Raw genomic sequence first — 120851 nt, forward strand, 5'->3', positions numbered from 1 at the left:
AGGGAAATTGGATTTGTGGATATTATAGTACATAAAAATTAAAATGGGGGCTTTTTTTATCTTTTGAACCTTATAAAAATGTCAGAAATGAGATGAGATTGGGCTAATAAAATAGTACAAAGGATGAAATAAATGAATAAATGTTGGGCTCACTACCAATATGGAGTTTGAATTGGACGTAATGATGGTGCTATTGTTGTATTTTTATCTTGATCCATTTGGGCTTTCTCTTAGTGGGCCTTGTGATTCTAAATCCAAAAACTTGCAATTGGATTCAAAATACATATGGAGTTGAAAAGCCCATTTTCCAGATCATAAAAGTATTTCAACACTTTATTTGGACTAATGGATTTGAAGGCAGAGATTTTAAATCCCCAATTAAGAAAGTGGGAGCAAGAATAGGAGTGTATAGTCCATGCTTTCTCAATGGGTCTTGATAGTCGCAGAAGAAAGGCCCATTTTTCAAGTCATTAAACATTGTGATAAATTGGATAGCATTCGTTGTTGTGATTTAGTGATTAAGGTCGAATGTTGCCACATTGACAATGTGGATTTGAATTCTTATTAAGACATTTGATAGGAATAAACATTCAGAGTAAGTAAGAGCACCAACCCTAAAGTCTTGGCGACGATTGATCAACTATATGAATCCTGGTTGATATACATGAGTTAAACATAATCATTCTTGATGAATTTGTGGGGTTGTCGTTCTTACCTTTCTAAATACTTCATAGGAGGAGAGAAAAGGCCCATTGTTTAAATCACAAAGTCATAGAGCAATTTTATGAAATTTGCATTGAAAAAAGAAGAACCTACCCCAAAAATAACAAGAGGGACATATTGGGGGGTGATAGAGACACATCAAAACATGGAATTATGGAGGGTGTGCCCCCCTAATTGAATTGATTTGAGATGGATTAGATGCATTGAAATGGTTGTAGCAACTGTCCTTTAACCCCCTCTCCCCCACTAATAAATTCTTATTATGACACCTTTACCCCAAATTCCCATTCCTCTCCAATCAAAATTAGACAAATCACTCACCACTTTCTTTGATTGACATGACTCAACTCAAAGGAGCCCCCCCTCTTTTACAATCTCTAATACTCCATTTAGGATCCATTATTAACAAACATAAATATAAAAGGCCATGATTTTTATGTGAGAAGAAAACCTCACAAAAAATAAAAGAAAAAAAAAACCCTTCATCATTTCACGCCTTTACCTCATTACTAAGGTTGATGTTTCGAAATTATTAAATTTCAATTTCACGTTTATTTACTTACATAAATAGTTTGTACTTTATTCTCTTTATACCTTTATTCATCACAAAAATTGTCAACGTGCTCGATAGAATCTTGAATATTTTATGATAATATATAATATAATTTTTTATTATTTTTATAAATAAAAATTCAAGGAAAAAAAAGAAAAAAAAAAGGAAAAAAGCTCCATCATTTTCCCACTACAAAGCAAAAGGCACAAGTGTAATTATTCAAGGTTGGGGGACAAAGGGTGCAATTCAACGACAACGCTTTTTAGTAATTGATTGAGTTAAAGTCGTCATCAACCTTTACATAATGGTAGTGATAAAAGGGAATTTTTAGAAAAAAAGATGTGGTTTACCATCTTAATATATAAATATTATCTTCTTTTCAAAGTCAATTTCCATTACAAATATTTCTACTATTTTTACCACCTTTTCCAAACAGTCCCTGATTATTTAATATTTACATGTGGCTAAGCTTATGTTAACCTTAATTTTAGAAAAAAAATGACGTGTCGCATCGTAGGCGAGGCGTTTAACGTCTAATTAATCATTGTTTTAAAGATTTTAAGTTTCCATTTATGGTAATTAATTAAGCAGTAAAGGGTTGATGGGTTTTAATTTGTTGTCATGATCATCAGGTTATGGAGGTTGACAAGACAAAGGATAATTAATTAGTTTTGGTTATGATTTAACTAACACTTATAAGGTATGCATGTGGTTATGTTCCCTAACAGTGTTGTAATGGTCCATTTTATTAGGATGTCTTAAGGGTCTATCTCCATTGGACCACTAATCAAACCCCCTCTCTATTTCGATGTTCCCCATCACTAATCTTCCCATGTTTTCATTTTTTTTTTCTTCTTCTTCTTTTTTCTTTTTTCCATAATTTAGTATGTTTTCATTGAATTTCATAATTTAGTCGTGTAATTTTAAAATTTTGATAATTTTAATTTTTTTTTCTGGTATTTTAACTGAAAAATTACATGTGACTTGCATATGACCCAATTAAATTGCAATTTTTAGTCCTGTAACTCAAGGGGTTGCCATCTTTTATCATACATAAATTGGTTTACAGGACTAAAAGTGTAATTTAAGTGAGTTATATGCAAGTTACATGCACTTTTTCAGTCAAATTAGTCAGAAAATGACTAAATTGTAAAATCAGTTCGTGCAAAACCAGAAATATCACCCCTATAAGTTATAAGACTAAAATGATATTTTCTTGATTTTATGAAATGTTTATTATCTAAGCTTATAAAATATTGAAAAGTATGGAGTAAATTTTGTTGAGAAAGAGTTTATAAGATATGTAAACCTCCTTTAAAAGAGTAAGGAGTTTTTTCTTTATGTTTTAAATCTTCACAGGCTCGTTTGGTCTTCATCATTCAAATAACAAAATTTACACTACAAATATTTTATAAGTTTCAAAATTTTATTTTATCCAAATATTTTAAGAGCCTATCCATAAAAAATTCCACCCCTATATTATATCGTTATTTTATAATTTTAAGAACATGCTCTCTTGTTGTGATATCATTAGCAAAAAATATGAACACAAAATTCTGATATATATATATATATATATATACTATAACCACTAATAATATATTTCTTTCTTTTTTGTCCCCTGTGACCAAATTAAGGCATCATCAAGATGCATGCAAGCGATATTCTTTTCATTTGTTTTTTCATTAATTATTAATATAACTCCCATCTCACTGGAAGAAATTAATCTGACCTTTTATTATGATTAATTATCAGAATGATAAGTAAAAAGCTGCAATGAATCCCAATTAATCCAGATTATACAATAGCTGTTAGTCGTTGTTTGTGCAGGAGAAGTTAAAATAATAGCCAACAGCTAAAAACCAGTACAAATATTTTGGTTACAATTAAAATTATAGTGAATGCTGATAAATTGTAATCAAAACTTAAATTTTTGCATTGGTTTGATATGACCTCAGTAGATAATGTTAATTTCTCATGTTTGCTAAGTTGTAGTTATTGATAGTGTAGGAAATAAATATATACTTTTTTGTAATATCTGATCCCAATTTTTTTCTTTTGGGGATAAATATTGGTAAAAAATAATAATTAAATTCTTATTATGTTATTGATTTGGCTTATGGAGTAAGCATGAATGTGTGGACAGAAGCTAAACCTTAAACCTTTACACTTTGTGTCTTAATCCTTTGTCGAAAAGGCTTGAGATTCTTCTCTAAAACAACCTCTTCTGCTACAAGGAGTGGACTTTGGACTACATAATCCCTTTCATTATTGCTCTTTCTTATCAATTAGTTGTCCAACTTAGGGCTTAGATTAAATGAATTTGAGATAATCAGAATGAGATATGTTCAAACACACATGGATTATGTCCCCTTTGATTTCCATTGAAACTTTCCTGCATTATTATTATCATCTTCTCCATCATAATTATAATAATTATCTTCTTCTTTTTTATCTAATTATCTTAAATAGCTTAAATTATCGCGTCATCTACTTGTTTTAAACCGTCCGATTCGTGATTATTGCTAAGTATTATTGATAGAATATGCTGGATTATGTCCGTGTTTGCTGGCCCCATTTCTTAATTTTAAAGGACAATTTCATGTGACCAAGCTTCATTAGCCGAAGCCAACGCATGTTAATTCACTTGGTAATTAGAACGCGTCATTTTCTGTTAGAAGATTATGTGTTTGAATCTCTCTTTCAATGTAAGAACTACGTTGATAAAGAAGTATATTAATAACTCTGTAAACGATCTGTCGTTTTTATACTGAGCTTTGTCTTTTACAATATTAAGTCAAGTTGAAATTTTATTATAAAATAATAAAAAAACAATTAATTATGTATGCCCTTTACAATTTCAAGCACCTCAACTATATATAAATTTTTGAGAGCATATTTGATAATGAAAAGGGCAATGATATTTCATATTCTTAGGCATTAAAAATGGGACATATTGTGTGTCTCTTGGCAAAATTAATTTTAAGATTGTCCAAGAAAACTTTGGTAAGGAAATAAAGAAGCCATAGGCCCATAGCCGAGCAGACCGGTGATAAGATAATGTTCTAGGAAAACAAGAACCACTGACAGGACAAGAGTAGATTAAGCAATAATATTAACATTATCACTAATTATATGAATTAAGTGTATAAAATTTTATTTTATTATAATATTATTTTTTATAATTTAAGTATAGAAAAACATTGTGTAAACCTTTCACTCTTCCACCAGAAGAGATATTACTTTTTGTAATAACTAACTACAACACTTAAAAGTGAAAAAAAGTGTGGTACATTGGCTATTGTCTATAATTTTTATAAGTAAAGTTAAAATATTAATTATAGTTAAAAATTATAGCAAATTTTCGGATATTCGTGACAAACATTCACTAACCATGGTCCAAAGTTAATTTTTTTTTCTCAGTTTTGTTCGACTGTAGTAGAAAATATTGGTTTATAATTATGATTTTTAAGTCGTGGTCATTGGTGTAATTCATTGTATTTTTCCAAAAGTATATATAGTCATGTGGTATAATTGCCAATAAATTTTTAATATGAATAAAATTAAATTAAAAAAGAGTAGGCTATATGTGAATTAACTTGAGAAAAAGTCTGCTGCAACCTGATTATAAGGTAGGCCGACAGACCACATACATTTAATTTATAATGACACCCAGTCTAAAGACAGGAAAAGAAGAAATCACTACAGTCAAAACACAAGTACTAGGTTGTAATTACGTCAAATATAAACATTACATTCACACACACTACTCCTACTACTGTATACCTTTTGATGTGAGGTTTAATTTGAAATAGGCCTAATATGAAGTTATAACTTGATGTTTACATTATGTTTGGTTTTATGTTTAGGCATTTTCCAAAATAAAATAAAACACAACTAATATTTATTTTTGTGGCTTTTACATTTTATTTGCGCGTTTTTTTTGTTTTTCGACTTTCTATATACAATATATATGTACACTTATATATATAATATAAAAGAGACTTAATTTGACAATAAACAGTGATTTTTGTCTCCCAAATCTCAATATAAAATCTACACCACTTATTTTAAAATATTTTAAATTACCTCACATCTATCTCCAGCACGCACTTATTTATCTCTATTTTTCTCTCTCTATCTCCAAAACACCAAAACAAAACACTCAAACACAAATTGAAACACTATGTTAGGTCTTTGTTGATTTTTGTTTCAGGTCAACTAATTAATTTTTTGTTTTAATCTATGCTCGTGGAGACCTGAAAAGAAAAATAGATACACTTCAAATTATATGGTCTAATATATTCCGTTAATCAAGAAATGATCATACAATTGCAGAGATTGATAAAGTAATGGGATTGGTTTATAGTCGAACTGATCCTGTACGATGGGAACGTACATCTTTGAAGTATTGTATTATTTTAACCCTATTTGTAGCGTTTTGATGGTTTCATTGAGCTCAGATACGATCCCATGTCACTTCTATCCTAATTATAGGTCTATCGTTGGTGTAAATATATAGATCAAGCATTTTTTATTATTTTTTAAATAGTAATACAACAAATATTAGTGAAATTGCCAATAGTGTAACTTCCAAAGAATGTAAAATTAAAATTATGTTTTTCCAACTTTAGATATAATTATTTAAATTTTTAATGAACAACTATTTTAATACGCTGGTTTATATTTTATAATTCCTAAATATTATATTTAGCTCTTAAAAATATCAAATATGAAAAAATATACAAGTGTACACCACAAGTTCCGGGACTTGTATGTTCGAGTCGAAGACATGTAACCAATTCATGTAACATCTACGAAGAAAAATAAATTTTAATGATAAAATCTTAAATGACAATTTCAAAATTGTGGCTAGATATACATTTATTTTACAATAATGTATTTTTTAGTTCTTTTTTTTTTTAATAGTAACATGGGGTTTCAATACTTTAGCATTAGTGGTAATTAACTAATGACACGTATATAAGTACCAATTATATTTGATTTGAAATACATACCTTCACTAAAAGAAATATAATTTTTCATTATGGTTATTAATTATTAAAGTTAAAAATAAAAAATTACGATGAATATTGATTAACCATAATTGTGCAATAGTTATTAGCCGTTGTTTTTACAAGCGATGTCAAAATAACTAACAATTGTGGCAAATAATTTAACTATAAGTAAAAATTATAACGAATGTCGATTAACCTTGATTAAAATTTAAATTTTTGAATGATTTTGTCTAACTATGATAAATAGTATTGTTTGCTACAACTTTTAAGTCACATGTAATGCTTTATAGTGTAGGAAATAATAATTCTTTTTGTACTGATGACTTATTACGTAAAACGACTATTTAGCAGACGATCGTTTCATCAATCACTGATTACGTAAATAATCATAACTATAGACATTATCTTTCACTGCTAAAATTATAAAAAATATTATACTAATTTGAAAACCAAAATCGTTATCACTTATATAAATATAGTAAATAGCGACAATAATATTGTCACTTGATGTTTTATTATAATATTTTCTTTTCCTACAGCGATTACAAAGCCTTTCAGGATAATAATAATAATAATAAATAAAATAATCTTAAAAATATTGTAGAAAAAAAAAAGCAGTGAAAGGCGGATGATGTGAAATCCGACAGAAGTTTGAATGAAAATCAATGTTGTGTAATAGAACCATATAATTAAACTATAAGATCAAACAATATTCTTAATTTCAACTTTTGTTACCTTTTGAGCCGTGGCATAATTTAGTGCAACAACTTACTTTATGTACCCACGGACTATAAATCTTCAACATGCATAACTAAAACGTGTCACACGCCGTTTGGCTAATTAAGTTTATTTTAAACAATTATAATAAATTATATCTATATATATCTTAATTATAATTGATAGCATAATGTTTTAATTATAAACTTATGAAATACGGATCTTATTATAAAATATAAATTTCTGAAATATTTGGATAAATAAAATCAAAAAGTGGCAGTACATATACATATAAAGCAATTTTATAATTAATATAAATAATTTTTAAAAGAAAGTCATTAAGATTTTCAAAATAAATTAAGCATTTTCTTAGTTTACTTAAAAGGGCTCAAAATAAAGCTCCCGATCCCTTACTTTTAAATTTTATAAACTCATTTTTTGAAATATATACCAAATGTTCTATAACATCTTATAAGTATACTCAAACATCCTCTGAGTCCAGCACAAACTTTTTTTCGTGTCCGCATTGTGTAAACAAACACGAAACGCGTAAACATAATTATACTTCAAATTCGTACAAGAAATATATATAGTACCTCAACATCAAACGATCATTAATCTAACTTCAAGAAACCCTACCACATAACGCACCTAAAGAACATATACGAAGACTTACAACCATGTCCTAATTCATGCATTGAGGTGGCTAGACAAGACCAGTTCATATGTATGTGTTGAATATTTTTGTGTGGATAAAGATGGATGCACCTTCCCTTTATCCTTCTCAAAATTTCGTACGGATTACACATCTGTACTGGGAGTCGGTGCAGCGAAAAATTGACCTGATGATTGGAATAATTGGCCTTACAATCGCCAGCTACATGTTCAGTCCACTCACGAATTTATAGCCACATCTTGATAAAGACATATGCATATTCATTGCAATAATTTTGTGGGTGTCTGTGTCTGCGTGTGTGTGTTTTTTTTATTACACATTTTATCTCAGAGCCATATATGTGCCGTCGTTGACACAAATCTCGCACTCGTACGGGTGGGGGTGCCGCATTTGTGAAGCGCGAAAACTTATGGCCCTCTCACACGAGCAATCGCGATTTCCAGCAGCCAACACACAAATATGAATTTATTGGCCATTTAAGGCTATGTATTATTTGATCTTCTATTGTCGGGAGAAAAAAAGTTAAACATATATTCGTTTTTGTTTGGTTTTAATTAAAGAAAAATGAAATACCATTTTATATATTTTTCATGAAATATATTCATTTGCATTATTATACGAGACGATGTACACTTTATATGTATTTAAAACATTTTCGTATTTTCCTTCCACTGCATGTAGTTTTAGGTCCCAAAAAAAAACAAAAGAAGTATACATTTTTTGGTATTTTAGTTTTGTAATTTATGAACATTGTAAAATAGTCATTCATCTTTTTAATTTCTCTATTTAGAAATTTTCAAAATTGGTCCGAGGTGACATCATAATTTTAGCCAACTTCAAAATTTCGAGTCAAATTTATCTTAGAATCACGAAATTAAAAAAGATAAAAAGAATCATTTTACAACCTTAACAAATTACAGGATTAAAGTACCAAATAACTACAACTACGGACTAAAATTATATATATATAAAATTGCAAGAATACCAATCAAATGCCCGATTTATTTATTTATTTATTATTATTAAAAAATATATAATATAAAAAAATAAAAGAAAAATGAAGATATGGCTTGTCAAGACAGCCATTCATTTGTTTTAAAAATAAAAATAATAAAAAAAAGGGTTGAGGGGTGTATTAATTGTAGTAGGAAAGTGATAATTAAGTGAATGAGAAAGTGGACCGACAGAGAGTGATATGAAGTGGTTGTTCCTTCCTACACTCCTTTTTCTTTATGTAATCTGTATTTATTGTGCGTATAAGTTTTTGTGATTCTGTTCTCTAAAATGAGGCCCCACTCCTCCTCTTCCTAATATCATTCTAACTCTATTATTACAATTATTTTCCCTTCTCCCTTAATCTAATCCACATCATCTTATATATTCACACAATTCTCTTACATCTATAAGGTTAGAAACCACTGTTACAACAAATCTTTAATCTTAATCATGAAATATCAACCATCCGCGCTAAAAATATATATCAAGTGATAATATTTTTAATTATATCACAATATAATTACAAAATTGTGCATAAAGTTGTGATTATAGCTAATTAGTAATGCGTCTATAACGACAATAAAAACATAATGTCAACAAATATAAAATTGTCATTAGACCGTCGCTGGACACGTATCACTAATGGCTTAGTGAGAATTTTATGCACAATTTTTTGAAAAATTAATTATATATGTCTATTAAAATTCTGAAATTTTTATTGTGACAATGACAATATGTCAGTATCTTGTAAAGATTAAGGGGTGAGGTGCAATATTTGTAGTGTCTTAAAGCTGGAATTTAGTTCTTTTCTTGGCTTAGGACATGTAATTATGGGGAAATGGAAGGGGTAATTAGCAAAGAAACAATAACCATCAGTTATTTTATTTTATTTATTTCTCAAAGCAAAGTCAACCTAGAATTTCGGAAGTCATTTTCCATTTGCCATAATAAGTTTATATTCTTGTGCATGAGCATATTAATTACTAGTATACAAACAGATTGTACTTTTATATATATATATGACCATATTTGCATCCTATAAGCCATTCAACTTTTAAAATATATCATTCAAGTCCTCTATCTTTTTCCACCTCTAATTTTATTTTCCTCCAAACAAGTTGGAGCAGTTATTATTGATATTTCTTGCAATTAATTAAACCTCATGACCCCGTACCGATTTATATGTATTTTTGGTTGGTCTGTCGTCTTTATTTACATACCTCGAGTTTAAATATCGAATCACACAATGTAATTCTTTTTCGGCATTTTCAGATTGATAAATGCACTGAAATCTCTTACCCAAAAATGTTGTTTATTATATATATATATATATAAGAAATGATATTGGTATGATTTATTTGCAGTGAATAAATTCATGGTAAATAATCAATCTTAATTACCAAGAATCAAAACTTAATACGAAGAAGTTAGAGGAGCTTGAAGTTGAGCCTCATCATAGGCAAGAGTCAAAGAATCTTACAACATTTGACGTTGTTAGAAGGCAAAAGACTTTGCCCCCTACAACTATTACATAATATACTTCAACTATTAGAGATTCTAAATACTTTGATGTAATTGATCATTTTTATTATATATATATATATATATATATATATCCTACAACTATTACATAATATACTTCAACTATTAGAGATTCTAAATACTTTGATGTAATTGATCATTTTTATTATATATATATATATATATATATATTATAGCTATCAACTTCCGCCCCTTAAATTATTATTATTATTATTTTTAATTCCGTGGATTCCTTTTTCCCCAATCCCAAACATGGAATAAAATTTGCAAGTATAGGAATGTTGGCATATTCATGAATTAATAAACACAAAAATACATAAAATTTGGGAACTACAACGAAGCAATAGATATTATTTAATTTAAAATTAAAAAGAAAAGAAAAAGGGAATATATATATATATATATATATGTATTTGTGGTTGACTTGGAAGAACAGCTCAGGCTCATGTAATAAAGAAATTAAGATAAATGTCACGAGTTGATGATTGGGGGATGGTGGAGATTATATGTATCTTCAAATGGGACCTAATTTTCAAATATTCGGATTTGGAAATTACGACATTGCTAAAGTCAAGGAAACTTTGTTTTGTCATAAGAACAAGACAATCTTCATCCCAATCTATTATTATTATTATTGTAATTTAAATATTAAATATTTATAATAATGTATTTGTTTCTACATTGTTATCTTATTTCCCACTGCAGAAATAAAATTATGGGTTTATTATTATGGAAATTATAGAAATGTTAATTAAGACTAGCTATTATATATATACATTTTATTCTAATATTTTATGCACTAAAAAAAATATAATTTTTATTATGGTTAAAAATACAAAATTTACGAACAATACTAATCAATTACCGTTGCACATTGGCTTTTAGTTGTTTTCTCAAGTGAGACCAAAACTTTAGCCATAAATAAATACCATGGCAAATGTATAGTTAAAAAATCACGGCAAATATCAACTAATCGCAGTCAAAACTTGAGTTTTCTGATTAATTTTATTCGATCGTGGTAGATAGTATTAATTTATCATAATTTTTAAGTCCGACTGGTATTTTAAAGAGTCAAGCTCAAGATAAATAATTAATAAGGATCTTCTATCGCACTTCGATATCATAAATATGTGATTGACATGTGATCTTTTTAAAAATTAAAATACATAATTAAATTCAATTACGATATTTTAAAAGTGTGGATGTGTAATTGCACTAAAAAAAATTTAACATTTAGCCATGATTAAAAATAAATAGTTATAGTAAATAATTTTTGGCTGCTGCTACGCAATAATTGTCATGGCTCATAGCCATCAACAAAAATAGTGAAAATTTTATATTTTTTACATTATTTTTATCAAACTGTGATTAATAATAATAAAAAACAAAATCGAAATCAATTAAATTGTCATTATTATTACTTTTCTTGTGCACAGCCAAACTCAAATTCGAACCTAAAATTATTAAAGTGTTCAATTGGGCTTGACTCTTTTACAACCTCATTTTCAAAATACATCAATACTTTGAAACAAATAAGCATATAATTATATGTAATATTCAATACATCAATATTTTTAAATTAATCAATAACTTTAAAATAAATAAATTGATGGGGCCCATGACTCTAAAGTGATGGGTCTGAACTCCACCAATGTATGAAATGTCTCTACTTTACTAGTAGGTGTTGATTATACATTGTTATATGATATTGATGAATAGTGTATGACTGTTATCATAATTGTTTGATATTAATAATTGTAATCGACTTATTAAAAAATAATAATTCATCACTTTTACTTTGAAAAAAAATATAAATAAACAAATAAATAATAATTTCAAAATAAATAAATACTATTATTAATAGTAGACTTTTTTACAAGCTGATTTGGAGGGAACCGATGGACTCTATACAGTACATAAAATTAAGGATTATATATGGTCGACGAATCCAAGATTGTCACTCTCTCTAAGTGGCCAAATGGTCACATCTGCACCATAAAAAGGTACCCCTATCTATAGGTGAAAACCTACAAGGAAAAGTTGGGAGTGTGTACACTCATTATTTACCTAATAATATATATTATTAATTCCAAAAAAAAAAAAAACAGAGAGAGAGAGAAGGGAGTGTGAATTGGCTTAAATTATTTATATATCACTACTAGAAAATAAAATATTAAAGATAAAAAGAATTAAAAATGAAAAATGTGCGTCTCTCGTTTGAATAAAATGGACACAGATTCAGTGCAATATTATCCCAAATTATTAATAGAATTTTAAATGACAGATAAATTTAATGACAGATATATGCATTAACATTAGGATCAAAACATTCTGTCTCTACGTCCGTCTCTGATATTAGAAATGGATTTAGCTATAAAGGGTCCAAATATTAAATTTGTATTATATTTGTTCCTGTTTCCAATTCTAATTTTGAAATTAAATACAAAATTTTAGAGACGAATGCTTTATAGCAATATGGTTAGCTAAAAAAAGAAGCACGCTAGAAGGTAAAAAAAAACTATTGGCTACAATATTAGTGTCTGTGGCTAAAAATCATGGTAAATAACTACTATCAACTATGATTAAATAAAATGGATACAAAACACTAGCTTTTCCACTGTGAAAAAAATTTTTCGCCACGGCTAAGAGCCATAGTCAAAACATTTGTCATGGCAAATATTTTAGCCACCATTGCAAAAACTACGACCAACAACTGTTGCCTAGCTGTGGTCAATAACTATTTACTACGACTATTTATTATTAATTATGACAATTAAATATAGTTAAATGTTATAATTCTTTTAGTGATATTTATTTGAAAAAACAAAAAAAGAAAAACTGTTAATATATTATGGGTCCTAGACTGCGTCAAGCAATATATCATAAGAAAAAATAATAAAAGTGAAATTTTATGCATAGTTTAAATTATAAGAATTGAACTCAAAATTGATTGTGGCGGCAAATGATAAGCATAAAGAAACTAAGAACAAAAAATATTGAATAAATAAATATTTTCCAGAGGAGAATGAAAGAGAAAAAAGATTGAAATAGATCAAAATCAGACCAACGACCTTGTAAACATTCTTTTGTCATGGCCTTTAAAGTTGAAGCATGTTTACTTACATAATACCATAAAGACATACAAACATAATATATGATTCAAGGTGTATAGTGAGTCGGGTCGGTTCAAGATCGGCACGGTTCAATCAGAAAAAGTTCAGCCCAAAATCAATCCATTATTGTTTATGATCGGTCTTGTTGTAGTCCTGTGCCTTTAAATGGGCCCTAATTGCGTCCATTTATAAACTCTGACCTAGCCCGTGAACCGGTCTGGCTAAGGCTCGAGTCGGGACCAGATTAGACCCCGATGAGGCTCGAATGTGCCTATTTTATTTTATTTTATTTTTTTATGAAATAGTGCTTCTTTTTTTTAGTAATTACTTAAATTTATGGTAGTATTATGAAATAAAATAAATATAAAAAAGCTACTAGAATAGTTAGTTTAGGAGAATAAAATAGAATTTATATGCCATGCATTATTATTATAAGAAAAAATGGCTTGGCACAGGACCAGGTGGTCCTAGGCTATTGGGCTGGGCTGGTCCTAGATTTCAATACTTGAGACCTGTCCAGTCCCAAGCGAGCTTGGGCTAACCGAACCCCTTTTTTTATTGGTTCAATCCGATTTTGGACCGGACTAACCCAACTCAGCACATTGTACATCTTGACGTATGGCTGTTGTTGCTCCGTCTTTTAAGGTTAAAAGTTATTGACAGATATATTTTTCATCTCTGAAAGCCCACCCTCTTGTAGTGTCCACCTAATTTTGTTCAGATAACATATTAATGTTATATAATTTTTCTTCTAATAGTTTAAATTTTTAGATGACGTGACTATTTAGTATAATATCATAATCAGACCAAACAAGAGATCTTATGTTTAAATTTTACTACCAGTCATTATAAAAAGAAAGATTTTCACGTGCAGAATTTGCACGTGAAGAGGTGTGTCATGATATTAATATTAAATAATTCTCTTTTATAATATCTTAAATTAAGTAATTGTTTAACCGTGAAAAAAAAATAAAACAAAATAACTCGCTGCATGTGTCTATCATATCTGGAGAGAGCAGAACTTGCGCCGCTTTGAGCATGTTGATCGACCATCGAGCACCATCGCTGCCATCATAGTGGACGACATTAGACAGAGAATCATAAGTGCTAATTTATCACACTGTATTAGTACTTCTGCATTATATAAACTATGGCGTATCCCATGACAGGTCATGGTAGAAACCGATATTTAAATGTTGTACTGTACGCATATATCTTTTTATTAATGAAACTTACATTTATAAAAATAAAATAAAATAAAATAAGACATCTGTATATCCAATTAAGAGGGTTGAAATAGTAAGATTATGGAGATGTTCAACATATTATTATATAAAAAAAAATAATGCTTGAAAATTAATGTGATCTCGTTATAATTTTATATGAGATAGTACTTAATTATGGAAAATTATTTTTATTTCTGAAAATAAAATTTTACGTGAGATGTCAATAATAATAATAATAATAATGTGAAAACTTTTATGATTAAACGGCACCATAAATTTTGGTGCGGAATCGTTAAGAGAAAAGATTGAGGTCAGAGGGTTTTTGGCACTTATATGTCCCACCTTTCTGTTCCCTGTTCTGCGTAAAAATGTCTCCTCATCCTTATATCTTTGTTATGTCCCTATAAACAAATTTCTCATCACATTTAACAATTTATGTCAATTTCCCCCAAAACACTACACCACATATATATATATACTTAAATAAAAATAATAAATTATTATTTATTAAATAAATTGATTATAATTACTAATATTAAATATTTATATATCACAACATTGTTGTATACACTAAACACACATAATTTTTTCGTCATCTTATCAACGTTCATTTCTTAATCTAAAAACGCACATAGACCACAAATTAGACACGAGTGTCTTGTGGGAGCTAATTACTGACTTTAAGAAGGAAAAAAAAAAAAGAAGTATAGAAATTTAATATATAATAATTTAAGAATAGTAAATTATGTTAATTGTACCATATCAATATGATGAGTATATATTACATAGTTTACACTATTTAATATTTTTACGTTGGGTAAATTTAGTTCTTGATCATTCATTTAGCGGATGCAATTATACTAAGGAAGTTGAATAATAATGCGCCACCACGCAATGAGCACTTGTCATCCATCACTACGCTAGACAACGGCTAACGCGATCGATGCCATCACAATTATGATAAAAAATGTTTGATAATTTATACTATTACTTTTGATCGTTCATAAATTTTGAGGCACTTGAATATTAAGATATAATGTTTTTTTTTTAATTATTCAAATGTAATAATCTGCATTTTATAAAAAAAACTAAATTTTGGAGCTTTTGGCCGATCATATTTTACAAAATCAATCATTATAAATTATTTTTTTTATAATTAATTATTCAAAAATTAGACCAGACTCTGAGAGTTATATATCACCGTAATATTTTTTTTTTTTAAATTTTTGCTTGATTTTTCCAAAGTCCTAATTAGTAAATGATTAAAGCACACACGTCTTTTGCATAATGTTGTCTTTTTTCTTCCCTATCTAAAACTAATTAATTAGTACAGAAAGATTCTGAATTTCCCAAATATTTAATAATGTGTTTAAGAGCTGATCTAATAAAGTCATTTCCGTGCTTAAATTAATTATTTATCCAAATTTGTCCGTATTCAGATTGCAGAACGCAGAGCCGGACAGCTACATTATTGCGACTGTCGGCTGTGCTTTTTTACAAGTACCTACATTTATTTTATTTTATTTTTAATCATTCTTGTTTATTCTATTTATTTTAATCCCTTTTTATTTTATTTTTTCCTAATCATTGTTGTTTACGCTCACGTACGATTAATTACAGACGGGAAGAATACTACTTCCTCGGGAAAATAAATTGAACGATCATAAATAATTGTGCCTAAATCAATTATTTTTTTTCTTTTTAGATAGACGTTCAGATCACTTTAACTCCAATCACCCCCATAGGTAAAGATATATTCCAAAGATCATAAATCGGTCGTGGGAACACTTAGAACTTAGTTGTCGCTCATATCGATAGATGTCCACAATTTTTTAACTGAAGGTCGTTCGTTCTTACTAATTGAATCGACAAATATTGACTGTTGAAACCAACTATAAATTAAATTACATCGCCGCGTTGAGATTAAACCTAATTACATTGATACCTCTTACCGTTTATAAAATTATAAATACACTTCTTGAGGGGTTATTTGTGAAAACTTCCATCATTAAATACGAGGTGTATTTGTAATTATAATTCCAATTTTAAATAATATGCTTACAATTTTATAAAAATATAATTTTTTTATATAATTAAATCTAATCTCATAGGCGATCGATGTAATTTACGGAGTATTTTATCTGAATTGATTCCTTCCAATTGATGAAATGATTGGAGTAGTTGGTGGATACGAGAGAATTTCAATGGAAATGGGATTTTGGAGGTCGTTTTTATCCTCGGCAAAATACAGTGACAACTGTCAACGAAATTATAATTCTCCATTTTATCATGTATAGAGACAAATTATGAGTATTTTTATTTAAATTTATCAATATTATAGAATTTATGTATAGTGTCGTATTTCTCCTTTGTTTAATTCTTCTAACACTTTTCAAATTTATTATTAAAAAAATTTAATATTCCATAGATAAAAATGATAGTTAAATAACTAGAAAACGTTTGTCATGGCTTTAATTATGGCAAGTATTTTAACTATCCTCACAAAAACTACAACCAACAATCGTTGCGTGGCCATGGTGAATAACTATTTGTCACGACTATTTACTATTAATCATGATGATTAATTATAGTTAAATATTATAGTTTTTCTAATAAATCTGTGTATAATCAATTATATTGTAAACATTGGGATCTGGACGAATTTAATATACATTACAACATAATAGAGTGTGAAAAATTAATGATTGTTAAAATATTAATATTAACTGTATTTTCTCTTTAATTATTAATTTAAATTTTAAAATGAGATAATCGTTTAATTAATATAATATAAGCCAAACAAAAAACTATGTGTGTATTAAAGAGAGAGGGGGGACAAGTTAACAGCATTACTTCAGGAAATTTTCGTGGTGTGGGTTTTAAAAAATGGTGAAGGATATTTTATTCCACATTAGTATTACATAAAGTTTATATACCAATATGTGAATGGCATGCATCATGATTTTAAGATCATAATTTAATTTAATTATATATTATAATAATTTTTAAAAATAATACGTATCAATCACACATTGGTGGCGTATCGAATTGTGATAGAAAGTTATTAATATTTTAAAAAGGAGTATATATGGCCAATAAGTTGTTAGCAAGTGAATTAAATTTTAAAGTAGATTGTTACCAATGAATAAAATCTGAAACGTTATAATCACGTTTTTTATTTTACGCACGCACTTAATACACACGCTAGCATCCATCGAACATGAGATGTTTTGTAGAAAAATTTTGTATCCGAACCTTACCGTCACACTTACTAGAAAGGGGTTCAACTCTTTAGTTCATGTCCTGATATAAGGATACTTGACAGACAAAAAAAAAAAAAAAAATCTAGTAATTTCAAGGGGACCTGACACAAGGGTTATTAAAGAAATAGGGAAGATATATAGAAGTATATTATTATTAATAATAATATATATGGCTTTAAAATGTGGATGAGGAAAGACAAGAGAATGTCTAACTGTGAGAGGATTTTGTATTTCATAAATTAATTGCACATTACTATGATTGCAAGCCATAACTAATCATGGGAAATTCTTGGTTTCAAGAACTTCTTCCCATTTACACATCTTTCTACTCTTTTTGTGTTGGGAATCTTCCCCTATAACTCTCTCCATTTTCAGATGGTTTGCTACAATTAATTGCTTCAACCTCTATTAATTTCTTCTTCTTTTTTTTTAAATGAAACTGATTGATATTTACGTACATCATTAATTTATAACATTAATTAAAAAAATTACATTATAGTAGATTAATCTTGTGTTAATTCCAACTAATAGATTTAGAAATAAAAATTTTAAATCCATAATAACAAATTCACCATACTTTTTCGGATAAATCTATATAGGCTATAAAGGGATTTTGAATTCTTGAATTTCCATTTCTAACTATATATATTATGGCGCACTGCAATGAGTTTTCAGTTCATTTAATATGGAATTATTTGAAATTTTAAACTGAATTCGTTCATCTAAATGCAGCTTATGATAAATCCGTGTGCTGTGTTGAAGTTTATAAATGTTTTTATTATTAACGTTTGATTTTAATCCATTTATAAATTAAAATTTAAACTATAATTATTTAAAACCTGTTTAAAATGTGTGGAGTGGCATCATCAAATAAACTTATAAGTATTTTGTATAGTCCCATAATTAAGTAAAATATTATGAGTGATGCAGAGTTGTAAGAAATCCCTGTGTTTTTTCCCACTCCTTGCCAAATAAAAATATCTGTTTGGATGCCCCCACAACTGCTGTCAATCTCATTATTATTTTCTTAAAAACCCTTTGTGATAAGACATAGGCAAGTCATTTTTTCACAACTTCACACCCGTTTAAGAATAAAATAATTAAATCCTAAACCATGATTAAGAGAATAAACTCAAAATTAATTACAATCTTACTGAATGTGACCTCCTTTTAAAAGCTCCTCCCTATTGACTTGATTCCCTATTGCTCCCTCTCTCTCTCTCTCTCTCTCTCTTGATCTTTGTGGGCAATTCTTTGCTTTAGCTTTTGCCAGCATTGCAGACTCCAAATGGGCAGGCATTCTTGCTGTTACAAGCAGAAGTTGAGGAAAGGGCTTTGGTCTCCAGAGGAAGATGAGAAACTCATAAAGCACATAACCAAATACGGCCATGGCTGCTGGAGCTCAGTTCCTAAACTGGCAGGTATGTATGTATGTATGCACATACAATGAAGAAAGAAAGCGATTTCAGTGTCCGTATCTTGCATTTCCTGATTCTGTAATAATATTCACTGTAGGTCTGCAAAGGTGTGGAAAGAGCTGCAGATTGAGGTGGATTAATTACCTGAGGCCTGATTTGAAAAGAGGGACATTCTCACAGGAGGAAGAGAATTTGATAATTGAACTCCATGCAGTTCTTGGAAACAGGTTACATGTTTATGTAGTCTTCACTCTTACACAGCGGTGTCCCATGATTAATTCCATCATTTCCATGTCTTTTCTTCTAACATTCTCGACTGCTTTCACTAAAACTCAGGTGGTCACAGATTGCTGCACAGTTGCCTGGAAGAACAGACAATGAGATAAAGAACCTATGGAATTCTTCCATCAAGAAAAAACTGAGACAAAGGGGAATTGACCCCAATACACACAAGCCCCTCTCAGAAGTGGAGAATAATAACGAAGAGAAGGCGTCTGCAAACAGCAAAAACAATGAGAAAACATCTGAAGGATCCAGCGAGCTGAGCTTCGTCGACGCCGATAACTCTAACAACCTCGGACTGGCAGCAGAAAAACCGAAGCCGACTAGTTCTGTCGCCCTGGACCGGTATTCGCTGTTGGAGAACAGCGCCGGCAGTACCAATTTGGGCAATTCTTCAACCCATGAATTCTTCCTCAACAGGTTCCATGATCAGACCTCCTCCTCCAGCTGTAATAAGCCTTCTGATTTGACCGGGTTCCTCTCCTTCCAGCAGATGAATTACGGGCCCAACATCGGGCTTTCCATGAACCCCAACACAACCCTTTTCTTCAATTCAAACTCCAAGACTACAGAAATGATTTCTGATCATTTCAGCGCTAGTAACATCGCATCCACTCTTCTCCCCTCAACCTCGATTCTCTCAGCTCCGGCCCGAATAAAGCCTTCCATCAACTTCCCCTCTGACAATCCTTTCAGTGTGAAATTTGAGAACTGGGATTCCTGCACTGTAAGCAACAATGGCAGAAATACGGGCAACGTAAGCAGCGCAAGCACTGATCAGCTGCAGACCAACTGCAGCTTCTTTGAAGCGAATGCTTTTCCCTGGACAGCTTCGGACTGTGGGAAAGCTGAGAAAGAAGCCCATATTGCCTCATCAGACAGCGAAATCCCAGAAGACATCAAGTGGAATGAATATCTCCAAACTCCGTTTTTACTAGGAAATTCAGGTCATAATCCAGGCGTTCAAGAAATGTACGGAGACACGAAATCACAGGCGCAGTTTGCAGCAGAAGGTTCTTTAAGCAATTGGCATCATCAAAATCAGCAGCAACAGTCCTTACAAGCTGCAGAAATATACGGGAAGCATTTCCAGAGGCTCCCAGCTGCCACCTTTGGACAGTTTTCTTAAATCTTAGCTTAAATTTCGATTCCTCCAAGGCTGCTAATCTCTTCAACAGGTGTGTGCTATAGAGTTTTATTCTCAATCTGTAAATAGGGACCATATACAGAATCCTCAGCTTCTTGATACCGACATTTTTCGATTTAAAAAAAAAAAAAAAACAAGAATTGCTCCTGTTTCATTACCTTTTTTCATCTTTAATTTGTGTGTGTGGTTGGTCATAGAATAAGTCGTGTTTTTTCGTTTCCTTTTTCCTCCTCTTCAAATTCGTCTATACATGGTTTTGTTAGTTTGTCTATTATATATGCGATTTACAGGTTGTAAAATCATTCGTACATGTTAATATTTGAACAGTCAATCTTTCTGTTTACATTTCGAGGTTTTTACCCATGGGAACCACCCTAATTGTCCAACCTAGGAAACTCCTTTCGAGACAGTGACTATTAACCTGTCTGAAAACGTGTTTAAGTTCTCTGATTAAAACCTCTCCTTACTTTTCTAGCCCTTGCTCACCACCAATCTCTTTCTGTACCAGTCTATCCAAAGAAAACGGTACAGAAAAATCTAAAAGAGAAAAAGAAAGTCGCGATTCATTAGTGGAAGATTCAAAGAACCATTTCCCTTAACGGATGTCTATATAGTACGTTGTCTCCTGTGGATGGAGATAGTTTTCACTTTTCACAGTCTTTAAGTCAATTTCCCCACCACCCATAGAATTGCACATCAAGAAAATAAAATTAATCATTTTATAAATTTACGATCGTGTGTCTAATACATGCGTTATGCACACACTAAAATACGCGTGGATATATACATGCATATATACATTTGGTCTATGTAATATCCATGTCTAATATAAACACAATACTTATACATGTATATACACACATGTATAATATACGCTCTAGAAAAAATTAAAGGAAAAAATTAGCACCCGACAAAAGAAAAATTAAGTCCTATGAATGTCCTTTTGTTATTTTTAGGGTAGTAGCTAGCATTATCTTGATGAGAAGCACCGGCAAATCAAGAACTTTCAATTAGCCTAAGGGGGCTATATATATATATGTGTGTAGCTCTCATTGCTTGGTGAATGGAAAGGTAGTCACAAAAATTCAATTGGTTTGCTGACACTGATTAAGTTAGGACAACTCCTGAGGGGGGCATAACCTTTTACTACTTGTAGGGGGAGCAGAAGATGAGGGTCTCTAATGGTGGACACATCTAGATGTTGATGTTGACACTTGAAAAAAGGAGAAAGGGAAAGCAAAAAAGTCCCAAGAATTCTACTATTGACATGAAAACACAAGAGTATGAGGAAAGCCCTTCTTCATTTAATTAGGTTTTTTTTTTTTTTTTTTTGAATTACCTAGAACCATCCACTACTTTTAATTAAAGAGTTTCCAATTCAAAGTTAATTACTTTCCTAACAATGGCAAATTACATTTCTAGGGACTTTTAGATAAATTTCAGTCAGCACGTAATAAATAATTGATCAAAATATATATGATCACCAGACAAACATACATACACAAATTCTAATACTCAACTCGACCTGCATCATAATTTTGAAACTTGTCAAAGGACCCCAATCGCACCTTTTTCTACAAGGTACGTGAAAAAGGACAAACAATTTTCATGTAGAGTGATGAGGGAAAACAATTCCAATAATGCAGAGGAAAGAAATTTCAATCATAAGGATTTGAGAATCAAAATGGCCCATTCGGATATATGAACTAAACCACATGAAACGTATATGTTTGTGGGGTATTGATACAGAGGTCTCTTTTGTGTGCCCACGTGCATACAAGAAAATGTAGACTCCCCATATTAATTGAATAAGATGTTTAATTAATTTGTGGGGCATTATATTTATTTATATGATTAAATTGAAGGTTGTAATATTATACACCCAATAATTAATAAATAAATTAAATGTGTAGTATTTTTATTCGATGTGGCTATGGATGCATGTGAACCAAATTATTGAGCCCTTTACATTGGCCCTACATTTAATCTTCTACGCACAAGAAAACAAAGATGCAAGGAGTGGAATTGGCTGCCAGAATAAGGAAGATGAGATGGCAAATATTTTTAAATTAAGCTATATTTCCATTCTTGAAATCGCCCTTCACGAGTAAAGATGAAAATAATATGGATGCAATTAATTAATAAAAAAGATTATTGGGGCTCCTTTGACACGGATTGAGAATGAATCCCGCGTGCGCAAAGGAGTTTAACTCTTACGTTCCAATTCCAAATAGGAGTATGATTTCACTTTCAATATAGAATGATGAGAATTTCTATAATTAAATTCCACAAAATAAAAAAATGATTTTTTGATGTAAGCAAGAACTAATAATTTTCAACTAAATTTCATTTTTTTTATTACAAAAGATTCCTTTATTTGGAAGTGAGTGTATAATTGGACTATAATTTTTTATTTTGATTTAACTTAGTTTATTAAAGAAAAAGAAATTGTCATTTGGGGTGTGGTAAACACGGATATTTTTGCAACTTTTTGTGATTATATGACGTACGTCATATCGCACTAATTAAAGTCGTGTTTATTTTGAGTCGAATATTTATAATAATTCAACATGCTATTCATTATTTTTCTTGAAATTAAATAAAGGGAAGAATATGGAATCATATGATATATGTATAGGGACGCATATATATATACATGAGGCAAATTAAAGAACAAATGACAATGATGATAACGGTGACAGTGTCAATGATGATGGAGGTGATTAAGAGATTTAATTAATTAATTAATTATGTATTATTTTTAGATTCTATTCTAAACATATATTCCGACGTTTTAGAAATAATTTAATTAGTAACTGGGTGAATCGCAATTCACTCTCATGTGATATTAAAAATAAGTAAATTATCTTACTATAAAAAAAATATAGCAATTTAATTATTCCCTGTAGTTTTAAAAATGAAGCAATTTACCTCTCTGTCTAAAGAGATAAATTGCTTTATTGTAAAAAATATAAGAAGATAAATCGTTGTATTTTAAAAAACACAAAAAGATAAATTGCTATTTATTTTTTTATAGAAGAGTAATTTGCTCATTTGAAATATCATAAAAAAATTGCTTGCATTTTTTCCATTACTAATGATACATATTCGCTAGAAGTCGAAAGGAACAGGCCTTCGCCTCCCAACTTTTTTGAACAATTAAATATAAATATTTATTTAAAAATTCGGTCAATGCCACCTTATACTTTTCGCATGGTAATTAATTAATAGTAGCTATTAACCAATTTACTTAACATGCTCTAATGGCGAATAATAAATAAAAGGTTTGTAGACCACATAAGTTGTAATAATATATAGATAAAGGAATAAACCAGGGAAAAAAGGTTTTTTTTTTTGCAGTACTTGCGCAATCACCCTATTTATGTCCTATTTATTTATTTATTTTTATTAATTTTCGCTATGCTATACATCACTACGGTTTAATAGGCATAACAAATTAATATTATCTACTACGATCTAATAAAATCTGTGAAGGAACTTAAATTAACAGTTGTTAATCAACATTCCTTATGGTTTTACTTAGTGCAAAAATATTTGTTATAATTTTTAATTATAGTTAATGTTTTGCCTCACTTATAAAAATAGCAACGAATAATCGTAGTCCATTTAAAAATAACAACTAATTTTAGTTTTACCTTCCCTAGAACAATTTTACCCTTGAGTTGACTAATCCAAACATATAAAACAATTACATATATAAATATTTCCTAATGTTTGATACAAATTAAATACAAAACACACCCCTTAGTTGGTGAAATTGAGGCCCTTCATAAAATTCATGGGCTCGAATTCTACAGTATGCATGGGATGTTGTTCTACTGCATGTAGGTGTTGTTTAGATTTATTTATCTGATATTATTGATCAAAAGCAAATATTGTTTCAAAGATAGCTTCTCTTCTTTCTTTCCTTTTTTTTTTTTTCAACATAACATAATATATTATACAAAGTCACACCAAAACAAGAATTATATAATTTCATAAACGTTAGTGGCCATTGCTAATTTCTCAAACAACAAGAAAGTATTTGTAATTATATCAAAATCTACATCCCATTTCTCAATCAAAAAGATAATCTCACGGGGAGTTGCTACATACGTACCCAATGAAATCCCCTCCCCAAGTAAACAAAATGAGGTAATTGATCATGAACTAATATATATTCCAACCTGTGAGAAGATTGTGATCATCAACAACAAACAAACTATTAATTACACAAAAATAAATAATTATTGTTAATTATTGGAAAAGATTCCCGTTATCTTTTTTGTCTGATTTTTCAACATTTTGTTTATGTAGGGAGACATTGATTCCAGGGAGAAGACGACTTCCCAATTTTGTAAAGAAGCATCCATGAGTGATTGGCATCAAAACCCAGTTTGATTCTTTGTCTGCAGAGAGAGAGAGAGAGAGAGTGTGTGATCATCACAATTCACACACACACACACATATATATATATATATATAACTCAAATTAAGCCGCCTTGTAAGACTAAGACCATCATGTCCTAATTTCTTAGTTACATATGTTACGCCACTTCATTTAACTTCTTTCTGTGTTTTTTTTAACTTAACGAAAATATTGCAAATTTGTATTTATAATGTTGACCCCTTTGGCGGGAATAAGTATAATTTAAAAAAAAAAATAAATAAATTATAGGTCATGAAGTGTAAATATAATTATCCCGAAAAAATAACTTTGGACATTAGTATAGGACTAGAATTTTTGTGTGCATATATATATACACACACAAGATCTCAGGGTATAAACTTTTTTTATTATGAATAAAATTATAATTTTATAATATTGTGTGCATACAAAATATAAATAGTTGAGGTAATCTTATATTATAATTCACGAAAACCTGTTGTAATAAAATCAATATGAGCAACCGGACAAGTAGAAATATTTTTCCCACTACGTAAATCTTTAGGTCTTGCATTTAAATTTCAGTTCATAATTTCTCAACACGATTTCATATTCTATCAACCAATTTTCTAATAATATTACTTTGTAATAAAAGATCCAATTTAATTTACTAATAAATTACGTCCACATCATCAAAGCTAATTTACAAGCATGCATTTCATGTTTTCTGTAAAATTACAAGTATACTTCAATGTCAATGTGATTTATCCTATAGGACTTGTAAGTTTTTTCCCTAGGAAGTCGATGACAATTATAATTACAAACTAATGAGGTGTACTTATAATTTTGTAAGAATTGTGGGATATTTGTGTAATTAGACCTGATTTCAGTGAACGGAGGGATAGGAATCCAGCTAAACTCTAAGGCAGAAAACAAAGGAGTGAACCCTTTTGAAACTACAAAAATATTGGTGATTTCCTTCTCTTTTTCCTTGAATAGTACAGGAGTACATCAAGAGAGATCAACTTCCTGAGATTATTGGGTAACTGCCTTCAATGGAATAGTTTCTTGCAATAACAATATAAATGGGAGAACTGAGATCACTAATCCTATGTAATCAAATAATTTAGGAGCAAAATTGGTCCTGGTTCAATGGAATGCCAGGTTGTGACAAGTTCTATCACACGGATACGGGCAGTCAATCGCCTTTACACTTGCTCGATCGAAATACCAATCTCCCACTGCCGTTGCAACTGCCTGCACATTGTAGCAAACGAAACATGGTTGATGAAATTAGCAGCCATATAGGAAACTGCACGAGGATTGTGAAACATTTGCTCCTCTTCAAAGAAACGAGTTAACACCGACCCAAGTTAGAAAGGCATTGCTTTATGTTTTGTACGGAGAGCATAGAGAAATATGGTGTGTGCAGTTGTACCTTGTTGCCAATTACAGGGCAATTTTTGCCGAACCATGTATCTTGCCTCTCGGACTGGCAGTGAGCGAAACAAGAGTTTATGAACAAACCACTTTGTCTGGATGCAGCAAAGCGTTTTACCGCGTTCAGCATATGGTTCCTAAAACCTGCTCCATATTAGAGATTATTGTTGGAATTGAGACAACCTCCAAAGATATGAAAGCAGGTCAGGGTCAAAAGATATTATGTAGAAATTTCACCTTGCAAATATTGAATCTGAGATACTGAACATTGATCGATGTTCTTACTGCAAAATCGCCAGGTGCCCCTTGGATCAGCTTTTGGAGGAGCCAAGCTTTCTTGGACCTTAACATAACAAGAGAAACAGAAAGTCGTATCTTATGTTGAACAGGAATGCATTTTTATGGAAGTAAAAAAGATGAACTTTTGCTCACCTGCCATGCATCGTAGGCAGCATTGAGAAGAAACAGAGGGGTTCTTATGTTGGCAATCAGATTCTGCGGGAAGAAGCACTGCCAATAGACATGGGCACAAGGCAAAATTGGCATTTAGTTAATTAACAGTAATGGATATTGTACGAATCATTTATCAGCTCAATGGCAAAAATAATCGAGCAGGAGACTTACTGAAGTTGGATCGAGGTGGTTGGTACAGGTTCTTGGCAGGTTTCTTCGAACGCCCTGTTTTAACAAGTGAAAACTTTTATAAGTCGGAATGCTACATTATGCAAGCTGGAGTGTGCATCTCTCCAAGCGTAATTGATGGCATTGTAGTGAACAACAGCTAAGGAACAATAAGCTCTTCCAGATGTGCTAAGACATTTTCTCAGTACAATTATCGTATTTCTATGTTTGGTCCAATGGATGGACGTTCCTGAGAAGATCGTAACATACCCACATAATAAAAAATGCTAATTTGAAAGAATTAAGTGTGATAAAAAATGCAGAAAAGGGTTCATATATGATTGAGAAAAGAATATACATGTACGAGGCTTTGGATCGGAAACACTCTGTCAAAGTCAATTAAGTACTCGGCCAATGCTTTAACCGGTGGAATGAGGAGATTTCTAAAATAAAGATGGGAATTGTACGAAAGAGATGATAGACTTTACTGATCCAAGGATTGATAGAAGCCAGGGCATCATTCAATCGAGAAATAGTTCCAGAGTTAATATTAGCCTCTTTATTTAAACCAACACTTAGTATAGCTTCACTTGGGGGAATACTAAAACCAAGAAATAAGGTGGAGGGGCTAGGTTCAAAGTCATTTTGATAGGATAAGTACCTGTAAGCCAACAATACCACCGAAAAAATTTCTGATTGTGCGCCCACTGGAAACGTCAACGCTGCAGCAACAAAATAGATCACAAGAGAACACTTAAAAATAGGCTGCTAACGGAACATCCAACTACATATTTCGGAAAAGTGTACAACTAAAAAGTTTTAGTTTTGGAAGTTACGCATCCAAAAATAATCCAGCATCGCTCAGGCACTTCACTTTGGTACTTCTTGGAAATAAATCTCTGAACTCGTCGCAGTGCAATATGGAAGCTAGACCACCAGCAGAACAGCCGGAGAGAAGCGCCTGAAGCAGAGTATACGTTGTTGAGAGGGAAGAATAAAGAGAAAACTAAAAGAATTATAGTAAACTCCATTTAGTAGTGATGATTACTTGATTCGCGTACCGCATCCCTTTGGACATCAGGTCCTCCATTGCAGCTAGCCATATGCGTTGCCCTCTAAATTGCAATCCTGCAGCCTAAATCAATATGGTCAAGCTAACAGCCTATGGAAAAACATTATGCAAGTCCAGCTAGTTTTCTCTGATATTTATCAACTTTTAGGCCCACTATATTTCCAATATTTTTCAGGTTTTAGAGGCAAAATAGTAAAATACTTTCACTAGTCATGCTGTGATGGCTGGCTGTCAAATCAGGGAGTTACCATTGATTAGATATATATGCTAATCAGATAGAGGTAGACCCATGCATAGCTTTCAAAATTTGTCATAAACTTATACCAAGAGGAAAAGGAGTCGGGAACAAGGCATAGTTACAACAAGGATGACTGAGTCCGCTCTCCTTCATCAAACATTTTTCATACCCCAGAAGTAAAATACCGGACAGAACAGATTTATGGAAAGAAAGAAAAACGATGGAAGTTAAATGGCAGATAATGATGTAAACCTTATTTTCACTATCCCCTGCGAAGGAGGCCCCATCACAATATCGTATCTTCACTCGGTTCCAGTTGAAAAAATCTGAATGTAGAACATTTAAGTGAAGAAAGTTACAAGAACAGCCATTTGAAGAAGGAGAAACTAGGCATCCAGTGTGATTTGATACAATCGGCACAAGGGTTTCAAATTTGAACCTGGATTTTCCCAAGCCTTGTTGCTAAGTATCCCTGTAAATGCAATTTGCTTTTCAAAATAATTTGACGACCCACGGCGTGTCTTTTTGCGGTAAACACATGTTCTAATACTATTGCACCATCCTCCACCCTGCAGCAGATCTCAAAGAAAATAAGGATCAGAACTTCTGCAGAAATTTTGGCGATCCAAAACTAAGCAGTTTATAGTCCCTAGATATACATGATACGTACACAAGTTTCATTGGAATTATTAACTTAGGATTGACTTCAAAGACAAGGAACTTGGTGCCTTGATGCATAAGACAGCCGTACGGAGATCTCACACAAGACTATTGCATCATCAAGCCAATGATTGGTAGAATAATTTTAGCGTAGAAACTAGTTTCATGCCCTTATTAAGACATCAATGACCGAGACAGATACAAGGATTACGAGAGATGACAGACAAGGCAAAGTTATATCAACAAGCAATCCTGTTTATAACTACAATTCCTTAGTTATCAACAGCAGCGCACACAAACCAAATTTATAAAAACTCAAAACATTATAACACTATCATCACAGAGTTGTGTCACAAACCTCCAACTGGACGAGCCAACTGTTTGCTCCATTCCCAAATCCACGATGCAAGTGATAGCCTGGTAACGTTCCATCCAAACACACTGCACAAGTCATGCAAAAGGAAACACATCAGGCTTGAAATAGTTAAATTCACCTTGAAAATGCATTGACATATACTTTTATATTAATGCAGCTACGGAAACTACAGGAGATGCATTTATGAGTTACCTTACCAGCAAACATGAAATCTAAAGAGTGTATTCTTTCACTTAGCAAGTGAAAGTTTTGCCGGCAGCAATTGGAATAGCAACCTAGGAAGATGGTTCATGAATCTAATACCCATACGGCTGTACCCGTATTCATGAAGCAATGGAAAATAAGATTTCACCAACAAAAGTAAAAGTTCTGTATTTATTACCTTTCAAAGAAACTATAAAATAGACAAGATTATGACTCACACGAAATCCATCTTACTAAGAATAAGAATAACTACAAAAGAAGTAAAGGCAAAGTAGAAATACAATTGAAACATCCATTAACACGCGGAAGGAGAATCACAATTGCATAAGAAAAGTTCAGTACAGATCCAAAAGTCAAGGACAACCAAGATTAAACTGAAAATACGGAAAGAAACAAAATGACACTCAGAATTATACTATAAATAAGTCCAAAATAAAATGCCTGAACAAAAGAAAAAATTTAAAATCCATTTCAACACATAAGCAAAAGAGGGAATGCATCAGAATAGTCCAATACAAATGTAGCAATCATAATAGAATTAAAAGTAAATCAAAGCAAATCCCACTCTTTATATGTATATATGGAGAGAGAGAGAGAAGAGAGAGAGAAAGAGAGAGAGAGAGAGTACCAGCTCCTTTAGCAGCAGCTCCTTGAACAAGAGTAAGACCCACCATGAGAGCACCGGGAGGCGGAGCTGCTGCAGAAACTCCATACACAGACTCCAAATACGACATAGACTCCAAGAACGACACATCCGTTTCATTCCCGGCAAAAATTTCATCAAGTTCAAAACTTTCAACACCCCATTTGCTGAATAACACCCCAAGAACAATCACACACCAAATTCCCTTCAACCCCTCCATGCCCCTCCGCCCGAATCTTGCAAGAAACCACGAAACCCGCAACAAAATCTACACTAGTAAAAATGCTGACCCAGAAACGCTATTTAAAGCAAGCCATTTTGGCAATCCCTCTTTATATGGTAAGTATAACGAGTGGGAATATCATTTATTTTGTCAAGGTGGTAATAATGACGATGAGGTAAGACCACGGAAATGTGTGTAATTATACGACAAGAATCTACGTAATGAGGTGTGGATTGTAATTAATCTGGTATAATTGGGAAGGAAAATGATGATGGAAAGTTTCTTGGGGGACCAAATTCTTGTGTAGATCTAAACAAGGCAGTACTGTGAGTGTATGGAGTGGAGTGGGGGTGGAAGTGTTTTTGCCGGGCTACTCGATCGAAAGATTCTTTTTTATTACTTGCATGTCTGGGTGCAACAAAGGTGAGAAAAAAGTACATTAGTACAAGTACCTGAGTGAAAGCCACGATTGGGATCCGCAGACATGTGGAGGGATTTCACCTTTTAAATTTTTTTTTTTGGGGAATTAAATTAAAATTAGATTCGGAGATATAATTTGGATTTTGAAGGAAAATTGAATTAGATTTGAATTTTGAAAATGGGTGTTTTGAATGGCAACATTATTTTAGTGAATGCATTTAATTTTTTTTACTCTTCTTTTTTCATTTTCTCCTTTTTAGATTGTTCCCATCAAATTCTATTGATTTTAAAACTTTCCAAAACATCAATATTTGTGTGGATTTTATAAGAATGTGTAATTTTTCTACTCTTTTTAAGGTTCGTAATTCAATTCTAATTTTATTTTTATCTTAATTCTCTTTATTACCATTTACTATTAAATTTGAACGAGAAAGTATTTCAATTGATGCTTCTGATTATTTTTAATTTAATGTTCGTGTGATTAAGTCTGGAAGCTTGGAAGAGGTTAAGTTGTATATAATAATTAAGTTGGATGATGTTTGGATGAATTTTTATAGATGGGTATAATGTTTTAATTATTTAAAAGAAGAAGAAAAGAGTTGGGGTTGGTGTTCCATTGCCAACCAAACATGGCGGTGATGGCTTGGTTTCTACTCAATTAATCCGGGCCGTAATTGTGTTCAGTGGGAAACAGCTCCCCGCCTCTACGCGGACAGGGATTTTTGTCACCACCATTAAGGAGGCAACACGTGTCTTTGCCAAGGCCCCGATTCAACCATTACGTCCGACTACCAAGAGCGGTGCGTTTTTCTTGGGACCTTGTTGTGGCCCCACTTAGATCAACTACTCTTAAATTGATTATTTTAGTTGGCGAGCTTGAAATTTCATAATTTTAGAGGTTATGGGTTTAAATTTTATTTTATGTGTATGAATATAGTATCTATTGAATAGTAGATGTTGTTTCTACTATAATAGTAAGTGTGTGTTGGTTAAATTTATCAATTAGAATATAATTATTGTAACGATCTTTTTTTATTGATATTCGACGAGAATGATTGTAATCAATTTATTTTAATTGATAATAATTCATCGCCCTTATTTCAAAAAAAAAAAAAAGTATATTACCACAACGGAGTCTAACTCAATTTGTGATTCGAGTTTTATAATACGTGAGTATTAAATAATTTATTATAATAATAATTGTTGGTTAAATATTAGTTAATAATTGATAATTAATATATATTAATTATTAATAATTAAAATTCATAACACAATTATAATCATTTTACTAAAATATTATATATGTATATAACATGTACTCTTGAATTCGACCAACATTTAGTAAAAAATGGCAATATCAAGATTATATACAAGAAATTGTAAATCTGAATTTCATGTGAGTGTTTATTTATTTTGGTCTAATTTTATTCACAAAACATAATATTTGAAACTAAAATGATGGTAAAAATACGTAGAAACAAATATAATTTTAGTTGGATGAAAATTGAAAATAAAATTGAGAGTAAGCAAGAGCGCAAATTGCAATTGCAGCAGCTAAAATATTAAATATGTCATTAATTAGGAGAGATGTGATTAATGAACTCACCATCTTAGCCTCTTGTTATTATTATTATTTCAATCTTCTGATCAACTACTAAATTAATGATACACTTTATTTAATTTGATTAGCATGTGCCCTTATGTTTCAATTATTGCCCGCACCCCACACACAAAATTTAATTTTTAACTTATTTTTTTATTAATATATATAAAATCAAATATATTAAAAAATTTCACACACTCAAAAATTAAAAAAAAAATACTTTAAAATTTAGAATTAAACAAACCCATCACATCTTCTAGTTTTTTTGCGTTCAATTAATTAGTTAAAAATATATTAACCATCTGAACAATTGGTACAAAACACAGGGTTTCATTAATGAAATTAACCCGTTCAAGTCAGACATCACGCAATTAATAAATATTTACAATAAATGCAGAAAATAATTTCAAACCTATGATATATATATACATATATGTATAAATTTTATGGTAAATTACAACGTGAAATTTGTTATACTTATAAATATTATTATTCAAAAAATTATAAATATATTTATAAATTAACGGATGTCTAAATAAATCCCACCAATGGATTGTTAAGAAAGAATATTTGTAGAGCGTTAATGTTATGAGGTGTTTATATTTTTTTAAATAACAAATAAATATTAATAATTATAAAAAAATTTTAAAAAAAATGTGTTGAAATTTACTCTAAAATTTATTAAACAAGTGTAAAATTTGAAGGAATCACCGACGCGACGACAATTCTCAATGGTCAATGCTTCGTTCAGCTAAAATACATCCTGACATATATAATTGGACTGTTCACTGTTGGGAAGAGAAAATTATTAATAAAGTATAAAATGATCAAATACTATATATTTGTTTATGTACGAATTTTTCTTGATAAAGTTTTTAAATGGAGATAGATTTATGGTTTATTTACATATTTTTTTAAATTTTTCAATAATTATTTATATATTGATCAATAATATTTATATTATTTATGTAAATTATCTTTATTTTTTAAAAAATTACACATATATTTAAAAAAGACGTCAATATTGTTATATAAATTATTCCTAATTGTTAACTATCAAGAATATTTTTTATAATTATAAATAGACTGGATGGTTTTGTGTTAAAAAAAAACATCATAGGTCAGCAGATACAAATGTAATGAGACCTTTTAATTAACTACCAAATATTAAACTTGGAACTAACTTTTTGAAATTTTAAGAGGCCAAAAAATGCTGCCGACAAAGCATCAAGAGCAAACAATACATTGTATTAGGGGTGTTAATAAAATTTTACTGAAATTCATAGATTAATTTATAAGGCTTAAATTTAAATTTAATAAATATTATTAGATTTGAACTTAGACATAGATCTGTTAAAAAAATATAGATTGGCCTTGGGTTGGGTTTAAGTACCAAATTTGGATCCAAAAAATATATTTATTTTTTTTGCTATTCAATTGGATTATTATTTATTAATCAGTCTACTTTTAAGTGAATAAATTTAAAGAAAATAAGACATCATTACTTTGTTTATCGTGTAATATTTTCATAAAATTATTTTATAAATTGTATAATAAATAATAGATTATTTAAAAAAATTATAAAAAAGAGTTATTTGTGTATTTGTCTCAATACTTCTGAATTTATTGTTAAATTATAATTTAATTAGTATAATTTGTAGAAAAATTAAAAAAAAAATCGGGTTTGAGACTTGTGGGTTTTGAGTGGGGTTCAATAGATTGGGTAGGGCTTACATCTAAATCAATTTATTTAGGTTTTTTGTTGGGTCTAGACTTGTATAAGGTAAGATCCTACTCATGACAGGCCTAGTTACTGAATCAATACTTATTGACACAATTAGTAATAACATACCATTTTTATTTGGGAAATGAGAAGTGAGCAATGAAAAATAAAATAGCAAATTATCTCATGTGTTGTGAAAAATGAAGCAAATTATCTCATGTGTTGTGAAAAATGAAGCAAATTATCTTTCATTGATAGGAGATAATTTGCTTTATTTTTCGAAACACAGAGAAGTAATTTACTAATAATTTTTTCACAATGATTTATTTGTTCAATTTATATATCATAGAGATTAAATTATATTTAACTCATTTTTATTTAAATAAATGTGGTTTGAAACTTTTATACTAATGTAATAATAATAGCGACGAATGATTTATAAGTAATTTTATAAGCGATTTATAATCATGGAAGTTGTTTTGGGCTCATAGTCATAATAGAGTCGAAATCATTAAAAAAAAATAGAAATAGAGAAAGAATGAGAAAAGAATAATGGATATATATATGTAAGAGTCGCAATTGGCGGAAATAAACAAAAAGCGGATTCCTTTATCATGCAACTTCGTACCACTTTTGAGCTGTTCCACTGCCATTTTTCCTTTCTACTTGGCGATAGTCAACTACACAAGTGCGATTTCTGGAAAACGCCCCTCATCACACACAACATTTCTTTGTTATTAGCAATGAGTGAATAATGGTAGATCTGATCACTGATCCTCAATCAATCAATCAAAGAAATACTCTGAAATTGGAGTATGATGAGTGGTCAAGATGACAATAATGATGATGTCAACTGCCCAAGTCCAACAACAGGTCACTACCACATCTCACTTCACCTCATTTCTTTGCCTACAACTCCCATGTGAGGTGGGTCGATTTTAAATATTTAATATTGATAATTAATATATTTATTTAAAAAATCAAAGACGTGATGTGTGATGATGAAAGAAAATTAAATGCAAATTGAGTTAACCAACACACATAAATTTCAAAGGATGAGTTTTGTTATGTGGTTTTTTAAATGTTAAGATGGTACAAACTTGGTGGCCCAATTTTAGATTTTCATGACAAGAAATGGGCCTCTCCCTCCCCTTAGATAAACAATATCAACTTCTCCTTTCTATTTTCTGAGATCCACCAATTTAATGATTTTTGTGTAATTATATATAATTTTTTTTATATTTATATTTAGATAAATGAATTTGAATTCAAGAATTTTAAATGGTAAATGCTATATTTGGTACTTTAAGTTTTTGTTTAAAATTACTTAATTTCTCAAGTTCATTTTTTGAATTTAGTATCCTTAAACTTTAACTTTTATCTTAGTTTGATTTATCTGACCAATTTTTTGGTAAAAATATGATAGGAGTTTGACTTTTGATAAATTCATGTCATAAAATATTTGAAAATTATTTTAATTACTTCAAAATAATAAGTTAAGTCGTTCGAAATCAAACTTTCCGAGAGAAACTTAAAAAGAAAAAATCTTCCATCATATTTTGATGCATATTTTAATCACACGTCACAGCGTAATAGGCATGTATTTCACATCTAAGTTACAATTTAATTTAATTATATATATGTATATATATTAATTTTTAAAAAGAATACGTATCAACCGCATCATGCGCATTGTGTTGAGTCAGTAGAGAAAGTGTAGAGAATCAAACAGAACAATGAAAATCAATTCTATTTTAGCATCAGCAAAAAATCGTCTTATTATTGTAATGGAGTTTATCTAACTATGAAATCCAGACATGTTCCTCATAACATGATCATAAATCGAAAAACAGAAAAAAAAAAAAAAATTGGCCAACTCCAACTCTGTCTTTGCTGATGATCCATTTCCTGCTTCATGTCTTTCAACCCTCTGTCTTCACCAAATGCATCAGTTTCTCTCGCTGGTGTCCTCCACGGTTGTGGCCTTAGACACGTCGTCGTCTTCCGCCTTCAGAAAAGGCACACCGCTGATGGAATGTGGTACTGGGTTGCCATCCTTGATGACAAAAACGTTGTCGCTGCCGTCCTTCTTGTACTTGTACCATACTGCCCAGTAGAGGTAGTGGAAGAAGTTGACAACACTCAGGATTGCCAAAAACCAATAGAACAGATTCAAATTGTTCCTGTCCAGGTCCTGTCCATGCAGCCACCCCTGTTTGCTAGGCGTGATGCTCTTCGTCACCGAGTTTATAGCATCCACCAAAACACTGCTCAAGAAGTACCCAAACGCCAGCGAAATCCATGTGAAAGAAGTGGAGAGCGACTTCATTCCGGCAGGTGCTTCTTTGTAGAAGAATTCCAGCAATCCCACAAGAGTAAACATATCAGCAATACCGAAAACACCATACTGGAAAGAGAGCCAGAAAAGACTGATGGGTTTCAAGGGATTCTTCAGAGATTGGTGCCGTCTCTTCACTTCCACCAATGCTGCTATCGACATGGAGAGGGCCGACAGAACTAGGCCGACACCCACACGTTGGAGCTGCGTGATGCCTGACGGATGCTTTGTGAACTTACGAGCAAATGGCACGAAAACTCTGTCATAGATTGGAATGAGGATGACCATGAAGACGAGGGGAATGACAGGGATGGATGCAGCAGGGACTTGGAACGAGCCGAGATACGGGTCCATTCGGTAGCCTTGTTGGACTGAGAAGGTTTGGAGCTGTGCCATGCATGTGTTCATTATGATTGTGCTGGCTATGATTGGCAGCATTCTTGTTAGGACCTTTACTTCTTCCACCTGTGTTACTGTGCAAACTTTCCATTCTGAGGGCTGTGTGTTTTGGGGAAGAATTGCTGCTTTGTCCAGCCACCTAGCACACATGTTGACATGACTACAATAAGTATGTTTTGGTCGCCTGATGTTTATGGCAACGTGTTACTCACCTTACTTAGCTTGGCTACATTAGTTAATTAAGAAGCAGGATTTGTTATGAAAATGAGCGATAGTTCTCTGTTTGAAGAACTCTTGAGGCTTCAGTTCACTAGAATTTATGTATAAAGTGGAGTAGTTATAGAACAAATCAAGGAAGAGGATTGCTTTTGTTAAAATTAGGAAAACGAAAAAAGCTCGGATTGTATAGTGGGAAAATTCTTATTTATATCAGGTTGTTGGCGAATGTAATTACAGTTGTCATGTGCATTAGACTTATCTTGAATGAGTAATATCAGAAGAAAACATTACCTAAATTGTTCAGTATGAGCAATTTTTGAGATCGATTCTGGATCTTTATCGTTCACCTCGTACAACTCACTCGGGCTCTCTGGATGTGGCAAACGGCGATTTTTTATCGCAACGACTATGACCTGATCGGAGGAAAACCAAAATTAAATTAGGAACCAAAAGTTGTGAGATATATTAGAGAATAACTAAGTTGAAATGAATATATGTGCGAAAGGAAACACATACCTGTGCAACTCTGACCAGAGGGCTGTCTTTGGGGATCTGAAGACGGTAGAAAGGCTTTCCAACAGCAAGAAATATAAAACCAACAAAAGCGCCAACAGTGGTGATGACAAAGCCCTTCCACCAATTCTGGTTGTTTTTGTTGGTGGCAACCCAAACAATGACAGTAACTCCAACTGTCCCACCACTCACTGTGCTGAGCAAGAGCCAGTTGAAGTAGCTGGCCAGACCCTTTGCCTCCTTTGGGTCCTTTGCGTCGAATTGATCAGCTCCAAGGGCGGGAAGGGAGCCCCTCACCCCACCTACGCCCAGTGCCAGCAAACACAGCGATGCGTAGAAGTACACGGCCATACCCCCTTCCAGTTTGCAGTTTGGCTTGCCACAAGGCAACGGTAGCAAACTGCTATTGTGAGCTTGGATTGTCATCATTGTTAGAGCCTAAGAAGGAAAACAATCAACATTTGTTCATTGGAGATAGCATATAACTAGTAGTTTGAATGCATTAGCACTAATTAAGTTGAAAACTTACCGAGACTTCAATCGTCCCAAAAATGAGACAGGTGTGGAACCTGTTGATGTAAGTGTCGGAAATGAAGCCACCAACGATGGAGAGCAAGAAAGTTGATCCCATGAGGTTTGTGAGCGTGTTTGCTGCGTTGGAGAGATCAAAATACATCTTGTAGGAGAAGTAGAGGACCAAGCTCACCATGTTTGCTACAAATCCCATGTTCTCCAATGCCACCAAAGCTGATAAACAACATATACACCAACCATCAATTTATTATGCATGCATGTGTACGAGTTCTTCTGCAACAGAAGAGCTGAAGACATATAAAGCTTGATTGGTTCAATCGCTCACCATAAATGAAAGAAGTAGCTCTGAGGCCTCCTTTCCCTTTGAATTTCGGTGTGTTCACCCTGTCGTACCCCGGCTCCGCATCTTCCCCCTGCTTTGCATGGCATGAAAAACAACATTAGCTCATCAACAAACACATGATGGCATGATGCATTAATCTGTTTTCTCTTCAGGAAAACACACACACCACACACACTGACACTGACCATGGCAGCTGGGAATTGAGAGCAAAGTACTTAGAGAAAAACCAAATGGACGAATTGTGAGAATGAGGTTAATGATAGATATAGGGGATAGAGGTGCATCGTATGTAACGTTCGTTGGCATCTGATGGACCGCCTTCTTGTTTTCACTCTGTATCTTTCTTGTTCCATATTTATCTCTTTTCTCTCCCCAAAGAGTACCTGATTAGGACATCAGCAGCTAGCTTTGTGCGTGGCCCGGAGGGGTTGTGGCCTTGTGGGGCGGCGCCACTCACGTATATACGTAATGCTGAGAGATAATATACAAAGATCAATAATAGTTTCACCAACTTTATTAAAATCCCAGTTTGTCATCTATAGCGTTAACCGTATTCGATCACTACGTGGTGCGTGCTCTATATAATATCGCACCATGTAAAGATGAAACTTTATATTATCTTTTTCGACTTTTTTGAATCAAATATGTATATCAACAGATTGAAAATTAAAGATTCATACATCTTGATTGCTTTTGTGTTAGTAGGAATATCTTCCGGAGAGAATGACTGCAATTGGCTGTCGTAAGTTCATCTAGGTGCACAGTTCAGTTTGTCGATTAAATCAAGAAAGTGAATGCATGGGATGGAATGTTCTCTCCACATCAACCATAACCCAGCCATCTCCCTAAAACTGTCAGTCATAATCAAAGTTAAGGCCTCCCTACAAACACATCTTTTCGTCTGCTGAATACATTTAAACTAAATTTGAATGGGAAAAATTTTAAATAACTACATATTACATGGATTTTAAAATTCTTGAAACATAATAAAATATAATTCAAAATATGAACACAAGAATTTGAAATCCTCAAAATCCCAAATTCATTGAAACAAACACAACATTAATTAATTTCCATCCTCTTTTCTCAGAGAAAGCACTATAGAATAAATAACTCGCAATGTATGACCAAAACAGTAACATCGTTGCTCGACTTTACTTTATGAATTATAAAAATAATAAAAAGTTAATTTAGTGGCTAAAGAGAAAGAGAAAGCATTACATTAAAATGTACGTATAAGCTATTTTGATAATATCCAAACTACCAAATGCAGGTGCTCTTACAATTTACTGTCTTGGACATTATTTTGGTGCAAGGGCTTCTTGGAGGGCCGAGTTTCTTGATCATCCCCTTAAGTCTATAAAGCACACCTCATCTCCAGATTCTTGCAGGGCTTCTTGCATGCTTTTATATGGGCCGACGACATATATCAAAGTGCACATGGCCTTCTGTTCACTGCGCATTATCAAGTCGAGAGGATATTATATAAGACCAGAAAAAGTAAGACTACTTATAAAAAAAATTGAAGCTTAAACCAATACCTTTTGGCCATGTGCATATCCTAGGAAAACATATTTATAGCTTCTGGAGTCAAATTTTTTCTTGTTTGGCAGATTGTTTGATGCATAGCACAAGCACCCAAAGGTCCTTAAATGAGTGTAGGATGCAACTTTGTTATGTAACATCTCAAATGGTGTTTTCCAGTTTAATACTAGTGTAGGCAATCTATTGATCAAATAGGCTGCAGTAAGGAGGGCTTCAGTCCAAAATTTTAAGAGCATTCTTGCTTGAAACAATAAGGCTCTGGCTAGTTGTAATAGGTGATATGTTTCTTTTCCACTATTCCATTTTGTTGGCGGGTGAAAACACTAGTTCTTTGATGGATAATGCCATGTTTTTGCATAAGTTGTTGACAAACTTTGCTGGTGAATTCTGTCCCATTATCAGTTCTAATGGTTTTAATTCTTCTATTGAACTGATTTTTTTATCAAATTAAAGAAGGTTTCTGGCTTTTGCATAACTTGATCTTTATAGGTCATAAGGTAAATCCATGTGGCTCTACTATGATCATCCACTATAATTAACATATAATGAGAGTTTGATATTGAGAATTATTTGTAAGGGCCCCACACATCTATATGCAGTAAGTAAAAAATGTTAGTGGCACGAGCTTGACTGGAAGAGAAAGGCAGTCTATGTTGTTTAGCCTTTGGACATACACCACACAAGCTCAGATTAGAGTGAGTTTTATTTATGAAAGGAATGTGTCTCAACACATCAATGGAGGTATGACCTAATCTCCTATGCCACAAGTCTATTTCATGTGAGGAAACTTTCTTACAAAGTGTGTCAAACTCCTTGCTTGACAGATTTAAGCTTGCAGAAGGGCTGCAAGGTTCTTTACTTAGAACATAAAGCCTCCCCACTAGTCTACCTATTGCCATAGTCTTCATTGTCTGAAAGCCCTGCAAAAGACACTGATCATTTGTAAAGATCACCCTAAGACAATTGTCAAGACACACTTTTCTTACAGAAAGAAGGTTATGTTTGAAAACAGGGACATACAAAACTTCATTAAGAATAATGCCTGTGGTTAATTGAACTTCACCTTCACATGTGACCTCCCTTTTGTTGCCATCAGGTAATTTAACATAAATAGGTGTCTTCAGATATTTTAAGTGTCTTAATAAGTGGAAATCATTGCACATGTGAGTGGATGCACCACTATCAATGATCCAAGGTTTAAAAGAAAAAATGTTACATGCATAATCCTCCAAACCTGCCATGTTAGAATGCTCTTGCGCACAATTGTGCTCCTGCATCACTTTCTTTATCTCATGTCTGATCAGCTTAGCAATGTCTGGTCTGGTGGTAGAAACAAGGCCCTGCAAGTCTCCCCCAATTCCAGTACTGAAGGCCTTGTCTGCTCCCCCCTTTTCTCCTTTTCTTTGTTCGAATAGGCCTTTTTACCAATCTGGAAAGCCTACTAATTTGAAACAAGACTACCTTGTGTGTCCATTTCTTTTATAGTAATCACAATATTGTGATTTCTTGTCTGTCAGAAACCTTTTTCTTGCTGCCATTTCATTCGTCTGTTCCTTTCTTGGATTCAAGAATTTCACAGTCATAGCTCCATCTTGTGTTGTCCCTATGTGAATGTCACGTTGTTTTTCAATGCGCGGTAACATGGAATAAGCCTTACCTATAGTAGGTAAAGGCTCCATCAGCAAAATCTGGCTCCTTGTGTGATCACAGCTATCTTCCAGACCCATCAACAACTGTATAAGTTGGCTTGATGAATTGATATCAGCCATCGCCTTGCTTGATCCGCAGGAGCATCTTGGCAGTGGGTTTAAATGGGCTAAAACATTCCTATAACTTCTTAAGCTTAGTAAATAAGTGGATATGGTTATGTCACCTTGAGAAAGAGAAGTTATCCTCTTTTGAGTATCATACAGCAGAGGGCCATTGCTCTCCCCAAACCTGGTTTCTAGCTGTTCCCATAGATCTTGTGTAGAGGTCGTGTAGATGAAGGCTTCTGCAATTTCTTTGATTATTGAGTTCAACAGCCAAGAAACAACCATACAATCCACACGTTCCCACTGTTCCATTTCATCCTTGTTTTCTGCGGGTTTTCCATAACTCCCATCAATAAAACTGAGTTTTTGTTTGGCGCCTAATGCCAACTTGATGGACCTGCTCCATGCCAAGAAATTACTTCCATCTGAAGGGGCGGATACCAAGCTCGTTCCAGGGTGTTCTCTTCCATGAAGTCTCAGCATTTCAGGCCAAATTGTCATCTTCTGGTCTTCAGTGAAAGTCGTACTTCTTTCAGTACTCTTTCCAGACATTGCAGGCAAGAAAAGTAAGAAACAAAAACAAGGGGAAAGAAAGATTATTCGTTTCACAATGAGACGTAAAAGAAGCATTCTATGCGCAAGAAGGAAAGGGAATGAAGCCACCAAACTGTGGCTCTGATGCCATGTTCGAACCCAGGAAAAGAAAAAAATTCAATCAAATTGAATTGAATCAAGTTTTTGGAGATACAGTCTGTAAAAAATGGGATACAGAGCTTTTAAACTGCTAAATAACTCTAAAACTAATTAAGCAACTCTAGTGAACGCTAAATAAACTAACTTAAAAACGCAGAAAAGGAAAAGAAGCAAAATAATAAAGGTGCTCTTTCACAAGTGTCCTGCGTATTTCTTCCTCTGTTCTACACAGTCTCGTCTTCTTCCTTCAGCTCCAATCTTTGATGCTCAGCAGTGGTGAGTTTATTGATCTTAACAGAAATCTTCACCATTCTCAAGGTAACCTCTCTGTCCTGAACTATTTTACAAAGATTAAGAGACTGTGGGACGAACTCACATGCCTCATGCTATACCAAACTGCACCTGTGGCTCTGCAAAGGCTGTGGAGGAACTGACTGCCTGTAATCAACCTATCCAATTCTTAATGGGTCTCAATGACGTGTATGATCATGTCTATACCCGAATCCTGGTTATGGATCCATTGTCGAGTGTTAATAAGGCATACCAGTTGATTCTTCTAGTGGAAAAACAACATCGAGTTAACTTGGGGCTGAAAGATGAATATGAAAATAGTGCCATACACATGTCAAAATTGTTGTTATGAGAAAGGAGATGGTTTGTTAGCTGATCTGAGCTAGCATGCATAGTTGTACGTTCCATTTCTCTTTCCCGCATGTATATGTATTCTGCTGTTCACACAACTGTTAACATCGTGTGAGAAAGAATTTCCACAGAGAATAGAGTATGGCTTCTTCTCTCTTTCGTGATATTATAGAGAAAATCACATTTTTGACGTGTCAAAAGACAGAAAGACAAAAAGCAGTCTCCATATTAAAAAACCAAAATTCGGCTACATCTTGTGTGATATGGATGGTAAGATACTACAAGGGGCGATGGTTTAGTACTTTCCTTCTTTTCTTTTAACGTATACACAAGGCCACTTAATTCTTGTTTGACACTGATGCTTCTGTCATTGGCTCGCTCTGTGCTAGAGTCGTCCAGCTGCAATAGATATTCTGAAGATGGTAACTTGACTAGAAAAGAAGGCATTATTTCAGAGTTTCTTCCTGGGTTCTGCGTACAAGCCTTGCTTCGCGGACATATGTTCTTTTCAGCAAATGAGATTTATGGCTTCATTTTAATGGTACTTTCTTTTCAAATTGAACATTATGACAAGATTCTCAGCTGTATTACCAAGTTTCTCTTTACACAACATTTAGAAAAATAGAATAGTCATTCATCTTCCCTTGAAGAGTGAATTTCTGCCATTCTATGTCTTACTGGTTCTGATAAAATTAGGCATAAGCCCCATGGGTACAGGGTTACAGAGCAAGAAATGTAGAGGACTGAAGTTGTGTTTTCATTCATTCAACGAGAACTAGTACAACTTCAGTTTAAATACAGATACAAAGGCGGTGAAGAAGATACTGTATAACTAACTAAAACAGAAATAACAACTTAGATTCCAAATCAGTTGCCACCTAAACCACTAATGCCAACTAATGTAAGTGTAAAGCACAACTAATAAAAATGTAACCAAGGAAAAACACTACTTCTTCACTGCAGAACCAGAGTAGCAGATACAGAGTTAGGAGAAGAAGATGTTGCTTGTGAAGGAGATGGAGCTTGAGCTGAATTCAACAGGTTCTACCAATCTCTTCCTTAGATGTGGAGTAATGGGATACACATTAGGAACTTCTTAGATTCATGGGTCTGCAGAGCAAATACTTTTCTTGTATTATATTCTTTTGGCTGCAACCCATAAATATGGACATGATTGGGTTAAATAGATTATTGCAAAAATCATAAAAAGACAGGACAGAGGCTAGTGAATGAGAGGTCCAATGGTTCATGTTTTAAGTGTATTCAAGGTTAATAGTTGTTTGCATGCTTATGCATGTAAATGAAATACTTAAATTAATTGCTTTGAACTACAAATTGTCTAATATTTCTCCATTCAACTATGAATTCTAGGGATTGCTTTATTTGGTTCCGTACTTGCTTAATAAGTTGAGCTATGCCATAATAATTACATGAATCCTAATTGATGTGGTGAACTCAGCCATAATGAGATCAACTACACTTGGATGGTGCAACACTATCTTTTACTTGTTTCTTGCAATTACTACTTTCTAGGATCCAGCGCAACGAGTTATTTGATATGTTTAAGTCATATAGACATATTTCTAATACTTCGTAAGTGGTGTTGCGTCACATTAAAAATTGAAGGAATTTTCAATAGGTAATTTTAATATAAAATAAAAAGAGGAACTTGATCCTCAAGTCTAAACACAGGCTTTTTCCAAAAGTACTACAAACAAAGAATTCTTATTTACAATAGGCCAAATTTGTTCTAAAGATAATGGATGTCGATGTCCCAAAAAAGAAACTGCAAAGCTCTTGTGTGTGTCATTGTGAAACACAAGCCGACGACTGTATCATTTGGCTAATACTTGTCGGGATCATCTTCACTAGCATTAACCTGCACATAATCAACAACATTAGTATCATTTCAAGATATGAAAAAAGAACAAAACACATAACGTATAGCATGCAATCTATCTATACTCGTCTATTACGGTTGACGGCTCTAGAGTTGTATTTGGTTTCTCAATTATGTGCTTACTTAAATAACATCATCTCGTTAAAAACTATGGAGGAATTTAAAGATTGAAGTAGGAGATTCAAACACTCAATTGTTTTGCATTTGACCGCTAAAAAGAATATGCTTCTTTACACTATCTAGAACTACATGATAACCTAATGTATCCATCTCTTCCTCTCTACCATTTTTCTAACCAAAGTCGCAACCTTTGTCCCTATCTAGTTATTCTCCACCGATTTTTTTTCATATTTTTTTAAAATTCAAGAAAGGGTGAAACCATTGCATTTTTTCTTTGTACACTTCAAATCCAAAAATGTATGTGATTTCTATGAAACCTTCACATTCTCAACATTCTAACTTGGAAATAACGGGATTATGAATTTTGAGGCCAGTTTAAAATGTGAAGAATGCAAGGTAGTTCGGAGTTAACCCCTAAAGGGGAGATAATCCTCCACCGTTTTTGTTAATTTATTCCCAAATTATTCATTATGTTAGGTTTTATCCAATTTGCTTTTCCAAAACCTTTTGATTGTTATACATTTAAAACTTTTGTACAAATTGTACAGAAACACCATATTTGTCCATATCGACATCCAAACTTTGCAGGTGTATCATAGTAAGTTTGTTGAAAAATCACTACTACGCAACCACAAATTAGTTTATTTTTGAACTTCAGAAATAAAATATCATACACTACACAATAAAACGGTTGTCTTGATGCCAATCTCATTGTTTATTTTTATATTACTTGTACACCTATCATCTTAAAAGATTTGTTACCACATCTTGGCGAGTAGCAATATAGTTAATGTATGTATTTCTTTAAGTATTATCAATTCAATTATTTATCACAACAACAAAGTTAATTATACATTTTTTTGGAAGTCCAAATAAAAAATTATCATTTGTTCAAAAGTAATAAACCAATTGCACTTCAAACTTCAAAGTGTTTCCAAGAATACAAAAACTGCTTTAAATTAATATAAAAATCAATTAATGATTTTCTCTGAAAATAAAAATATTTGACTTTTTTAGGCACTTATCCACAAAATATTCAAACTTTGTAAAATTTATCTTAGAGAAATTAGTGCATTTCATACTGATTTTGAAAACATGAGTTGATAACACAAAAGCACTTGACAAGAGAAAACAAATCTTAGTAAAAGAATAGAAAAGAAAACAAATTTTTTAAAAATATACTATCGTTGATTACTCAATAAAACTAAAAAATCTATATTATTCAAAAGTAATAAACCAATTGCCCTTCAAACTTCAAATTGTTTCCAAGAATACAAAAACTGCTTTAAATTAATATAAAAATCAATTAATGATTTTCTCTGAAAATAAAAATATTTGACTTTTTTAGGCACTTATCCACAAAATATTCAAACTTTGTAAAATTTATCTTAGAGAAATTAGTGCATTTCATACTGATTTTGAAAACATGAGTTGATAACACAAAAGCACTTGACAAGAGAAAACAAATCTTAGTAAAAGAATAGAAAAGAAAACAAATTTTTTAGAAATATACTATCGTTGATACTCAATAAAACAAAAAAAATTCTCATATCTAGTATTAATTTGTTCATTAAAAAATATTTATCAAATGTTTGAGATTACGTATATTTACAAAATTCACGGAATCTTCTTAAAAATTTGATTGGCATCTGGACAACCGCTCTACACTTTAGCATAGTATTTGATTTCCCAAAGTTCACAAAATAAAATAACTCATAGTTGAATAATATAGATTTTTCGATATTTTTCTATGATACACCTGCAAACATAAGATGTTAACATGAACCAACATGATTTCTGTAAATTCATACAATAATTTTAAATATATAACAATAAAAAGTTCCAAAACAAGCTCATGAATAATACCCAACACGACGAATTAACCAAGAATAAATTTACACAAAAAGGGGAGATTTGTTCTCCAATTTAGGTCTCAACTCTATACTTGCACCATTCACATTTCAACAGCCTCAAACATTCCCAATCCTATTCTTTCCGAGTCAAAATGATGGTCACGTGAGTTTTTCAAAGAAATCAGCGCACAAAATTTGGATTTGAAGTTTACAAAGCATAAATTTAATGGTTTTAGCCTCCTTGATTTCAAAATATGGGAGAAAAGTCGGCAAGAAAGAACTAATAAGGACATTGGTTTCTTTTCGGTTAGAAATTTGACGAGAGGAATATGAAGATACATAAGTTAACATTAGGTTCTAAAATATCATCAAAAAGCATACTTTTAGCAGTCAAAATGCGTCCCAATTGAGTGTTTAAATCCTACTCAACCCTTTTGATTCCCACACAATTTTTAACAATATGAAGTTTTCCGGTAACACAAAATTTGCAAAACCAAATCCAAACTCTAGCGCCTTCAACCTTTAATAAACGAGTACACATAACCTATAATACTATTAATATGCTTCATTTGTAGAATCAAAAATATGAATGCTACATGTGTTAGGCCACCATTTTTAATTGCATAATACATACTTTTGGAATTTTCTAAGGATTACTAGTCATATCTATCTGATGCTTTTTGGGACTTGAAACATGCTAGACAATTTACAATTTTAATGGCACTAGCAAGACATAGACAATGACAATATTGCTAACAATAAGCTTGCAAATAAAATAATTGCTAATAAATAATATGACATCTCTATTCAATTAGCCCTTTCTCCTTGTACTTTGCATTAAGGCAGAACTACGAATAAACCAAGACATTGAAGAAAACAACATAAATACATGTGGCATTCTCCAATTCAAAGACATAATATGCAACAGATATTGCAAAACCAAGATACCTTCCAAGATGCAGTTGAGAAGATATATTCTGTGTTGGCCCATCAGTTGGGCGAGTATCAATTGATTTAAGAAGTTTAATCCCAGTTCAACCAGAAATTTTAAGTTAAGATCAAATTGGAGTAGCAGAAAGTTTATGCCTGGCACTTAAATTTCAGTGATTAACATATATGCATTATGACAGGAGATAGGAGAAATTGACTGGTAACAAAGATAACAGTAGTTAAAACAAAGTAGTAACTTACTGCTTCTAAAGTAGTAGACTCCCAGTTGCCAATCTCAAAGCCAAAACTTTTTCAAACCAAAGTGCTAGCAAAGGAAGTATCAGTAGCAGCTAATTGCAGAAAACTTACCAATTCAAGGCCAATAGTCTGATGGTTTGCCGTCTCAAGTTTGGTTACCACTATCAATCACCAAATGGGGATCCACTGTGAAAGCATGCAATGTTATTAAATTTCATTACAAGAAGGGAAAGACCACCAAATCAAACCCAAAAAGACAAAAGAAAGACTAGATAAGCATATGGCTAAGCAAAATGATAGAAGAATAAAATCAAAAAACATCTCACAATATTCTTGTGTTAAATATATTAGAAACTGAAGAATTTTAATTTTTCAATGCATGCATAAATCCTCATGAATTTTGAGCAAGTCCGGATTGAACAAATTTGTGATACAATGGGATACTTATGTGAATTCATGCTTCTTGAAGTAATTATAAAATAACCCTTGCAAAAGCAAAGTACCTTTTTAGGTAATAAAACAAGAAAACCCATGTAGAAGTTGAATATCATGAACCCTGAAACAATTAGCCGAAACTTTCCAACAAAAAATCAAGAATATACAAGAAACCGTGTAATCTAAGTCGGTGATCTTTGAGTTGATACCTTAACAAATAATTGACCGAGGCCAGATGGCGGCGGTTGCAGAAAACAGCGGAGGTGGCTGCCTAAGAGGACGACTGCCTCATCTTTCTGCTGTTCCAACAGCGGCTTCGATTCCCCAGTGAAGTTCCCGCTTTCTTCATTTGGAGCCAAATTTTCTCTGGAATCCGCACCAATATTGGAACTGTCCGGGCTTAGATACTTGATTTTCTGGTTGAACTCTGAATTGCATCTCCCAAATGCTTTCTGGGATGATTCTGGCAATACATCATGCCCAGCGGATGAATCCCTGTGGCAGAAGCTGCCAAATCCTTGAATCCCTCTTGAAACTTTCCGGGCCCTGTCCCTTTCTTCTTTCAGATCAGGGCCTTTCTCCAGCAGCTTCAATATTCTTTCACATTTATTCCTCACAATCAGTCCCCAGTTGAATCTGCAAAAACAAAAAGAAAATTACTGGGCAATTGTGTTACCCCCAGGAAAACCTTAATAGCACAAAATCTCCGTGAGCAAAGAAAACTACAATGCGAACCCCTGAATTTTTAAAAAAGCAGCAAACTACGAGTCGGTTGAGAGTGGCGGTTGGGGGAGTTTAGCAGTTCTTATCTTCTCCTTGAAGAAGAAAGAATGTTGAGAGTGGCGGTTGGGGAAGGAGATGGGCGGCTGCTGAGAATGTAAACCAAAAGGGTAGTTTGCTCCTCAGTTTTCGTATCAAGTGGTGTAATGTACAGTGGGCAAATGATAACAAATCACCAACGTAACATTTCTATCTTTTTTTTTTTTTTTAATTTAGAATGGTTACAAAAATTAGCCTCCAACGGTAACATTTGCTTGGAAATTCAAATTAAAAATAAATTTGAGTGATTTCTTTCTTTATTTTATTCAGTATTTATCAAAAAAGATATTTAATATACATGCTTTTATATAATCAAAAAATAAAAGATAAAAAAATAATATTAATTATATTCTTTTATAAATATTAACATTTTTTATTCTTTATTTAAAATTTTTTGTTAGATTATATTGATTAGATACTACATAATATTATCAAAATAGATATTTTTATATACTTAAAGAAACAATAAAGAAAATGATATTAATTAGAATTTTTTGTACAAATATTAATACTTTTTATTGTTTATTCAAAAAAACTTGTTAGATAATATTGCTCAGATTATTTTTGATAAATTTAATATTTTTAATTCTTTATCCAAAAAATTGTTAGATAATGTTGGTAAGATCTCTTTTGGATGAAATCTAATAATTTTTTTTATTTTTATCTAAAAAATATATTATATTCCACTTGACATAATAAAGCTCATTCAGGTTGTCCACATGTGTGGATAAGTAGCACTTAAGTGGATATTTCAATGATTCTATTTTATTATATATAGATTAAAAATTTTAATCGATCAAATCTAATAATCGTGTGAATTATATTAGTCGAATGATATAATAATATAAATTAATATATTAAAATCATAAAATTATGAAATCTAAATTACAAAAATCCTCAAAATGATGGTAAAGTGAATATTTGAGTTAAGAATAAAATATTTTTTTTTTGGATAGATAAAAAGAACAGTGAACTATTTGCTACGCCTGGTACTATAACTAAATTTTATTTTCAATAAATAGTTAGCATTCATTTTTACTGCAAACATTGGAGTATATGAGGCGGCAATTAATGCCAGTAAACCTGGTTCTGACGGTGATTGTCAAATTAATGTAAACAGTAGGAAAATGCTAAGAAAATCAAGCTGCACATACGCCATTTCAATCAGCTTCTCAATAATGGAGTGATCAATACATGAATGTTATGAGGTTACAGTACTACGTAGAGTCCACTCATCTTCCCTTTTTATATAAAGACAGATAACTCACATGAAAACCATTTGAAGTGAACTTGTGATTCTGAAAATGTATCATTTATAAAATGCTGCCATGGGACTCTGAGACTGAGATGTCAAACAATCCTTGTTCCATATCATGTGTATAGATCCTTTTGCACAGTCTCATACGCATGAGGAAGACTGGCGAATGAAAATTGGAACAAAGACTATTAGAGACATTTTCTTGGAGTCCAGCCAGAGAGATCTTGAACAATGTTGAATACCTATACAAGAAAAAGGTTAAAGATTATTACCAAAACATTCAAAAGTTTGACATTCTTTCATGTTGTGAGGCAACAAATATGTTAATGATAATATGGTAACTTTATGACATCAGCATAGATTAATTGCATGACAGAAAAGGTCGACCCTTGAATGATCAAAACCAAAGATATGTTCCAGGAAGTATATGTTAAATTTACCTCGCCCAGTTCAGGAGCATGTGGAAATTCTTGAACATTCTTCTGGGGAAATTAGGTCTGACTTTTCAGAATTTTCCTAGTTATGCAGAAACCCAAAAATAAAATGCAAATATCATTATCCACTTACTGGCTACAAAAGGAAAAGAAGTAAAAAACTATGTGAATCAGTGAAACTTGACTTTCTCCTCACGTTGTTCCATTTACCACTACAACATAGTCAATGACTTGTCATACCTCAAGAGTATTTTTTTTCCTTCATTGCCAAGGATTATACTGTATAGGCATAAATTTTTTTCGCAATCATCAAAGACATACTTTAGCAGTAATGAATGCCATTTTCTGAAATTCTGAAGCTATAATCCTTATTGCTGTCATTTTTATCAACCAAGGACTGCCCTCAGTTTCACCCCAATTTGATGAAGTTCCTCCAAGATTCCCTACAGCACATGTAAACACAAGCGAGTAAAATGAAAAAAGGGTTGGCTCTTAACATATGCTTTTTAGCATGTCTTTTTCTCTTCTCGGTTCTCTTTTACTACTTCAGTCGTTTCCCTCAGCAACGCCTTAAGAGCGCATGCTTTTAAAGAATCAGTCCTTATCAACACAGTGAGACAAAAGGCAAAGCATTATTCACAAGAATTGCAAGGCTTGGGTCACTGGACTTGCACTGTATGTATTTAAAAATTGTTTTCTGTTCGACAAGAATTATGATTTTCTAATGCTAGGCAAACAGCATACAAGGACATGATTCCCAGGGAGGAGGAACTTCATCCTCCCTAGTTAGCTAAATATCAGGCTTCCAGATAGAGTGTTCATTGGCACATCAAACATCACTGCATATTGGAAAACCAACACAGAGCATGCACAAAGCCTTTTTCCTGGCACAGGCACAAACCATAGACACTGAAAACTTGTAGCAAAGTACATAACCTTGAACTGACTATTATAAAAATAAGTGAAACAAATTCTATGACAGGACATTGAAAAATATAACTTAGAATTGAAGAAAGAGTTTTATGTCTTTTGAACTCAAGGTCCTACTACATCTTCACAACAGTAAAGTTCTCCATTCAGCCATCACAGATACACATCATCAGAAAATTGATCATATTGCCTTTACTTGATGAAAATCTGAGCAAAAATGATTTGATATGTCGACCATCCTCTCTACAGAAGAGCCAGCAACTTCTTCTTTCCTTCTTCAGAAATCATCATCAGATAAAACAAGCACACCTTGCCAAGGAACATAAGCAATCTTACTTAGATGCACTTATGCAGACCAGGAAATGGAGCTTCTGATTTATCGGGAGGGAGCACTTAACTGAAACACACTACATGGGCAATCCACTTCCTGAGAATATAACACCCACAGTGCCACACATTGATCAATAAAGAATCCATAAATTCCAAGTCTAGTAAAAGCCATTCAAAATCAAACTTCTCCTACTATTGCTTCTTGTTAGCCAAAGTTCTGTGACAGTATGAACTTCTTCATCCCCAATCTTTTCCTTCAGCACTGTAAGAAGCTGCACCTAGGCAAGCAGTGTAAGCAGGAATAACAAGAACAAGCACTCTACACTTTAGAGCCATACTGGGCTGACGTAAAAGTCCCCTTGGATTAATAAATGGTAGTGCAGCTCACTGGTGCAGAATTGCAAATTGGTAACCTTTCTTCTGCCACCCAAATTTTTTGAAACATTGCTAATTTGTGAGTGCACTGACATCATCTTTTAATTCCTTTGAGTACACAGCCGTCTATGGATTTTCTAGAAGGATTATCAAATTTGTAAGCCCATTACACAGCCTCTCAAAGCAGGCCTTTGAGTGAAATTAGTCAGAGCTAGAAACTCTTCAGCTTATAATGCAAATCTTTCCCTCTGTCTGCTACACATGTGTAAAGACAACCAGTTCAAAGAATAGCAACCGTAAGTCGTTATATCTTCAGTTTACTGCAATATAAGATGCCGAGGAACATGTATCTACAGCTCATGATATCAATCTTGACCCAACCATCTAGGAAGCAAGTACAAGAATGATAACCATTAACCAAAAGAAATCAATGACTTCACTCCTGACTCAGAGAAAACCCAAGTGACAGGTAAAAGTGCCCTTCACAGAGAAATAAGAAACAATGCTCACAAGAGAAAAACAAAGTAACAATTGGAGCCGAACTTAGAGTGTATCAAGAGACGGTGATAATCTTTTGTTATCAAATACGCTCAATGGGCTTAAAATTCTTATCTTGAAGAATTCAAAGTCCAATGTCCGGAACTATCTCCAATTCCTTTTGTCCTCCTAAAAGCAAATTTATACACTTATTCACCAGATGATCCGTCATCCACATCGGACTCATCCTCTCTCTGTTGATCGGCCATCAAATGGGCGACCCTCTCAATAGCTTCCTTGGCTCTTTGCCTTGCCAGCAAGGCTTCTCTGACTTTCTGCTCGGCGACAGTTCTCGCAACAGCTGCCGCCTGGTGCATAGCCACAGAAGCGATCTTGGCAGCACATAGCAATTGTTTGGCCAAATCCCGAGTAAAAACAGTCGTGCTGCCAGCATTAGAACGCCCGAAATTGAAGAAAGGGGAAGAGGGAAAGGAGCACTGCGGACAGAGGTATCGGAAACTCGGAAATGACCGCGTGGAAGGGAGACAAGCGGCGTGGACCACTGCGGGGCAACGGAGGCACACGATATGGGAGTGAGCGGCGGGGCGCTTGTTGTTGGCGGTATCGTCGTAGACATCAAAGCAGAGAGGGCAGAAACTGCCGGGATTGTGGCGGAGCACGCAGGCTGTACAAAGCAAGGCAAATGCACCTCGGTGAGGGATATTGTGAAGGGTTATAGGGTCCATGGAATTGCAAACCTGGCAGTCGCGGGTCTCCATGAAAGGGGCTTTCGAGAGAATCATTAGGGCAAAATTCAATTGGTTATTGGAATTGCTGCGGGAGTGGAGGGGAGGAACACTATTAGCTTAAATAAATATGTAGAATGGGCGGGAGGCTGAATTTATTTTTTTCCTTTTCTTTTTCTATTTTAATAAAAATTTCAAGTGGCGTTGATTTTATTTTTTCAATTCATCATTTCTCCAAGAGTTATTTTTTATTCTTTAAAAAGAAAATATAAAAAATAAAATAATTGTATGAAAATATATCCTTTTAAAAACATGCATATAATTTCCCAAATTTCGCAAAAAATAAAATGTGTTTCAATTTATAATTATGAAGTTTGGCCAATTAAACTAGGGATAAGTGTTATATTAAATATAATTCAGGGGACAGAGTGTATTTTACTCGATAAATTATTGTTCACTCACACTTTAATTTGAGAAAATATATTATTATTTATTTATTTATTTTTACAAACTTATTATCCCAATTGACATGTAATACAATACATTAAATTTAATAGTATAAAACTACATAAAATGTTATATATATATATTCTCTAAATGAGTGGGATTTTTCTAAAGAAATTATAGCATACCCTGTGATTTTATACATGAATTTGAAAGTATTTGTAGTTACATTTTTTAAAAATAAAGTGAAGAAAAAACACATTTGTGCATTTACACTTTTGTCGGAAAATCAATTTTTTCCTTAATATTTATGAAAAATATAATACAAAATTATGACATGCTTGCTAATGTCCCTCTGCATAAAGGCACTCTAAAAGAGGCGGGAAAGGATCAAACCCTACCTCCCTTCTTCCACTTATTTCTCACAGTAAGCACAACTTCAAAGCGATTTCTTCCGTTTCTGCAAAATCAAATGGGAATAAAGGTATCCATCTTTTCTCCGTTAATTCGATTCCGCTGGTAAATCCTGGAGATATGTTTGTAGTTTATCTCCTCCAGCAAACTTCATTTACTGTATGCTGCGGATTTTCTAGGGTTTAACGAAGTTATTGGCGGACAATGCGCCGAAATCGATGAAAGAGCAGAAATTCGAGAGCTATTTTGGACGCAAGATTGCCATTGATGCCAGCATGAGCATTTACCAATTCCTTGTTCGTATACTGCACTTTCTGTGTGTTATCGCTTCTGAGTGTGCGTATCCGATTTTGTGAACCGTAGGCGCAATATGTGTATGTGGAGAAATGATATTAGGAATCAGTTAGAATGTTTTCTCAGTCCGTTGATTATGTTTAATTTGTGAAGTGGCTAATTTTTGTTGTGATTTCTTAGAGGCATCTGCTCTGTAGTTTGATTACATGTTATTCGGTGTTAAGTGGATTTTTTGTTAGAAAAAACATGCTTATGCTGGTTATATAGGTGTCGATTCGGATATCAGGTGGCTACAATGAATGGAATTGAAGAAAATATCTACTATGCATACAACTGAATGCTTAGATGGTTTTGTGGTGACTGATAATTTGCAGATTGTTGTTGGAAGAAGTGGCACTGAGATGCTCACCAACGAAGCTGGTGAAGTGACTAGGTGTTTAACCTCTACTTGCAAGCTGTCTTTTCTTTTCCTTTTTTTTTTGGTGACAAATCATAGTTAACATACGAAAGTATCTAAAGCTTTAATTAATTGAAATATACAAGCTTGTCCTAATTTGGCATTGAGGACCATCTCTGAACTATGTAATAAAGCTGGCACTTTCGACACATTTTTTTAAGGGTTCTTCATCTATTTTGTTACCTTTGCAGCAAACTAATTAAATTTTCTGTTAGTAGCTTTTCTAATTTTTCCAATACATTTGGATCAAATCACACTTTTGTCCCAAAAGTATGCCAGGAAAAAAGTTTCTGGCTAACATCTTTATAACCATAGAAGTGAATGCAGAAACTGTTTGAAAATATATTTTTTCTTCTAATGTATAACACATACATACAATAACTGATACAGGCATTCATGTGTTCATAATTAGTTGCGATAGTACATTTCGAAAGAAATAGTGGTTTGATTAGTTTATATCCTTGTAAATTTACTATCCCAATCTTTGTTCTCATGTATGTCATTTTTTTATATTTGCTACGTTTTAACATGCCTGGTCTTTCTTCAGCCATTTGCAAGGGATGTTCACAAGGACAATCAGACTTTTGGAAGCTGGAATTAAACCAGTGTAATTCGTTTGCTTTCTTCCCACTTTCTGGTACTTATACCATGTTTAAAAACCTTTGTGCTTTTCCTAAGGGAGTTGGCTTTGTTACTTTAGCTATGTCTTTGATGGAAAGCCTCCTGATCTGAAGAAACAGGAACTTGCAAAACGGTATTCAATGTTCAATTTCTGCTCATTGTTTGGCCTATTTTCAATTATTCATCTTGGGTGGTTGATTACTGGTTACGTTTTTAACCTGGTGATGCAGATACTCAAAAAGAGCTGATGCTACTGAGGACCTAAGTGATGCTTTAGAGGTTGATTCTTTTGCTTTTGACCCCTTCAGAAAATACTTTATCTTGCATCCTTCTAAATTTAACTGGTCCATTTGCTCCTCTGATTAACTTTTACGACCCTTCTTCTCATTGTTTCCCTCTTATACAGAAAATCCTTATAGCATAATGCTTTTGTTGTGATTACAGACTGGGAACAAGGAGGATATTGAAAAATTCAGTAAAAGAACAGTGAAGGTAAGCGTGTAAATGCTTTTATCTCCAGTTACCTGTCAAATATGCGATCTCTTTGGTTCTATGACAATAAACCTTAATATACTGGCTCTTCTATGTAATACATACTGTGGTAAATACAACTCTGAGTAAGTGCCTTGTATATATGCGCACAATAATGGATACAAGAACCGAGAAGAAGTTCAACTAGAAGTTTGTGAATAACTATTCAATCAACCGTTTTGGTTCCTGTCTTCCTGATAAGGTCATGGACCAATTTTCAATCCTATGATAAATAGTTTTAAGAAGGCATGATGAAAAAGTTAAGCTGAACTTTCGGATGTGTTAAACCTTATAGTACTGTTTATTGCTATATGGAGTAATCAGCTCTAATATAGGAAAAAGGTATCCGAATCTTCGTCTGGTAGATGGTGGCGACTATGTACTCTTTGAAGTTACTTAGAATTAAAGAATTCAGCTTTGCATGAACTTTGGGTTTTAGTTTATGAAATATGTTCTCCTTCACTAAAGAGTTGGACAATTTGATAATTATATTTTTAGGGTTTTAATACATTTAGAATCTTTGGTATTCCTTCTTTTTTAATTGCATCAATAATTGAGACTGGGAAGTTACATTTTCTTTAGCAAATAGTGAAATTTACATTTTAGTTACACAGGTTACAAAACAACACAACGAAGACTGCAAAAAGCTTCTTAAACTTATGGGAGTCCCAGTGATTGAGGTGAAGCAATAAAAACGTTCTTTAATCTTTCCCAAGATTTTTCAGCTTTGCATTCTTCATATTTCGACCACTGTATTCTGGCTTGGGAAATTTCAGTAGGCCTTTCTCCTGGAGGAGAGTAATTTGATCCTCTGTAATAATCTTTGCTTGTGAACTTGCTTAGGCTCCTTCTGAAGCAGAAGCGCAGTGTGCCGAACTTTGCAAAGCTGGCAAGGTAGGTAGATTTGTTGTCATTAATCTTATAAGACACATTGTCATCACAATTGTCGGAAACTAATTATTGTTCCATGATATTATCCAAAGAACCTTTTTTAGGCAAGGTGTATGGAAATTTATGTATTCATGTACAAAAAATATGCAGGGTTTTCTTTGTTATAGAGAGATTATTATGTCCAAATCAGAGCATTTGTAGGTTAATGACTTAAAACTCTATGAAGAAAGGGATTCAACTCAATTCATGTGCTTATGTATTAAATCCTCTCGCTACAATATGATTTAGAAATAACTTTGAAGTTGATTTGCATATAGGTTTATGCCGTGGCTTCTGAGGACATGGACTCCCTCACTTTCGGAGCTCCAAGATTTCTGCGCCATTTAATGGATCCTAGTTCGAAAAAAATCCCAGTGATGGAATTTGAAGTCTCAAAGGTACTAAGTAGTTATTTTTATCGATTCTAAGTGTGCTGTGTCTAATTTAGTGAAAGTTACAGGTTTTGGAGGAACTGAACCTAACAATGGATCAATTTATAGACCTTTGCATTCTCTCTGGTTGTGATTACTGTGACAGCATTCGAGGTAATACTTTTTCTTCCCAATTGGCGGGAAAGTGTTTGGGGGTGTGAATAGATCTTCCAAAAATTTTCTTTCTAAACATTTGTACTTAGCTCACTGCTGGGAACTTTGTCTTTATCGGTGAGTGACCTTGAAGTTTTCTGTTGAGTCACAACAAAAAAGATAAAATATTTTGACTTAGACAGCAGCGGAAACTTCTGATGCAACACTATGATCAGTGCAGTCAAGTAAGAATGCAAAGACTGTAAAGAATGCAGACGTATAGTGGTTTAACACTCCTTTGTCTGTTTTTGCATCTGTTGTACATAGGCCAACCTTTTCAATTCCACAATCTCAATCCTTAGTTTCTAGTATTGAAAAGGTCGCTGTTTTAGGATTGATCCGTTTGGCTTGGATTATTTCGGCAGTTGCGTTATCAGCTGAATGCACTGTACTCGGTTCCATCTTTACTTAGGTGCATGCTCCCTCCTTGATTGAGTCGCTTCGTCTTTGTCTCCCACTGCTGCACTCCTGAAACAATGCTTGACACAATACTTGATTGATAGGAAACAAAATAGAATATTGCAATAGTTTTGGAAACAGTCTACACTTATTTGGTTATCATTATCAAAGTCAAACAACAATTTGCCTAACGTAGGTTATAGTCTTATTTGTCTAGAGAATGCAGAGAACTTGAGCTTAAAAAGCTTTTTAATTATTGAGCTGCATGTTTCTTTTTCCTTTTGAGAAATATTACACCTTAAAGCATATATCTTCACCTGAATCTGGAGAAAATAATGCATTGATGTGCCATTATTGATAAGTCCAGCTGGTAGTGAATTGGATTAACTGGAAAGCATTTGAGTGATGGGGTATGGATCTTTTAATCACTGTTAAATAGATTCAGTCAGGAGGGAAATGACTTGAACTGGGCTACAATAAGATTCAGAACACTTCTGGCTAATATTAAGTAGGTATCCTAGTGACTTTACCATCGCATGTATATGTTCATATATGTTTTGTTTATGTGCATATAATCATTCACATGTAGCCTATACCTCTGCATTGAGATGGAGATAAATTCATGTAAGTTGTATTCTGCTTCTCAGGTATTGGGGGACAGACTGCTTTGAAACTGATTCGCCAACATGGCTCGATTGAGAACATTCTAGAGAATATTAATAAAGAAAGGTGGATCATGGTTTTATCAAATGCTAAAGTTTTCTGACTAAATCAATGCAAAAATGGAGGATGCATGATTATGTTTTGTTTTCGACAGATACCTAATTTCCTGTTTTCATGGGAGTCAAATTTGAGTAGTTTATGCTCTAACGATGTTTTATGTTTTAAGTTTCAACTTTTTACTTGAGAGAAAACTATGAAGATAATTTTTCCAGAAATTCTTAATAAACAAAGTTAAATAAGGAATACAACTGGAGTAAAGAAACCTCTCTACTATGGCACAGATTCTATTAGATTTCTGTTTAGCTTCATTATTAACTTACTCCCTTGGATCCTCATGACCCAGAATTGGATTCCTTTTTCAGAATCAACTTCCCTTGGTATCTGTTTCACCAGTGTAGATTGTTATTAGAACTAGCATGATGCTAGCTAATTATGATTATGCGTCCGCATCGTTTACCTACAACAATCATTCAGCAAACCTTGGAATTGATTTAGCATTCTGGAGTTTATATGCTCTTTTTGTCTATCTCTGAGATGGGTGCTTTCTTGCCTGTTTATAAGTTATCTTATATTTGGCTGTATAGACTGCCTGCAACATTATGCAGCAAAAGTGAATGCATCACCTTGAAAATTATTGAGGATTATTGAGTTTAATCCACACTATCTCTCAGAGGTTAAAGTTGCATACATCTTGAAGTTGCCTATTTTGCTGACTTGAATTGGTAGAATGATATTAGAGGAGAGAAGGGTGTGCACTGTTTTAATAGTGATTTGTGCACATAAATCTTTGTGTTAATGATAATTTATGTCCACATGCATGTCTGTCTAATGCTTCACATTTTTTAAGATTTTCCTTGATTAACTTTTTATGACTATGATCTTGCAGATACCAAATACCAGATGATTGGCCATATCAAGAGGCTCGAAGGCTCTTTAAGGAACCATCAGTTTTTGCTGATGATGATCAACTTGAGCTTAAGTGGTCTCCTCCAGATGAAGAAGTGATTGACTTTGGCATACATCTTTAGATTGTTTTTGCATTTTCCTGAATGACAATTTGATGGTGTGTGACTCATTAAATGTTCTTTTTCTTTTTTTTTTTTTCTCCTTTAGGGGTTGATAAGCTTTTTGGTAAATGAAAATGGGTTCAACAGTGACAGAGTAACTAAGGCATGTCTCCAATTTCATTTATGTCATAGTTTCCACCCCTCTCCCCTACTGCTAGAAAAGAGAAACCATATCACATTGTTGTCTAATCTGTATCTTGATATGTTTAGGCGATAGAAAAGATTAAGGCAGCCAAGAATAAATCGTCCCAGGGCCGGTATGAATCAATGGAATGAGTAGAGTCAAATTAAAATGTTACCTTGATATAGTACTGCTTTCTCACTCTATTCTCTGAACAGGTTAGAATCGTTCTTTAAACCAGTTGCTAACTCATCAGTGCCTGCTAAACGAAAGGTTTGTCAGTTTTCCTTGACTTTAGAAGTCTCTGGTGGTTATTTGCTTGATTGAACAGTTGCATTATGAGTTTGTAGTAAATCTGTAGATGGGAGTTTCATGGCAGTCTCCATTTGCTATTGACTTGATTTTCTAGATTAAATTTGCTGCTGTTAGCCTTTGTCTGTGAATTTTTCTATATTCAAAAACATTTGTCCCATTTAATTTTATAAATTTGCTGTAGTTGACATGCAATGCCCATAAACTCATGTACTTTTTCTGAGGGCTATCCTTTTGTACTCTGAAAATTTCTAGCAGCTAGGGAAGTTAATTATTTATGAATGTATGTGTTATTGCATATTCTTAATCTGTGTCATCATCTGCTTGCTCCACGTGAAGTTTCAAAGTTTTGTTGATATTGTTGCTTTTTGCTTGAAGTTGTGTTAACAATGTCCACGACTTTGACTTTTTTCTTTATTCTTTTATCATTTCTACCACTGCTGAGAAGTTTGCCTTCCAGAGGTACAAAATATGTTTCGCATGGAAGTAGGACCTAGAGCTGCATATGTGAAAAGCATTCATTTTAGAAAAATGTGTTCTAGAGAGATTTTTCTTTGAAACCCATCTTTTTCTGCATGCTTAGAAAATTCGCCAATTTTATTTATCATCCATTTCTGACCAACTACACCCAAGAATTTTCAGAATTTAAATTAAAAAAAAAAACCCTTCTTTCTGCTGCCTACCTTGAATATCTTACATCATTAATTACACCTAATCTAGCTTCGAAAATCTAAGACATATTGCATCAACAGTCATCATGATTATTTTTTTCTTAAACAATAGCTCAACCAAACACATCTTTAATCACATCTCATTTTAAACTATTTTCTTTTCTCACTTAGCTATAGAATAAACGGTAGCTCTTAGGAGTGACTGTATCCTGAATTAACCTATAGACTCTCTTAGCTGTAGAATAAATCTGGTCTGGTTATGCCATTATTTGCTGTGGCCTTGTTGGTGTCATCATTGTGTTTTCTGTTGTTGATGTTGTTCTGGAATCATCCTTTTTCTGTATCTACGTGTTTGTTTTAAGGCCAGAAGTTGGGGAAGGAGTTGAATGTGAGCCATCTGCTTTTCTTTCTTGAAATTACTCGTCATATGGCCATATGATATTTTCATGTTTATCTGATTGTCTTGTACAACTTAATAACAGGAGACAACTCAGAAAACTGAGAAGGAATCTGCTAACAAAAAGACCAAGGCTGGGGCGGGTAAGAAGAAGAAGTAGTAGCAGTCCTTGAATTGGAAGTTGAAGTCTTGTGCGCATTTCCAAGTGCCAAATCTGACTAATGTCTAATCTAGCAACCTTTGTGTAAGCCTTTAGGATTTGTTAGTATATACAAGTCTTTTTTGTGTATTAATCTATTCCATGTTAATGTCATTTATGAGTTAATTCATTAGTTCGTTTCCTTTACTATTTTGTGTTGCTTCTATTATTGTTTATTGGGGGTGTGTGTTCGATTCTATTACATTGTGGCAGAGTCTCAACCACCCTCGCTTATCTTTTGTTATTGAAAACATGACTTATCTGTGAAAATCTGGCAACACAAAGTACTTGCTACCTATGGTGGTGTGGCAATTAGTATTTTACCATTATGCTGTCATAGTCACCCAGTGCGCCTATTTCCTGAGATTCTAACCACACATATCACAAATAGGCTTCCAATTACTGGTTTTCCCTCTCTGTTTGCCCATACGTTTGGGGATGATAAGCTGTGTTGAGTTGGTGTTTTACGCCCAAAGACTTGAACAACTCATGCCAGAAATGACTCACAAAGACTTCATCCCTCTCTGTGGTTGTAGATATCGATTGGTAATCCACAAAGCTTAGAGATGTGATTAAAAGATAGTTGTGCTGTGAAAGAGGTTATACATGGATGGGAACAAACTCGAAAAGTGACTACCACCAAGATGCAGTCTGATACAGGCAATTTTTTCTAGAAAATTCATAATTAAGAGTCCAGTCCTGCTCAAGCATAGGCAATGGATGAAATTATCTTGGTGCTTTAATGTGCTCACATTTACATGTCCGGCATGCCTCGTGTGGTTGTATTTTATGTCCAACCTGATTCTTCATCCCTGACCAGGCAAAAGAGGTTCTCACTTCTCAGGCTTCATTGACTGAATGACCATCTGTACGCATGCGACAACTTAACCACTGGCTCTCCAAAATGACCGTCATTTTGCTACTGATATTATCCCTCGATACTTTTAAGTAGTCTGTTTCATATTAGAAATGTGAAACACTATGTAAAGTTAAAGGGAACAGTGTATGATGGCATCGCATAGACAACTGCTCCTCAAGATGAGATGACCCAGTCCAGAAAGGTCATCAACTACTGCTATTTTCAAGACTTGGGTTCAAGACACCCTTAAGATAAACATTGGTTTATATATCATGTGTAGGATGCGATCGTTTACAGTACATTCCACTTTGCAAGTATTCCAATTGAGCTCCCAAAACCTTTTTCTTTTTTATTGAAAAAAACATCTTTGTTATTTCCAAATCCATTCAGATTTATTTATTTATTTATGCTAGTGTTCAACTTTTTACTATTCACAACAAAATCTAAAATACGTTGAAGGTCTGCCTGTGCGTTTACCGAACGCAATACGTAAGAATTAAACATATAATGTATCTTAAATTAATATTTACGTAAAATATATATTAGGTAAATGTATAATTATAAATCTAGACTGTTGAATTAAGTAAGATATAAGCCATTAGATTCAAATCAAATTTAATGATTTTTAAATAATTCAAATTAAAAAAACAAAAAATCAAGTAGAAAATATGTGGATTATACGAAGTTATGTGAGGGATAAATTACTTTATTTTTTTAAATATAAGAAGATAATTTGATTTTTTTTTCATAATTTCCTCGTTTCTAAGGTTGGATTTGCATTAACCCCTTTTTTAAGAAAAAAAACAAAAGAAAAACCACTGAAGGCCGGTTTGGGGATCCCCAAACCCATTTCAATAAAACAGAAAAGTCATACAATGTTCAATGATAATTACAAGTCCAAAACCAAGTGTTGGCGGCGGCGGCACTGAATCGAATTTGCAGTTTAGTGATCGCTCCCCTGCTCCAATGCAGCATTGTTTGAGGGAATAAACCAAAAAATCAGTAATGAAGAGCAGTAATTTTTGGCGGCAGAAAGAGCTCCTCTTTCTCGTTCTATACGCCGTGGTTTTCTATATCATTGTCATTCGTCGCTCTCTTCACCTCTCCCATGGTACACCTCAGATACTCTTTTTCTTATTCACCTCTGCCTACTTCTCTGGGTTTTCGTTTACTGATTTCATTTGTTTCTGCTGATTTCAATTACAGATCATTATGCCAAGCTCTACGGTTTACGCCCTGGCTGGATTGCCGCTCGACTTAATGTATGCCAATTTTGTATTAGTTTATTATTTATTCTAGTGATTACTTTGTCTTGAGTTGTTTTTTCTTTCTTTTTTTTTTTAAAGTCATAAATGGAACAGAATTTTGCTTCTTGAACTAGAAAAGTAATCTGTTGGATGAAAAATAGGCAACTCATTGTTATGCTACTTTCTTAATTTTTGGTAACCTAGATTAGTTTCTTCCTAGTGCAGCTGAAAAAAGGGTACCAATCAGTTAGCTTAGTTTATAATAGAAAGGACGACGTTTGAAAGCTTAACAACGAACCTAAGGGAGAAAATATGTGTACTGGATGAAAATTCGACTTATTGCTACTATTGCTTGTTCGTTGATATCTTGATTAATCATATTGACCATGTCAAAAAATATCCATCTGTCGTGTTTCATTGACTTGTCTAATGCATTTTTGTGCGTTTTTTCCCCCTCTTGATCTGCTTGTGCAGGATATCTCTGATGCCCAATGGAGAAATTTCAGGTCGAATTTACCAATTCTCACAGTGGTTTTCGGGATTTTTACATTGGTTGCCAATGTGCTCAGGACCTCTTTATCTTTGAAAGCGCATGGGATGTCTATTGTCTGGCTTCTGATTTCTTTGACTTATCTATTATATCTACATGGAGCCTGGTAAATACATGGCTTGGTTGTAAGCTTAGACATATTTTATATGCTTTCAGTTGCTGTAATTATTCTGGTAACAATTTCTTTCTTGTTCTCGGCTTGCAGCCTCATATTTGTCCTCACTATTGCTTCAGCTAATTTTTCTCTAGTAAAGGTCTGTTTCCTTCCAGCTTTTGATATTTCTTTCTCTGTATTTGCTAGTACATCTCATATAGATTTAAGACATGCCAAAAGAACTGGTAACGAGGGATTATAGAGTCTGGTTACAGTAATGAAGATTCCTAGCTTATAGGCTATGTTTTTGTTTTATATTAAGAGTAGTTACTCTGGTTGATGATTTTGCTAGCTCAGGTACTCGTTGTGGTTTCAAAAATACCAAAAATTTATAAGTAGCTTGCTGACTTTTTTATTTGTTTGTAGAGGGAACTCTTGTTGGCTGGGATTTGTGTTTCTAATCTTCACTGAACTTCATGCTTTTGTTGTGTTCAACTTTTGAAATGCCATGATATTATGTACTTAACGTTGAAGTTCTTAACGCTAGTAATGTTATCAAGCTTCTCACATCTTTTGTTCACCAGATATTTGGAAGGACAAAATACTTCTCACTTCTGCTCTGGATTTTTAACCTCTCATTTCTTGTATGTAATCGTATTTATGAGGGATACCGATTCTCCAGTTTTGGGTAAGGTTTGTTTCTGCACCAATCTTTCTGATCTGTGACCATTTTCTGTTTCAGTTTTTAAGTGTTTGAACTCATAATTGTATTTCTGTTTATCTTGCTGTAGGGAACGCTGGGCTTATTTGGATAACTTTCGGGGTACCTTCAGATGGCATATCTGCTTTAATTTTGGTATTCCTTGTCTTTATGTTCGATTTACGCAGTGTACATTTGCAATTGTTCCTTTCATGTATGGCATATATTGCTTTGCTGGTGTCCTATTACAATATAGGCCATTCTGATTTCTTTTCAGCCATGTGTTGCATGAAGTTTTAACTGACTTTTTATGGAGTTTCATGGATTATATCGGTCTTTTCCCATTCAGAAAAAAGAAATGAGTAAACAACCAGAAATGTGAATATACACAATCCGGCAGATGCCAACAATGCTTTTTCTTTCTAAGCAGATGCAGTACCTTTTAAAAGAACTTTTTAGGATGAATAACTTCTGTTTCTTGATGTATAATTTTATTAGTAGGATGAAGTAACGTTAGATATCCTCTTAAGAGTTCTTTTTTTATTTTTTATAAATTTTCTGAATGGTTCATCATTAGCAACGATATCCTGATCCAGGCCCAATGCCTGTCTTGACCAAGTTGGAGCTTGATCATGATTTCTAATTATATTTTTTATGCCAAAAAATGTATAGCTCTTTAGACTTTGCTTCTGTCCTGTATTAGAAGCATTCTGGTTTCTACACGATCCTTTCTAGGGAAAGAGTCTAGATGTCAACATCTATATGTGCTAATCTTGTGATCCCCTCAATTTATATCTTTAACTAATGCAACTGGTAGAAAGCACTGGCATATTCTTTACTATGTCTTATCATCTATTACGCTTTACTGACGATGACACTCTTTGTTTTATGTTTTGATTTTCTTTTTCCAGTTGTTTTGCGTATGATAAGCTTTGGGTGTGATTATCACTGGGCTGATCAATATAATCAATTTGATCAAAAGGTATGGATCTTGTGTCATTTTTCTTGTAGCCTTCAGTAGCTTGATTACTGATCGAGCGTCTGTGCAATCCACCCTCCTCTTATTTCCTGTGAACTGTTCAGAGATATAGGACTATCACATTTTCTAATCTTCAAGGTATTTAGGTCATCCATGTTACATACAGTTCTCATTTAGGAAGTGTTACATTTATGATTCTTCAACAAAAAGAACTGTTTCACTGAGATGGAAACGAACTATTTACTTCAGTATATTTTTTATTGTATTTTCAACACATTGTAACTGTAAATCCTTGAGCTGAGCTGCAAATCTTGAAATAGTTATGAGTTGCTGGTCAACCCACTTACACGGTATATTTGAGATCCATATGGTTTATGTAGGATATGTTGTGAATGTATATTTATTCTTCTAATTAAGGGAAAAGTCTGCTGTTGGTACTTGTTTATTCCTAATACCATCGCAGATTAGTTGAAAATAGCTCCATAATATTAATAACTGGTAATATGTAGTCATGTTTATATTTTCAGCTGGTACTCATTTTTTTACTGTTTGGTCTATCAATGTTAAGAAAAGATGAAATTCAGTTATCTACTTTTCTGGATCCTCCTCATTTCCTTTGTATATGATAGAGGCATATTCAACGCTGTGACCATTGTTCATCAGGCAAGACATGCTACCTGATTTTACAGGTCAGCTCTTGTCTCAGTTACTATTAGTTCCTCCTAGTACAATGATTTGCGATATTTTGGTGATTTGAACATCTTTTGATGTCAACATTTGAGTCTTTCTAATGGAGTCTATTGATAAAATTCCCAGGAGAGAAGGGTCAGGAATGACAAGTTTTCATTTCCACTCTACTTGTGCTATTTGGTATATGCACCTCTTTACATTGCTGGACCTATCATTAGCTTTAATGCATTTGCCTCACAGGTTTGCTACTCTTATCATCATAAATTGTGCTTCTTTTCTGTGGCATTACTATATGTATTATTTAGTGCCTGGTATTTTTCAAGAATTTGTTCGTTGTAACTATCTGTGCAATTTGTTTCTATGTTATTATATAAGATGAACAATGTTGCAGTTTGTTCCTATTTTATGTTACATGACATAAACAGGGCTTGTGTTTGACATTCTTGATCTCTGATTTCACATGACTTACTATTTCATAGATGTCTGTTGCGAAAAGAGTTTCTTTGCTCTTCTATCACCAGCTTCCCAGAAGTGGGATAATCAAGGAAAGAGGTCACTGATACCTAGAAAGTGATGAAACTGGATGCATCTGGCAAATGCCGAATTTGTTTTTAATATACGAATGTTACCAGTTGCACTTAATTTTATTTTATTCTCTCTTTTGTTATTTCTTATCTCTTGATATTTAACAGATAACAGTCGATGCATCACCTTACGAACAATATCTTACTATTATACCATGAATGTTTAAAGGGAATCTAAGAATTACTTCTTATGTTTGTTGCAGTTGGATTCTCCCCAGAATATTTACTTGTCTCGAGAAGTGACTTGGTATGGATCCCGTTGGGTTTTTAGCCTTTTCCTAATGGAATTGATGACGCATCTGTTTTACTACAATGCCTTTGCCATTAGGTTAGTGTCTTATAAACTCATGGATATAGGTTAAATTAAGTTATTCAGCTTTATGTTTGAGAATAAAATTTTGCTTACAGTGGGGTGTGGAAACAATTGTCTCCCATGGACATCTTCATCATTGGATATGGTGTAAGTGCTCATTCTTATATTCTCTAGTCTCCTTGTACTCTGTACTTGTGTCACTCAGAAATCAGTTAGTAGAGATATTAATCTATATTGATCTTCAACTTACGAATTTCTAGAAGGGATTATAGTTAAGTAGATAATAGTGCTTCTCCTTCCACTACTTCATTTGAATTAGAATTACTTGGTAACCAAGTTCTGGTACATATCATGAGCCTCCAAAAGAAAACTTAAATTAGTATTTCCTTGTGCATCTCAGCATGATATCTGTAACTTTGATGGTATATTGTACAAACAGGTTCTGAATTTCATGTGGCTAAAATTTTTCCTGATCTGGCGCTATTTCCGCTTCTGGTCACTGGTAGGTTTCATCACAATAACTTCCTTTCTTTTGCACTCTAATTTCTGTGTTTTGATTCATTTGGTGTAACACAAATCTTTTAAGTAGTACGATATGCCTGTAGATTAATGGCATTGTGCCTCCTGAGAATATGCCAAGGTGTCTAAACAATTGCTACAACTTGGAAAGTTTTTGGAAAAATTGGCATGCTTCGTTCAACAAGTGGCTAGTTAGGTATAAGATTTCTGTCCTCTCTCTCTCTCTCTCTTCATTTATTTGTGCAGCTTAGTACTGAGTGAGGCAACAATAACTGCTGTTTCTTCTATTAGGTATGTTTATATCCCTCTTGGGGGCTCTCAAAAGAAGGTGCTGAATGTTTGGGTCATCTTCACCTTTGTTGCTGTGTGGCATGATTTGGAATGGTACTAACCTTATCAAATTTTCTCAGAGAAAAAATGTTATCCTAATCTCTGTCACAGCCCATTTACTAATATGAATCTTTTTTCCTTGTCTTTAGGAAGCTTCTTTCTTGGGCGTGGTTGACATGTATATTTTTTATACCAGAAATTTTAGTAAAATCAGTGGCAAATACCTCGCAGGTAGCATCGTTTTTCTCCCTTTGCACGTACCAACTCGATCAAATCGAGAACTATGCTTCTAACTTTTGAGAAAGTAGAAGGTCTTGTACAGGATAGATCATTATGAGAGGAACTCGCAGAGTATGACGATTGATGGTCCTGAACAGAAACAAAATGATCAAAAGAACAAGTCTTAAATAAAAATAGAACTCCAAGCATGTTATGACACTACTGAAGCAATCCCATGGGAGAAGATACAGAAAAGCTCACGTTAAATTGGTTTAGTGGCATGCGAGAAAACTTTCTACCTAAACCAGAGCATTGTATTATACCCGAGCCAGGTGAGGGAGGGAGGAAGACCGGCACAAAACACTAATACCATTTGTGAATGTACTAGAAGTAGCTGAATTGCAATTCCATTAGAGCCCGACCGGAAAAGTCTTTCCTTTGTTGGCTTTTTGCTAGGGGGTTAGTTACTCCATTACAACAGAATAATTTTTATATAAGTTAGATTCTAAAGGACTTGAGTATCTTCTCATGGATCAATGGTTCTAAACCAATTTAGTATTTAATGTTAAATTCTATTGAATGCCCTTGAGAAATTATTCGAGGAAGAGCTCTTTTTATCAGCAAAGAAAGTGAAAAATATTTATATACGACTAAGAGGTGTTACCCAAAATTTTGTAGTCAGCAGTATTCAATCGGGCGTCATCTTTCCTGTCACAGCAGCATTGTTGGAAAAGTATACAGTATATTCGCTGAAAAGGAATCATAAATTTAGTATAGTACAACTTTCCAGTGGCATCTACCATTGACTTGGATCCTTTACCATTATTGGCATAAATCTTTCAGATTTTGTTTCAGTTGGGAATAAATGTGCCCATCAGACTTTCCCTTCCTCCTAACCCATGGGAAAGAAATTAATGGTCTTTATATGGTCAAAATTGGATTGCTAACTTGACTCAAATCTTACCGTGTTTTCTGTCGCATTTGTTTCAGGTGCAGGGTGCTTTCAGGGAATTTGTTTTCCGTGAACTTAGTGCTGTTGCTGGTGCAATAACTATAACTTGCCTAATGGTCTGTCTTCTGATAATACATCATTAAGCCAAAAAGTATCATATTGAGAGTTTTAAAATAAATTGCCTCATGGTTGTCCTGAATTAGATTTCCATGAAAATTTCTGCGACACATCAGAACTGTGCTATTGCTTCTTTATGCTAAAAGCTAGTTGGTAATGATTGAATTTGGATAGTTTTAAATGAGCAGGAAGATAAAACTAATTGCATCCTTAGCATCTTAATATTAAGTTTGCTATGAACTTTTTTCCAGTATCAGCATCAATTATTTTGTGTACGATTAGTTCTGGTTACCCGTTCTGTACTAGTGGATGTTGCCGATATTCCCTTGCTTGACAAGTCGTCCCTCGGGAAATGTGGAATATGATCAGAATCAAGTAAAGTTTTGAAGATGACACCCTTTCTGTTTTCACCCATTGCTCTCTTTTCATGAAATATATAAATATGTAATGGATTTTTGAACTAAAAGTTGCCTTGAGAAAAAAGTGTACTGAATTGGTTCTATCAGCGTTACATTGTTTTAGGATCAAGTTTTTAAGTGATTGAGAAGCTGGACTGAATTTGACAGATTATCCAGAACCTTTTCCTGGGTATAAATAACTATGATTTCCAAATCTGAAGTGAGTAATTTGAAGCTATGGTGATCCAGGTGGCTAATCTTGTTGGGTTTGTAATTGGGCCATCAGGCATTAATTGGTTGGTTTCTGGATTTCTCCAGGAAGAAGGTAAGTTTCTTTTTACTTCATCTTCTAATTGATAATGCTTCGCAGCAGTTAACTTTTATAAGTTTTGCAGGTCTGGTTACACTTGGTGGCTTGTTAATTACATTTTATGTTGGAACAAAGGTATTAAACACTATAGATATTGTAGTTAATCTTTAGTTCTTTGTGCAATTTGATTTAATCTGTAAAGCCAAATGTGCAGCTTATGTTTCACATTGCTGATGCTAAGCAAAGGAAGGACAGGTAGATCATATGAAGGTCTGTTCTCGTGCCTGCTTCTTGTCCTAAATAAACGGATATAAGATATGCTAAATCACTTGTAATTTGGTGCAATTACTCAAGCTAGGAAGGAGAATGGCTCAAATTCTGTATCAACTGTTTTTTAGAATGGAAAAAGTTTCCTAAATGAAGGCTGCTGCAGTTTCTATGCTATGGCTGTTAGATGAGCACAATTTTTAGCCATAAAATTTTGAGAAGTAGCAATTTCTCCGATGATGGTGTAGATGATAATCTTTGAGTTGCCCTTTTTCATCTTTACTAAAGGAGGTGTTTTTTCAGGTGCTGTTATGATAAGGATGCGTGTCCTGTTTTCTTCAGATTTTGGTGGGTAACATGATCAGAATACACATTCTAAGCACAATTTTGTAACTGAAGTTGACTGGATCCATTCAATAAGTAGTTGTTGGAGGATGCATAGTCAGGAAACTTGGGTACTGTGAAAAAATATTCATGCAGTGTTTCTACTCAGAAGAATTTGTAATCAATGTGCAAGGGTTGTGATGTTGAGTTTGAAGGAGCAGAGGGGTTTTAGGCGTGATACTGATAGCATCCTAGCAGATTTATGACTCAGCTGTGGGAGAGGAAACAGGGTCTACGTGTGTATGTGCCTTTTCCCGATAAGGTGTCTTCCCTTTTTTTATACACTGTTGGAAATTATTATATATATTAGTATTTTGACTGTGTAGTTAGTTGTGGTGTCAGTTTTTATAGGATTTTTGGATTTTCTTTTTCTTTTCTTATTTTTTTCGTATTTTATATTAGAAAAGTTGGTTTTAGAAGGTCGATTTTCACTGCACTTTGACAAATGGATTCAAATAATTGAACTTAATGAATCTGTAATTACTTTGAATTAATGAATTTACGTTATGTGTGGTACGGGAAATAAAAATGAAACCAAGTAAATTATAATAAATTCAAAATACATCAAATAACAAGAACAATCAAATAATAAATCCACATAAAAGTTTATTTGCACTCGAATTCAAATATGGAACTTTAATTTTAACCACGGGATAGTTCAAATATTGAAAGAGTGGGTGCGTAGTTGCGTAAGATTATTCTTCATTTTCAGAATGAGGACCACAACGAATATTTAAAAAATCACAAGTCCTTAATTAGAATTCCTTAAAACCCTGGGTTACGGGTGCGGGTAGTTGAAATCCCCGAAACCAAACCGTTACCCGTCTAGCTTTAAACAAAAGCTACGCTGCTACCCCTACGCGGTTCAAGAAACAGCTTTTTCTTTAAGCTACTCGCCGGCCACCCGCCCAAATCATCTCAACAGTCTCCACCATATATATCCAACTAAAAGTCTTGTCCTTTATCGCAGTTTTCTGGGCTGGGGCTCGCCAATATTCTTCTTCTTTTTCTCCTCTCAGAAACTTCATTTTCGCAAGAATGGTGACTCCTCCTACTTCCTGTAAGTTTGATCTCTCTCTCGCTCTCTCGAAATATTACGCTAACATGCTACTATAATATGTAAAGTTATACTTCTGTGCTCTTTTCTTTTCATTCTACGTTGAACAATTGCATGCAGTGAGATCTTTTCTTTTTTCTTGTTCCTCTGTTCTTGATAAAACCACGTTGACGGGTGATCGATTTTTGTATATATCGTTTTTATAAACTGTTGGGTGCATGTCGGGATTCGTGTTTGCTACTTAGTAGTTTGGAAATTTGTTTTACAGTACTCTATTGTTTTACATTTTGGTCTGAAATGAATAAGCAGAACAGAAACCATTTGCATGCTTTTAAGTAGCATACACCAGAGAGATTTTTGTTAACAACTTTATCTTTGTGATTTTATGATGTCTTGTGAAATTATCCAAGGTAATGATAAATTATAAGTTCTAAGTATTTGTGCATAAATAACACTATGCACATACTGTTTTCCCCTTTCTTCTTCTCTTGTAGTTGAGGTCTTTTGGAGGGACAATATACTGACAGTTCTTTGTTCTATTGGCAGCTCATGGGCTGTTTCATTGCAGCAGTATTGATCCATTTTGGCAGACCATCAAGTCAAGGGGTACTTGTATCCATCCTTTGTTTGGTACTTCAACTCCTTCTGGTTCTCCAAAAGGTGCATCAGCTTTTGCTTCCAAAATGTCGTCTCCTTTTGGAAGCACTTCATCAGGTTTTGGAGGTAAGATAATTGTAGAGTTCATCATACTCCGGCCCTGAGTCAGTGATTCTTGGGAACAGTTTATTGAGAAAGAATGCAAGGCTATTTATGTTAATTATTAGACAAAATAAGATTTCATTTAAATCATACTTCTCTTCTTGCTGAATAGCTTGTTTCACTGAGATTGATGCTTTCAGGAAAAGTCTTCTGTTGTCTTAAAGAAAAAAGAAATTAGAATATTCTCTTGCAGTCTGATAGGCACATTATCAATCTATAAATATTACATGTCGATGAAATTGCTCTCATTTATGTCCCAAGAGAAGAAACATTCAGTATTCATCTACCATTTCCTACTGCAGGATCCAAGTGCACTGCATCCAATCCTGGTATTGCTAACGAATGTCAAGGAAGCAAATTAGCATCATATTATGAGACACCAGAAGTAAATGGAACAAATAGTAGGTATTCTGTTGGAAAAATCAAATCAATCTCTGCGATGCCCATTTTTAGAGCTAAAAGTCATGAAGAGTTGAGGTCAGAGGACTACAAGTTACACAAGGGTAAGCTTCTATGCTTGTTTCAGTGTCCTATTCGATATGGCGATCCGGTCTATCTGTTCTTTTCTCTTTGTTTTTTACATTCGATGATTTACATCCCTATAATCAGAAAATTATCTATAGTTACATAAAATTTCAATTTTCATCTTGCAGAATCCACTTTTTCAATCCGGAACCAAGGGAATGCATTTGAACAACCTAGCTCTCAATTCCGTCCTTCCACTCCGTCTGTGCCAGCAAGTATATCCTTGTTTGATTCTGGCAGTGGACTGGCCTTTGGTACAGCAACTGCTGCTCGAGTATCTGATTCACCTGTCAAACCACCAATTGGCAGTACAGGCAGAGATTTTGGTGTATGGTTGTCTTCTGGAACAAGTGGTTCAATTAGTGATAGCAATGGTAATCAAGCTCCAAGAAACTCTGCTTCCGGAGTGTCAAGAACCACAATATTTGGTGCTCCTAACAACTCAGGAGTTGGCTTCAACCCAACACCAACAATTTTGCACTCACCTTTAGCACATGGTAGCACAAGCTCAATATTTGATGTTCCTAATGTGCCATCTTTTGAACCTGGGATTGCAAGCAGTGGTTTCAGCAGTAGTATATTTGGATTTCCTAGTACTACTGCCTTTGAAGGATTAATCACTTCTGCTTCCCAAGTCTCTACAACACCAGGAGTTGGCATTAGGTCGATACCTTCATTTTGGGCAACGTCGATATCCCTTGGCAGCAGCTTATATGGACCTCAAAGTAACTGTACTTTAGGAGCTCCAACCACTTCCAACTTTTCTGTCTCAACCACTTCAGGATTTCTCTTCAGCTCAGCTTCAGCTTCTGGTAACAGTAACATATTTGGAATTCAGAGTTCTTCTGGTAATTATTTCTCAAAGACTTTACCTGCTTGGCGTATAAAACATTCCTTACATAAATAAAAATCAAGTCTCCTGCAATATTTAACTATAACATCTCAATGATTTGCTCTTTTTGCGCCCCTTAGACTAAACATTCATTATACATTGAATATTCCCTTCTATAGGATCCCAAGGAGCAACAACTCTTGAATCTATTGTTGGCAACCAGTACCGAGGAAGTCGAGTAGCACCTTATTCTGCAACAAGGGAAGTTGGTGGGGCCAATAATTGGTATTCTGTTGAGAAAATTCAGTCCATTTCAGCGATGCCAAGTTACAAAGATAAAAGCCATGAAGAGTTGAGGTCACAAGATTATGAATTAGGTAATAAAGGTAAGCCTCAATGCTTTCTTCTTTCTATTTCATAAGAAAGCGGTGGACTAACTTTTTGTATTTCTGTTTCATTAGATGGACAAACACCTTGGTGTCGACGCTCTTCAGGTTCAGATTGTTTAAAGAGTTCTGATACTCCAGCAGACTTCTTGAGCTGCCCGCCATTACTGCATCACCCTTGTGTCAATTCTCCCGGTCATCCATTTAAATCCAGTCCGTCTGCCCCTAGATCACAAGCCTTTATTACTCCTAATAGTACAATTTTCACAGTTCCAACACTTTATCCACATGTGAATGCAATCGCTCCAACCAAGCTATACCCCTCTCCATCACATTCCTTCATTGCTCAACCTACTCCAGTTGCTTCTATGACTACATCTACCCCAAATCTGAAGCCATCTTCCTTGATCCCTTTTAGTGAGTTAATGCCCACAAATAGTTGTCAGTTGCCTGCAATGTCTACGACATTCCCTCGTCCCTCTGCTAGCATGTTTTCCTCAAGTAAACCTTCATCCACCGTCGTAACAGCATTAGGTCCATGGCCATCTGTTCTGAATCCATCACAGCCAGGACAAGCTGCTGAAGAAGTACATCCTGGTTCTACTTATAACCTGAGTCAATCATCACAAGGTAAGTGAACTTTCTCGCCATCTTTTTCATCTGTGTTAGTGACATAATGTATCACTCATGCAAATGAATTATTCTCTTCTTTCCATTGCAAAGCTTCGAATGGCTTCACAGTGGTGACGGGTGCTGGCAGCCAGAACGCCAATGGGCAACAGTAAGTTTCATTGTCTTCATCACTTTGGCTTTCGGCTTTTTCTGTAGCTACTCTTGTGGTTTAGATCAAGCTGTTGTCAGAAAACAACATGATGCTCATTTAAGAAAGTGCCAACTCAGTTATAAAAATATCTTAACAAGAATGGCAAGTTGGCAACTATACATGGGGAATGTGTTTCTTGGTTAAAACAGGGAAACAGTATTTAGATGCTGCTATGTATGAGTTAAAAATGTGACAGGATGGCAAGTAATGTACTGGTAACTTTGAGAACACTGTATCGAAGGGCACTCATCTAAAACTTGTTTCATTCAATATTCGACGTGGCTTGAGGGGTTACCCCTTTATCTCTCTTTCGGCAGTATTGTCCGCAGCAAAGACCGGAATTTCTTCATACTCCCAAGTTCTTTCTTTTTTATATATCCTGATGTTATTTGTTTCATGATGTTGATAGGTATTTTTCTTCCAGCACTGGGGGCATGCAGTCATCACTTGTGGTGAATCCTTTTGCCACGCGATCTGCAACTGATCGATCCAATTCAGTAACATCAGTACAATATGGAATATCGAGCATACCTGTAAGTCGTATATTCATGAGTAGTGAATAATCGAGCATACCTGTAAGTCGTATATTCATGAGTAGTGAATATGCCAGAATGCTCTTCAATAACTTAACTTGCTTGTGATTTAAAATTGGAACAGTTAGATCTGGTGACAGTTCAAACAAAAAAAACGTCATGTACTGGGTGGCTCAATGGTAGGTGATCTTTTAGGTGGAAACTGGAATGGTTGTTGCAAATGCAGATATCTAGGTGCTTAAGGAGGCAAAGAGAAGCATAGAAGCATTCTGCTCCAATCTGAAATTATGCTAGGATATAAAGCATTCAGCAGCATATTCTTTATGTAGTGATTACTTAGGCATTATTTACATCTTCCTTTCAAGCACCTTGTATGATTCCAGCCACAACTATTAGAATTTTAATTGACATTAAAGGATTTCTTGTTGAATGTGAAAAACAACAGCTGTATACTTTTTTGTAAACAACAAAGATACTTATATTGTTTTCCTTACAGAAAGGATTCTAAAGTCCTTGAGAAAGCTCCCAATCAGAATTTAGTTTGGTCACTTAACCGAAGATGGTGTAGGTTTTCTGTTGTTTTGCAGCCATCTAGTTGAATCCATTCTCATTTCTCTTCAAATTCATAAATGCAGGTTAAAAACAATCCTTCACCTGGCAGAAGGACATCCTTATTGAGAATCCGACATGTGTCCTTAAGACACAGCAGGTTGCCTGCAAAGAGACCTACTTGTGGACACCATGAGCCTAAGGTGAGAACCATTACACAGATACATGATGTTTTTAGGTACATGTAATACCGCGCTAGGCAGCTGTTCCAACCATTTCACCCCATCTTTTGCACTTTTATGCACCCAGCTGGGCCTGTCTATGAGATAGAAATTTGTTTAATCATTGGTCATAATATCTGAGGATGAACTGTTTTTTACAGGTGCCATTTTTCTGTGGTAAAGAAGATACCCCTTGTCCAGTTACTCCTTTTCTTCCGCGGGAGAATCCGAGGGCTTGGTTAGTGAATTCGTTGTCCGGGCAAGAGCATGCGCCTCTTCATTCATATGCAGAAGGTAAGCCTTCAATACATCTATCTTAGCTCATGATGTTCAGTTATCTTCTTGATGTATAATCAAACCTCTTGATTTTTAAACTAGAGTAGCACTTTTCAGTAATCCACTAGATTCTTGTCTGAGTTTTAATTTTTAAAAGATAGTTACTATGAATTTATGCAGTATTTACTGGGTCTACAACAATTCTGTATTATGACCTTGATCAACTGGCACTGTATCAGACTTCTGTCATAAATATAGTTTGTCAGTTTAGAGAAAAATTCGTAGATAGTATTACTTACCATGACTTGCTTAGTATTATATTTGTTGTAACAAATAAGTCCAAACCAGGTTTGCTCATCGGTCATCATCAGTCAAAGTAGGCACTGTCCAGTAGTCAAAGTATGACATGCATCGTCAGACTACATTTTATCATCTCAACTTTTTCTTCTTTCCTTGTTTTTCCTTTGACAAGTCTAGTTCCTAATCTTCGTCTCTTTGCGGAGCTCCATCGAGATACATAATGGAAGAAACTGAAATTGTTGAAAACACACATCAATATAACCGCCTAATTAATTTCTTTGTCCTGATTCGTTTTGTAATATGGATAAAACAGGAGCAGATCCAGCTTCTCATGCTATGATTATGAAGAAATGCAAAATCTGCTTTCTGTCATTCGTAAACAGCTAAGTGCCATTCTTCATTTGGTTGAGCTTCTTCCTAATCATTAGTGTAAGCTATATATATTCCATATACTACTCTGTCAAGACAACTCTGCATGTCCCATAAGACTAAATTGGTAAGGTTTTTGTGATAGCCCTGCCTATTCTCAGGTTCCTCTTCCAAATACCAGGCTTTTAGCACCGAAACCTACTGTTTTTTCCTATTTTAACGTGCACCTTTCTGTTCTGTATGGTTAGACTGTGTAAAAATTGCAGGCAAAGGTTGTGAAGCCGAAGCTTCTCCAAGTTCTCCCTTCCAACTTAAGGAGGATGACTCGTCTGCCTTAGTGAACTTGCATATGGATGATGATTCTGCACTAACTGAAAAACATGAGGATGTTGTTTTAGCTCTAATACCAAAGCTTCCAAATGGAGAATACTACACAGAGCCTTCAATAGAGGAGCTGGCAGCTAAGGAAAGGGCTGAACCAGGATGCTGCAGCCGTGTGAATGATTTCGTTGTCGGGAGGGTGGGATATGGAAGCATCAAATTTCTTGGAGAAACAGATATCCGCAATCTTGATCTCGAATCTGTTGTCCAGTTCAAAAATCGGGAAGTGGTGGTTTATGCGGATGGAAGAAAGAAGCCAGCAGTCGGTCAAAGCCTCAACAAGCCCGCTGAGGTTACTCTACTTAATGTCCACTGTATCAACAAAAAGACAGGGCAGAAGTACATCGATGGGCCTCAGGTTGGGAGTTATAAAGAGATGCTGATCAAGAAGGCTTCAGAACAAGGAGCTGAGTTTGTTTCCTATGATCCAGTTCGAGGGGAGTGGAAATTCAGGGTTCAAAACTTCTAGCCTGTATCAGTTCAGTTGTAAGGATTACGATCAAGTGATTGTGGGAAGAATCTCTACATTTGCTGAACCAAAATTCTACTCAGCTGTTGAAGTTACGTGTCTGATTTAGGTTTAATGAAACACTACCATGTTTCTTCAATGCCTAAGGACATCCCTTTTGCTTCCTGTTCTTATCTTGTATCTAAAGTTGTTCTGTTCTTTTCTCCTCACCATTTTTCCATACTATTTCTTATATTTGGTGTAAGATTGAATTTCATAATGGTATGTGTAATATAATTAGTTTTTACTTCAAATTCTTTTCCATCTTTGAATCTTTGACTCAAATGAATGTCTCTACTTACTAGAAGACATGACAGATTAGCACGAGGACACAAAGGCAAGTACTAGGAAACAGAAACCAAACAAGATTCTTGTCATAGAACCAGACAAACTGCAACACCTTAGGTAACGGAAGCAACAACACCAGAACAAATGAACGGACAAAATACAAGATTTTACATCAGAGAATGGAGCAAACGAAGCCATCATGGGTAACGTAACTCACAGCAACAAGCTGGCATTGGTCACAACATGGTGGCAGCGGCTGGACGGGCTTTGGTTTCTCTGGCTCGGGAGGTTTAGGCTTCGGAGGGTCAGGTTTCTTTGGCGGCCCAACGCTCATTATTTCTGCATAGTTTCCTGCTTTCCTCACTTGGGTGGTGACACACACAGGATCAACACTCCCCACGACAGTAAGTATTCCTTTCTCAGCATTCACCGTTATCTCATCCACTCCTGATCAATCAAACATAATACATCCATCAGCAACGATATCCAAACGATCCATTAATCGTGGTGATCTTTTCTTTCAGGTTTAGTCTGTGAAAATTCAGTTACCTTTAAGTTTTGCAACTGCTTTCAGCACTCTGGTCTTGCATTTTTCGCAGTAAATACCGACCTTCAGCTCTATTTTCTGTACTACATTTTCACAGAAAAAGAAACAGATGAAAACGATAATGTAATAGGAACAGCAATGATGAAATGAAAGCTAGTAAGAACTGAGACTCAAACATTACCTTTGCACTCATACTATAAAACTGGATCAACTGTCGTAACAATACAGCAGATTTTGTGGGTATACCGAAACAACATATATATATATATATATATGTGGGAGATACTAAGCATGCAGGAGCAGATACTAATTATATATATGCACTAAACAAAACTTAAAATTTTTTATATCAAAAAATAAAGATAAATTACATCCACACTCTTATATATGCATACGTATTACATCAGAAATTATAATAATCTCCCTTGACGTTAACATAACATTACAAACCCAATCAGAAAAGTTTAGGAGTATATAGGAATCCTCCATCTTCTTGGATAGAAAGAAAAACAAAAATATTATATAAAATTTGATGAAATGATTAAAATGTCCAAAATAAATAATAACATTTGACACTCATTTTCTTTCTTTTTTCTGTATCTCTATATCGTTTCTCTCATATCATTGTATCTAGCCGTCTTTTTATTTTTTCATTGTTTGCAATCTTCATTTTAGAGCAGTGTGACACCACACGACTTGACCAGGAATGCTTTTCACCAAGTATAGTCCAAAGGACATTTTCGGCAAAAAAAATTATCAAATCACAGTCAAAGTTGTCGGAACCCTACCGATATCATGGGCTACATACAAGATGGAACAAATCTCAATTAGTGTGATTGTAATCCTCAAACTAGTATAAATACATTGTAATTATATCAAATATCATATAACGTGGAATCTAATAAAACCAAATAATAATAATAATAATAACAACAACAACGTTTTGCATTGACTTTGTGATGAAAAGGTGGTGGTTAATCATTAAAAGTCATGATCAATGTGACCTGATCTTCAACTAATATTCCCTTATTAGTTTTTATTTTTGTTACAAGTTGATGATGATGATGTATATGATATCATTATTAAGGTGCCCTGACCCAAAGAGCCCAACTTCTTAGTACTCCACAAACACTTTTGTAATATAACTAGACAAGAAATTTGCAAATATTTAGTACTTAGAGCAGACTGCAGAGGATATTTTTCTTTAATTTTATTTTGTGGTAATAATAAATATATATCCGTACTTGTAATAGTTACAATATTGAACAAACTGCAACCAATGCTGAAGTTGTGATAGCTGCAGATTACTGTACTAACCATTTGCTTTGCAGCACAAAAATCCATGTTGTGGATTTTTTTTCTCCCCAATATACTACTATTCTATCGTATTATTTTTATTTTTATCTCTATCTACTATTATAAACGTACGAATTTTATTTTATTTTTTGTTTGGCTATAATATTACTAATGGCAATAATCACTATAAAAGAATGGTTCAATAATGATTAAAAAAAACTTATGTTAAAATCAACGTCAATAAATAAATTTTTATTAAATTTGTTGTTAATCTACATTAGCAATGAAGTTCATTATTTTGCAAGAAATACAAGTCGTCGTTGCTATTAGTTATTTCTTGTAGTGGATGCAACATTATATATATATTGTTATAGTCTAAGTTTTTATTTCTATAGTTTTTTAATAATTTTGGAATTGTATTAATTTAAAGATTCTCAAAATCATTTTTAGGAGTAAATACTAATCCTTACTGATTTTTCTAAGTTATTTTGACTTGGCTATTTATATGGTTTCTACTATTCATGGAGAGAAAGATGATCATAGCTAGAACCTAAATTAATTAAAACAAATATTAATTTTAGATAATTGAAGTTATTACAAATCAACGAATATATTTAAAAGAAATAAAAACAAAAAATTACTAGAAAAATAGACATAAACTCATATTTCATGAGTTCAAACTCATAATCTTTTAATTATGAAATCTCAATTTTTTTATGTTTTTTATTTGTTGTTGATAATAAATGATGAAAAGTTTTATAAATAAAAAGAACATAACAAACTGTTGGACCATCACAGGAAGGCCCAAAGTGCTAAGCAAGACAACATAGCACCCAATTGGAAAGGCAACACCAAATCTGACCTGCAATCCCACATTCCAAAATAATATGCCTTGTACATTTCACTTCAGTCCCACAAGGGCTTACCAGTTACCACCATACTTGGATTTTTTAAAATTTCATTTCCTGCCTCGACGCCCATTCAAAAATCTCCGAATTTCCCCCAATTTCTCCTCTATAGCCTCGCAATCTTATCAATCAAGTGAGATCTCATTAGCGATATTACAGACTCGTAAGCGTTGTATTAGGAATGATGATGGGTTCAAATAGACCTATACACACACTACTGTGTGTAGTCTTCAATTGATATTTTGGACCCGAACCTGACTTGCCCCAACCCTTTACTAAATTTTTATACTTTTCTATTTATTATGATTCTATTTATAGGAATAATTAAAAGTTATACGATCACATGTGAATTATAAATTTAATCTTGATCAAATATATATAATTGTAACGAGTCCCTAGGTACTCAAGTTGGAGTGAGGTTGGTTGACCCAAATGCAGATCTATTTGAAGCCATTTAATTAAGGTATTAACAATATGATTGTGAATAATTGAGTGATCTTAGAATATTTAAATATGATCCCCACATTAGAATCAAGCGTCGTAAATTCATTATCATTAGTTCTAAAATGAATAGATACATAACATAGTCAATAGTATTAACACCAGATTAACACTGACAAGGGTTGGAATTCAGTTCATTATATTACTTAATACGTCAAATTTAAATATTTTACTTTAATGTATTGATAATTTCAAATCAAATTATATATAAATCAGGACTTGTGTCTTAAAATTGATGTTTTAAATCTCTCAATTAGAATTTTTAAAAAAAAATATATATGTACGTAAAACCATTAACTCGGAATGCATCAAACGAGTGCATTTTTTCAATTAATTACTAGGTCGCCGCGAATAATTCTGAATTTTCAATTAATTCGCCTCATCCATTTTGATTCAAATAGAATATGAATCATCAACATCAACATCAACGAAAACAAAATATAGTAATTAGTAAAATACAATAGAAGGTAATAGGATGGTATCACGTGCACGGCACCAAGGGGCCCCTCTGTTGATTAGTCAAAGGATGCCAAAACTATAAAGGCCTCTAGATATATGGGTATGAAAAAAATTTATATCCAATTAAATTTTATCGGATCAAAATCAATTATATATATATAATAATTATATTTAATTAATATATTTATCTTGTAATTGGTGTATAACAGATAAAATATAATAATTGATTGAGGTAGCATTATAAATGGGATGGCTTTAGTTTTGTTTTGGCGTAGCAAGGCATATTTCGTAGCTTTTACAGCCCGGAAAAAGTCATAAATTTGAAATGTAAGGAAGTTGAGCTTATAAATAGTGACTACTTTATTGTCTGCCTCAACACAACACAAAGGAAAAACAGAAGCTACAGCTTTTTGGAACAAGGCATGGCGGGTAGAGTAGCAGTAGCAGTAATGATGGTGGTGATTACGTTGAGCGGCAGAGGAGTTTGGGGCGGCGATCCAGACATGCTCCAAGATCTCTGCGTTGCTCAGCTCACTAATTCTGGTACCTACTTAACTATCTATCAACTCAATCTCTCTTTCATCTCTCCAATTTCCATCACCATATTTCTGCTCTGCTCTCTCCCAATAAACAAACAAAAATCTCACTTACCATTCACTATTTCAACCCAACTCCTCAAATATCCAATGCTTCAGATTGGATCTCCTCTTCCTTTCTTATTGCAACTTCTTTTCTATTTTATATATACATCTTACACACTCGCTCACTCAATACGCCTATGTAATTATTATTATATATTGTTACGTATGTAATAATTCCTGTCCTAACTATATATTTTTTTATTACCTAATTAATTAATTTAAATCCATTTAATATTTCTTGCATTATTGATTCTTGCTTCATATCTTAAACAGCTGTGACGGTCAACGGGTTCCCCTGCAAGTCCAACTTCACGGCCGACGACTTCTTCTTCGACGGCCTAGCCAAACCCGGCTCCACCAACAACACCCTCGGTTCACTCGTCACCGGCGCCAACGTCCAGAGGATTCCTGGCCTCAACACCCTCGGCGTCTCCCTCTCCCGCATCGACTACGCCCCCGGCGGCCTCAACCCGCCCCACACCCACCCCCGCGCCACTGAGATAGTCTTCGTCCTCGAGGGCCAACTCGACGTGGGCTTCATCACCACCGCCAACGTCCTCGTCTCCAAGTCGATCAAGCAGGGTGAGATCTTCGTGTTCCCCAGAGGCCTCGTCCACTTCCAGAAGAACAACGGCAAGTCACCCGCTGCCGTCATCGCCGCCTTCAACAGCCAGCTGCCGGGGACTCAGTCCCTCGCCGTCACGCTGTTCGGTGCCACGCCGCCGGTGCCGGATCATGTTCTCACCAAGGCATTCCAGATCGGTACCAAGGAAGTCCAGAAGATCAAGTCCAAGTTCGCGCCCAAGTAATGAAATAAGTGGAGGCTTTTTTGTGGGGTTGAAAAATTTATTTGTTTTATTTTTAGAATAAATAAATAAAAATGGTGTACCATGTATGAGAATTTCTGCCTGTTTTCTTCTCATTTTTCATGTAATCAATAATAAATTCGATGCCTTGACATGATTATCTTTGTTACTAATTAGTGCAAATGCAGGCAATTACTATCTTTCTTACTTAATTATGAATTTATTATTATATAATTACTTTTATTATATATTTTTAAGTATACTGAATGTTATCATTGTTATTCTTTTTCACAATTAAAAAATAATGGTGCTAATATTTTAAGTGATATATGTGTAATTTTTTAAAAAATAAAAATATTTTATATAATTGAAAATGTTACTAGTGATAACACGTACTCATTCAAAAGACAGAATTAATCTATATAAATGAATGTAAATATAATTATTTCAAAATTTATAAAAAAAGACAAGAATTGGGAAAAAGCAATTATAGTGAGACGGCGGCAACTTGTGATGATTTGGGCATCATTCCAAATCATTATGTAAAGCCAAAAAGACATAACCTGTACGCACCTCAACCTTTCCTTATTTCTTGCAAAAAAAAAATAAATAAATAAATAATTTTGTGTATGCAGGAATTGTTGAAGGTGATGAAATGAGTTGAGTAGGAACATGAGATCATCTTCAAACTTCCTCATCTAACCTCAACTAAAATTTGTAAGCTAGCACCAATCATCGTCGTACCTTCTAAAACCCAACTCGGACAAGTCTATGATCATAACATAAACCCTGAATGACTCCACATATTTCCAATTTTCCACAAAACCAAACATTGACAATTCATCCTCCAACCAACCCAACTACGTTCACATCCTATTTTCTATTTGGAAAAGTTCCAAATTCCTCTAGTAAGCTTGAAATTTAGTAGCGTGCTTCATAAGAAATAAACACACAAGAACGATGCTGAAAACAATCCCATGTCGTTAATGAAATACTGTGAGTTTGTAAGAATAATCAAGATAGCAAAAAATGTACGTAAGACATCAAGTGTTTAGTATTGATAAATACGACCCAAATAGAATTGACTCAAATATTGGACCATTCTTTATGTAAACACCGGTCCAGAGGCGTTTGTGTGTTTGCGAAGGTGTTGGAGTGTAACCCCACACAAGAAAGGGAAAAAGAAAACCCGTATTGCATTTTATATTATATTTAACACATATAGACGACATGGATGACGTAATTATGGTAGACAGGCACGCGGAGACATAACGTTTACTTTGAAAACTTAACCTTAACGCTCATACTGCTGCAGAGATTCCCTTCATTCATATATAATTAAGTGGAGTGTGAGGATTAATTAGGAAGAGCGTGGTAATAATATACCCATATCGTATTGTCTGAAGCTCAAACAGAAAAGAAGACTGATACTACGTACCTTAATATGGCGTTAATTATATTATTTTCTCTGATTAATAATCTATGATTTAAAACAGAGGAGGCCCATGCTTCGCTGCCAACGGCTATCTCCAGTGATGGGAGTGGATACAACCAATTCACACACCCAATAACATTACTTTTTTGTTTAGGTATCAACTAATGCTTATATTACTCCTGTTTTCACACTAATCACCAATCAATCTCTGCTTAATTGTAAGTGATTATTAAATTCGGTTCACCAACTCATTTCATAACTCTTAATATTATATGGGATAATTACAATCCCCTTGTTTGATGTTGGGTGCAATTATACGTAATCCCGTATGATTTGGAAAATTTAAATTTAGCACCCCTGAGATTTGCTTTCACCTAACAAATAAGTCCACCTGTTAATCAGAATTTATTGAATTTGCTGATATTAATAAAAAATTTAAACAAAAATCTATATCTACCTCCAATTGATTTATTACTGACTTATAGCAGGTCAAATAATTTTTTGTGACAAAATTACCCTCATAAGTCTTCACGCGTTAATGCATATTAGGAGATATATCTTCACAGTTATAAGGATAGTTGAGTTCGAAAATATTATTTGACCTGCAATAAGTCAATCAAGATTTAATATCAATTTTTCATTCATTTTTCTTGCTAATATAACCAAATTCAATAAATTTTGATTAATGAGGACGACTTATTCGTTAGACTAGAGCAAACTTTAGGGGTACTAGATGCAATTCTCAAATTACAGGAGATCTATATGTAATTACACCAAACTTCAGAGAATGAGAGTATAATTATCCCTATTATATTTACAAATCCCTTCTTAAAATATCATGTCTATAAGTGATAATTGCATTTACACTCTTGATTTATGATCTGCTTACACAAATTATTATTGCATTTGTATAATTATAGAAATCATATTTCTCGATATTTTTGGGGTGGGTGTGTAATTTTTTAAAAAGCAAAAATAATTTAACGTAAATAATATTGATATTTCTGATAAATATATATATATATATATATATAATTATTCAACATTGACATTTCTAATGTATGTATATATAATCATTCAAAAGGCGAGATGCTTTTTGTAAATGAATTATAGATTAAGGGGTGTTAAGATAATAATCCCTATTTATAAGTATCCCCTGCTACTGAAATCGTTAGATGGGAAACTGTTAAATTTAGCCAAAGAAAAAGTTAATTTTCTAGCTTTATTTCTCACTCAGTAAGTGTTATATTTTAATATCCAAAAAATTTTGAAACATGTATAAAGATGTAATGCTATACACCTTTACATGAACAAAGAGCAAAAAAAAATGCGACGATTTGGGGTATGCTAACAAATCCTATTGATGACCCAAATACGATTTCTTCCAATTGGTGCATGCAATACAACAATGGAGAAGGTGATCACGTCAATATGCTTAAACGACATTGTTAGAGTGGGGAAACACACACACACTACCAAGCGCCAGTGATAGTGCTAATTGAATAACGTCAATAATTATGGATTTAGATGTAAATATGGTTATAAGAGGGGTGTGTTAGGTAATAAAATGTTTACCAGACCTGTTCCGCCAAATACTTTGCATAGTCTTCAGCTATTGTGGGAATTCGGCCTCCTTTAAAATCACGTTATTTTACCATTACTACTGAAACCTTTAATTTCAAGATCCCTTCACTGTGAGCGCATCCTGCTCAGAAAAATCTACTCTACAGTCTACCCAACATGCTCTACCAAATAACAAACTAACCTGCCCTACCGTAACAGAATATCGATTATAAAATGCCAAGGGAAGGAACGAAGACGCCCTACATTATATTTGTACTTAAATGCATAACAGCAGAAATGCTCTCTTTTTGCACACATTCAGAAGGCAACCTGTAAAATGAAGCTACGGGAGCTATTCAAAGGCATATATAACTGATAAAACAACAGAAATTAAGTTGAGTGTTAAATGCATAAAACTCGATTAATTCGGCATGGAGACAACAGCTTGTTTTCAGCAGCTGTATTCTTACTTGGCTACAGTTTGCTGCTTGCCATCTGGAATTGCAAACAAGACGATGGGTTTTGTGGATCGGATAAAAGGAGCATCGCATCTGTAATAACCTTTTCTCTCTAGCTGGATGACGTCCCCACGCTTTAAGTTCCGCATGTCAGATTCCCCAAGTGCTGAAGTTTCCGTTCTCGTACAGGGATTCACCACATCAATGAAATCTTCATCTTCCTCAAGCTGCATGTGTTGAACAGTTCTAATAAGCTAATCTTATTGAACACTGGAAAAAGTTCCAATTAAATGAACAACGAAAAAATTCAAAAGAAAGTTCAAATAAACAGAAGTTGGAATGAAACCAAAACTTTTCTAACAACGCTAAAGCATCACCTTCTTCTTTGTGATAAGATAATCAAAGTCGACCAGAGTCAGTCTGACAAGCTCGCTGCTATCTGCCAGCCAAGTCAGCTTCAATTTTGTCTTCTTGACATTGCCTTCAAGATGCAAAACTCCCTCTAGCTGAGTAACAACCCCATTTTCGTCTTTCTTGATCTCTTTGACAATAGCATTGCCCCAATCCTTTAAAGTTACTTCCTCATTGACTGAGATTGATTCAGCATCAGCATAATCTATCCATAATCTATTTGAATAAGTTACAGCTTTCTCTCCAGCTCCTTCATATTTCTTGTGTTTTGCTAAAATGCGCACAAAAGGATCTTTTGGGCCATCAGTTAGAATAAGCAAAGCACGTCTTTCTTCAATGACAGCTGTATGTCTGGGGCACACGGGATCAATGATTTTCTTGTTGATGGCCCAGAGTTTGTCCCATTCCATAAGATTGAGGTTCTTTGATGCACCCTAATCAATTCAGCAAAGTGATTAAATCCCTCAGTGAAATTGAACATAGGAAGCTTGTTCGTCACAAGCACTAAATTATTAACTAAAAACTAATAATGAAAAAGAAAAAACCCTATTAACAAATATGCGTATCTGCACATACTAATGGATAACAAGGACTACAACTTACTTGTTCCAAGATGAACTGTATCAATGCTTCAATCTTCAGACCCCTGCGCACTATTCCTTGGACAGTGGGAAAGCGTGGATCATCCCAACCTTCAACCTTTCCATTTTGAACAAACCATAGCAGCTTGCGCTTGCTAAGAAGTGTATAAACCATATTCAGCCGACTAAATTCGTATATATGGACCTTTCTGAGCCCCATATCTTTCTGAATTCTATAATATTGGTCATTACGATCATGGTACTCACTCGATCTAAGGGCATGTGTGATACCTTCCACAGCATCAACAAATGGGCAACAGAAGTCATATGTTGGGTATACTTTATACTTAGCTCCAATCCTGTGATGAGGAGTCAAATTGCAACGATAATATACCGGATCCCTAAGGGACTTGTTCGGATCCTGCATGTCCAACTTCCCTCGAAGACAACACATCAAACCCCTCTGAGAACCAGCAATCATTTCCTTCCACAATTTTAAGTTCTCCTCTACACTGTTATTCCTGCACCTCGACTCTATCCCCTCCATCCTTTCATGCTGCATTTTCTCGCGTGGAGTATCATCAACATAGGCCTTGCCCTCTTTTATGAGTTTCTCAGCCATTTCCATGAGCTGAGGAAAGTAGTCTGATGTGTATGTTACAGCACTGTATTTAATCCCCAGAGTTTCAATATCTTTCAGAAGATTATCCACAAACTCGTTACTTTCCTTGTCCGGGTTTGTGTCATCAAATCGTACAATCACCTGGCCTTTGTATCGGTCAGCAAAGTACTGGTTTAACAATGCAGCTTTTGAATGCCCAATATGAAGATAACCACTGGGCTCTGGTGCAAACCGTAACTTCACTTTTCCAACATCGGCATGAGGGAGGTCTACCTCAAAGGCCCTGCTTCCAGCTGTTTCAGTCGCACCATTCTCCACTGCGGTTGACCGAGAACTAGAAGATTGAGGCTCTTTCAACTTAGAAGTAGCTGCCTTTGAGGAGCCTCGTCTCCCAAGATATGTTGCAGCAAACTCACTCAACACAGCATCATATTCAGCAGAAATTGAGTTGAACCAACGGACCAGGTTTTGGTACTTTTTAGACTTCCTTAAACTTTCCCATCGTAGACCAGCTCCTAAAAGGTAAAAGAACAAGAAAAATCATATAACAGACAAAATCAATATCCACTAAGAATTAGCAAAGCGGCTGTGTGTCGCCAAGTTATAGTACACATCAAAATATAAGTAAATGTGATCTCCATAGAATCAGAAACCTTACCTGCAAGACCAACCCAGACAGCAACATCTGCAATTGACAGACTGTTGCCAACTAGAAAAGTATTTTGCAGTAAATATTCATCCACAAAGCCGCATGCTCCCTCAAATTCGGATCCAGAACCAAAGATAGGAGCATATTCAAGCCATTCATCAATCTATAAGACCAAAACCGATTGATAAAAAATCTTGTAAGGTTTAATATAAGTAAAATCAGCAGTCAAGATATGAGAAAGACACCTGGCTTGACTGGTAGGCGTCTCCCCCATAGAAATCAGGCAGGCTTCCTATCCTGCCAATATATCTCAGAACCACAAGTGCTCCATGCAGTCTCTGCCTGAAAAATTTGAGTTACCATGGGAGAACGTTATTCTTCTTTCTTTGCATTTGCACAAGTAAAAGACGAGAAAGGGCAATAAAGTTTCATATTAAAAAGGAAAAGATGAAAATGGATCTGCAACCGAATTTCATGGCATCCACGAAATCTAGGGAAGAGTTGTGCTTTTCAATATCTTCATTATGACATAACTATAGTTTAATGTCACAACATGAAGTCTTTAACCAATCGTAATTTCATAGCAATCAGGTAGGCTTTATCAAGGAGAAGCAATCTCTCCTCCGAGGAAGAGAGTTGAATATTAGCGCCATTAATTTCACCATGAAGTCGAACTCAGTTCACCGTTTGGGGATTCTTTTATCTTCCAACATAAATATACAAAAAAAAAATCTCAAAAATCCAGAACTCTTATCCCAACCAAGTTCAAAAATTGACAGAATGGAAGGCTATGGGATTTCCTAATCAGGACCAGTTTCAGCATTAGATTCAAGAAGTGCACCGCATAGGGAATAAAGACAAACCAAAAATGAAACTAGAGACAAGCTAATACAAACAAGAGTTAAGCAATCCTCATATTCTCAAAACAAAGCAAGAATAAGACGAGAACTCACCCGCTCGCTAAGACGAGAGTCGGGGGAGAGCCGGCAGCCAGAGTTGGGTTGGTGACGAGGGAAACGCCGGCAATTTTCGCGGCGGCGATGGCATGGAGCGGCGGAGAATCGGCCGCGAAATTGAGTTCCATTTTTGCAGTTCGGCCGCCTCTTGGTTTCCACACTCCTTGAGAAAAAATGAGTCTGCTTAAGCCTCCACTCGACTCAAAGGGAATTCCCAGAAAGGGGCACGCCCCTAGGGGAAAGTTTGAAGAACCTCCTTTCCTATTTTTCCAAAAAGACAGATTTACCCTTGGCCAATCTGAAATTTTGACTTTTCACTTTGGTAATAGAAAACAAATTTATGTAATTATTATTTTTATTTATATTAATATATTATTTAATTTATTGAAATATTAATGTATGTAATTACATTTTTAGAAAGAAAAAAAAATCCCATAGATGTAGTAATTGTTGAAAATTGATTTCATAAATTAGATTTTTACCAAATCTTAACATCCCATTTAATGATTATCTAACATTTTTTCTGAGTTAGTGTCATTTATGTAAAGAGTATATTACATTTTAATTTGTTGCAATCAATTTTGAGTAAATAAGAAATCAAAGTTTTGAAGTATCATAATTGAGCTTATACATTACATTGAGTTGAAAAATGATAAGAGAGATGAAAAGTCGTATATCTCGTATTAGACGTCCAAAGATTTGGTAACATTTTTATTTAGATTAAATTATATTTAATTACACAAATATCCAATTATAAAATGAAATATTTTTTTCTAAATAAAATAAATAACATAATTTTTGTGTATATATATATATATATGTCAAATGAAATCGAAGAAGATTTGATAAAAATTAAAATAGAAAATTCAATGGGTACAACTTTATTGGGATAACTTTGAGGCAGGCTGCAGGCACGCCAACTTCTCTATGAACTAATAAATTCACCTTATGACAAAAAGACCCCAAAGGTACAAGTTGAAACAGCAGCAGAAAACTAACAGATTTTTCATAGTCCTCTTCTGAAGAACACAAGTTCTCAGCACGGGGCTTGGAAACGTCTTAGCACTCATTCACGGGCTTTATCACAGATTGCAAGTTCGACAGTTATGATGAAAGTCGAACGTCCCGCCTCCCTCAAGTACTGAACGTCTCCGTTCATGAGCTTCACCAGTTTTCTGCTGATAAAGAGGCTGATGCCATCTTCAGACACTTCTGCCGCATCACCGAACATCTGGCTCAACAATTCTTGCGCTATTCCTCCTCCACTATGCGTTATTCTATAATATCAGTAGCAGTATGTAAGGCCGAAGATAAGATACACATCAACAAGTAAGAGTCGGTTCTTTGTATCATGTTCGGTAATAACATGGGCAAAATTTGTAAAGATCAGTTGTCATGTTACCTGAATTCCAATCGGCCAAGTTGAACAGTTTTGCCTAAAGCGTCCTTAGTCAAAGTGGCTGTGAGACCAAGCTGGCCACCACTCAGTGTTGCATTAACTGACACTAGCAAGAAAGTAGCTAGTACTTGTTGAAGCCTGAGGCTGTCTCCATAAAACGTTTCGGTTGACAGATTCGGAGCCAAGTCATCGACTATCATAATGCCCTTTGCTATGCTTTTCATCATGACTTGACTGATGGAAGCAATGAGGACATCATGCAGCTCAAACTCCACCATCTCCAAATCCAAGTACCTGAATGAATCCAAACGAAAATTAAGTTTGAATTTGCAAAAGCTCAGAATATTGGGAGGGTGTCCAAGATATAATTCATTGAAAAATAGATTACTTGCAAGCGGGCCAAGGGAAATGTATGCCATGAAAAAAAAAAATAAGGGAATGCTTTTTACTCGGGCATGTGCTTCAACAGAAGATAGATCAGTCACGTTGTAGTGAAGCTATCAATCTTTTTCAGCAAAAATGATGCAAAAGTAGATCATTCTTCCTTAAGCTTATACTCAGACAATGACAATAGATTCTAAGATCATCAAAATGAATCAGATTGCGGACACAACCATATTGGGAGATTAGGATGTTTGAAAATCGATTTCCGTATGTTCAACTAATGAGGTTGTAGCTTAACATAATGATTTACACTTACCCTTCCAATATACTATCAAGATCAGTGTCGTCAAGAATTTTGTTTATCTGACGCTGACAATTAAGACTAGTGTGCAGCAAGCTTTTCTGCTCATCATCCGCATGAGTTCTTTCCATCATCTTCTGAGTGAAAATTATCCCAGACAAAGGATTCCTGATCTCCTTTGCCACATAAGCTAGGACTCGCGATCTCTTCATAGCAGTTTGCTCTGACAATCTTTGGACGTAAAGTGCTTGTTGGAGCTCATGACTTGCCAGCTGCAAGAAGCAGAAGACTCCCTTTACTACACCCTCTCCATCCAACTTTTTGCTCACAGAAAGCAGGCATTCTATATATTTCCCGCCTCTCGAGAAAAAACCAAATGGTATCTTTTCAGAATCTTGACCAGTCACGGCATTGTTGAGTACAACACCAAGGTTCACCAAAACCTCTTCACTCTTGAGACGGCAACAAGCTGCATGTGTACCAAAGACTTCACCAATAAGCATTTTACTGATCACATCCTCCCGATTCCATCCTGATAGTTTCACCATAGCTGTGTTCCACTCAGAACACCAGCCAAACTCATCTGTGCCAAATATAGGTGGGATCAATGGGTTAGGATTTTGTACAATGGCCCTGTATTCTCCTTCAATTCTTGTGAACTTATCCATCACGCTCTTCTGGACGGTTATATCTTGAGCTATGAAACATACTCCTATGACATTCCCCATGATATCTCTGCTTGCACAAGCATTTGCAACTAAGCTGATTGGACCAGCCTCACTCCTTGACCCATCTGTTTTAATCTCAAAATGTACGTTTCTTTCTTCTTTCCCTGATCAAAAGTAAGAAGGAAAAAGAGTTAGCACAGAGAAGATCTATGTTTGCAAAGGCTAGAGGGAGGGGGAAAACGAAGAGAAAGGTACAAACTCCTTTTCTATCGTGCCTCAAGTCGTGCATCCATATATTCTTGCATGCAAGTGTTGTAGCTGTCATTCCATTTGAAAATATACCTTGACGTGCCAATTCCAACACGGCACTCACTTTGTCAACAAAAGAATCTTCCACAAGATCGAGAAGATGCCTACCAACTGCTTCATCAACAGGAAGGCCGGTTAAATCAGCAATTTTCGTATTCCAACCATTCACAAGCCCCCCCGCATCAACAGCCAAGATAGGCACAGAGGCAGTTTCAATCAGGCGGACCATCTCGGATGTTACTGCTTCAAGATCCTGGATTCCATCAATTTTCAGGTCATTAAACTTCATATGAATTTCCTTGGTGTCTAAAGCCTTAGCCTCGGCCTCTTTAAATGCATTTCTTAGAATAAGTTGCAAAGAGTGGATGGCATCCATCTCATAGTCCTTCCAAGGTAAACTCCGTGTCTTGACAACTTCTAAGAATGCTTGGAATGAAGACCTCGGATGCATCTTCCGACCATCATCCTTCTCCCCTGGTATGTGTTTCGCTCCACCCCAACGAATTTCTGCAGCAGCGTGTGACCTAAACCAGAGTAGCCAGTCCTTATCAGTTATTTTAACTGCTGCGAGGCCACAGACAGCATCACCCAGGGCAAGAGCCCCAGGAAAACCAGCATCATGTAAGCTATCTGTAGTCAAACCTGTGGAATCCCCCTGACATTCCTCAAGCCATGAAACTATGTCACAAATCTGAAAGTCAGTTGGAGTTAATCCCAACTTATATTTTTTATTCTTGTATAGTAGAGCAGCTCCATCACATTTCACAAGATCCATCACATTGGGGCTCTTAGACACAATACCTAAAGGTGCATCTCTCAACAGCATATGGAACAAGAGGGTCTGAGTCCGCAGAATATTCTTCTCAAGCATCTGATTTTCCAATTCTAGTTCCTTGTTAACATGGATGGCAAACACCTGGGCAAGAAATTCGCATGCATATCGGAGAGGGAAGGGGACGAATCTTGGATTTGTGTGATGGCAAACCACTAATCCCCAAAGCGTCTTTCTCTTTTCTGGCCGTGAAGAATCTGAGTCATCTTCAACTCCGTTCACCGGAACCGACATCACCAATGATGCAATGGAATTCATGTTTTGCATATATTGTAAATGGCAACTATGTGCGGCTCTGAGTGTTGATCCGCATAATGTAAGATCAAAAGAGAGTTTCTCATCTTGGATAACTTTCACATGATTAGCTCTGCAGTCACAGATCATCCTGACCTTGTTTTTCATGAATAAAAAACGAGCAGCCTGTGGGAGATCCGTGGCCGGATAATGCAATCCCAGATAAGGCTCGAGGCCAGGCTTCGTGATCTCAGCAAACACCTCTCCATGATCATCGTCATGAAATTTATATGCCATCACCCTGTCATAACCAGTGAGTTCAAAAACTTCTTGCACCATCGTATCACAGAGCTTTTGTATGCTCCCACTAGGTAATGACTGCAAGCGATTAATAGCTTTGGCTGCAAGCTTATAAGACTGTAAGGCCCCAGATGATGTCATAGGGACGTCCTGAGGTCTGACAGGCTCAAAGTCAATGATTAAACTACCTGTGACTCTATGGATTATAGCATAAACAGGCTTTCGAGTAGTTCTACAGTGAACCAAGATTGGATTTAACAAAGAAACCTCACCAAACCCTAAAGCCTTCTGTAATGCTGCAGCACTGGGAGCAGTAAAGATAGTTCTGATATCTGATCCGAAATCAAGAACTGAGTTGTCATCAATACTTGGAACAGCATGATTAACCATTGTAAGCATTTCAGGAGCATTTTCACTGTAGGCAATCACCCGGAACGTTTTCTCATCCAGGGCCAACAAACACCCAAACGGTTGGATTAGCTTTCCTTTCTGTATCTGATTAAGGTAAGCAGAAGTAGCATTACTTAAACGAGGTCTCTGCTCTTCAAAGGAAACACTTGCCACCCGGACTGAGCTGGAGTAGTCAAATGAACTACCTGACTCCTCAAATTCTGCCTGGAGCTTTGCATCTATGGACGTCTGTGCAATTACCCTAGCACTATGTCCTGATTTTGAAGAATCAGAAGGCTTACCAGATTGATAAGACAACATTTCTATCTGGAATCTGAACAAGTGAGAACAAAAACAGGAAATTTAATCAGGTAGCAAGAAGTCATGCCAAAAGAACCACCATATCTAATATCATGCACAAAAAATTCAAGCACCCATAGAGGATCAATCGTGGTCAGTCACTCCCATCTCTGGACCATTAGAAATTTGAACTTCTAGAAGGATATACACAGCCCATAACACCAGAAATATTATTTTCCTAAGAACTCTATATACCACATCAGAATCCCATCAACTCTAGTCTAGCTTTTTCACTTCAAATGTAAAATATAACACACCACAGACTTAGATAACAAACAAAACACCAAGAGTAAGACTCAAGCCAACTCCTATGCACAGATAAGTGCTTTAAATTTCAAGAACATCGAACTCCTATACTCATCTTTCAAACTTCAACTCAGCATCTAGTATTAACGAATTAGCCAATAATACCAAACCCTGTATTCCAAAAGCCAAAAACAACAACAATTAAGGGGGAAAAAAAGAGTAAATTATTGCTAAGCCTTTCTCCTTTTATCCTCTACAAGTGAATAGTGATTGAAAAAAGAAAACCCACAAAGACTGACCCTTCAGTTTGCAGATACCAAGAAGAAGTTGTGAGAAGAAATCTTGAAATAGTGAACCAAAACAAAGTTGAGGAGCTTGGAACTGAGAATCGGAGTGCTACAGCACACTGAAATGCAATCCCAGCAACAAGAAAAGCTCAGCCACAATGCGTCACCCCACCTTTTAGATTTTTCATCACCGCCCCATCTCATTCTTCCACAGCCAATAGCAGGGATCAGGCGCCCTTTGCTCTGACACCCCCACAAATTTCTCACCAGAACATATTAATAATAAACTATAGCAGTGATTTGTGAAGGACGATATTCCGCAGTTGCGTAGTAGCAGTGATACATCGTACACCTACCTACCTTGGAACAAACAAAGTTCCCAAGATTACGTCGTATGTGAGAAGGTGTAATTGCACAGTTTGTCGTGTCACAAGGTAAAGTACAAGGCGTGCACATGTTTCCAAAAACAGGAGTTCTGCTTTGTGTGGGTAAGTTACAAGACACAGAAGGGTAATGGATAAATATAGCAATAGCAATAGCAAAAGCATAGTAGTGCTCTTCAAACTTCAAAGACTTGCGTAGGAAGGAAACTATACATGGACATCTTGTTGACTCATCCATGAAGGAAACTTTCCTTTAATTAATTTTTTTATTTGAGAGAGTCCGACTCGCCCCAAATAAAAAGGCTTTGTTTGGATTGTTACTTCGCATTTTCCTAAACAATATAAAATACACCTAGTGTTTGTTTTTGTGTTTTTACATCTTTATCTGTGTATTTTTCTATTTTTCAACTTTCTATATATAATATATATTTATATATATAATATAAAATAGACATAATTTAACAATAAACAGTAATTTTTGAATTCCAAAAATACAACATTAAACATAAAATATTTATATATATACATATTTATATATAAAAATATATGATTTGACAGTGATTTTTGTCTCCCAAATCCCAACATCAAATCTACACCACTTATTTTAAAATATTTTAAATTTACACAAAACATAAATCCAAACATATCATCTATTTTCAACACACCACTTATATTTATTTTTAAAATACAAAATAAAACAACTAAAACACAAATCCAAACATAACGAAACCCAGCCCCCTCAAAAATCGTAACCCACTGCGTCCCTAATCCCGTCTCCAATTTATTTATTTTTTCAAATGTTAGAATAATTAATATGTTTTAAAAATTAAATTACGTTACATTTTTTAATTATCTGTGGAAAAAAATTGATAATTTTATATTTTCATTAATCGTATTGAGGAAAGCAATATTCATGTAAACATGTTACTATGTTTTGGATTTAATTTCTTTTTAAAGAAAATATATTTTGAAGTTTCTGAAAATAATATTTAGTTTGTAAGATAGTTTATTCAACCTAACTAAATGCCCATTATTGTTATAAAGGATAATTATACTTATCCCCTTTATTTATAATTTATTTACACAAATCATTTTGTGTAATTACAAAAACTAATTATAACAACCAGAAATATGAGTAGTTTGTGTAATTATGTTGACGTTTTTTTATTGATGTACATGTAATTTTTCAAAAAATATCGGATACCTTATGAAAATGATATTGATATTTCTGATTGATGTATTTTTTCAAATAGTAAAAATAATTTATATAAATAAACAATACATCAAAATGTGAAGATATAATTTTCCCTTATTATAATTTCATAATAATCACCCCTAAACCCAGAACGTGTGCACAGCTGACAGGTGGATTTTGAGCCCAAACCTAAGGAGATCCATCAATCACTCCAAAGCCTGGGAAAAAAACACCCAATAAAGCTGAGCCCAGGATTGAATTTTTTATTTTAAATTTTGTAATATATTTTATTTAATATATATATATATATTACGTGAATAAAAATTATATTATTTATTTTAAATTTTATACACGTGACTTGTATATGTCAAATCAAAATAAAAAATACAACATGACCTAAAATAAAAAGTCGAATCCAGACTTTTAGGAGAATTTTTTATCTATTATTATTTTCAAGTAGGGATAAAATGCGATTACATAATATGAATTTTTTGAAAATTGGGTGGTTTTGTATATAAAATATACAAATTAATAGTGATTTGGTAGCTTGTTTGGTGGGCTAATGATGGACTATTAGCAAAGCTTGCAAGTATATTTATTTTAAAAAGAATATACATGTCTCTAATATTTAAACAGCTAACAAAGCCTCATTACCAGTCCTTAGATATTTTTCAGATGATTTATTTCATAGAATTGAGTATTTAAATAGAGTTTCCATTCACATTGTTTAATAACTTAATCATTAGACATTATTGCATATGCAATCTTATCCCCATTATATTAAAATACTTCAGCTTGTTAAGCATAAGGACAGAAATCATATTAAGCCATTCTTTTTTGGTTATGAATTTACTGTTGGAATATGGAGCAGTTGTAATTTTGTAATATTTTATATATATGTGTTTTGGTATAAGCAGTTGACGGGTGACGTTTTACTGTAATTCATTCAAAATCGTTCTGATAGAAATCGATCTTGATCAGTCCTGAACGTAAGAGACGTCTCCGGACCACGTAAATTTTGTGTCTTGCAATTGGCTATGATGAAAAAGAGCACACACCTAACAGAAAAAGAGAAGACTTTTGATGAGTTCATCTTATCCAGGAAACCAGTAGTTGCATAATATAGTTATAAATAAGTCTTTGTTTATAAGCAAAAATGTTAAAGAAAAGCTTGTCATGATCAAGTCAAGTTGTAAAGAGCAAAAGCATAAGCCTTTGAGAACTACTCCCCACCATACTTAAAGGGCAGTGGAGACATACATAGAAACTGATCAAAATTCTTGCACATATCCAAGAACTGCTGTTTTAGCACACTGCTGAGCTCGTTGAATTGAAGGGTTCTTCGTCCCGACCATTTTCAGCCAGCGTAGAATGAGAAAAGGGTGTCGGAAAATGTGGTGGGCGGTGCCGTGCAGAGACAAGAAGAGTTTGATCAGGACGGAATCAAGAATGGACGTCGAAGAAATACTTAAGATGAAGCTCGAGACGATCATGGAAGAACCTGAGATAGATGATGAAAACGGGGATGTGACGATGAGGAGGAGCATTTCAAAGAAGGTGAAGAAGGTTCAGTTAAAGGTGAAGATGGGGAAGCTTTTCATTTCTCAGTTGAGCCTCAAAGAGTCTTATGTGGTATTCATGGCTGGCTTTGCATCCAAAGGTGGGCTCAGTGGACTTCCCAGATACTAATGAGGAAATAATGAATCTTGATTTGTACATATTTGAAGTAAATTTTCAGTTCTTCCGCCACTAATACGAGTGTATAATTTACTGTTGTATTGGCTCTTTTTTCTGAATAAATATGACTCTGTTTGGAATTTTACATGACAAATGAAAATTGAAAGTTTTGGGTAAGTAAAAATCAATCATATGCATCACAAACTGGAATTTTGAAGGTCATAAGCTATTTTGTTTAAATGAAGTTGCATTTGCAAGTCACCGGAATGTTTAAACTCTATCATTTTCTTACAGGTTGTTGAACTCATGTTCAAGTACTACAATATATATCACATCCAAACAAGGAGTTAAAATAAGAATTAACATTCATATTTGAACTCAAGGTTCTTGTACAAGATGGACACTAAAACCATGTCAAACCCCTGTAAGAAGAGATGGGATTCTTTCTTCTGTTGACAGATGAATGAGAAATGACAGGAAGACCCCACTGACAGGAGAAGATAATGGCTGGACAAGCATCATCCATCTTCAATCTCCTCACAAAACCAGCAATCTTCCTTGACAACACAAACATGATTGAAAACGGCTTCCAATTCAACTTCCTAGCACGCGACAGCTTCACGCCTTTAACTCTCCCGTCCACTCTCCTCATCAAGAACCGTCTCGTCCTCACCGTCCTCTCCTCACTGCTGTCGTATAGCCTCTCGTATCTGCCTCTCCAACGACCCCCAACCGCCTCTTGAAACTCCATCTGCAACATCGTCTCCTTCTGGATAAAATGCTGAATAGGCATGGAAACTTAAGGAATATCCAAGTGCAGAGAGGTTATATAGAGTGTGGAGAGAATGGGAAGGCACATGGAGAATCCCTTTCGCCGTATTGCCTCAGAAACACACTAGTTTTAATGGGAAAAGGAGCTGAAGTCTGCCAGGTCTGGATTCCTCCAACACATGGCTAACATCATATTATACTCCAATACATTGCATTGATGAGGACTAATAGGGGAGAAAATGTTCAAGTACTAAGTTGGTTTTTTGCTGAAAGGTGGAGATGCTGCCCTATCCTTCCAACACATGGCTATCATACTTACCAGCTCAGTATCCTCCCTCTCTGTCTCTAGTAATAATATATGCTCATTGATACGATTCGATCATTGGAGGGATGCAAAGAATATATCTACGACACATAAAATAGTTGATGTCTGTATTAAAAACTCAAAGGTTTATGATTTCTTGGAGTGAAGGATTATAACAAGACAGAGATCTAACTACCTAGTTTTTATGTAGTTTTTGACAGGGATTAGATTGAATGGTTTAGGTCCAATTTACAGGTATTAGTCAAGATGAGGAATATTTAGACCAGTTTGGTGAAAACAGACACTAAGAATAGTATAATATAACGAAAGGGATCGTTGCTAAGCCGGCTTCAGATCTACCTCCTGATCGGCTGTATCGTCGTGATCTTACATCACATGATCCCCATAACATAAACACAGTACTTATTTTGGAGTCTGAACCTCTTCTGATCTTACAAGTACAATAATCACATTCCAAAATATTCCTAATTGCTACTTGAGTTTAGTTTAATGATCTTCAGTCAGTAATCATCAGTAGCTACAAAAGAAAGCCTAAAGAATTGTCCAATTTTCTGAAAGTTTTAGGTGAGTGTATGTCCAAGAAGTTTCAGTGAGAATGAGTCCAAGGGCATCAGACAATATTACAAAAATTACCCATGTTAAGTCACAGTGTACTAAACAAGTCTATATCAAGTTTCAGACAGTGATTTTAGCTCCGAACACCACTAAGAATTAGACTATGCTCCCAAAATCACAGATGGATTGCAAGAACTCTTACAAATTATCTACCGACGTAGTCCTTAAATCGATAGAAGAAATCGAACCCACCACCCATCATTTGATTGAGAGTGGTCGGCTCGTTACGGCCAACAAGGGTTGGCTTTTAATACCATTTCACTAGAACAAATACTTTTAACAACTTTGATCAATTAAAAAATTTATAGGTTACATCTATTTAAGATATCATAAATGCTAAAAATTACATTAGCAAATGATTGGTGAATAAAGAAAGTTAGATGATGAAGGGGTTTGAGTGCAATAATAATGTAGAGTTTGTTGGCATTTTATGGGCTATATATTGTGGGCAAATGAAGAGGGGTCTACAAGTTGAGAGAAGGCGGACAAAATAGGCATCAAGTGGAGGGAATATAGTGAACTGTTTGGTTGCAGCCAAGACTTGGAAGTTTAATACACTTCTTTACTCATCAATTATATCTTTTTATATTAATATTGGGTTTTCTCAATCCTAATATCATAATTAATAATCAACTGAATGTATACTCCAGAACATCTAAGAGATAAATGATTGTTCATTAGAATATATGTTATTTAAAAGGGATAATTATATTTATACCCCTCATCTATGACTTATTTATACAAACTATTCCTATTTATACGTAATTATATAAATTACCCATGTCAGCTAAACAGTTAGTAGTTTGTGTCATTTTGTTGACATTTTCGGGGTTATATGTAATTTTCTAAAAAAGTATATTTGTATTTAGATTAATTTTAAAAAATAAATATTAATATTTTTATATATAAACAACATTTGTAATCATTTATATATGTGTGATATGATGATGGGCTAAATAGCATAAGCCGTAAAGTGTCCTCTTCTTAATATTTTAAAAAACAAACATATAAGATTCATGAAATCAGAGCGGACAATACATTACGTGATGGACTAGCATTCATGTTTGTGGTAATATAAGTACCATATCTCTATCCATCTTAAAGGACAGAAATATACCTACAACCAGTTCTTTTTAAATCATCATCATCATCATCATCATCATCATCATCATCTAATAATAATAATGAATTTTACATTAACCATGTTACTGCGCCGAAAGGGAATAAATATATATATATATATATATGTGTGTGTTGGCGAATTAGAGGAGCAAAAGGACAAAACATCTAATTCAAATTCAATCTAATTGTTTAGACTAAAGATTATGTGGATTTGGCTTAATAAAATGGTCCATCATACAAATTAATGCCACATAGCACACTTTATGAATATTTTAATTATTTAAATTGTAAGTAATTTAAAAAATTAAAATATTTTTTATTACATTTATTTATTTTGATTGGGTTTTTCTTTTATAAATAAAAAAACGAATATAATAGTATGAAATAAATAAAAATTAAGAGATAAAGATAATACGAGATGGATTGAGATAAAAGTAAATAATCTTATGATAAAAAATATAGAGAAATTTGGAGAGAGCAAAAAAAAAAGTAAAAATTAGATAAAAATAAATACTATCCAAATCTACTTTGTAACTCCGAGACAGTGGAGGCAAAGTGCGAATTGAATTTTTATTTTTTTTAAAATCATATTACATCTTTTATTCCATGTAATATATAGAGGTTATGAGTATAAGATCATACATTAAATAAAATAATAATGTAATCTTTATATACGTAGTATGTATATATTATATGATGTAAAATATGCATTACGACTTGAAATAGAGAATTCATTCCTGACTAAACGGGAGGTTTTTTTTTTTTTTTTTTGAAGTGTAAGCGATGAACTATTACGTCACTATTACAATCATTAATATCAAATATTCATATCTAATAACAATGGATAATTATAACAATTATATATTAATCATCAATATCATGTAATTATATCTAATCAACAACTAATATTAAAACAGAATGACACATATTATTAAAATAAAATAATATCTCACACGTTGGTAGAGTTCAAATTCATGATTTTAAAGTTATGGACCTCAACTTTAAAGTGGGAGATAGAAGTAGAAACTAAAAGAGGGAAAAAAAAAAAAAAAGCATCATAAAATCGAAGATATTTGATCTCCCGCATTTAAATTATTAAAGGAATATAGATGAATGGAACAAATATAAAACCGAGCAATAAAAATAATTCCTAGTTGTGTATTAAGAACCCGAGTCAAGAGTTAGACTTTTTATTTTTCAAACGATCATTGTCTCGTTCTGGTGGTACAACGACGATAGCAATTTGTCTTCAAAAATAAAAGAATTTACAATTTAAAAATAGCAGCACTACAAACTTTGAAAACAACGAATGAAAAAAATATCTGAAGCTCTCAAAATAATACTTGATTTGCAAAAATTGTTTTTAAATTTTTTGATGAAAATCTTTCGTCTCCTAAGCTCTCGAGACACCACCAAATAATGCCTACATAAATTTTTCTATACACTTAAAAAATTAATTATTTCTTATTTTTAAAATAATCACATCTTGAAAAATAAAATAAATCAACACTATCAATTATGGCCGAATAAACCAATGTGAATTATCAAATAAAAAATAAATAAATCAATGTCAATACTTAAATTTTAATTATGATTACTTAACATTCATAAAAAAAAAATAAAAATCTCAGTCTGTGTTGAAGGTTGGGGAATAAAATGGGGATAGGATTGTCGCCATCAACATTGTTTCAAACAACATATTAATTCAACAAATCAGAAAAAAAAAAAAAAAAAGGGTTCCGTTTTGCTTCTAAATTCCATTTTCACTCCTTAAAGTAACATACAATTTAATTGAATCATGTGCAAATTACATACAATTGTTAAACTAAATTGGCCGGAACAGAATTAAAATTGCAAAACTATAAAAATTACAGAATAAAATTACGAAAATCAATATATACCCCCTTTAAATTACAGAACTAAAATGATAATTTTCGGAATCACATGTAATTAAAACTTGTAAGAAATAGTAGAGGTGGTGGTTAATAATGAAGTGAAGTAAAGGGCTGGAAAGGGAAGGGCGTAACAGACTTACTAGTACTTGTTTCTTGACTGCCCAATTCAATTAAAGTTGGTCAAACCAATAATACACACTAACACTAATTTGTACCATACAAACCAAAATCATGCACACTACTCAGTACAACTACCAGAATACATCCTACACACAACCAACATTTCCACATATGAGTGGTTCAGATAACCAATTTCCCTTTGTGCTAAAACAATAGCTTCTACCCAATATTGCTTCAACCATAAGGTTAAGGTGTGATTGGGTTCGTCTTTTACAATGCATTTTTTTTAGATTTGTTATAATTACAAATACTCATCGTTGTTTGAAAAATTATAAATACACCTTAAAATTAACGATCGTCTAATAAATATCCAATAATGACAACCTATTGATGAGGTATTTGTTAGATAATCATCAATATTTTTTTAAATAAAAAAAATATTTGTAATCATGACAAATACGATGGGATCAAAGAGTTGCAAGTGTAGGTGTAAAATAAAAGTAATGAGTGAGGAATGGATTCCCACTGACTTTTTATTATATGAGGCTGCTTTGGATTTGAATAATGGAGTTTTTATGCACAACCCAATGTCAATATATCTTTTTTTAATTATTTTTTGTGTCTTGGGAATGTTCTGTTCTATTTCTAAGACTTGAAAACAGCGCATCAATTCCGCTTCTTTCTGCACCACAAAACACACACACACCCACTTTCCTAATTCCCACATACATTAAATGCTCAATTTAAATCTTCTATGCTAATATTAATATTATATTTCAGGTATAAAATACAAATTATTTGTATATATTCAAGAAATATTGTATTGAATGTAATCGAAACTGTCGATTTTAATTTGTCATAAAAAATTCGAACTGTGGAACAACGTCAGAGACCCTCGAGATTATGTGATCTCAAATTTTGCCAACGTCCAAACATGTATTTAAAAGTTAACTTATTCTTTGAGTACACATAAAAATAAAAAGAAAAAGGCGAGGCATTATTTATGCATGGAGAGGTAAATAAATAACATAATTCACATGGGACGATATATAATTCCAAAATGGCCGAAATTTGAATTTCACATATCTATCTATATTGCTTATTAAGTGTGACGACCTTTAAAGAATCAATTTCTATCGTCAATATATTTTGACCAAAATGCCCTTGAATAACTCATGTTTACATAAAACAATCACTTTGTTAGTCATTTGATCTCATTTTTAGTAATTTTAGCAAGCTATTCATTTTCTTTTCTCTTTTTTATTAATTAAAAAATAATAATATTATATACATGCATCGCATCGAGCGTATTTTGTCCACTAATAAGATTAATTATAAATAAAGGGAAGAAGAACCGGGCGGTCGAGGCTGCATCTATGCATGTAATGTGGAAGAAGAACAGGACCAAGATTTGTACACTACTGCTGTTGCATTTTATTATTATTCCTCAAAGTCTGAGATGTTGGTGCAGTTGGCATCTCCCAATCTCAATTTAATGCATCACATGTTAACTTGCTGCAAAATAATCCACACCACACACACTGTAACTTACACAATTATATGATTTATAAATAAATGCAGTCGTTTTAATCATTATTCCCTGCAACCAACCCTTACAAGTTCATGATACAGATAGGGACATGCTTGTACGATTTTCATGTTTTTGTAAACATACCAACATTTTTTGGTTGAATAACATATTGTTTTATGAGCCATACAAACATGTATATACATTACAAGAATAAACAAATGGCATTTCTTGCACTACTCATTAAATAATAATAAGGGTCTCCTGAGATTTGGTGTAATGATACGTAGACTTCGTATGGTTTGAAAAATTATACCTAATATTCGTGACTTTTTTTTTCCTGTTCGATAAATAATGTCAATTTGTTAATAAAATTTATGGAATGTGTTTATATTAATAAAAAAAAATGAAAAGAAATTCATATTTAGCCCGATTGTTTTTTTTTTTTTTTTTGTGTGTTTTCAATAGCAAGCGATTATAGCATGATATATGACTTTGATGCAGAAAGCTTTGATCACATATTAAATACAAATAATACATCATATTTATTTTGTGATTTGGGCTATGACAAAATAACTACATTGCAAATATTATTACACTTCAGTTCAATTTAATAACAAATTCAAGGAAAATGGGACTTAAATTTTATATATGCTCCATAACTATTCTAATTTTATGAACAATTCTGTATAAATTAATCTTAAAATTCTGATTTTTCAGACAAGAGTCTACCTCTAAAAAATAGCCCCATTAATGCAACTAACATATATACATGGCTATACTACAGGAATTCCCATCATCATCATCAGCAGCAGCAGCACCACCACCACCAAAAATTCATTCAAACCCTATACACAAACAAATCTTCCCAAGAAACATCCGTCGCAAATGTATAAACAAGACCAGCACGAGAAACAACTCATACTTTAAGCCAAGTTTTACATATAATAAGTTACTACACTGAAATCCCAAATCAAACAGTTTTACTTAAAAATGGAAAAAAAGAAAAAAAAGGAAATCATCGATCCTACCATAAACAAGAAGACTGCCACGAACTTCCCTTTGAAGAACCGTGGCAAAAACCGTAGCTAGTGTTATGCAGACGCAGGAACAACCTTCTTCTCCTGGTGGTGAAAAAGAGGCCATTCTTGAGCTTCAACCACAGCATCTTCCTCAGCTTTCTGGCCGATCTGAACCGAACCCACATCACCTTTTTCACTCTGAAGAACGATTTCTTGATCCTCTCAGCCACACTCTGCTTCCTCGAGAACTGGTAGCTTCTCAAGAACAGCTGCCTCTTCTCCAACTCCGTGTACCCGGTCTCACTTCTGAAAAGGTACGCCGGCCCCATGCTCGTGTAGCTGAGTGCCATGGCTGCACCTATACGTACAGCATGCGTGTATATATGTATAGTTTTAGAGAGAGAAAGAGAAGGAGGGTGGGGGCTTTTGGTGGGAGGTGGGAAGGGTATATAAAAGGGTTTCGTTGGCGGCTTTTATGAAGGGGGACTCACATTAGTCACACCTGTATTTATTTTTTGCTTTAGCGACGGATAGCCGTCGCTTGAGTAGCGTTTTTGGATGTGGTCAGAAAGGTTTTTGGGGTTTGGACTTTTTCCCTTTCTTGTTTCCTTTTAATTCCTTACCTTATAGTAGAAGTTTTAGTATGTGGAGATGTTGGGTCAAATTTCCTATACGAATTTTGACTGAAATTTCATGATTTCCTAACCGTTTGGATATTCAAATATTTAGATTTATGATAGAATTAGTAATACGCAGTGTAAGATATGGAAGAATTATGTCTTTAAAAATATCAATGAATAAGGAATCATAAATAGTTCTAATGTTTCAGTTGTATTATATATAGATGTGGAAATGAAAATGACATTAGTAATTAGATGATTTTAAATTCACAATAATAATTATTCTTCCAGAAACGGAAACTTACAATAGTAATAAAAAGATTAGCTCAAACTAATATTGCGCACTTGTAGACATTTGAATCCCAAAATTATGTGGACTCTATATAGCAATTAGTGAAAATAGAATGGACCCTTGAAACAATCAAGTTAACAATTGTAATTTTTAGATGGTCTGCCACAACTTGGTGTTTGACGATTCATTTTTCACAGTTCCATACCATTAATAAAAACATAATTAGTAATGGGGCCTCGTACAAAGAACAAAACAAGTGTTTTGAATTTTAATGACCAATGTATATATTCGGGGTTAAATATTTTCCAAATTAAAAAGGCAAAAAAAAAAAGAGTGGTATAGAGATGATGGTCACAGGTCACGTGACCTGAACGTGCAATGTGGGTGAATTTGAAAGGGTAAAATGAGAATTTTAAAAAAGAGTCACGAGAGTATCGTATTTGTAGGTTGCTTTGCAGTTATGTTGTCTAATTTCACATTTTCTTTTATGGTTGGGACTTGGGACTATTCAATCACATCAGCAGCTTTTGACCTGTGGGGGGGGGGGGGGGGGGGGGCTTTCTTCCCCGCATATATGATCTCTATTTTAGGTACATCACCCCAACTCATATTTGCAATTTTCAAGAGGGGGAAAAAGAAGAGGGTCATTTTCCCTCAATTTTTTAATCCAAAAATTTACTTAGCTTGATGTCGTCTTGGAATTATTTACTAAAATATACTAGAGTTCCTTTTATTCCAACTTACGTGTACACACGGTGATATCAGCATTTCACTTTGTATCAACAATTATCCATCCGATTATGCAACTTAAAAAAGAAGCATTCCTACAATGCAATCAGATGAAGATATTTAAGAAAGATAGGTGGGAAAACTTGAGAAATGAGTTTAAGTAGGAGCTTAAAGATAGACTAAAGTACTAAAGGATCAGATAATCAAGACAGATACAACCAAAACATCCAGAATGCATGCGCTGTCTTATACTGTAAGCTTTGTAGTTTTCTCTATCTGATGAGATTAAGTGCAAAAGCAAGCTTGAAGATGCCAGCAAATCAAGACCTTGGACGATTCTTATCTCTAACCTCATTTCACATCATTAGTGTAAATAAATGCAGACCCCAAGGCTGATTATGGGATATAAATTGCTGTTGGTTGGTAGAACAGAGTACTTGATATTATACAAGCATCATTAAAAAGATCATTCATGATAAAACTAAGGATCAGCACATGTAGTTCCCTAATCATTATTAAATGATTGCAAGTAACTTGCAACCTAAACTAGGCATGTATTGATCAATCACCAAGTCACCTCTTCTTGTACAGGTTGCTTCTCAGTACAACATCAAAGTTGGAAGCTTTACAGTTACACAAGCAGCTATAAACTAAGAATGCAAGATTATGCAGACAAAACAAGAATTATGCCCGATATTATTCATCAGATGCATGTAATGGTCCGTCTTAGCATACAGAAATTCCTTACAAGTTCGTGTCCTAATCATGGATATCCACATAATACAAAGAAATTTTGTAATGCTTTTCTCCCCAGTTCTTAAATTTTCATTAAGTAAAGTCTTCAATAGAAAGTACAGGCATTCATGCGTTGCTACGCCCAATATGATTTCTACCTTTGTATGAATTCTACCAACATAAATTCGTCTCTGTGTTTGTATTATTTCTTAGATCAGACATATTGTTATTGATCAGTAAACTACTTGCAAAGTAGAAGATACTCCAGCATCGAAGAAATTAGCCTAAGATTATCATTCGGAATAGGGATCTCTTGACACGAGTAGAATTTAAATCTAAACAACCGCTAAGCCTAGAATCTAGCAGACATTCTTTAAGATCATGTTTGGTTTTCGAATTTTCCCTGAATTCTTGCCCTCATATGTCCACAAACCCATGCCTCTAAATGTATAGCTGAAGTTTAAGACGTAGTTACTATAGTTTCTATAGCATAGAACAACTCATGAGGCACCTTCTTCCTTGTTTATCTGCTATCTAGTCCTCTTAGCTTGCTGGCAAGAGGAAGTGTTGGATTCATGCCATTTAGTAATTTAGTCTCCTTATCCCATCAAAACTTCCTACCAATAGCAGTCAAAACAAGCACAAGAGATGCACAGATACCAGTGACTTACCCTGTAGTGCATATCAGTTTCTCTCAAACCTCAGAAGATCCATCAAACACAAGCAACTTACAAAAGATGTTGAGAGTATCTGAAATACCAGCAGTGCATATTCCTCTTGAACTTCAGTGCTGCAGAAGAATAGAAGTCCATGGTATAAAATCTGCTTGAACCAGAAAACACATGTTACAGATGAATAAAATAAAAAAAGGGAATAAAAGTTTTTTTCTCATACACAAAATAGATTGACTCGCAAATATAAAACAAATCAAACCCCTGAATTTCATTTCATGTACAATAATGCCCTCAAGTTCAGTACAGTGGCATGCCGAAATAAAAATATTTGTCTACACCACAACTGGCATGTAACTATGGTTAAAGCTCCTGTAAATATGGGAAAATGTCGAACAAATTTTTACCTACATGTACAAATCCTAGTCTCAGCAGCTGCAGTAACAGCATGAACTACCAAATATGACAAGAAAAGGAACACAACAGATGCCCAGATTCTCTACAACTTTATGCAAGTCATCTTGTCCCAGCTTCATTAGCAGCACCTACTTTTGTTGGATATCTAGAAAGGTCTATGTCAATGAGGGAAAGATCATAAGGCAGGGAGACTGAGTTTGATGCATCCCTGAGCAATGAGGAGTTCATTGCCTCCGTCTTCACGGTATCTTTTGTCCCATCAGAATTTCGAGGAGTACCACAAACTGAAGATGATAGGCTGGATGACTGCATGTCGTCGGATTTGCTCCCAAACATATGTTTGTTTCTTCTGACAGCATCCATTTCTGGGCCAGTTGGAACAAAAGTACGGGCCCTGTACTTTCTAGTTCCATCATCACCCTCGCCATGGTTGTAGAGCACATAATCATGATAGGTTGGTGCAAACTGTATGAAAAAAATATTAAATATGCAGATAATGAGAAGACACCCATATCAAGAAAACATACTTGAGACTCGAGTAAAGAGTAGCACTATGTTTGTTTTCATTTTCAAGTTATCTCCGGGACGAGTCAAAACATACCCAATGTTTGCCATCATTCAGAAACACCTTATCTAGGTGTTTTAAACTGTTTTAGCATAAATACATGCATATATATTACACATACATATACATAAAAATATATAAAAAAGACATGATTTGACAGTGATTTGACAATGAATAGTAATTTTTGTCTCCCAAAACACAACATTAAACATACAATACTTATTTTAAATTATCTTCAAAAACAAATCCAAACATACATACTATCTCTAATACACACTTATTTATCTTTGTTTTTCTCTCTCTATCTCCACAAAATACAACAAAACACTCAGAAAACAAATCCAAACATTATGCTAGTAAACATATTCATTAAATCCAAAAACATAAACAGGACCTGTTGAAGCTCCTCATCAAGAGTAATCAAATATTTTGAAGTATGATCTTTACCTGGTGTACTGTATCGTGGTAAAAGTCATTTAATTTCAAAGCATGTGCAAGGCTTGCAGTAAAGCCACGATTAACACCGATATTTGCACCAGCATACTCTTTGTAGGGAAAAGCATATAGATGACCGAGAGCAGCAATAAGCATCTCAACACAAATTATGAAATTTTGAAATTCTGCAGCTTCCTCTGTATCTTTTATTAAGCCAGACTTTGCCGCAAGAAAAACTAAAACGCCCTGCAAGCGAATTATTCTTAAAACTTAGCCAAGATTCTCAGCATATAAATTTAGTCATCAACCACAAGGCAGATATTAAACTTAACATAAGCCAGACAAAAGTCATGATCTGCTACTTGTATTAACTGCAAGATAACAAAATTCAAGCAAAAACCACAATTGTTAAGAAGCCTGAACATAAATTTGGTCATCAACCACAGGCTTATATCAAACAAAGGATGTCCCCAAGTCTCAAAGCAATATGATCCAGCCATGAATTCATTTCAACAGCTCATCTCATTATTAGTGGCCATCAGATTTCTTAGATCAATAGCATTACACTGTTCACTTGCTGAGTTCTGCAAGGATAATTAATAATGGCAAACAAGTGGCATGCAAGTCTAAATGATATACAAGAGAGACAGAGATAATAACAAAATAAACTAGAAGGCAGTCTAAAACTAGGAACTGAAAGGCCAATGCAGTTTTATCTGCTTGACAACTATGTTAGGGAAGGTATCATCATACCCAGATGCTACCTCTTACTTAAGATACTTGTAACATGTTACAGTAAAATAACAAGAATCAAATCATTCCCAAGATGTTGAGTTGTTGACAACTCGAAAATAGTGGCATTACACCCTTAGCGACTAAGTTAGTAAGCAATGGAAGACAGAAATTCTAGCCTCAACAATCCACTGAGCAGATAGTGGTCAAATTCAAGAAATAACTATAACAGTGGCAAGGCTCAGAGGACGAAGGAGAACATCTTCTATGTCCAAAGTTGGCAGATGAAAGTTATCATGAATATTTAGCAACAATACTTCACGATTCCAGTGAAAGAAAGTAAACTTTCAATATCACTCATTTACGTATAGTGAAATTCTCAAGCTTCATACCTGCCAGTACGTAAGAAATACTACAGACTTGATTATGATAAACTTGGGCACTGGATTGAATGGCTGAAGCAAATCTCTGCAAGCCACGTAAAACAAGGCCAAGGCATAGAGTGCCATAGAGTATGAGATCGTATAGATAATAGTGATGTAGAGATATGATTGCCTTGGGTTGAAATTCCCATCTTCATACTTCCCTTTTGCATATAATATAAAGGTAACTGCAACTAGAATGGGCTTGAGGATCACAAATTGCAAACACCCTTGTTTGCACCTTCGTATAAAGCGCCTACATGGATCAATAAAAATAAGCAAACTTTAGGAGGTGGAACATCATGTGAAAACTTAAAGGGAATATCTAATGCAAAACCATTATGGATGCTTTCAATAATAAACTAAACAAAACGCAATGGAAGCTTATTAGCAATCAATTACCAGCCAATTTATCCATAGTGGTTCATAGATGGCGAAAAATCCTAATGATACATTATGGCACTTAGGCCCAATTTAGACATAATTGAGTATGACATAATCGAGCTTGGAATAATTGATTTTAAAAATAGTGATTATGACATTTGGATTCACAATTTCATAATTGATTATGCAGTGCAGAATGCAACTAATCTCCAAAACTAACCTCATTCTTAAAAATAACGAAGAAATTTAAGAAGTTAATTTGTGGCCATAATCTGTAATTAGATAAAAAATAACTGCAGTAGGATTAATAGTTATAATTTGTAGCTTTTATAAAAACGTGGTCCGAATGAAACTTAATCCCAAAAGTGATTAAAGGAACAAAGGCCAAACAACACAAACTCCTCAACTACTTACACAAAAGAGATCAACATGATAATTCAGAAGGTCATCAAGTACTGTTACACCCTGGAATGATATAGAATAATCACATTCTCAATAACCATCCATCAATTAAACTATTCAAAATTTCCACAAGTACCACAAGAAAATTGAGAGCAATACTCTAAAACGAATGGTAGCTTCAAGATCGTGTTACTCACCCATCCAATGGAATAGGGGGGAAGCAGCATGTCATTAAACACCAATTTGGCTTTAGAACTTTGCCAGACAGACTTAGCACAACAGCTCCTGGACCACCTACCCATGCTAAGCACAGCGATAGGAAATTATAAATGACCCAAGCTTCATATCTGCAAAGACAATTCATTAGAACCACACAGTCTTGAAGCAAAAGAAATGAACCGCAATAGCTAAACTCATAGGCGAATCAATCAAAGCAATTGAAGATCAATTTCATGGAAAGATAGCAACAGGAAAATGCAGCAAATGCATAAAAAACAGCAAGCAAGAGGTGTGGGCCTAAGCTTTGATGCAATATGTTGGAATCCAAGATGTATTGGATCCTAGACCACCAATGCACCCAAGTTTCCACAATGAACTTACTCTTACATTCTTCACATGCAATAAAAACGAGCACGGCTTCCAAGAATAAGCAGCATCACCATGGAGGTCGTGCATAAAAAGTTATTCATTTATTTTTTCCCATTGTCAAAATTGTATCAAAACATGACATAAAATATACACTAAAACACGTGTCCCTTAAAAAGCATGAAACACCAAACAATCAATTTTTTATCATGTAGGTCAGATTAATTCTTGAAGGGTGACGAAGAAGAGGAGAGAAACAATTGAATGTATTGACTCTAACAGAGAGGCGAATAACTCCATTTAAGGAGAACTTTGTCAAAAAGAAAGATGGACGCAAGCAGGCTGCAGGTACACTAAGAAGTAGCTTAGGAAATTGTTCACTTGGACTGTATCCAGTACAGAAATTAATTTAAATGATTAAATTCCTAAATTATGGCCCTATACTAGTAATACATGTTCTTGAAATTGATACAATGACTGCCAAATTTGACCAACAATCTTAATGTTAATCACACACCAACTTTATCAATCTCATCAAATATCTGGTACGCCAAGCGCCATTGTTTGATTAAGTGGATGACATGAAAGAATCAAATTCTTGTTTGTCATGATAAAGCAGCAGCATATTTGCCTAAGTTGATACGGAGTAAAAAAAATTAACCACTCCAAAGCAAGCATGGCTCTTTTCCTTTTTGGGGTGAGTGTGTGTGTGTGACATGATCTGCTTTATTTCTGTCCATAACAAAATAAACATCATTCAATCTTGACCATAGTTTTATGTGCAACTTTAGAACCATTTAGCACAATTTTGGAGCGTTCACATTACTAGATAGAATTCTCCGACATGACCTGAAAAGGAAACAAGATAGTTCACATAAAAATGAAACAGCCATATGACCGAAAAAATGGGAACTACAGAGTTCTTCTAATTATTACTCTACATTGTTATAAGAGAAAGGAAATATCATGAACATACTTACACTTCTCTGATTGAATTGAAGTAAATTGCACTTTTATTTAGGACCAGGGACAGGAAAGACGTCAACGCATAAACCTATCAGGAAACCAATTTCAAGATGATCAGAACATGTTCCAAGTAGACTGTGGTAATGCATGCAAAACAAGGAAAACTCACAATTAATATTTCAATTGTTTTTGTTTGTTGTTGTCATTAACTTATGGAAATATGCGATCAGTATTTGGGATGATTTGACCAAAAATTAGGATACATTATACAATTGTTTATCACAATGATGGAAATTGTTTTTTAGTAAAGTCGTTTATGCCTAGGCTACGGTTTGGCTCAGACCCTACCCATTTATTAAATAAGCTAAAAGATATTCATACAAGTTCAGGAAAGCATAAAAGAGAAGTACTACTTCCTTACATTCATAAAAATCTACAGATAGGAACAATTCTATTTTAAAAGAATTAAACAGCCAATTTCCCTTATTCCTTTAATCAAGTACCGATGATGCCTTTGATTCGCATGTTACATCTTTTCTTTACAATGACTTAGGGTTATGACCATTTTGGTATTATCTGTAAATACTAGCACGGCCAGTGTCCTTGTTACATTTACATAATGAATTTTGCTACTTTGGGCTCAGATTAGCTCAGTTTTATGGAGCAACTACAACAATTGGAGGGGTCAATATATACAAAAAACTAAATTTATATATATAAGAGATAATTAAAAATCTTGGGGGAAGCCCCCGCGCTCCCCCCCCCCCCCCAACAACAACAAAAGAAAGAAAAGAAAAAAGTAGTACTCCTCCCTATCTCACAGAGGGTGTTTGGGTTTCTATTTCATCTATCCCAAGATGTTTGTCTCTTACTATAAAGTAGTCGTATTTTTCATATAAATAGCTTTTTTGTCCTCTTGTTTAAATTGAATAAGAACAACAAAATAGAACTTCTTTTTACCAGATATTAGTCACCATGTATGGGAAGACACCAAATAGGTGGTACTATAAATTTATTCATTACTAATTAGCATGTGGTATTTTTTTTTCAAATGGAAAGTTTTCAATTGTTTGTAACAATTTCACTTTTTAAAGGTTTTACATTTTTAATAACTAAAAATTTGGAAAAAAGAAAAAAAGGCCAAATTTTGACTTTCTCTATTTCCTCACAAACATCAGACATGAGATTCTTTATAGAACAGAAGCACAAAAAAAATAAATAGTAAACGAGTAAATATACAGAAAACAGGCAAAGGTTTACTAAACCAAATTAAGCACATGATCACCACATCAGTGAGAAAATATTTCAACTGTGAATAACAAATCCTAAAAAGCTTCAATTGTGTAAAACAGTAAGCATATGACCAAACAAGTCCAAAGGCCGAGTATCAAAATACTCACAGGAACCATGAAGATAATTCGGACAATGTATCTCTGATATGTCGGCTCAGTATAATTCAATAGATGTTTGTAAATATGAAGAATCGCCAATGTCATTGCCCCAATTGTACAAGGCAATGCTATAAGTATGTAGAAAAGTGGCCCCATTGGCGGCCCAGAGAACAAACCTTTAGCTTGACCTGTGAAGTAAAGAATACATCAAATATTCACAAGAACTACTTGAGACATAAAGGGGGAGTGTATGGAAAACAGCAAGCAGCTCTTTCTAACAAATACTAAAATATAAAAACTATCAAACTAAAATACTAGAATTCAGTTCAGATTGAAGTAACTTCGGCTACCAGGCACGGAACAACTATTTGCCTCAAGTTGATCGAACACTCATAAAAGCCCTAACCCCCAACAGAAGGGCATCTATTTCCGCACCGTACACTGAAGAAAACACAACAAACAACTGCTGATCACAAGCAGTTTGATAAAATGAGGAAATGAAGTTGAAACTAGTTAAAAATCGCCAATAATATATCACAACTCAAGAAACGCCGCAATTTGAAGTGGGCTCGTGAACATGAGACATACTTAAACTATATAATCACTACAAAGTTAAGAAATCACGAGCTCGAACTAATCTGGAAGAGCAAAAACGAAACCAAAAAGCAACATGCGTAACTCACTCACCTTATCAGGGAAGAATTTGGGAGAAGAAAAGAATGGAATATTGATCAAGTGAAGAGATCTGCTGGAGAACAAGAAAGAAGAATGAAAATTTGAAAGCAGAAGCAAAAAAGCGCGTTTGGCGTAAGAATGCTGGGTGGGTGTGGGGCAGAAAGGCAATAATGGCGGCTTCTAGTTCTAGTTTTTGCTTTGCTGTGCTGTGCTCTGTTTTCTTAACCATTTTTATTAGAAAGAAAATCCTCCCATCATCCTTTCATTTCTCCTATTAATACACTTGATGTGTTTCAATTTTTATCATGACAGGTGCTCTTACCTACATATAATAAATATTTTTATATTTTAAAATATATATAAACTAATACATTAATTTAAAATAAATAAATAAATGAAATAAAACTCATTTAAGAATATCATAGACACAAAAAATTTAATATGGGTGAATTTTTTTAATTATGTCGATAATACTTTAAGTTTATTTTCTTTTTTTTTATTTCTATTTTTTGTAAATGTGAATTGCTGATTATATACTTTATTCTTATTTATAATATATTTTAAAAAATAAAAAAATATTTATTATATACACGCAAAAACAACGTGGCACAATATAGTATTTCACTCACAAATGGTGCTCTGTAGCACTATTTTGTTGTAATCACAATAACTAATTCTGAGTATCACCTGCCCACTGACAAATTAGAAAGGGGGGAAACGTTAGAGAAGAGAGCTAGGATAATCTTGCTAATCAGTGTGTATAAACTTCAACGAGGTTCTTGCAGTGATTTGAAAATTAGTGTTGTGGGCGTGGTTTCAATGGGGGGTTTTGCAGTGATTTGAAATCTTGCTAAATATTCAATATTACAACGGTCATTTTTAGGATAATCTTGCTAATCAGTGTGTATGAAATTCAATGGGGTTCTTGTAGTGATTTGAAAATTAGTATTGTGGCGGTGGCTTCAATGGGGGGTTTTGCAGTGATTTGAAATCTTGCTAAATATTCAAGATTACAACGGTCATTTTTAGGATAATCTTGCTAATTAGTGTGTATGAAATTCAATGGGGTTCTTGTAGTAATTTGAAAATTAGTGTTGTGGCGGTGACTTCAATGGCTGGTTTTGCAGTGATTTGAAATCTTGCTAAATATTCAAGATTACAACGGTCGTTTTTAGAATAATCTTACTAATCAGTGTGTATGAACTTGAAAACGGGGTTCTTGCAGCGATTTGAAAATTAGTGTTGTGGCGATGGCTTCAATGGGGGGTTTTGCAGTGATTTGAAATCTTGCTAAATATTCAAGATTACAACGATCGTTTTTAGGATAATCTTGCTAATTAGTGTGTATAAATGCTGAACGGTCGTTTTAAGATAATCTTGCTAATTAATGTATATTAATGCTCATCACACAAAATTATAACGGTCGTTTTTAGATAATTTTAATTATTTTATTTTGTTAAATAAAACTAATATTTTTTATTTAAAAAAAAAACGGTTACTGCATTCATTCCGCCCCGAGTGAACAGATTGGAATATATCTGATACAATGGATAATAAGAGGACTTTTTTTTTAGTAATATTTCATTAATCACAAACTAAAAAATTCAAGGGATGTTGGGCCAGTTAGCAGAATGGACCCTTATAATTGTATTAATTTCAAATTCTATCACTTCTTTATTTTTTTTATCGAGAGAAATATAATTAATCCATCCTCCTACAAATGCCAAAAGTATTTTTATATTTATTTATTTTAATTTTATGTGTATCTATAAAATAGCTTATAATATATATGTTTAATTGAGTGTAGAGGTGTTCTTTAAATTTGCGTGTACAGAAACATTATTGTCAATTTTTACAATAATTTTATAAAAGTTAGACCTCGGGATATAATTGTGATTGGACCTTGACATGCCATTAATGTAAATATGTGAAACTAATAGAAAATAGTTAATTCATGACATATTATTGAATATTACTGTTCCAATTCTTTATAATTCAATGGGTTGTTTGCTTGTGTTGGTCGTCGTGTAATTTTCAATTGTAAATTTAAAATTTTAATTTTAATTTTTTTTATTTATATTACAAATTTCAATTAATAATCATTATATATAATTTATTAAGATTAATAACTACTACATATTGCTTGGACTTTAACTTCATCAACTACACTAAATTTCGTAGACAAAATTTTGATACACACGTGCAAGTAAAGGTTAATTACACCATCCTCTATTTGTATAGGTATTTACCAACTTTATCCTTTTATTATTACACCATCCCCTATCACTACTTAGTGGATCAATGGGACTGGTGGTGGGAAACCCTTCGACCAGCTTGCTGCCGGTTGTGGAGGCGGCGGTGTGCCTTAGTACCGCCATTACGGGAAACGCTCTCGGCATTAATCTGAACAATCAGGCGACTCTCAGCCTGGTGCTTAATGTATGCGGAAAATTAACTCCTCCAGCTGACTTTACTCGCGCTTGATCAGAGCCATGCATGCATGTCTTAAATCGTGGTGTTAGTATTTTTGGTTTCGATGACGCGTGGCTTGAATTTCTAGTAAACTATAATAATTATGTGAGGAAGTTGATGTTCTCTTATTTTGGTGTGGATTGTATCGAAATTACACTCTATAGTGTTATTCTTTTTTTAATAAATTACAATTATATTACAATAGACTATTACTAAATAAGATAGATCAATACACAAACATTGTTGAGATTCAACTTATAACCTTTTGATCATATATCTTACCTTCATCAATTAACTAAACTTGACTGACACATTCAATGATTGTTCATCATGTTTTTCAAGCTAACAGGACTTGAATTGTTTCAGGGCTGCGATCGAATTCTCATCCAGTTGGTCTTTAACGATGTATGCATTTAATTATGTCATGCAACTGAAATCCCACATGCATCAAACTTTAACCTTCTTTTCTGGGTGACGAAATTAAAAGGACAGGAAAGAATCCATCCAATGACCAAAGTAGGAGTACGGAAGTGGTTGGATTTAGCTGTTC

General features: G+C 33.9%; 14 protein-coding genes and 1 long non-coding RNA gene across 20 annotated transcripts; 5 read left to right on the forward strand and 10 right to left on the reverse strand.

Moving 5' to 3' along the window:
• Positions 1-18955: 18955 nt before the first annotated feature.
• On the forward strand, positions 18956-21017 carry LOC105169011 (transcription factor MYB61). Its single transcript, XM_011089268.3, has 3 exons — positions 18956-19248; positions 19343-19472; positions 19582-21017. Exons 1-3 carry the CDS (start codon positions 19116-19118, stop codon positions 20654-20656), a joined length of 1338 nt encoding a protein of 445 aa, XP_011087570.1. The 5' UTR covers positions 18956-19115; the 3' UTR covers positions 20657-21017.
• A 4992-nt stretch (positions 21018-26009) lies between these two features.
• LOC105169012 (pectin acetylesterase 12) lies at positions 26010-30941 on the reverse strand. Its single transcript, XM_011089270.3, has 12 exons — positions 30301-30941; positions 29451-29533; positions 28872-29001; positions 28685-28758; positions 28171-28257; positions 27959-28083; positions 27784-27844; positions 27126-27179; positions 26934-27011; positions 26739-26844; positions 26500-26645; positions 26010-26318 (listed from the first exon to the last, which is right to left on the reverse strand). The coding sequence occupies exons 1-12, from the start codon at positions 30533-30535 to the stop codon at positions 26211-26213; spliced, it is 1287 nt and encodes a 428-aa protein (XP_011087572.1). The 5' UTR covers positions 30536-30941; the 3' UTR covers positions 26010-26210.
• Positions 30942-36015: 5074 nt separating this feature from the next.
• On the reverse strand, positions 36016-38991 carry LOC105169013 (protein NRT1/ PTR FAMILY 4.5). 2 transcript variants are annotated; one of them, XM_011089272.3, is made up of 6 exons: positions 38816-38991; positions 38613-38700; positions 38283-38500; positions 37757-38191; positions 37532-37653; positions 36016-37160 (listed from the first exon to the last, which is right to left on the reverse strand). In XM_011089272.3, the coding sequence occupies exons 1-6, from the start codon at positions 38816-38818 to the stop codon at positions 36233-36235; spliced, it is 1794 nt and encodes a 597-aa protein (XP_011087574.1). In that variant the 5' UTR covers positions 38819-38991; the 3' UTR covers positions 36016-36232. The 2 variants fall into 2 exon arrangements, with proteins under 2 accessions (XP_011087574.1, XP_020551421.1); XM_020695762.2 differs by having other exon boundaries at positions 38613-38703.
• A 2641-nt stretch (positions 38992-41632) lies between these two features.
• On the reverse strand, positions 41633-42481 carry LOC105169410 (uncharacterized). Its single transcript, XM_011089801.1, has one exon. It carries the CDS (start codon positions 42479-42481, stop codon positions 41633-41635), a length of 849 nt encoding a protein of 282 aa, XP_011088103.1.
• A 2403-nt stretch (positions 42482-44884) lies between these two features.
• LOC105169014 (uncharacterized) lies at positions 44885-49691 on the reverse strand. The gene is made up of 4 exons (XR_848374.3): positions 49496-49691; positions 48970-49396; positions 48437-48511; positions 44885-45143 (listed from the first exon to the last, which is right to left on the reverse strand). It is a non-coding gene; the product is annotated as an uncharacterized LOC105169014 (long non-coding RNA).
• A 2508-nt stretch (positions 49692-52199) lies between these two features.
• LOC105169411 (uncharacterized) lies at positions 52200-54242 on the reverse strand. The gene has a single exon (XM_088883208.1). It carries the CDS (start codon positions 54184-54186, stop codon positions 53593-53595), a length of 594 nt encoding a protein of 197 aa, XP_088739334.1. The 5' UTR covers positions 54187-54242; the 3' UTR covers positions 52200-53592.
• Positions 54243-54900: 658 nt separating this feature from the next.
• LOC105169015 (flap endonuclease 1) lies at positions 54901-62423 on the forward strand. The gene is made up of 17 exons (XM_011089273.3): positions 54901-55057; positions 55167-55283; positions 55656-55714; positions 56286-56345; positions 56439-56492; positions 56590-56638; positions 56804-56851; positions 57505-57570; positions 57734-57784; positions 58099-58218; positions 58281-58365; positions 59451-59532; positions 60413-60527; positions 60640-60696; positions 60804-60850; positions 60933-60987; positions 62180-62423. Exons 1-17 carry the CDS (start codon positions 54911-54913, stop codon positions 62252-62254), a joined length of 1287 nt encoding a protein of 428 aa, XP_011087575.2. The 5' UTR covers positions 54901-54910; the 3' UTR covers positions 62255-62423.
• A 1551-nt stretch (positions 62424-63974) lies between these two features.
• Positions 63975-72134, forward strand: LOC110011225 (MBOAT (membrane bound O-acyl transferase) family protein). Its single transcript, XM_011089275.3, has 20 exons — positions 63975-64263; positions 64359-64414; positions 64874-65055; positions 65155-65203; positions 65628-65731; positions 65835-65899; positions 66655-66725; positions 67352-67411; positions 67539-67652; positions 68200-68324; positions 68405-68456; positions 68749-68811; positions 68915-69024; positions 69120-69212; positions 69308-69389; positions 70368-70445; positions 71094-71169; positions 71240-71289; positions 71369-71424; positions 71725-72134. Exons 1-19 carry the CDS (start codon positions 64158-64160, stop codon positions 71411-71413), a joined length of 1581 nt encoding a protein of 526 aa, XP_011087577.1. The 5' UTR covers positions 63975-64157; the 3' UTR covers positions 71414-71424; positions 71725-72134.
• Positions 71928-79578, forward strand: LOC105169017 (nuclear pore complex protein NUP98B). 3 transcript variants are annotated; one of them, XM_088883240.1, is made up of 12 exons: positions 71928-72067; positions 72776-72865; positions 73409-73585; positions 73924-74124; positions 74275-74994; positions 75158-75364; positions 75440-75994; positions 76088-76145; positions 76597-76720; positions 77356-77472; positions 77652-77784; positions 78702-79578. In XM_088883240.1, the coding sequence occupies exons 2-12, from the start codon at positions 72844-72846 to the stop codon at positions 79283-79285; spliced, it is 2898 nt and encodes a 965-aa protein (XP_088739366.1). In that variant the 5' UTR covers positions 71928-72067; positions 72776-72843; the 3' UTR covers positions 79286-79578. The 3 variants fall into 3 exon arrangements, with proteins under 3 accessions (XP_088739366.1, XP_088739367.1, XP_088739368.1); XM_088883241.1 differs by having other exon boundaries at positions 75158-75355; XM_088883242.1 differs by having other exon boundaries at positions 78380-78788.
• A 100-nt stretch (positions 79579-79678) lies between these two features.
• LOC105169412 (Heavy metal transport/detoxification superfamily protein) lies at positions 79679-80463 on the reverse strand. Its single transcript, XM_011089804.3, has 3 exons — positions 80341-80463; positions 80162-80237; positions 79679-80059 (listed from the first exon to the last, which is right to left on the reverse strand). The coding sequence occupies exons 1-3, from the start codon at positions 80350-80352 to the stop codon at positions 79785-79787; spliced, it is 363 nt and encodes a 120-aa protein (XP_011088106.1). The 5' UTR covers positions 80353-80463; the 3' UTR covers positions 79679-79784.
• Positions 80464-83609: 3146 nt separating this feature from the next.
• Positions 83610-84927, forward strand: LOC105169018 (rhicadhesin receptor). The gene is made up of 2 exons (XM_011089276.3): positions 83610-83866; positions 84238-84927. The coding sequence occupies exons 1-2, from the start codon at positions 83746-83748 to the stop codon at positions 84771-84773; spliced, it is 657 nt and encodes a 218-aa protein (XP_011087578.1). The 5' UTR covers positions 83610-83745; the 3' UTR covers positions 84774-84927.
• A 3194-nt stretch (positions 84928-88121) lies between these two features.
• Positions 88122-91665, reverse strand: LOC105169020 (Glutamyl/glutaminyl-tRNA synthetase, class Ic). The gene is made up of 6 exons (XM_011089277.3): positions 91443-91665; positions 90735-90831; positions 90499-90652; positions 89241-90355; positions 88604-89071; positions 88122-88453 (listed from the first exon to the last, which is right to left on the reverse strand). Exons 1-6 carry the CDS (start codon positions 91571-91573, stop codon positions 88235-88237), a joined length of 2184 nt encoding a protein of 727 aa, XP_011087579.1. The 5' UTR covers positions 91574-91665; the 3' UTR covers positions 88122-88234.
• A 606-nt stretch (positions 91666-92271) lies between these two features.
• Positions 92272-97692, reverse strand: LOC105169021 (phytochrome A1). 2 transcript variants are annotated; one of them, XM_020696202.2, is made up of 5 exons: positions 97328-97692; positions 94540-96596; positions 93545-94361; positions 92848-93138; positions 92272-92722 (listed from the first exon to the last, which is right to left on the reverse strand). In XM_020696202.2, exons 1-5 carry the CDS (start codon positions 97357-97359, stop codon positions 92512-92514), a joined length of 3408 nt encoding a protein of 1135 aa, XP_020551861.1. In that variant the 5' UTR covers positions 97360-97692; the 3' UTR covers positions 92272-92511. The 2 variants fall into 2 exon arrangements, with proteins under 2 accessions (XP_020551861.1, XP_088740088.1); XM_088883962.1 differs by having other exon boundaries at positions 97168-97691.
• A 9884-nt stretch (positions 97693-107576) lies between these two features.
• LOC105169022 (uncharacterized) lies at positions 107577-108343 on the reverse strand. Its single transcript, XM_020696254.2, has one exon. The coding sequence runs from the start codon at positions 108156-108158 to the stop codon at positions 107814-107816; it is 345 nt and encodes a 114-aa protein (XP_020551913.1). The 5' UTR covers positions 108159-108343; the 3' UTR covers positions 107577-107813.
• A 2759-nt stretch (positions 108344-111102) lies between these two features.
• LOC105169023 (uncharacterized) lies at positions 111103-118065 on the reverse strand. Of its 2 annotated transcripts, XM_088883911.1 has the most exons (8): positions 117842-118065; positions 117505-117595; positions 117164-117342; positions 115778-115851; positions 114410-114559; positions 113397-113682; positions 112285-112518; positions 111103-111737 (listed from the first exon to the last, which is right to left on the reverse strand). In XM_088883911.1, the coding sequence occupies exons 3-8, from the start codon at positions 117308-117310 to the stop codon at positions 111372-111374; spliced, it is 1257 nt and encodes a 418-aa protein (XP_088740037.1). In that variant the 5' UTR covers positions 117311-117342; positions 117505-117595; positions 117842-118065; the 3' UTR covers positions 111103-111371. The 2 variants fall into 2 exon arrangements, with proteins under 2 accessions (XP_088740037.1, XP_011087583.3); XM_011089281.3 differs by lacking the exon at positions 117505-117595 and having other exon boundaries at positions 117842-118064.
• Between the last annotated feature and the right edge of the window lie 2786 nt (positions 118066-120851).

This window comes from Sesamum indicum, linkage group LG8, assembly GCF_026168435.1.
Source record: "Sesamum indicum cultivar Baizhima isolate 11 linkage group LG8, ASM2616843v1, whole genome shotgun sequence".
NCBI lineage: Eukaryota > Viridiplantae > Streptophyta > Magnoliopsida > Lamiales > Pedaliaceae > Sesamum > Sesamum indicum.

Coding starts and splice junctions, on each gene's coding strand:
- LOC105169011 (XM_011089268.3), top strand. CDS start 19,116: ATGGGCAGGCATTCTTGCTGTTACAAGCAGAAGTTGAGGAAAGGGCTT. Junction 19,249..19,342: donor CTCAGTTCCTAAACTGGCAG/GTATGTATGTAT, acceptor TATTCACTGTAG/GTCTGCAAAGGTGTGGAAAG. Junction 19,473..19,581: donor CATGCAGTTCTTGGAAACAG/GTTACATGTTTA, acceptor ACTAAAACTCAG/GTGGTCACAGATTGCTGCAC.
- LOC105169012 (XM_011089270.3), bottom strand. CDS start 30,535: ATGGAGGGGTTGAAGGGAATTTGGTGTGTGATTGTTCTTGGGGTGTTA. Junction 27,012..27,125: donor ACCACCTCGATCCAACTTCA/GTAAGTCTCCTG, acceptor GTCTATTGGCAG/TGCTTCTTCCCGCAGAATCT. Junction 26,845..26,933: donor CTGCCTACGATGCATGGCAG/GTGAGCAAAAGT, acceptor TGTTATGTTAAG/GTCCAAGAAAGCTTGGCTCC.
- LOC105169013 (XM_020695762.2), bottom strand. Junction 37,654..37,756: donor CTCTGGTCAGAGTTGCACAG/GTATGTGTTTCC, acceptor TCCTCCGATCAG/GTCATAGTCGTTGCGATAAA. Junction 37,161..37,531: donor GCTCATACTGAACAATTTAG/GTAATGTTTTCT, acceptor CATGTGTGCTAG/GTGGCTGGACAAAGCAGCAA.
- LOC105169410 (XM_011089801.1), bottom strand. CDS start 42,481: ATGTCTGGAAAGAGTACTGAAAGAAGTACGACTTTCACTGAAGACCAG.
- LOC105169411 (XM_088883208.1), bottom strand. CDS start 54,186: ATGATTCTCTCGAAAGCCCCTTTCATGGAGACCCGCGACTGCCAGGTT.
- LOC105169015 (XM_011089273.3), top strand. CDS start 54,911: ATGCTTGCTAATGTCCCTCTGCATAAAGGCACTCTAAAAGAGGCGGGA. Junction 55,715..56,285: donor GAAGCTGGTGAAGTGACTAG/GTGTTTAACCTC, acceptor GTCTTTCTTCAG/CCATTTGCAAGGGATGTTCA. Junction 56,639..56,803: donor ACCTAAGTGATGCTTTAGAG/GTTGATTCTTTT, acceptor TTGTGATTACAG/ACTGGGAACAAGGAGGATAT.
- LOC110011225 (XM_011089275.3), top strand. CDS start 64,158: ATGAAGAGCAGTAATTTTTGGCGGCAGAAAGAGCTCCTCTTTCTCGTT. Junction 64,415..64,873: donor GGATTGCCGCTCGACTTAAT/GTATGCCAATTT, acceptor CTGCTTGTGCAG/GATATCTCTGATGCCCAATG. Junction 65,732..65,834: donor TACCGATTCTCCAGTTTTGG/GTAAGGTTTGTT, acceptor ATCTTGCTGTAG/GGAACGCTGGGCTTATTTGG.
- LOC105169017 (XM_088883240.1), top strand. CDS start 72,844: ATGGTGACTCCTCCTACTTCCT. Junction 74,125..74,274: donor GGACTACAAGTTACACAAGG/GTAAGCTTCTAT, acceptor TTCATCTTGCAG/AATCCACTTTTTCAATCCGG. Junction 76,721..77,355: donor ATGGAATATCGAGCATACCT/GTAAGTCGTATA, acceptor TCATAAATGCAG/GTTAAAAACAATCCTTCACC.
- LOC105169412 (XM_011089804.3), bottom strand. Junction 80,060..80,161: donor AGCAGTTGCAAAACTTAAAG/GTAACTGAATTT, acceptor TTGATTGATCAG/GAGTGGATGAGATAACGGTG.
- LOC105169018 (XM_011089276.3), top strand. CDS start 83,746: ATGGCGGGTAGAGTAGCAGTAGCAGTAATGATGGTGGTGATTACGTTG. Junction 83,867..84,237: donor TGCTCAGCTCACTAATTCTG/GTACCTACTTAA, acceptor TATCTTAAACAG/CTGTGACGGTCAACGGGTTC.
- LOC105169020 (XM_011089277.3), bottom strand. CDS start 91,573: ATGGAACTCAATTTCGCGGCCGATTCTCCGCCGCTCCATGCCATCGCC. Junction 90,832..91,442: donor ACTCTCGTCTTAGCGAGCGG/GTGAGTTCTCGT, acceptor CAAATTTTTCAG/GCAGAGACTGCATGGAGCAC. Junction 90,653..90,734: donor ACGCCTACCAGTCAAGCCAG/GTGTCTTTCTCA, acceptor TTGGTCTTATAG/ATTGATGAATGGCTTGAATA.
- LOC105169021 (XM_020696202.2), bottom strand. CDS start 97,359: ATGAGATGGGGCGGTGATGAAAAATCTAAAAG. Junction 94,362..94,539: donor GTTGGAATTGGCACGTCAAG/GTATATTTTCAA, acceptor ACTTTTGATCAG/GGAAAGAAGAAAGAAACGTA. Junction 93,139..93,544: donor CTTGATAGTATATTGGAAGG/GTAAGTGTAAAT, acceptor GGATTCATTCAG/GTACTTGGATTTGGAGATGG.
- LOC105169022 (XM_020696254.2), bottom strand. CDS start 108,158: ATGGCACTCAGCTACACGAGCATGGGGCCGGCGTACCTTTTCAGAAGT.
- LOC105169023 (XM_088883911.1), bottom strand. CDS start 117,310: ATGGGGCCACTTTTCTACATACTTATAGCATTGCCTTGTACAATTGGG. Junction 114,560..115,777: donor TTCAATTCAATCAGAGAAGT/GTAAGTATGTTC, acceptor TTGTCTTTGCAG/ATATGAAGCTTGGGTCATTT. Junction 111,738..112,284: donor ACCACGATACAGTACACCAG/GTAAAGATCATA, acceptor TTTTTCATACAG/TTTGCACCAACCTATCATGA.